Source organism: Mesoplodon mirus (assembly GCF_964341445.2).
Source record: "Mesoplodon mirus genome assembly, chromosome: 6".
NCBI classification, from domain to species: Eukaryota; Metazoa; Chordata; class Mammalia; order Artiodactyla; family Ziphiidae; genus Mesoplodon; species Mesoplodon mirus.
Genome location: NC_138982.1, coordinates 37,966,806 through 38,106,644, shown reverse-complemented (window position 1 = coordinate 38,106,644; position 139,839 = coordinate 37,966,806). Strand labels below are relative to the sequence as shown.

The 139,839-nt window shown below is 37.6% G+C and overlaps 1 protein-coding gene across 5 annotated transcripts; it reads left to right on the top strand.

Annotated features, from left to right (window-relative positions):
• The first annotated feature begins 33,875 nt into the window (after positions 1-33,875).
• On the top strand, positions 33,876-127,891 carry OPA1 (OPA1 mitochondrial dynamin like GTPase). Of its 5 annotated transcripts, XM_082625431.1 has the most exons (31): positions 33,876-34,090; positions 37,928-38,246; positions 38,906-39,002; positions 41,695-41,802; positions 42,849-42,902; positions 43,586-43,653; positions 52,225-52,335; positions 57,757-57,810; positions 60,156-60,260; positions 61,908-61,994; positions 62,649-62,762; positions 64,685-64,765; positions 64,889-64,963; positions 65,293-65,364; positions 65,448-65,547; positions 66,257-66,387; positions 69,015-69,087; positions 69,180-69,252; positions 70,532-70,647; positions 71,789-71,853; positions 72,620-72,696; positions 86,034-86,199; positions 88,192-88,344; positions 89,714-89,822; positions 90,321-90,400; positions 93,505-93,645; positions 95,674-95,790; positions 102,568-102,661; positions 103,171-103,281; positions 124,572-124,646; positions 126,680-127,891. In XM_082625431.1, the coding sequence occupies exons 1-30, from the start codon at positions 34,059-34,061 to the stop codon at positions 124,634-124,636; spliced, it is 3,048 nt and encodes a 1,015-aa protein (XP_082481557.1). In that variant the 5' UTR covers positions 33,876-34,058; the 3' UTR covers positions 124,637-124,646; positions 126,680-127,891. The 5 variants fall into 5 exon arrangements, with proteins under 5 accessions (XP_082481557.1, XP_082481558.1, XP_082481559.1 ...); XM_082625432.1 differs by lacking the exon at positions 42,849-42,902; XM_082625433.1 differs by lacking the exon at positions 52,225-52,335.
• The last annotated feature ends 11,948 nt before the right edge of the window (positions 127,892-139,839 follow it).

Sequence of the window (139,839 nt, the reverse complement as noted above, 5' to 3'; positions counted from 1 at the left end):
ACTACCAAAAAAAAAAAGACAGAAGTGGAAACATTTCCAACAAGCAGTTAAGTCCAGCCATGAGGAATGTGGGGCAGGTGATACTTGGAAATCCAAACAGGAAGCTGGCTCTGGAGTCTGTCCTCTAGTGGCCAAGCCCAGCCAGAGACTTTGGGCCTGGGGCAGTGTTCCAATTCCGGGTAGGAGCCTGGCAAGAGAAAGGCTAGGCCTTACTACTAGGAAGGATCTGGGGGTTGAGGCAGGCTGCCAGACAGGAACTTGGGAACAGTAGTACCCACAGGGGATCTTATGTTTGGGAATTAGGCAGAAGCCCAATTTGCAGAATCAGGACACTGCCTCCAGTCAGGCTGGTGGGGAGTGTGACTTGGGGCTGAGTGGTGGAGAGTGAGGCTGGGCTGGGTTTTGTACCCCTGCCATGGGATGACCCAGGAACAGGGCTGAGCCTCCTAGTGGGAATCAAGAACAGGTCCTTGCTGGAGATGGAGAGAGAGGGGCAAAACTGGGACTGGCTATCGGGGCTCCCTGTTTACCATCCTCCCTTATGTCCACTTTAGGATGACTTATGCTAGTTATCACTTTCGTCATTCATCAGCAACTAAGACCCTGCACAGACGGGAGGACACTCTCAAGTGGATCAACCAGTGATATCTGGGGAGGGAGAAGAGACTGAAATGAATGCCTCATGAAGTTCAGAGCTTTTATTTGTTCATCTTACATATGTCTTCCAATGCACTAAACAAATCGGTGAGGGAAAGTGTTATTTCCTGATGGGAACACGAGTGGAAATTGGAATTGATGCACTCCCAGTACTCAGACCCGCCCCTCCATAGCCTGGCATCAAAGGAGGCTCGCTGAGGTCTTTATCTCTCCACTAACACCTCCCAAGCATCTCAAATTAACAATCTAAGGAAAAAGTGAGTTTTCCATGCAAATGCAACTTTAAAATAAGTCGCCCAGCTTCCAGCTCAATCTCTGTTCTAATACAGGTGTTTGGGGGTTGTCACTGTCTTGTCACTGCCCTCCTGTGCAATTCCCCATGAAACACCACTTTCTTCCCACGTCTGCCACAGGAACGTCCCTGTACCTCTCCTAACACTGGGAACTGAGTGGCTTTTTCTCTCTTTAGTCTTTCTCTGGCCCCAGGACACTTGTAATTGGCTGCCTGCTTTGTTGTTGCTATGTTTGTTTATATCCCATTCATCCTACAGGGGGCACCTACAAGAGCAGAAGTTCTTTACCAGGGGTGCCTGTTGGTTACCTGGGAACTCTTCTAGACTCCATGCAGCCTCCCAGCCCAGACCTACCAAATCAGAATCCCTGGGAGTGGAAACACAACATCTACACTTTTGGCAAGTAGGGTTATGTTGTGCTTGTACTACTTTATTTAAAAACGGAAAATAAAAAATAAGGTAGATCTATTGTCATGGCAAGCTGTCTATGATACATAAACTGCCAAGTTAAGTTATAGAACACTATGTGGAACATAATCCTGTTTTTGTAAAAGCAGAAAATATATATATTTGTTTGTGTGATGTGATGTATTTGAAGGTATTTAATCAAAGAAATCCTTGCACCTGGGATTTTAGCCACTGTTTCCTGTTCTCCTCAGCCACTCACCTCCCAAATACTTAATGCACTGAAATTAGTTCCAGCCATAGAATCAGAAAACTTATATTATGAGTCTACCATGTAATAACGATGGAAAATTTGACAAGTTACTGAATTACCTTAAGCTTCAGTTTTTCATCTGTGAAATAAAATGCTACTACTACTCTGTTCTAGGGGGTGCTTGTAAGGATAAATAAGATAAAGTATACATGCCCAGTCTAGTGTCAGACAAACTATAAGAATATTTTTAAAGGAAAAATTAGTGGAAGTTGAAGATAACTGTACTTGGGAATTTTTTCTTCCCTAAAAAAATGTTTATATTGAATACATGGATATATAAATACAAAACATATTTATAAATATTATTTGTATATTTATTCCATATACATACATAAAATTGGAAAAAAGACAATTGAATAATTTTATTTTACCGGGGAAGGGCAAGATAAGGGTACAGGATTAAGAGATACAAACTGCAAGGTATAAAGTAGATAAGCAACAAGGATATGTTGCACAGCACAGGAAAATACAGCCATTATTCTGTAATAACTTTAAGTGGAATATAATCTATAAAAATACTGAATCACTATGCTAGACAGCTGAAACTAACATAATATTGTAAATCAACCATACTTCAATAAGGATAAAAAAATAATAAAATAAAATAATTTTATTAATCTTTCTAAAATAAACACAAACAAATTGATTGTTTGGCTGGAGGATATCAGTCTGTTAGGACGAGAGCATTCATAGCAGGCCAGGCTAAGCCAGAGACATCTGAACCCTGGCCACTGAACCTGCCTACCTGGGCCTTGCTGTGGGCACTGCTATCTGTCACCTAGAGGCCCAGTCCCAGACTGTGTACTCTGTGACAATAGCTGCATGGCTCTTGGCAGATTGAAGAATCATCCAAATATCCAATTACCTGGGCAAAATACATATGGGAGGGTTAACAAGCTGATAAGAGAAACTCAGCTATGTCCCATGAAATGCATTTGCAGAAACTCATAACGGTGCTTGAGGAAGCACAAGTTGGTCATCTTCAAATATCTGACTGCTTGTCATATAGGATGGGAATGACACTGGTCTAGTGAAGCCAAGGGAAGGACTAGTATTAATAGGGAGAAGCTGCTGCCTAGTGGTTACGAGTTAGGGCTTCAGTCCTCTTGATTGTGGTGATGGTTTCACAGGTATACACTTGACATATTTTATAATTTATATGTGCTCAGTTTATTGTAATCCAATTATACATCAATAAAGTAAAAAGCATATGATCCTTTATGTCCAGTGGTTTGGCTCCAATTATTGCCTTGTCACTTACGATCAGTGTGATCTAAAACAAATTCCTTAACCTCAGGACCTTCAAGATGGCAGAGGAGTAAGACGTGGGGATCACCTTCCTCTCCACAAGGAGAGGAAGTTGTTCCATGTGGAAAAACTCCTACAGAACACCTACTGAATGCTGGCAGAAGACCTCAGACTTCCCAAAAGGCAAGAGACTCCCCACGTACCTGGGTAGGGCAAAAGAAAAAAAGAAAAAACAGAGACAAAAGAATAGGGACGGGATCTGCACCAGTGGGAGGGAGCTGTGAAGGAGGAAAAGTTTCCACATACTAGGAAGCCCCTTCACTGGTGGAGCCACAGAGGAGTGTGCAGCAACAGGAGTGCAGAGGGCAAAGCAGAGAGACTCCTACACAGAGAATCAGTGCCAACCAGCACTCACCAGCCTAAGAGGCTTGTCTGCTCACCCACCAGGGCAGGTGGGAGTCAGGAGCTGAGGCTCAGGCTTTGGAGGTCGGATCCCAGGGAGAGGACTAGGGGTGGCTGCATGAATACACCCTGAAGAGGGCTAGTGTGACACGGCTAGCCGGGAAGGAGTCTGGGAAAATGTCTGGAGCTGCCGAAGAGCAAGAGACCATTGTTTTGGGGTATGTGAGGAGAGGGGATTCCTTCCCCATCTGCCCACAGAAGGCAGAGCACTGCCTAAACCAGCTCCAAAGACGGGTGCAAGCCATGGCTATCAGCTCAGACCCCAGAGATGGGCGTGAAACGTTAACACTGCTGCTGCAGCCACCAAGAATCCTGTGTGCAAGCACAGGTCACTATCTACACCACCCACTCCCTGTGAGCCTGTGCAGCCTGCCACTGCCAGGGTCCCATGATCCAGGGACAACTTCCCAGGGAGAACACACGGCACGCCTCAGGCTGTTGCAACATCACACCAGCACACCAGCCTCTGCTGCCGCAGGCTTGCCCCACATTCCATACCCCTCCCTCCCTGTGACCTGAGTGAGCAAGAGCCCCATGATCAGCTGTTGCTTTAACCCCCTCCTGTCTGGGCAAGAACAGATGCCTGAGGGCAACCTACACACACAGGCGGGACCAAATCCAAAGCTGAACCCCAGGAGCTGTGAGAACAAAGAAGAGAAAGGGAAATTTCTCTGTACAGCCTCAGGAACAGTGGATTAAATCCCCACAACCAGCTTCATGTACCCTGCATCTGTGGAATACCTGAATAGACAACGAATCATCCCAAAATTTAGGCGGTGGACTTTCAGAGCAACTGTAGACTTGGGTTTTTTTTGCCTGTGACTGATTTGTTTCTGATTTTTATGTTTATCTTAGTTTCATTTTCAGCGCTTATTATCATTGGTGGATTTGTTTATTAGTTTGGTTGCTCTCTTCTTTTTCTTTTTTTTATTATTATTATTTTTTTACTTATTATTTTAATAATGTTTTATTCATTATTTTTGTAATTTTTTTTTCCTTTCTTTTTTCCTCTGTTTTCTTCTGAGCCATGTCGCTGACAGGGTCTTGGTGCTCTGGCCTGGTTCAGGCCTGAACCTCTGAGGTGGGAGAGCTGAGTTCAGGACATTGGACCACCAGAAACCTCCCGGCCCCACATAATATCAGTCAACGAGAGCTCTCCTAGAGATCTCTGTCTCAGCGCTAAAACCCAGCTCCACCCAATATCCAGCAAGCTCTGGTGCTGGATGCCTGATGCCAAACAACTAGCAAGACAGGAACACAACCCCACCCATTAGCAGAAAAGCTGCCTAAAATCCTACTAAGTCCACAGACACCCCCAAAACACACCACAAGAGGCAGCCCTGCCCCCAGAAAAACAAGATCCAGTCCCACCCACCAGAACACAGGCACCAGTCCCCTCCACCAGGAAACCTACACAAGCCACTGAACCAACCTCACCCACTGGGGGCAGACACCAAAAACAATGGGAACTATGAACCTTCAGCCTGCGAAAAGGAGACCCCAAACACAGTAACTTAAAGAAAATGAGAAGACAGAGAAATATGCAGCCGATGAAGTAACAAAGTAAAAACCCACCAGACCAAACCAGTCTCAGACACCTCTAGGACAACATTAAATGCACCAACATTTGAATTATAAGGGTCCCAGAAAAATAAGAGAAAAAGAAAGGGTCTGAGAAAATATTTGAAGGGATTATAGTTGAAAACTTCCCTAACACGGGAAGGGAAATAGTGAGTCAAGTCCAGGAAGGACTGAGAGTCCCATACAGGGTAAATCCAAGGAGAAACACACCAAGACTCATATTAATCAAACTATCAAAAATTAAATACAAAGTAAAAATATTAAAAGCAGCAAGGGAAAAACAACAATTAATATACAAGGGAATCCGCATAAGGTTAACAGCTGATCTTTCAACAGAAACTCTGAAAGCCAGAAGGGAGTGGCAGGACATATTTAAAGTGATGAAAGGGGAAAACCTACAACCAAGATTACTCTACCAAACAAGGATCTCATTCAGATTTGACGGAGAAATTAAAACCTTTACAGACAAGCAAAAGCTAAGAGAATTCAGCACCACAAAACCAGCTTTACAACAAATGCTAAAGCAACTTCTCTAAGCAGGAAACACAAGAGAAGGAAAAGACCTACAAACACAAACCCAAAACAATTAAGAAAATGGTAATAGGAACATACATATCGATACTTACCTTAAATGTAAATGGATTAAATGCTCCAACTAAAAGACATAGACTGGCTGAATGGATAAAAAAACAAGACCCATATATATGCTGTGTACAAGAGACCCACTTCAGACCTAGGGACATGTACAGACTGAAACTGAGGGGATGGAAAAAGATATTCCATGCAAATGGAAATCAAAAGAAAGCTAGAGTGGCAATTCTCATATCAGACAAAATAGACTTTAAAATAAGGATTAAGCAGACAAAGAAGGACACTACATAATGATCATGGGCTCAATCCAAGGAGAAGATATAACAATTGTAAATATTTATTCATCCAACATAGGAGTACTTCAATACATAAGGCAAATGTTAACAGCCATAAAAGGGGAAATCAACAGTAACAAAATAATAGTAGAGGACTTAAACACCCCACTTTCACCAATGGACAGATCATCCAAAATGAAAAAAAAAATAAGGAAACACAAGCTTTAAATGACACATTAGACAAGATGGACTTAATTGATATTTATAGGACATTCCATCCAAAAACAACAGAATACGCTTTCTTCTTAAGTGCTCATGGAACATTCTCCAGGATAGATCACATCTTGGGTCACAAATCAAGCCTTGGTAAATTTAAGAAAAGTGAAATCACATCAAGTATCTTTTCTGACCACAACGCTATGAGACTAGATATCAATGACAGGGAAAAAAGTGTAAAAATTACAAACACATGGAGGCTAAACAATATGCTACTAAATAACCAAGAGATCACTGAAGAAATCAGAAAATACCTAGAAACAAATGACAATGAAAACACGACGACACAAAACCTATGGGATGCAGCAAAAGCAATTCCAAGAGGGAAGTTTACAGCAATGCAATCCTACCTCAAGAAACAAGAAAGAGCTCAAATAAACAACATAAATTTACACCTAAAGCGATTAGAGAAAGAAGACCAAAAAAACCCCAAAGTTAGCAGAAGGAAAGAAATCATAAAGATCAGATCAGAAATAAATGAAAAAGAAACGAAGGAAACAGTAGCAGAGATTAATAACATTAAAAGCTGGTTATTTGAGAAGATAAACAAAATTGATAAATCATTAGCCAGACTCATCAAGAAAAAAAGTGAGAAGACTCAAACCCACAGAATAAGAAATGTAAAAGGAGAAGTAACAACTGGCACTGCAAAATACAAAGGATCATGAGAGATTACTACAAGAAACTATATGCCAACAAAATGGACAACTTGAAAGAAACAGACAAATTCTTAGAAAAGCACAACTTTCTGAGACTGAACCAGGAAGAAATAGAAAATATAAACGACCAATCACAGCACTGAAATAGAACTGTGATTAAAAATCTTCCAACATGGGCTTCTCTGGTGGCTCAGTGGTTAAGAATATGCCTGCCAATGCAGGGGACATGGGTTCAAGCCCTCATCCAGGAGGATCCCATATGCCGTGGAGCAACTAAGCCCGTGTGCCACAACTACTGAGCCTGTGTTCTAGAGCCCACAAGCCACAGCTAATGAAACCCACGTGCCTAGAGCCCATGCTCCACAACAAGAGGGGCCACCAGAATGTGAAGTCTGTGCACCACAAGGAAGAGTAGCCCCCACTTGCTGCAACAGGAGAAACCCCACATGCAGCAACAAAGACTCAACGCAGCCAAAAAAATAAAAAGGTGAATTTACTGTATATAAATTATACCTCAATAAACCTGACTTTAAAAAAAAGAAAATTTCCTGCAAATCAAAACTACAATGAGATATCATCTCACACCAGTCAGAATGGCCATCATCAAAAAATCTAGAAACAATAAATGCTGGAGAGGGTGTGGAAAAAAGGGAACACTCTTGCACTGCTGGTGGGAATGTGAATTGGTACAGCCGCTATGGAGAACGGTATGGAGGTTCCTTAAAAAACTACAAATAGAACTACCATATGACCCAGCAATCCCACTACTGGGCATATACCCTGAGAAAACCATAATTCAAAAAGAGACATGTACCAAAATGTTCATAGCAGCCCTATTTACAATAGCCCAGAGATGGAAACAACCTAAGTGTCCATCATCGGATGAATGGATAAAGAAGATGTGGCACATATATACAATGGAATATTACTCAGCCATAAAAAGAAATGAAATTGAGCTATTTGTAATGAGGTGGATAGACCTAGAGTCTGTCATACAGAGTGTCATACAGAGTGAAGTAAGTCAGAAAGAGAAAGACAAATACTGTATGCTAACACATATATATGGAATTTAAGAAAAAAAAATGTCATGAAGAACATAGGGGTAAGACAGGAATAAAGACACAGACCTACTAGAGAATGGACTTGAGGATATGGGGAGGGGGAAGGGTAAGCTGTGACAAAGTGAAAGAGCGGCATGGACATATATACACTACCAAACGTAAGGTAGATAGCTAGTGGGAAGCAGCCGCATAGCACAGGGAGATCAGCTCGGTGCTTTGTGACCGCCTGGAGGGGTGGGATAGGGAGGGTGGGAGGGAGACGCAAAAGGGAGGGGATATGGAAACATATGTATATGTATAACTGATTAAATTTGTTATAAGGCAAAATAAATAAATAAATAAATAAAACTACCCAGGTCATCAAAGCAAAGAAAGTTTGAGAAACTGTCACAGCCAAGAGGAGCCTAAGGAGACATGACAACTATGTGTAATGTGGTATCCTGGAACAAATAAAGAACATTTGGTTAAAACTAAGAAAACTTGAATAAATTACAGACTCTAGTTACTAATAATGTGTCAATACTGGTTCATTAGTTGTGATAAATGTACTATACTAATGCCAGATGTTAACAATAGGGGAAGCTGGGTTTGGGACATATGGGAACTCTATAGGATTTTCACAATTTTCCTGCAAATCTAAAACTATTCTAAAATTAAAAGTTCATTCTTAAAAAAGCAGTGTGAATACAATGTGTTTGTTAGAGTAACTGGAAGCTGCTTATTTTAAATATATATCAGCCCAGCCTTTATCACCTCGTTAAAATAATTGAAGCCACCTTGATGACAATGTCAGGATTTAGATCTAAATTGATGGTATAAACTGGCTTGGATTTTCCCGAAAAACCTTGGTTTAGTGGGGTAGCTCTGCCCTCTAGTGGATTAATATTTAATCTATATTTTGTGTCAAAGGAAAGCCTTCACGCTCCAAGTTTGACGTTTCAAAGCCTAGATAAGAGCCCTTAACCTGTTGGACCATACCCCACTTTGTTCATATACATAGAACTTTACCCTCCTGAGCGGTCTCTGAAAAAGGGACATCCACATGAAGGAATCAGCTGATGGGAATGTAAATGGTATGGCTAGGCAGGAGGGCTGTAGGACGATGTGAATAGGAAGATTAAAAATATTTATATACCTTTACCCAGTAATTTCACTTTTGGAAATTGTTCCCCCAAAAGTAATTAAAGTCATAGGAAGAGATTTAAACTGTTAAAAAAATGTTTCATATAACAGTAAAAACTTAGAAACAAAGTAAGTATCTAACAATCAGGGAATTATGGAAGGAAGGAAGGAAGGAAAGAAGGATAGAAGAAATGAAGAAATGGAGGAAAGAAAGAAGGGGAAGGAAAACTATACCCATACAATGGATTTATTATGCAGTCAGTAAAAACATGTCCAAGAATATTTAATGACATGGTTAAACGGCTCATGATAGAATGTTTAGTAAGACTCTGTAACAGTGTGATCAGAACTTTAGGGAATAACGTAGATGACCATATATACACATACACACGTAAATGACAATACATAGTTCTTAGGTCACAGCATGCAGAAAATGTAACTTTATTTTTTTTATATCTCGACTTGATTTTTCTTTTATTCCCTCATTTGGCCTGATGGCAGGAAATGAATCTAGTCAACTGAGAGGTAGCTAAGTCACCCTGGGATATTCCCAAGTACTTTGTATTTAAACAATCAGTTAAGCGTTTCCCCCTTCCCTCTTACTTCCGTTAGATTCCATTCCCCGGATGTTGGTGTCACAGAGTGCAGAAAGACTAGCCTTTCGCTGTCCTCTCTCCCTCACTGGCATCCGCTGAGTCATCATTTGTTTACTTGTTCGTCTGCATTTACTAGGCTTGCCTGCGTTGAGATACCTGTGGCTCCACCACGGTTTGTACCTCAGCCTCCTCTCAGCCCTTCTCCACAGCAAATGAAACTCTAGGGTACTTTCCCAAGCCTCCTGGGCCACAGGCAACGTGGGGTCCCTGATTAGGCTTTTCCTGCTTCGTCCACTTCTCCACGACTTCTGTGACGTGTCAGTACACAGGACTTCTCTGTCAATGTCACTGTCCCTTCAGATTTCCCCAGGAGTCAGGATCCAGGTCTCTGCATAAGGTCCCCAGCAGCACTGCTCTAAGACATCTATCAATTCACAAGGTATGGGAGTGTCTCTGGGACCTACACCACACCGAACTCAATCATACTTCCCAAATCTCTCCTTCCTCAGCTGTGCAATGTTTAGCAAATCCATGATAAAGTGGATTTGAAAACTGGATCTTGGGGCCCGGGGGAAGATGGCGGAAGAGTAAGACGCGGAGATCACCTTCCTCCCCACAGATACATCAGAAATTCATCTACACGTGGACCAACTCCTACAGAACACCTACTAAACGCTGACAGAAGACCTCAGACCCCCCAAAAGGCAAGAAACTCCCCACATACCTGGGTAGGGCAAAAGAAAAAAGAATAAACAGAGACAAAAGGATAGGGACGGGACCTGCACCAGTGGGAGGGAGCTGTGAAGGAGGAAAGGTTTCCACACACTAGGAAGCCCCTTCGCGGGCGGAGACTGCGGGTGGCGGAGTGGGGGAAGCTCTGGAGCCACGGAGGAGAGCACAGCAACAGGGGTGCGGAGGGCAAAGCGGAGAGATTCCCGCACAGAGGATCGGTGCCCTCAGGCACTCACCACCCCGAGAGGCTTGTCTGCTCGGCCGCCGGGGCAGGCGGGGCTGGGAGCTGAGGCTCGGGTATCGGGTTTCAGTCGGAGCGCAGGGAGAGGACTGGGGCTGGCGGCGGGAAGAGAGCCTGAAGGGGTTAGTGCACCACGGCTAGCCCGGAGGGAGTCCGGGGAAAAAGTCTGGAGCTGCCGAAGAGGCAAGAGACTTTTTCTTCCCTCTTTGTTTCCTGGTGCGCGAGGAGAGGGGATTAAGAGCGCTGCTTAAAGGAGCTTCAGAGACGGGCGCGAACCGCGGCTAAAGGCGCAGACCCCGGAGACGGGCGTGGGACGCTGGGGCTGCTGCTGCTGCCGCCGCCACCAAGAGGCCTGTGTGCGAGCGCAGGTCACTGTCCACGCCCCCTTTCCGGGGAGCCTGTGCAGCCCACCACTGCCGGGGTCCCGGGATCCAGGGATGGCTTCCCCGGGAAAACGCACGGAGCGCCTCGGGCTGGTGCAACGTCACGCCGGCCTCTGCCGCCGCTGGCTCGCCCCGCACTCCGTGCCCCTCCCTCCCCTCGGCCTGAGTGAGCCAGAGTCCCCGAATCAGCGGCTCCTTTAAACCCGTCCTGTCTGAGCGAAGAACAGATGCCCTCCGGCGACCTACACGGAGAGGCGGGGCCAAATCCAAAGCTGAGACCCGGGAGCTGTGAGAATAAAGAAGAGACAGGGAAATCTCTCTGTGCAGCCTCGGAAGCAGCGGATTGAAGCTCCACAATCAACTTGATGTACCCTGCATCTGTGGAATACATGAGTGGACAGCGAATCATCCCAAATTGAGGAGGTGGACTTTGAGAGCAAGATTTAAGACTTTTTCCCCTTTTCCTCTTTTTACAACGAATTATCCCAAATTGAGGAGGTGGACTTTGAGAGCAAGATTTACGATCTTTTTCCCCTTGTTCTCTTTTTGTGAATGTGTATGTGTATGCTTCTGTATGAGATTTTCTCTGTATAGCTTTGCTTCCACCAATTGTCCCAGGGTTCTATCCGTCCTTTTTTTTTTAATAATTACTTTTTTATTTTAATAATGCTACTATATTTAATCATACTTTATTCTATTTTACTTTATCTTCTCTTTTTCCTACCTTCCCTTCCTCCCTCCCTCCCTCCCCTCCTCCTTTCTTTCTCTTTCCTTCCTCCCTCCCTCCCTCCCTCCTGTCTCTTTCTTTCTTTCCTTCCTCCCTCCCTCCCTACCTCCTGTCTTTCTTTCTTTCTTTCTTTCCTCCCTCCATCCCTTCTTTCTTCCTTTCTCTCTTTCTTTCTTTCCTCCCTCCCTCCTTTCTTTCTTTCTTTCTTTCCTTCCTCCCTCCCTCTCTCCCTCCCTCCCTCCTTTCTTTCTTTCTTTCTTTCTTTCTTTCTTTCTTTCTTTCTTTCTTCCTTCCTTCCTTCCTTTCTTTCCTTCTTTTTTTCTTTCTTTCTTTCTTTCTTTCTTTCTACTTTTTCTCCCTTTTATGCTGAGCCGGGTAGATGAAAGGCTCTTAGTGCTGGAGCCAGGAGTCAGTGCTGTGCCTCTGAAGTGGGAGAGCCAACTTCAGGACACGGGTCCACAAGAGACCTCCCAGCTCCACATAATATCAAGCGGCGAAAATCTCCCAGAGACCTCCATCTCAACACCAGCACCCAGCTTCACTCAACGACCAGCAAGCTACAGTGCTGGTCACCCTATGCCAAGCAACTAGCAAGACAGGAACACAACCCCACCCATTAGCAGAGAGGCTGTCTAAAAATATAATAAGGCCACAGGCACACCAAAACACACCACCAGACGGGGACCTATCCACCAGAAAGACAAGATCGAGCCTCATCCACCAGAACACAGGCACTAGTCCCCTCCACCAGGAAGCCTACACAACCCACTGAAACAACCTTAGCCACTGGGGACAGACACCAAAAACAACAGGAACTACGAATCTGCAGCCTGCAAAAAGGAGACCCCCAAACACAGTAAGATAAGCAAATGAGAAGACAGAAAAACACACAGCAAGTGAAGGAGCAAGATAAAAACCCACTAGACCTAACAAATGAAGAGGTAATAGGCAGTCTACCTGAAAAAGAATTCAGAATAATGATAGTAAAGATGATCCAAAATCTTGGAAATAGAATAGACAAAATGCAAGAAACAGTTAACAAGGACCTAGAAGAACCAAAGATGAATCAAGCATCGATTAAAAACACAATAAATGAAATGAAAAATACTCTAGATGGGATCAATAGCAGAATAACTGAGGCAGAAGAACGGATAAGTGACGTGGAAGATAAAATAGTGGAAATAACTGCTGCAGAAGAGATTATAGTTGAAAACTTCCCTAATATGGGAAAGGAAATAGTTAATCGAGTCCAGGAGGCACAGAGAGTCCCATACAGAATAAATCCAAGGAGAAATACGCCAAGACACATATTAATCAAATTGTCAAAAATTAAACACAAAGAAAACATATTAAAAGCAGCAAGGGAAAAACAACAAATAACACACAAGGGAATCCCCATCAGGTTAACAGCTGATCCCTCAGCAGAAACTCTACAAGCCAGAAGGGAGTGGCAGGACATAATTAAAGTGATGAAGGAAAAAAACCTGCAAACAAGATTACTCTACCCAGCAAGGATCTCATTCAGATTTGATGGAGAAATTAAAACCTTTATAGACAAGCAAAAGCTGAGAGAGTTCAGCACCACCAAACCAGCTTTACAACAAATGCTAAAGGAACTTCTCTAGGCAAGAAACACAACAGAAGGAAAAGACCTACAAAAACGAACCCAAAACAATTAAGGAAATGGGAATAGGAACATACATATCAATAATTACCTTAAATGTGAATGGACTGAATGCTCCCACCAAAAGACACAGATTGGCTGAATGGATAAAAAAACAAGACCCATATATATACTGTCTACAAGAGACCCACATCAGACCTAGAGACACATACAGACTGAAAGTAAGGGGATGGAAAAAGGTATTCCATGCAAATGGAAATCAAAAGAAAGCTGGAGTAGCAATTCTTATATCAGACAAAATAGACTTTAAAATAAAGACTATTAGAAGAGACAAAGAAGGACGCTACATAATGATCAAGGGATCGATCCAAGAAGATATAACAATTGTAAATATTTATGCACCCAACATAGGAGCACCTCAATACATAAGGCAAATACTAACAGCCATAAAAGGGGAAATCGACACTAACACACTCATAGTAGGGGACTTCAACACCCCACTTTCACCAATGGACAGATCATCCAAAATGAAAATAAATAAGGAAACACAAGCTTTAAATGATACATTAAACAAGATGGACTTAATTGATATTTATAGGACATTGCATTCAAAAACAACAGAATACACATTCTTCTCAAGTGCTCATGGAACATTCTCCAGGATAGATCATATCTTGGGTCACAAATCAAGCCTTGGTAAATTTAAGAAAATTGAAATTGTATCAAGTATCTTTTCCGACCACAATGCTATGAGACGAGACATCAATTACAGGAAAAGATCTGTAAAAAATACAAACACATGGAGGCTAAACAATACACTACTCAATAACGAAGTGATCACTGAAAAAATCAAAGAAGAAATTAAAAAATATCTAGAAACAAATGACAATGGAGACATGATGACCCAAAACCTATGGGACACAGCAAAAGCAGTTCTAAGGGGGAAGTTTATAGCAATACAATCCCACCTTAAGAAACAGGAAATATCTCGAGTAAACAACCTGACCCTGCACCTAAAGCAATTAGAGAAAGAGGAACAAAAAAAACCCCAAAGTGAGCAGAAGGAAAGAAATCATAAAGATCAGATCAGAAATAAATGAAAAAGAAATGAAGGAAACGATAGCAAAGATCAATAAAACTAAAAGCTGGTTCTTTGAGAAGATAAACAAAATTGATAAACCATTAGCCAGACTCATCAAGAAAAAAAGGGAGAAGACTCAAATCAATAGAATTAGAAATGAAAAAGGAGAAGTAACAACTGACACTGCAGAAATACAAAAGATCATGAGAGATTACTACAAGCAACTCTATGCCAATAAAATGGACAACCTGGAAGAAATGGACAATTCCTTAGAAATGCACAACCTGCCAAGACTGACTCAGGAAGAAATAGAAAATATGAATACACCAATCACAAGCACTGAAATTGAAACTGTGATTAAAAATCTTCCAACAGACAAAAGCCCAGGACCAGATGGCTTCACGGGCGAATTCTATCAAACATTTAGAGAAGAGCTAACACCTATCCTTCTCAAACTCTTCCAAAATATAGCAGAGGGAGGAACACTCCCAAACTCTTTCTATGAGGCCACCATCACCCTGATACCAAAACCAGGCAAGGATGTCACAAAGAAAGAAAACTACAGGTCAATATCACTGATGAACATAGATGCAAAAATCCTCAACAAAATACTAGCAAACAGAATCCAACAGCACATTAAAAGGATCATACATCATGATCAAGTGGGGTTTATTCCAGGAATGCAAGGATTCTTCAATATATGCAAATCAATCAACGTGATACACCATATTAACAAATTGAAGGAGAAAAACCATATGATCATCTCAATAGATGCAGAGAAAGCTTTCAACAAAATTCAACACCCATTTATGATAAAAACCTTCAGAAAGTAGGCATAAAGGGAACTTTCCTCAACATAATAAAGGCCATATATGACAAACCCACAGCCAACATCGTCCTCAATGGTGAAAAACTGAAACCATTTCCACTAAGATCAGGAACAAGACAAGGCTGCCCACTCTCACTACTCTTATTCAACCTAGTTTTGGAAGTTTTAGCCACAGCAATCAGAGAAGAAAAGGAAATAAAAGGAATCCAAATTGGAAAAGAAGAAGTAAAGCTGTCACTGTTTGCAGATGACATGATACGATACATAGAGAATCCTAAAGATGATACCAGAAAACTACTAGAGCTAATCAATGAATTTGGTAAAGTAGCAGGATACAAAATTAATGCCCAGAAATCTCTGGCATTCCTGTACACTAATGATGAAAAATCTGAAAGTGAAATCAAGAAAACACTCCCATTTACCACTGCAACAAAAAGAATAAAATATCTAGGAATAAACCTACCTAAGGAGACAAAAGACCTGTATGCAGAAAATTATAAGACACTGATGAAAGAAATTAAAGATGATACAAATAGATGGAGAGATATACCATGTTCCTGGATTGGAAGAATCAATATTGTGAAAATGACTCTACTACCCAAAGCAATCTACAGATTCAATGCAATCCCTATCAAACTACCACTGGCATTTTTCACAGAACTAGAAAAAAAAATGTCAAAATTTGTTTGGAAAAACAAAAGACCCCGAATAGCCAAAGCAATCTTGAGAACGAAAAACGAAGCTGGAGGAATCAGGCTCCCTGACTTCAGACTATACTACATAGCTACAGTAATCAAGACAGTGTGGTACTGGCACAAAAACAGAAAGATAGATCAATGGAACAGGATAGAAAGCCCAGAGATATACCCACGCACATATGGTCACCTTATCTTTGATAAAGGAGGCAGGAATGTACAGTGGAGAAAGGACAGCCTCTTCAATAAGTGGTGCTGGGAAAACTGGACAGGGACATGTAAAAGTATGAGATTAGATCATTCCCTAACACCATACACAAAAATAAGCTCAAAATGGATTAAAGACCTAAATGTAAGGCCAGACACTATCAAACTCTTAGAGGAAAACATAGGCAGAACACTCTATGACATAAATCACAGCAAGATCCTTTTGGACCCACCTCCTAGAGAAATGGAAATAAAAACAAAGATAAACAAATGGGACCTAATGAAACTTCAAAGCTTTTGCACAGCAAAGGAAACCATTAACAAGACCAAAAGACAACGCTCAGAATGGGAGAAAATATTTGCAGATGAAGCAACTGACAAAGGATTAATCTCCAAAATTTATAAGCAGCTCATGCAGCTCAATAGCAAAAAAACAAACAACCCAATCCAAAAATGGGCAGAAGACTTAAATAGGCATTTCTCCAAAGAAGATATACAGATTGCCAACAAACACATGAAAGAATGCTCAACATCATTAATCATTAGAGAAATGCAAATCAAAACTACAATAAGATATCATCTCAAACCATTCAGAATGGCCATCATCAAAAAATCTAGAAACAATAAATGCTGGAGAGGGTGTGGAAAAAAGGGAACACTCTTGCACTGCTGGTGGGAATGTGAATTGGTACAGCCACTATGGAAAACAGTATGGAGGTTCCTTAAAAAACTAAAAATAGAACTACCATATGGCCCAGCAATCCCACTACTAGGCATATACCCTGAGAAAACCATAATTCAAAAAGAGACATGTACCAAAATGTTCATTGCAGCTCTATTCACAATAGCCCGGAGATGGAAACAACCTAAGTGTCCATCATCGGATGAATGGATAAAGAAGATGTGGCACATATATACAATGGAATATTACTCAGCCATAAAAAGAAATGAAACTGAGCTATTTTGTAATGAGGTGGATAGACCTAGAGTCTGCCATACAGAGTGAAGTAAGTCAGAAAGAGAAAGACAAATACTGTATGCTAACACTTATATATAGAATTTAAGAAAAAAAATGTCATGAAGAACCTAGGGGTAAAACAGGAATAAAGACACAGACCTACTTGAGAATGGACTTGAGGATATGGTGAGGAGGAAGGGTAAGCTGTGACAAAGCGAGAGAGAGGCATGGACATGTATACAGTACCAAACGTAAGGTAGATAGATAGTGAGAAGCAGCCGCAGAGCACAGGGAGATCAGCTCGGTGCTTTGTGACCGCCTGGAGGGGTGGGATAGGGAGGGTGGGAGGGAGGGAGACGCAAGGGGAAGGGATGTGGGAACAGATGTATATGTATGACTGATTCACTTTGTTATAAAGCAGAAAGTAATAATAATAAATAAATAAATAAATAAATGAAATAAAACAGTGAAATATGAGAGAAGCTACAAAATACCAGGTAGAAAAAGGTATTATTTTATTTTGCCTTAGTATGCTTAAGAAGTGAGTGTGATGCCCAATTACAGCTGCGCAAGAAAACAGCTTCTATCCAGTGAAAATGTTTCTCAAAGCTCTTTGAGGCAGAGGAGAGACATTCTCTGTAAAATTGAGTGCAGAGGTTATTGGTTGAAATAACATTTGGAAACATATTTTCCAAACTGTTTTTAAGGTCTGGGTATTTACTATTACTGATTGATATTTGCTTGAATATTTAAGAACAGACACGTAGAAAAAGAGAAGTACACATGTACTTTCAGTGACCAGCAAACAAAATGAACATTTTGTATACGAATAATACAGTATGGATTTTCTAGTACTGACTTCTGAGGAAAGATTGCCCAAGGACAGCATATGTACTTGAGGAAAGAAAAATAAGTTTGGCTTTTATCTTTATTATGAAATCTGAGCTTAGATTGTTCTGACTGGTTCCCACTTTCAAACAACTTGTATGATTCACAGTATTTCTCTAATGATGTTGAAAAAGGAGAAGTAGTTGGTAAAAATCATTTGGATCCTATAATAATATTGATTCTTTTTTTTTCTTTTTTTGGTTTCTCATTTGTTGTTTACTTATTTTTTTATTGAAGTATAGTTGATTTACAATGCTGTGTTAATTTCTGCTGTATAAGCAAAGTGATTCAGTTTTTTATATATATATATATATATGCACACACATACACACATTCTTTTTTAAAATATTCTTTTCCATTATGATTTATTATAGGATACTGAATATAGTTCTCTGTGCTGTATAGTAGGACCTTGCTGTTTATTGATAACATCGATTCTGTATGTGCTTTATCATTGTTTCATTTCTTCCATAATGGAAAATAAAGGTAACATAATGATAACATCTTAAAAAAAAAAAACTGGATCTTACATCATTCATTCTTCCAAAGTCTATTATTTATAAAATGAAATTTACCTTTTGTACATAAAAGTCAGACTTTAAGACTCAGAAATCCTTTTGTCTAAGTAAAGTATTTTCTGGGAATTTCAAGTCTATTTTGAAAACTTAAGTACTGATAATTGTCTCATTTCTTTCTCTTTGCTTTCCTATTGTAACCTTACGCTGAGTGCCCATAGAGAAGTTTTGCTGGTGACTGAACAATTGAAGAAAGGATGGGAGTAAAAAGGAATGAATATATGTACACATAGACAAACATATGCGTGCACATAAGCATACATATTTATATAAAGAATAGAAAAATCAATTCAACAAAAGGTTTTAGTAGCTATCTATACATTTTCCCCCATATTTCCTAAATGCCTAGAAGGAACATGTTTCATATCATCAGAAAAAGAAAATGATATATAAAAATAAATCAGTGAGCAAGGTCTCTGAAGCCCATCATCACCACACACAGTGAAGGAGGTAGAGGAAGGGACCCAAGCCTTCTGCTGGCCTCCCTCAAGAATCTCCTCTCCTCAGTCTCTGTGTTACATGATCTTTGACCCTATTGACCACTCTCTTCTTGAAACCCTCTCCTTTCCTCGGCTTTCAGAGCACCAAGCTCTCTTAGCTCTTTTCCTAGTTCTCTCATCTATCTAAAACCTAGACCTCAAGTCTGAGTCTGATGCTGTAATAAGATGAGACATTTGGGCGTCCTGGGAGGGAAACAGGGTAATTTGCATGAAGGAGTAATGTCAAAATTTGTGTCCAGAGGATTTACTATGGTAATAAAGATGATGACACATTTACTTGAATCTGACAGGCTCTGTGACTACTTTGACAGATATGGCAGAAGTGACACTGAGGGGTGAGTCTTTAAAACTCTGGCAGCTTCCATGTCTGTCAGGAGGAGCCCTTTCTTTAGGAGCCCTGAGCCACAATGAGAAAGGTGAACTAGTCTGAGAATAAATACTCTGCTGCAAGGAGCCCAAACTAACCACAGAGTATGCCATTTGGAGAGAGATAGTATGAAATGGTGGTTATTTTAAGCCACTAAATTTTGGGTAGTTTTTATGCTGTAATGGATAATTAGAACAGATTCCCCCCAATAAAAGGGACCTAATACTACTGTAGCTCACTAGGAGAAGCAATAGTAGGAATTATCTTCATAACATGTTCCAGAATTTCTGTGAGGGAGGGGGGCTTTTTTGTTTAGGAAAATACCTTGATAAGCCAGTTAGGACTAGAAGGTGAGAACCTAAGGGGATTAGTTGGTACAGAGAAATAAAAAGATATAACTAAACCACTTTGAATTGAAAATGGACAGGAATTTGGAGGCAGGGAAGAGCAAGAATAGAGAAGTACATAGTGTTAAGGGAAGAGAGACAGAAGAGGGGCAAGTAATGTGGCTGGAAGTTAGAACCCAAGTTGCAGAAATGACTGAAAGACTTTAAAAACACGAACATCTAAGAAATTTGATTTGGTTCCATATTTGTGATGAAAATCTCTCCATTTCTGCAGAACTTCCATCAAATGTGCTACCAGTATTAGATACCTTTTGTTACATTTTTTTTTTAATGGTAGAAATTGAGAAAAATGTCTGAGTGCCACACTCAGGCAGACTTGGTGAGAACAGACACAACAGGGACCAGTTCCTACACTGAATTACTTTAGGATAGTGGTTCCCAACAGGGAGTGAATTTGCCCCCCAGGGAACATTTAGTATTGTCCAGAGACACTTTTAATTGTCATGACTGGGGACAAGGCAGTCATGACATTCAGACTAACATTGGGTGGGCAGATTCTGGGGATGCTGCCAAAAATTCCTACAATGTACTAGACAGCCAGCCACAATAAAGAAATGTCCCACCTAAAATGTCAATAGTTCCAGGGTTGAGAAATCCTGATTTAGGGGACACAAAAGTTCTGAGTCAGATGTGTCTGTAAGAACCCGAGTCTCCCACAGAATTTATAGAAATCTTGGAGAAGATGTTAGACTTTCTACAATTCATGGAATATAATTTGAATCAGTCTTATCTAAATTATCAGGGCAGGATTGTTCTGTTCAACATCTGGGTTATGGCATCAAATAAGAAAACTGAATTAGTTATGGCTCTTATTTGCAAGTAACAGAAACTAACTCTGGGGAAATTGAGCAGGAAAGGAATGTATCGAGCAATACTGAGCAGCTCATAGAATCTCTGGAAGAGCCTGGGAACATGGCTTGTTCTTTTCTGAAAAGCATACTGCAGAGCCCGTCCATGGAAACAGTGGGGCTCCCATCACTGGCACAGACACTGATGGAATGAAGGAAGTATGGATGTACTAGAAATTATGATAGGATGGATTTTTCAAAAGAGGAAGGGAAAAAGAAACAACAAAGAAGTTTATTTTAAAAATATATAAATGTCTTGCAGCCTTAACATTTAAAAAATGAAAACTCAGCCATTTGGATTTAAAGCTTCATTGCCATCTTTGACCCCATAATCACAATCCAAGTCAGAACATATTTGGATAATTACACTTCCTCCTAACCGGCTCTCTGTTTTCAGTCTCCCACCTTTAACGAATCTTACTCTCCACTGGAAGATTAACCTCCATAGAGCACCATTTGGATCATGGTGCTTTCCCACAAAGAAATTACATGTAAGTCCTTTTGCCAAAATAAAAATATCCAAATATAATTTGACATCTTCAAAACACTCTGTGATCTCCTCTAAACCTACTTTTCAGTTTTCTCTTCCATTACTCTTCCAAGCAAATGGTTTGCAAATTGAGCCCTTAATATACCATACATATCCAAGTTACTGTATGACCTGGAGAAAATTAACATATTTCTCTGAACTCATAAGAATAGAACATGGAAATCATATAGTCTACACTGCTCATTGGTAGAATAGAACATGGAAGTCATATGGTCTTCACTGCTCATTGGTAGCACTGGTAGCTGTAAACCCAGTGTCCTGAGGTAACTGGAAGGTAAGCACTAAAGCACAGTCTTTCTCATGTCTTTTTGGCTGATGCAGTGGGATTAATTTCCAAGTCCAACCCTTTATCAAACAGATCTCAAAGATGCAACCCAGCATGTAGAAGGCTGCACTTCAAAATAACCTTTCTTCCAGGGCTCTTAAAAGAGCCAGGCCTTATTAACAGTCCCATAGAACAATCCTAAAAGTTAAAAATACTTCAATCTATTTCAGTCTCTCTACATAGAGTGTATATTTTAATGCAGCAGGTATGAATCTCAGACTGTAAACTTAGCTGTGTGATAAATATTGCACTTCTTTAAATCAACTGAATTTTAACTCTGAGCCCTCATATAGCTGGTGTCTGGGAAATTCAATCTCTGCCAATACGGTGGTTCTCCTGTTATGGAGAATAAAATTAGGTTACTCTCCCATTATGGAGAATAAAATAAAAGTAGGGGGACTTCCCTGGTGGTCCAGTGGGTAAGTCTCCACACTCCCAATGCAGGGGGCCGGGATTCAATCCCTGGTCGGGGAACTAGATCCCACACGCACACTGCAACTAAGAGTCCACATGCCACAACTAAAAGATGCCACATGCCACAACTAAAAGATCCCATATGCTTCAGTGAAGATCCCACGTGCCACAACTAAGACCCAGTGCAGCCAAAATAAATAAATAATAAAATAAATATATATTTTTAAATAAATAAATAAAATAAAAGTAGGTTTCATGGTGTTTTAGAAACAGATGGACATAAGAAGTAATCTAAAACTGTAAATTCAATGGAAATATAGGTAGTAATACTTAAATAGAAGAAAATATCTCATTCTTAGAGAATAATAACATTGTTATTATTATAGCTAATGCTTATAATGAGAGAGACAGGCAGTCAGAATAACTGTCCACCTTCTCCTCTGTAGTTCTCAGCTTTACTGGTGGTTATATTGGCTGTAGGACTAGGTTCTGGCCAATAGAATGTGGGCAGAAGTGAACTTTGACCCTATTGACCACTAGTGGTCACACTCTCAAGTCATTTCTAGCCCTTAAAAATCATACCAGACAATCCTCCATGCTCACCAAAGTGACCTTGAAGGTCACATGTTTCAGATGGTATAGGCTCAGGTGGGAAGCACCCTGGGTGTCCAAGTCAGCTGACTTCAGGAGAGACACCCACCCCAACCAGTGCACATCAGACTGTCATGTGAGAAGGGAATAACTCTATTTTGATTAAGTCCTTGAAATGTGGGAGTTTATCTTCTAGAGCAGCCTATCCCATCCTATCTCAACTAATAGAATTATTAAGTGCTTACTATGTACCAGGCACTGCTTTAAATGCTTCATATGTATTAACTCATTTTGTGATGAGATAGACATATTAACAGGTATTGTAACATCATGGTAGTAGAATGATGCAGAAGTACAAACCTAAAATGGCCATTGACCCCATATTCATCACATACATCCTTACAGTATTTCTTCCCCCATCCTTTCTGCTCATCTAAATCTCACCCATCCTCAAGGAGGGAACAAAATGGCAAGCTGGGTAGAGTAAAGGAAACAAAGGAAGAAGAGGTTCTAATTTGTGTTTCTTTAATACAAATAGGTAAATCTAATCCTGCTTGTTAAGAACTTCTTGAGGGCTGTGCATTCCTATCATCTCTCCTCCTGGTGTAACCCTGTAAATGAATCACTGTATGCAGATTCTTTTTGCCTTCTCTAAATGCAAACACCATTGCTGCTAAAGTGGGTCTCCAGCCTGGGAGATGGTGGATCTCACTCTTCTGGTGGTATTTGTAAACCAGATCAGGATTATAGCAGTTGTAGCGGGCTGCTGTGTCAACTGCTCATCTTGGCCCTTCCCACTACAAAAGAAACTAAGACCACCCAAGGTATGAGGGAGTGAGGAGGCTGTCAACAGCAAGAAGGATGTGAGAGCTAGCTCCTCTTCAAGGCACACAGTTCAATCTTCTCCTGCTGAGGAGGATGCCAGCAAGCTGGAAAGGCATCTGGTGCAGATACTACAAGAATGGATTACCATGCAGTGTTACTTAAAGGCAAGTAAATGTTTTATTTCTTGAACAGCCCACACTTGGGAATAGGGTGGTGGTAGAGGACATGTTATTGATCTAAAAGGGAAGCAAGGAGGAAATGTTCCAAATTGTAGAGAAAAATGCCTCTAAGCAGGGGTAAGAAATCTCAGAACCTGAGGAGTGGAGAAAGGGATATTCTGCAGGCTTTGGACATGACATTGGGACAAAAGAGGACATGGCCAGGGACTTCCCTGGTGGCGCAGTGGTTAAGAATCTGCCTGCCAATGCAGGGGACGTGGGGTTCGATCCCTGGTCCAGGAAGATCCCACATGCTGCGGAGCAACTAAGCCCGTGCACCACAACTACTGAGCCTGTGCTCTAGAGCCTGCAAGCCACAACTACTGAGGCTGCATGGCACAGCTACTGAAGCCCATGCACCTAGAGCCCATGCTCCACAACAAAGAGAAGCCACAGCAATGAGAAGCCCACGCACTGCAACAAAGAATAGCCCCCACTCGCTGCAACTAGAGAAAGCCCGTGAGCAGCAACGAAGACCCAACACAGCCAAAAATAAATAAATAAATGTATTAAAAAAAAAAAAGAGGATATGGCCATATAAGTGGTCAGAGATATAGGAAACTTCAAAACAAAGAAAAAAACTAAATGACACAAGTTTTCAATTATGGAAGGGTAGAAGAAGAGAAGTAGTGTGTTACTCAAGCATAAATGTGCACACCAGTGTTGTCCTGGGAAATGTTTAGCAACTAGCTCTACCAAAAAACTATGCATCCATATGCATAGTATCATTATAAACTTTATTAGGAATAAGTGCTTGATTATTTTGATTACTATCGATACTAAAGAACTTACTATCAATTACTAAAGATACTAAAGAAGTTGCTCACATCACTGGCCTATGAGTTTACATCTGACATGAATATAAGTTGATATTCTCTATATACTAACAAGTAAGAGAAATGTGAAACAACAAAGACATATGTTAGAACTTGAATCATCCATGATGATGTTCAAGACTTCTTTCATGAATCAGATAACAGATTTTTGTGTGTGTGTGTGGTACGTGGGCCTCTCACTGTTGTGGCCTCTCCCGTTGCGGAGCACAGGCTCCGGACGTGCAGGCTCCAGACGCACAGGCTCAGCGGCCATGGCTCACAGGCCCAGCTGCTCCATGGCATGTGGGATCCTCCCGGACCGGGGCACGAACCCGTGTCCCCTGCATCAGCAGGCGGACTCTCAAACACTGAGCCATCAGGGAAGCCCCAGATAACAGATTTTTAAGTACTGGAAGAATATTTCCTCAACGTTCTGTGCTATTCACAATGGAACAGGCACAGATACAACACACTTTTAAATTGAACCTACAGTATTACCATTTCTCCATCACTTTCTTAAGACTAAACAGTCAACAAAATAATAAATCAAGCCTTGATTGGTAGAGTTTGCTGATTTCTGTGGTGGTAGTAGTAGTATTTTTTATTAGGGGTAAACTAATTACAAACTACCAACAAGATGTCACTGAATGCAGAGTTGGGAAGAGATACACAGTAGCACACTATTTCCACCAGACGGATGTAATAGACATAATAAATAACTATACGTGTAGAAAATAGTTCTGTACAATTAATGGTCATAGGTAATTTCTGGAGTTCACCCAAATCCCTAGTCTTCATGATGCTTTTGAATCTGATGGATCTGCTGTTTCTGATCATGCTTAGGTGGAATTTTACGGCAGCTGAGACCCCTCAGAGGTCTTAATCTCTCCCAAGTGCAGGACAGGTAGTTAGGGGAGAACATTCTCCTCTCTCTGGCCTCTAGGATCTCTACCCTCCAACTTTTGCTTCAACTCTAGGAATCTCTACCGTCCAACTTTTGCTTTTCCAAGGCCCTTTCTCTACCCCAGGCCTCCTCGTAAAATCCTAACACTGGACTTAAGCTTTCATAGAAAGCTTTCACCAGGAGAGCCTTTGAATTCCCCATACTTCCTTCCTCCTAATATATGTGAGGCAAGGAAATTACAAAAGCTGCCTGCCTTTTCAATGGCAGAAGGGAAATAGAAGTCTGGGGAAAACAGTATAAATTCAATTTTCAAAAATACATTTCAAAAATGTATTCCACGTCACAGTTTGTCCAACTAAAGCAAGGCTTCAGTTTGAACATCTACAAGACCAATAAGGTCTATATTTGACTATCCGTCCTTGGTGCAGCTTATTTCTAATTAATTACTAAAATACCTGTGAAAATGCAACAAAAATATGAAAATTTATAACAGTGACAAAAAAACCCCAAACCTTTAGCCAGAATTGTGGAGGAATAACCACTAAGTACAAGGTATATACAGCAGAATTAGAGATTTTAGTCATTGGTTAATACATACTTTGTGATAGAAAACTAGAAGAGCAAGGAAGAAAACACAAAATGAAGCCTGTGAAAAAAATGTTATAGAAAAGAATGTAGGGAGATATATGTAAGGAGGGAGCATGGTGCCTAGCACATTGGATGAGTGTCCACTGGTGATAGTAATCACAATAGTTGTAATAGAAAATCCAGAGGAAAATCATATCCATGATTTTACTGTCTATGAGTTTATTTACTATAGGGACAAGAAAAAAAAATAGACAATAATTTTGCATCTTTTTTTTTTTTTTCTTTTTGCGGTATGCGGGCCTCTCTCTGTTGTGGCCTCTCCCGTTGCGGAGCACAGGCTCCGGACGCGCAGGCCCAGCGGCCATGGCTCACGGGCCCAGCCGCTCCGCGGCATATGGGATCCTCCCAGACCGGGGCACGAACCCGTATCCCCTGCATCGGCAGGCGGACTCTCAACCACTGCGCCACCAGGGAGGCCCTGCATCTTTAAGATAATGAAAAAACTTGACCTCTAAGGTACAGGCAGAGAAAGCAATAAAGATAAGTGATAGAAATATAACAAGATTTACAAGGCAGAAGAATATTAAAAAGTACTTAGAAGGCAGGAAAGGCAACAGTACCACTGCAGAAAATGACATTTGTGGACATGGAATGCAAATTTGAGATTTCTTTTTATACAGCAGGAAAAATGACAAATGTATAAAAATCATTAAAAATAAGAAAATGATAAATATGAAAACAAAGATTAGAAGTACAATTTTAAAACTACAGCTATTCCCAGGTGTGGCTGGGTGGGATAAACTTGATACTTCAGACACACACACACACACACACACACACACCCCTTAGTATCAGAGAGAGATCAGTCAAAAGAATTTAAATGGAGCTGTCTAGTAGGCAGGATAATGCCTCCCACAAAGAAGTCCACATCCTAATCCCTGGAACTTGTGAATATGGCAAAGAGGAATTAAGGATGCAGTTGAAATTAAGGTTGTTAATCATTTGACTTTAAAATAGGAAGATAGGGGCTTCCCTGGTGGCGCAGTGGTTGAGAGTCTGCCTGCCGATGCAGGGGACGCAGGTTCGTGCCCCGGTCTGGGAAAATCCCACATGCCGCGGAGCAGCTGGGCCCGTGAGCCATGGCCGCTGAGCCTGCGTGTCCGGAGGCTGTGCTCTGCAACGGGAGAGACCACAACAGTGAGAGGCCCGTGTACCGCAAAAAATAAATTAAAAAAATAAAAGTTTAAAATAGGAAGATAATTCTAGATTATATGGGTGGGACCAATGTAATCACAAGGGTCCCTAAATGTGGAAGAGGGAGAAGAGTTAGTGTCAGAGTGATGCTCTGTTAGGAAGATTCAGGCAGCTACTGCTGGCTTTAAAGGCAGAAATGAGCCAGAGCCAAGGACTGAGGGCAGCCGCTAAAAGCTGGAAAAGGCAAAGCCAACAGGCAAAACGGATTCTTCCCTATATACCCCAGAAACAATCCAGCACTATAGACATTTTCTTTTTAGCCCAGTGAGACCCATTTCTTACTTCTGACCTCCAGAATTGTTTGGAGTAATTTATTACAGCAGCCATAGGAAACTAATACAGCTGGAATAACTTCTACACAGCACATAGGCTATTTGCCTTTCATAGTCATTCTCTGCTCCTCATTTTTACACTGATGAGACTGCCTGTCAAATGCATTTTATTTCCCTTCTTGTATTATTTTTACAAGAATCATATGATACAGTTTAAAACTTTTATAATGAAAAATTTTAAACACATACAAAGTGAACAGAAAATTATATAAATGAATTGTGTGTGTGTATATAATGACTCATACCCACCACCCAGCTTCCACAATTATCAACATTTTGCTATTCTTGTTGCATCTAATCTCCCTGCTTCAACCTTCCTCACGCAATTATTTTTTACAGATTTATGCAAAATGTAAATGTATGTATCTGAAATTTGAAATGCACAAATCTTAGCTGTACATTTTGATAAATGGATACATCCAGGTCACCCAGACTCCTATCATATGAACATTTCCATTTCCCTAGAAAGTACCCCAATGTTCCTTTCCCACTCTCAACACCCATTTTCCATGTTCTAGAGCATCACATGAAAGAAATATCCTCTTTTGAGTTCAGCATGTCTGTTAGACTCATTCATGTTGTTACCTGTATCGATAATTCATTCCTATTTGTTGTTGAGTAGTATTTCCTTGTATAAATTTTCTTATCCATTTTCTTGTTGATGAACATTTGGTTTGGTTCCAGTTCTTGGCTATTGTAAATAAAGCTGCTGGGACATTTTTATACGAGCCTTTTTTGCATACATGTGTTTTTATTTCTCTTAGATAAATCCCTAATAGTGGAATTGTTGGACCAAAGGGGAGGTGTATGTTTAGCTTTGTAAGAAACTGTCAAATATTTTTCCAAAGTGGTTGTACCATTTTACATACCCATCAGCAGTGCCTGAGAGTTCTTCATCAAACTTGGTATTGTCATTCTTTTTCATTTTAGCAGCTTAGTGGAGATATATTGGTATCTTGTGGTTTTAATTTGCATTTCCCTGATGACTAATAACATTGTGCACTTCATTTATGTGTTCCTTGGTTATTTATATATATCTTCCTTTGTTCAGTGTTTGTTTGAATTTTTTTTGCCCATTTTTAATTGGGTTGTGCCTTAGTCAATTAGGGCTGCTATAACAAAATGCCATAAACTGGGTAGCTTATAAAGAACAGAAATTCATTTTTCATAGTTTTGGAGGCTGGACAGTCCAAGATCAAGGTGCCAGCATGGTCTCTTTCTAGTCGGTGAGATCCTGCAACCTCTGCCTCCGTCTTCACATTGCCTTCTCCTCTGTGTGTACCTGTGACATCTTCCTCTTGTAAGGATACATGTACTGGCATTTAGGGCCCACCTGGATAATCTAAAATATTGTACTATTCACATCTCAAGATCCTTAATATACACAGCTCCACAAGACTGGTTCCCTACCCCCTCACTTCAGATCCAATCACAAGTCCAGGTTGTTACTGTTACCAAACAAAATTTGGGTCCACTTGCCCGCAGTGCAACAAAGCCAATCTACTGACACCAGGTTGCGGTGAAGGAAAGTATAGCATTTATTTGCAGGGTGCCAAGCAAGGGGAACAGGCAGCTCATGCTTAAAAGACCCAATCTCCCTGATGGCTTCCAGGAAGGTTTTTAAAAGCAACATCTGGGTTGAGGGTTGCAGCTCGTGAACTTTAGTCTGATTGGTGGTGAGGTAACAGGATGAAGTTTCGGGAAACTTACTCATCAACCTTCTGGTTGCAACCATTCTGGGGTTCACTGCTTGTGGTCAGCATGTAGTCACCATTCTGCACCTGGGTGAGGGTCTTAGTTTCTGCAGAACAACTCAAAGATATGCATCAGATGGTTATGTGTATCACTTGAGGATGAAATATGACTGTTTTATCACTGAACTATTTGCTTTTCCTTTGTTTTTGTATTCCCTCACTTCCCTAATTAGTAATTGCTTGAGTCTGCAAAGTGGAACTCAAAGAAGGCCGGGAGACTAAAGCCTTTTTCTATAAACAAGAAACAGGGGCACAGAGAGGCTTTTGTACCCAGGAGGGCCTCATTGGGTTAGGTGTTAAATCTAGGTTTGGTATCATGGGCTTTAGCATAAGTGACACTGTTTGGGGCCTGTGGTTTTTCTCTTTAACAGCAACAAGTTCAACATTATTTTTAAAACATCAAATAGGCTAACACAAGCCAAACAAAACAGGTCAGGGGGATGAATTTGGACCAATGGTGGCATTTTGATTACACAATATTCTGCCCCTTTATTCTCATGTGATACTATATATTGGAAATTGTTCCTTATCAGGACAAAGAGATCTAACTCATAGACTTTCATGGCTAGTATGAATATAATTTATTTAACTATTTCTATTTCTGGCTATTTTTCTTATTAAATTAATTAAACAAAAAGGTCATTAGACAAGATGGTTCTAATGTCTTGGCAGTGTCGAGGAGGAAGAAATTTTCCTCTACCCTTCTAGGTTCTTCTGTCTGGCCTTGAAATGGAGCAGGACGCTGTGGGGCCCTCCTGGTACAAAAGCCTTTCTATATCCCCCATTTCTTGTTTGTAGGAAAAAAGCTTCAGCCTCCTAGAACTTCCCTCAGTTCCAAAGGGCAGATTCAAACAGTTTCTAATTAGGGAAGGAAGGGAATGCAGAAACAAAGAAGGAGCAATCAAGAGACAAGAGTGCAGCCATAAAGCAAGGTCCTGGTTCCTCCTCAAGGGATATACATAACTTTGAGTTCTTCTGTAGAAACTAAGGCCCCCACTCAGGTGGAGAACGGTAACTACAGGCTGAGTACAAGATTCATGGAACAGGGTCCTGTTACCTCACCACCAACCAATCAGAAAAAAGTCATATACCCTGCAGCCTTCATCCTGAATCTTGTTTATAAAACTTCTTCCCCCCAAACCATCTGGGAGTTTGGGTTTTCTGAGCACAAGCTGCCCATTCTCCTTTCATGGCCCTTTCAAGAAACCTTTCTCTACTCCAAACTTCTAGGTTTGTTTGGCATCACTGTGTGTTGGGCATGTGAACTCGTGCTCAGCAATAGTCTAATAATTAAGTTGACATGAGACAGATAAATAGGAGACAATCAAACAAAAGTTTAATAACATGTATACATGGGAGAGACCCGGAAAAACTGTGAATCGCCAAAATGATTGAAGCCTTACCTTAAATATCAGGACCATCCTCAGCTAAAGACAAAAGTAGATGTTGGGGATAGGGGCTTGGGACTTCAAAGGGGAGAAAGGAAATTCACATGGAATTTGAAAATTAAATATTTCCTAAATAAATGCTGGGCCATTCAGAGACAAATGGATGGAGAGTGGATTCTGATCACTAAGAGTTTCCCCCACTGCACTTAGTCCGTATCTTTTACAGATATCTCTGGTGATAGCTCTATTCCTACAACAGGTCCTCTGTCTAAATTCCTTAGGCAGCTAAGGGGGAGGTAAAAAGAAAGACTTCCTGAGTCTTCTGTTTCTTAAAAATAATCAACTTAAATTAACCTCATGCCAAAGAGACACATTTTGTGGTGGCAAATTTTGTTCCCCTATAGCAGCCTACTAAGCAAAACAAAACCTAAGCCTCAACGTTAAGAAATCAAAATCTAAAACAATCAATCAAGAAACAGCCAACTAGGCTTTCCCAAATAAGGTAACCACTTAAACTACAGCCAACCAAATAATTTCCTTTCTTCACTTCTGTGTCTTCTCCATAAAAGTGTCAATGGATGGATCACTTCTAACCAATTCTAGCTTTGTTACCGAATCCAATCTCACTCTGCTCGCCACACGACAGGCCAATAAATTGGGAGATGAGGTGTTGAGGCAAGGAATAACGACTTTATTCGGAAAGCTGGCAGGCTGAGAAGATGGCGGACTAGGGTCCCCCAAAACCATCTTATCGGGGTCTGGATGCCAGTCTCTTTTATAGAATCAAGGAGGGAGAGGCGGCGAGGAAGTAAAGTAAAAAGGGCCATGAGTCTTGCAAAACATCTCCTCCCATGGCTTGCATTGAGGTGCGGTATGTTAATTTCTTCTTTCCTGCAGCCATTCACAGGTGGGCAGGGTCAGATTGTCTCCCTGTGTGCTGAACAAAGGAAGGCACTTCAGTTTAACATTCAGGCAGAGGGGCAGGGTTCCCTGAGGCAGGCCATTATATATGATTATAATAACAAAAGCAATGAAAAGTAAAGATGAAAGTCAAAGAAACAGATCCAGCATGGAGTCAAAATTGGCTCTTCTCTGTTACAGCTCGGTACTGCTTGATTTGAATAATTTTTGATCAAGTAAACCCTTCAATTTTTTATTGAGTCAGTTTATCTGTTAATGATGTTGATTCCGATCTTTTGCTCTTTCATACAATGCAGAAAGAAACAGCATGTATACATCTTTGCATGACCATATGGTCATCTTTGCAGATGAGGTAGAGGGTCTGGAGAAAGAAAACTACGTATGGCTTTCATGGCATTAGGGAAGGCATTTTGGGCCAAAGCCATTGTGTGATCTCAGCCTGGCCACAATGCTTGCCCTCAGGTCTCAGTAATTAACGATCTTAAGGGAACAAAAGAATGCAGAAACAAACAACTGTTATCAGGTAAGAGAAGTAACAATAGCAAAGAGAATGTATCAGTTGTAAAGACTCCCAGTTCTGTTTCACTGGTAAAGATTAGTCTGAAGCCTCAACCACTAGATCAACTGGCACCTAAGGGATGATGATGTTGACCTTTTCTGACCTGTGTGACTCCAATCAACTCAAGCTTGGACTCTGTTGACTGCCCAACCCCTTCATAAACATGGACGTTCCCTTAGCTTACAACTTCCCAAATTTTGCTGTTGGAGGAATTACTGCTTTGGGAGATTCCCAGTTTTCTCCTCACTTGCTACAAGGAATAAATACTTCCTTCTCCTGAACTTTGGCTTAGTTGTGTCTTTTGGCTTGACACCCACCAAGAGGAGAACCCAGTTTTTCGGAGAACAGATTCAGTATGCTAAATGCCTAGAAGTAGAATCACAAAACAAGGACTTTGTAAGATGTAAAGATAACCCATACATGAAAGGAGTTGCCATTATTTGGTTTCCACTTTTTTTTTTCCCATAAAACAACTGGAATTAACAGTAACAAAGGAATTTTTGCATAAATCTACAATCCTGGGAAAACCCATATTTTGTACAGATCAATATAGCAAGTTCCCATTTGTACTTGCCATTAAAACAGTCACCACACTAAATATAATAAAGAAAATCCCAGAGCCCTTCATTTGGGAAGTTTACTACCATAGGTTGGGTCTATATTTGGTGTTACTGTGAATGGATGCACACTGACTTATGAGTCTGATGATTACGGGAAAGGAATTTTGTGTGTAGCATGTGCCGGGGGGTGGAGTTCTTAAAATGAAGGGGGCATACCCAGCCCTCTGATATTGGGCCACTAATTGACTTCACTACCTTCCACAGGCCACATCCCTTGTATGGGCCCGTTTCCACATAAAACATAAAATGATAAGAGTTGGAATGGGAAAAGGGTATTTAAAGTCATAGAACTGACTTAGACTACTTAGAGAGATAATGAAGACAGAGAAGAGAAGGGGTCCAGAATCTCAAGAGATCCTACGTTTAGAGGCTGGGAGGAGGAAATGGCAAAGGAGACTGGGGAGTAGCAGGTCCTTGCGAAAATGTGAATGTGATGTCCTGAAAGCCAGGAGAGGGAAGCCGATTAAGGAGTGTGCTGAGATCCAATATTCTGAGCTGAACGCGGAGCAGTCCAGTGACCACTGGCAATATGGAATTGTTGGAGGCTTTGACAACAGCAATTTCAACAAATTAGTGTGATTAAAAGCCAGATGAAAGCCGATTAAGGAGTAAATGAACAAAATCATTTTTGACGCCTTTATAAACTGCACAAGCTTGTCCCAAGCACTTAGGTCTCCTAATTCATGACCCCTCTTAGGTCTGACCTTCAGAGATTCTAAAGCATTTAACTTGTCCAGTACTTCTCCAGCCTCCGGAGATTGCTCTAAGAATATGAAAGTACTTCGTAAACAAAGAGGCCAAACAAAGGAGCAGGGCAAAGGGGCAGCCGTGGGTTTTCATTATTCTATTACTCTATCCCTGTACTGTATTCCTTTTGTATTTCCTAGGTTCCTCTATGCTCCTGCAATACCAAATTTTCTAAATGGTAGCCACCGAGCAAGAATTTATCACTCCGTATTTCTCGTCCTTCAGCCCTTGCCCCACACCTAGACCCCTCCCCTCCCCAAGTCTTTAACCAGAGAGGCAAGAATTCACCATTCCACTCTGGAAACAAAAAGGGAGGGGCGGGTCGGGGCGGGGTGGGGAGAGGGGAGGGGAGGGGAAAATACTGTGGTTCCTACAGAGGCTTTGACCGCATGCGTGAGTCCTCCCCCGGACCGTTTGTGCTGCCCTCCTAGGAAGAGGGGTGGGGTGGAGGTTTGCCCGACGGACCGAGTACGGGTGCCGAGCAGGCTCTCACGGAAGTCCGTTCGCCATTGGGAGGTCCGCAGTGGCTGGTCTGTGCCCTTGTTGCCGAGGGCCTCTTCTTGGGTCATTCCTGGAGTAGGAGCCGGACTGGGGCTGACACCGAGGCTCCCCCCGGCCGCCTCGGCGCCTGTGTGACCTCCTCGCCGGCGGGATGTGGCGACTACGCCGGGCTGCCGTGGCCTGGTAAGTGCGGGCTCCGACCTGGCCCCGTTATTTCCGGGGCCTCCAGAAAACGAGGTTGTCCCATCACGACATCCAGAATGTGCAGGTAACTCTCAGGCCAAGCAGAGATCAGTTGGAGGATTCCGGGATATTTTTGAGGACCTGGAGTGACAGGAGCCCTGACTAGGTTTACCTAGGTGCTGGCCCCCGTACTGGCCCCTGTCCGTGTTCCTATGCCCCTCGGAAGATTCTGGGCGCTTTTCAGTCTTGGCCTTTTCTATTTTCCTTTTGTGCCTGCCCCTTTCACCCTTCTATCCTCGCTGTTTTCTCTGTCTCTGGTGGCTTCTTGTGTCTGTCCGGGCTCTATGACTCTAACCATGTGTCACCCTTGCCGCGTCTCTTAATTCTCACTGTCTTTTGCTTCTGCCTCCACGCCAGCTTACATTGCTTTTGCAGGTACCTGAGCTCTGCTCTCGGGGTGAAGGGGACTCTGTCTCTTTCCTTAGTACGCTGAGTGAACATGATTTGGAGTCAGATTTGGAGCGGTGACGCATACATATAGTGTCAGAGATGGTGATTAGAGATATTCTCTTAATAGCAGCTTTTTTCAGTGTTTAGGAAGGGAGACTTGCTTTTTGGATGTGAGGTGGTTAATGTAGCACCACCTTTCTAATCACTGTGTTATTGTTGCCCTGGTCTGTGTTATTCTAAACCGAAAATCATAGAAGTATTTACATTTCTATGGGTTACTGTGTGCATTTTAATGAAATTAAATTTGACTTTAATCTTTACACGTAGCTGTGTTCTAGTATCCTTAGACATCTTCAGGTTTAACTCATTGTTGCAGGCATTTGATGAGAAATAACATACATCAAGCAAGGTTGGAAAAACTTGGTTTTCCTGAATTAACTCAGTCTCTAAACACCTGTTTTGAATTTTTTTCGGAATGTTTTTAAGTGGTGTAATTTATAGTGTTTATAAGTGAGGGGATCCATTTGTTTTATGAAGGTTAATTTGATTCTAAATTTAGAACTGAATGGCATACAATAGTTGAAGTTTCAGTCAATTAGAATAATTGAATAAGTTACTTCTAATGTCATGGAATTTTAATTTCTGAGTAAATCCACAGCGCTTGGTACTGAACTAAGTTATTTACAACCTTTTTATTTCTACTCCTCAGTATTTACTGGGGCAATATATTTAATTTTCTTTAAATAAGAAAAGACTTTGCAGAAAATAGCGTACTTTGTTGGAGCAATTAAGATATGTAGGAAAAACTTTAAGAATTGAGTTTCCAACCGACTAATTATCAACTGATAATTGTTTATTCAATTGGATGCTGTTGGCTAAATTGTTTCTAAAGTTACTATTGACTCTGTAGTCATGGCTTAATATGTCTTATGTTGATAGCACAGTTTAGCTGCCTGCAGAAGTAGACATGCGGAAGGTCAGATGCCCCAAGTTTTGGAGTTTGTCTCTTTTTATTTTATTTTATTTATTTATTTATTTCGGTACGCGGGCCTCTCACTGTCGTGGCCTCTCCCGTTGCGGAGCACAGGCTCCGGACGTGCAGGCCCAGCGGCCATGGCTCACGGGCCCAGCTGCTCCGCAGCATGTGGGATCCTCCCGGACTGGGGCACGAACCCGTGTCCCCTGCATCGGCAGGTGGACTCTCAACCACTGCGCCACCAGGGAGGCCCTGGAGTTTGTCTCTTGATGTAGTTCCTATGCATGTTATGAAGGAGTACATTTAAATTCTTAATCTTTAATAAATAAACATTCTTTGACATATATATCTAAATATGTGTTCATAGACATGTCAGAAGACCAATGCCCAACATTTATTTAGGTGCAATAAATATTTGCATAAAATTGTTGAAAAAATAATAACATGCTAGGAAACAGAACATAGATTAAAAGGAGATGATGGATGAGTGTGAATAGATGATTTCTGGGGTTGGAGTTGGGGAGCCTTGTTTTGCATCACATTTGATTTTTAGTTTGGCCTAATATAGAAGTATGGATTCAAATTCCTTTTCCACCATTCACTAGTCATTCTACCTTAGGCAAGACACAGTTTAAAAAAAGCAAGTTGGTAAAATAAGGATACTTAACCTTACTGGGTTTTTCTGAGAGTTAACCGTAGCATTTGTGTAAACATCTGACATAATGCCTGGCAGTTAGGTACCCCTTTCCCCTCACTGTCCTTCGTCACAACATTATTTCAGTGTTCCTTGATTCCTTTTCCTTAAGATATTTCTACTCCCGTGTAATTAAATGAATTAAAATTTTATTCTTTAGTATGGGATCTGGCCCATAGTAAGCACTATGACTGTGTGTTGAATAAGATAATCAGGCGTATGTTTGTTCGTAGGAGACTTTCATTCTCTGCCAGGAAGGACAGGAGGGAAGAGCTCTCAGATAGTAACATGTGCATTTAGATTCTTTTCTCTTTGGGGTGTTCCCCCCCTTCTTTCTTTCTTTTTCTGGGGAGCCAGGTACATGAGGTGTTAATAATTTTTCCTTAATTTCCATTCCTGGACCATCTCAGGATTGTGAAACATAGATGAGAGGGCAAAGAATAGATGTTATAAGCTACTGGAACTTTTGTGCTTAAAAGTAAAAGTTTACATGCCTTTTTTTGTATAGGTGCATCCATAATTCACATTTATTTTCATACCACCATTTTAGCCTAACATTACATGAAATCTTTTCATATATCTACATGGTCTTCATATTTATCACTTTAATGGCTATACACAGTATTCTCAGTATTCTCTTTTGTTTATGTACCATAGTTTACAAATTTATGTTCTTAATATTAGATATTTAAGTGGTAACATTTTTTGCTATTACAGCACATCTTTTTTTCCAGTTTTATTGAGGTATAATTGACATACAGCACTGTATAGGTTTAAGGTGCACAGTATAGTGATTTGACTTATATACATCATGAAATGATGACCACAGCAAGTTTAGTGAACAGCCGTCGTCTCATATAGATACAAAATTAAAGAAATAGAAAAAAAAATTTTTTGTGATGAGAATTCTCAGGATTTACTGTCTTAACTTTCATATATAACATACAGCCTGTTCATCTTATTTATCATGTTGTACATTACACTCTTAGTATTTATTTAGCTTAGAACTCTAAATTTGTACCTTTTGACTGCCTTCATTCAATTCCCCCTTCTGCCACCCTCTTCCTCTGGTAACCACAAATCTGATCTCTTTTCTATGTGTGTTTGTTTGGTTGTCTTTGAAGTATAATTGACCTACAACACTGTGTTAGTTCCTATTACACAACATGGTGATTTGGTATTTCTATACCATTTCAAAATGATTACCATGATGAGTTTAGTTCGGATATGTCACTATACAAAGGTATTATGTTTTCAACTTTACTGACAGCAAATAGCTGTCAGTAGTTAATAAAATAAGTCTCTACCTTTTTTGTTTTCAGTTTTGATTTCTTGGACCAGGATCATAGCCCATATATAGTAAATTAGGGGACAGGCTCTGGAGTCCCACTGCCTAGGTTTGAATCCTTCCTTTACTCCTTATGTCAGTGGGGACTTCAGCAACTTACTTATGTCTGTCCGCCTTTTCCTCGTTGGTAAAATGGGGGCGATACTAGTACTTTTATCATAGGATTATCAGCAGGATGAAATGAGTTAGCTCCTGCTGCAGCAGTGCCTGGCACACAGTAAATGGTTAGTAACTGTGGACTCTCGTAAGGCACAGTGTGATTGGTCATGTGTGCCTGTGTGTTTTCCCTTTTGCATATTGCTCTTTTATATCATTTCCTTTGCATTGGTTCCCCATCTGATCTTTCTTCCACACCTATTTTTCTTTCAGTGAGGTCTGCCAGTCCTTAGTGAAACACAGCTCTGGAACAAAAGGAAGCTTACCACTACAAAAACTGCATCTGGTTTCACGAAGTATTTATCATTCTCATCATCCTATCTTAAAGCTTCAAAGACCCCACTTCAGGACCTCATTTCAGCAGTTCTCCTCTTTAACTAACCTTCCTTTACGTAAACTGAAACTTTCTCCAATTAAATATGGCTACCAGCCCCACAGAAATTTTTGGCCAGCGAGACTAGCTGCAAGACTCTTAAAACTTCGGTATCTGATACTCGGATCTGCTGTTGGGGGTGGCTATACAGCCAAAAAGGTGAGGTTAACTTTCCTACTGCTTTTTCAATTATTCCAGCATGATTGTTTTAAGGTTTCTTAGCATATGTCGTTTTTCTTTAGTGCAGTAGAATGTAATTAGATGTTTAAACATTTATTGTGTGTCTCTATTATGTGCTAAATTGTTTTAATGGTGCTAATAGGAAAATGCTCTCTGAATCTTAGTTATTATAAGAGATGAAAATGGCCTAATGGAAGGAGCACTGGTCTGGGAGTAAGAACACTTAGGTTTGATTTTCAGCTTTGCCATTTAGTAGCACAGGCAGGGAAGTAAGTGGCATGCTCATGCAACTACTTCGTGGCAGCTCTGGGACCAAAGGCGGGGTATCCTGATCCCTGGTCTGTCTTCCTTGTATTCCTCAGTGTTGTTTAAAGCCAAATCATGAAACCCATTTGAAATAGGAGTACATTTTGAATTTTCCATTTTCTGTATTTAGTAAAGGAACATTTACATGTTTTATATGCTTGTCTGCTAATTTATTTTTAGAAGAGCAGAGGCCACTTTGTTTCTAAAAATTTTGAACATAATACATTGCTCTTAGTAGCTTAGCATGTTTTAACAAAATAAATTTAAATAGTTTTTTTTATATTTTATATGGCATTCAGATCATTTGATCGGCATACTTTCTTATCTTTCAGACTTTTGATCAGTGGAAAGACATGATACCTGACCTTAGTGACTATAAATGGATTGTGCCTGACATTGTATGGGAGATTGATGAGTATATCGATTTCGGTTTGTATCAACATTAAAATACTTTTCTTGGTTGTATCTTTAGGAAAGAGAAATAGTTGTATTGAGATAGCTCCTTAACTCTAAGTTTAAGGTTGTAGCAGTTTTTTTGTTTTTGACATGTTTATTGGAGTATAATTGCTTTACAATGGTGTGTTAGTTTCTGCTGTATAACAAAGTGAATCCACTATACATATACACATATCCCCATGTCTCCTCCCTCTTGTGTCTCCCTCCCACCCTCCCTATCCCACCCCTCTAGATGGTCACAAAGCACCGAGCTGATCTCCCTGTGCTAGGCGGCTGCTTCCCACTAGCTGTCTTATATTTGGTAGTGTATATATGGCAGCACTACTCTCTCACTTCGTCCCAGCGTACCCTCCCCGCTCCCTGTGTCCTCAAGTCCATTCTCTACGTCTCCGTCTTTATTCCTGTCCTGCCCCTAGGTTCGTTAGAACCTTTTTTTTTTTTTTAGATTCCTTTCTGTATGTGTTAGCATATGGTATTTGTTTTTCTCTTTCTGACTTCCTTCTCTGTGTATGACAGACTCTAGGTCCATTCACCTCACTACAAATAACTAGTTTTGTTTCTTTTTATGGCTGAGTAATATTTCATTATATATATGTGCCACATCTTCTTTATCCATTCATCTGTCGATGGACACTTAGGTTGTTTCCATGACCTGGCTATTGTAAATAGAGCTGCAATGAACATTGGGGTGCATGTGTCTTTTGAATTATGGTTTTCTCTGGGTATATGCCCAGTAGTGGGATTGCTGGGTCATATGATAATTCTATTTTTAGTTTTTTAAGGACCCTCCATACTGTTCTCCATAGTGGCGCTATCAATTTACATTCCCACCAACAGTGCAAGAGGGTTCCCTTTTCTCCACACCCTCTCCAGCATTTACTGTTTGTAGATTTTTTTTTTATACAGCAGGTTCTTATTAGTTATCCATTTTATACGCATTAGTTTATATATGTCAACCCAATCTCCCAATTCATCACACCACCATGTTTGTAGATTTTTTGATGATGGCCTGTTGTAGCAGTTTTATTTTAATGATAAAAGTAATAGAATAGCAGAAAAAAAATTGGTAAGAAAAAAATTATCCACTAGTTCATCAGTTTAACACAGCTGCCACTATCCTTAGGGATCAGTTTCTTTTAATTGTACCTATTTTGTATATGTGGTTAATATTTTACTTTCCTTTTTAAGAATTATATAGTCATAGTGAACATACACTTTGCTATCTTATCTTTTGCTACCTAACACATTTGTCAGCATTTTCTACTCTGCCGAGCAGCCTTCTTGAATATCATTTTCAATGTTGTCTGATGTTACCCAGAACAGATGCACTGTGCTTCACCTAACTAGCTCCCTTTGATTGAGTACCTTGGTTACCTCTACTTTTTGTAACCAGGTTCCTTAAGAGCCTGCTAGTGTCCAGAGTAATTTCTCTGTTAGTCTTTCATTGTTCCCTTTTTCAAATAATAGATAGATGAGAAAAAAAGTATATTTGATAGTTATGATTGCCAGTAACTCATGGTGATCTTTAGAAAAAGATTTTTTCTGATGAAATTATTTTCCTCAGGTCTCTTTTTTAAGACTGTGTAGACATTTTTTAGACTTTAGCTTAGGTGTATATGGGGGTGGATTTAACCTCTGCATGCACTATTCACAGCACTGTCTTAAAGATAAAACTGTTGCATTGACAAAGATACTTACAGGAAAAGCACTCCTTCAAATTATTTTTCTAACGTTTATGAGAAGAGCTTTTAACGGTATGCATTCACTAGTCCCGCGCTGTAGTGACTGCAAGCCTGGGTTCTGAAGCTAGACTGTCTAGGCTTAAACCTGACTCCCCCACTTTGCTGTATGTGCAGGTCCTGTTACTTAACCTCTGTGCCCCATTCCTCGTCTGTAAAATGTGGTTGATGAGAACTGTTTTGTAGCATTGACATGAAAATTAAACAAGTTAATGCTTTTATCGAATAAGACCTAATACATATTCTTATTTTGAGAAACTTTGTGTTTTATCTTCTCCAGAGAAAATTAGAAAAGCCCTTCCTAATTCAGAAGACACTGTAAAGTTGTACCAAACTTTGACAAAATTGTTGAGTATTTGTAAACAAAAATAAATACTTGATCACTTTATAAATAAAGCTAGCAATAATAAAGTAATGGCTTGTCTTGGGTTCAGAGACAGTTTTTCTGAAGTGGTAACAAGTGTTAGTCTTCCTAGGGAACACAAAAGGAGAGAGAAAAGTAATGGAGTTCTGTTCTTAAACTTGAACTGGGATTTCATCACTTTTTTTGGAATTCAGGTCAGGTGCTACAAAAGATATTTTTTCTTTTTTCTTTGATTCATTGCCTTTCTGTTGTGACTTCCTCCCAAAAAATACTTCTGTTTCCAATCCAGTGTTAACATTTATACAGTGTTTCTGTCTCAAGGCATTTAACTTATAAATCAAAGATAACCCTCTAAACCGTATGTTTGGTGAGTCTTTAAAAAATTTTCATGGCTTGTAGAAGATCATCAGAATAACACATTGTTTCAGATATACGTAGCAGTTATAGTTGGAATAGGGAGAAAAATGGAAAAAATGTTTAAGTTTATAATGATTATTTAAATTGTATGAATGTTTCAATAGTCAAATTCTTATTTTGAGACTATTTCTTTTCTCTTCTCCAGAGAAAATTAGAAAAGCCCTTCCTGATTCAGAGGACCTTGCAAAATTGGCGCCCGACTTTGACAAGATTGTTGAAAGCCTCAGCTTATTGAAGGACTTTTTTACCACAGGTAAGGAAGGACGTGTGTTTGATCTCGTTTAAAATGTTGGGAAACACAGAGGAAAAATACTTTAAATGTATTCATTTGTTTATTTCCATCTTTATTTATTTATAATTTTAAATTAACATTTTTTAAATAAATTTATTTATTTTGTTTATTTATTTTTGGCTGCATTGGGTCTTCATTGCTATGCGCGGGCTTTCTCTAGTTGTGGCGAGCGGGGGCTACTCTTCCTTGCGGCATGCGGGCTTTTCATTACGGTGGCTTCTTTTGTTGCGGAGCATGGGCTCTAGGCACGCGGGCTTCAGTAGTTTTGGCACATGGGCTCAGTAGTTGTGGCTCACGGGCTCTAGAGTGTAGGCTCAGTAGTTGTGGCTCACGGGCTTAGTTGCTCCACGGCATGTGAGATCTTCCCGGATCAGGGCTCGAACCTGTGTCCCCTGCATTGGTAGGCGGATTCTCAGCCACTGCACCACCAGGGAAGTCCCTATTTCCATCTTTTAAATGAAAATATTTAGTACAAATAAAAGCCAGGTTTTTGATAAAAGGATAAACATGAAGTTTTTTTGCTCTGTGGTTTTACTATTTTTTTTATTTATTTTTATTTTTTGGCCGTGCCATGCGGCACACGGGATCTTAGTTCCCTGACCAGGGTTCAAACCTGTGGCCCCTGCAGTGGAAGCACAGAGTCTTAACCACTGGACCACCAGGGAAGTCCCCGTGGTTTTAATTTTTGTTTGGCCCAAGAAAATGAAAATTTGCAGGAACTTAAACATGCTTGGCTTTAGTCAGTGAGGGAAAAATAAATCACTTGTTCTTGACAAGTAGATGATACTTCCTATGTGTTTGCTGTTCACAATTGGTTAGAGCCGATTTGGTGATTTTAAAACAAATTTAATTATAACGGACCATAATGAGTAGAATTTACTAAGGTTAGTCCTGGTGTATTTGCCCAATTCTGCCCTATCATGGTATAAATCTGAGGTCTCAGACATCTTTGTTTGCTCATTGTTAAATTTTACATTTCTATTTCCCCCTTTGCTGATTTTTCACAGGTCACAAATTGGTTAGTGAAGTCATAGAAGCTTCTGACCTACTTCTCTTGTTAGGTGTGTAAACAGATATTTTTGCTGATCTTAACATGCCTTTTAAATGCATCTAATAAACTAGCTGCAAATAAAATTGCAGACCAAATTTATAATATTGCTTATGCTGAATTTTAAAATGTCAGAACTATATTGGGCAAATTCATTAAGCTTTAGGTGGAAATAATAAAATAATTTTTTGTGGTAAAACTAAAATTCCTAAATATGTGTCTATATTATAAGATTAAAGCTATTAAAAAGAAAGCTTGGTTAACCAAAATATTTTCTTGAACCTGATCTGATTGTTTCTGATAATTGAAATGAAAGTCATTTTAGTTTGTCTCATCTGTCCTGTCACAGTTGACATTTTTAATTTAATTTTTTTACTGTATATGGTCTGTAATGGCAGTAGTGTATGGCTGAACTGTAAGTACTCTCATGTAAAATAATCCTTATCAAAGATTGCCTTATTTTTTATTGTAATTTTCAGTGATATTTTAAAAAATCAGTTAAACATGTCCTATAATGGTTTTGAAAATTTTTTTCTTAGGTTACCACTCTGTTCCTTAAAATAAGAATAGCTTTCCAAAAAGTGATTTTTGCTCTAAAAATCCTTTTATCTTTCAACCAACTAAACATAATTTGGAATTTAGTTTAGGCTATTGACTTCACTGGAGAAGTTAAAGGACTGCATATTTATCTTTAAGGTTCACCTGGAGAAACGGCATTTAGAGCGACAGATCCCGGGTCTGAAAGTGACAAGCCTTATAGAAAGGTACGTATAAAGGAGCATTCTTCACATAGATAGTCTTGAAAGATTTTTTAAAGTTTTTACCTACCCTGGAAGCTCTGAAAATGGTAACATCCGAGAAGCAAACATAAAAGCATCCAGTGGAGGTATTGTTATTATTCTTGGTACAAAATGCAAGGTATTATTCAACAGTTCTGGAATATAATTGGAGAAGCCAGTTTCCCTCAAATATGTCTGTGAAATATTAGATTCCAGGGTTGTCCCCAACAAAGGGCTTTGTTGTTAAGTACGTGTGGGGGAAAGCTGGTATAAATAAAACAAACAGGCTTCTTTTCTTTTCCCTAGGATTTCTCAGACCTTAATATATGCATGTGCATTGTGAATCTCTAAGAGAAGTCAAAGTGTGCAGGGTTTTCCAGATTTATTTAGCAACAAAACCCTTCTTCCATGAAATACCTTCTAGGGACTAATGTTTCATGATATACAGTTAGGGGAAATATTAAGGGAACGGTGAGTTTGTTACTAAGGGATAAACAGACTTCTGTTACATTGATAGTCAACAAAATTATGTAGGGGGTTATTTAGGATATGTTAATTTCAATTCATGCATTAAAACCCATATGAAACTTTTAGGAGAATTGCTGATGTAGAATAACATGCATTGTTGTGTATTTATATTAATGTGTTCACCTGATATTGTCTTACTCTTCATTTTTTTCATCTTTTGAAATTGGTAAGATAACTGATTCCTTGGAAGTTTTTTTTTTTTAAATAATAACCTAGATAAATAAATATCTAGAAAAAATATTCCATGAACATTTAAAAATTCAATATGAACATTTAAAAATTAAATGATGAAGGTTATTTTGGTTTTAAATCATTGAGGTAAATAATTTTATGTTTTTTGGGGAAGCAGGGAGAAAGTAATTCCTATGGGTAGATTTACATCTTGTTTCCTGTCCTTCAACTTTGAGCTTTTTACATGATATTCCAAGTTTTAATTATATTTCAAAAGATTTTTTTTTCTTTTGTCTTTTAACTTGATCTTTTGGAGAAAACATTTTTCAAAATGTGTGTGTATACATGTGTGTGTTTGCCTTTTAACTTGATCATTTTTGATACCTTTTCCACTGGCATTATTTTAACCAAGGGATACCCTTGACTATACATGCTACTGGGAAGAAAAATTTGAATAGAAATTAGCCTATGATGCACAGCTTATTTTGAACCAAGGCCTTGGCCCTTAATGCAGATAGACTTAATGTGCAGAGAAAAGCTAATCTAACTGGGGAGAAGGAACCCCTGTTACAAGTATGGTAGTATGGTTTTTGAGCGACAGGATTTCTTGTTGCCTAGATCAGTTAGGGGAGGCTTGCATCTCTGTTCTTTTCTGATATGGCCTAGGATTGTTTTGGTAAATGAGAATCCTGTTTAGGGCCTGACAGATAATTCCCTTAAAATCCTGCTAAGGTGATAAATGAGTAGTAACTGATAAATGATCAAGAGCTCTGCAGTATAGAAGAAACAAGAGAACTGATCTCTGGGAATTTATATTTACAGATTTTATTTTACACAGTAAACATGAGAGCAAATTTATTGCTTTATTTTATAATTTGCTTTGCTTGAAGAAGATAAGTGCTGTTGTAGACTCTTTCTTTTTAACTTTTCCATAATTTATGGTGATTATCTTGCCCATTAAAAACGCACCAATTATTTCCAACTATTTGTTATAAATTAAGCCGTTTTCATTATAGGTTAAATCAGATAGTATTAGATGCTAGTATAAATGTTTACTATACAGAAAAAGTATTTTCAACCTCAACTCGTGGTTTTAAATTTTATTAATATGCAGCATTATGTTTTCAAGGCTTGACTGTTACCTGTGATATTTGAAAATAATGAACTACTCAGACAAGATGCAGATAAACTGATTGTAAGAAACTTGTCTGTAAATTGATGGTTGAATGTAAACATGGAAAGGGAGACCTTAGCAGAAGCCTTTTTTAAATTATTCTAAAGCATCAAATTTGAAAATTTGGGCAATAATCAGAGGTGGTAGGATGGCACCCAGAGTTCAGGTGATACCTTTTAGATTGGTTCGTTCTGGTGTCTGAGAGCCCCAAGGTTTAAAATGGTGTTCATGCCTTAGCTTAATGATTGTTGGGTTTATACCAAAGTTTCTGGCTAGACTTCTATTAGAAATGTAAAAGTAAATGTGAATCAGATTTTTTTAATGTAGTAATAAAAACATTTTGACTAGAAGTAAAAAGAAAAACTTGTTCTTTCTAATAAGAGAACACATCTGGAAAAGTGCTGGCAAGTAGAGGGACAATTAGGAACCTTTCTAAGCCAACTGAAGTGAAAGTGACAGGGAGTTGCAGGAACACAGATGCCAGATTGACTTGAGTGAGGCAGAATGAACCACACAATAGACAGATTACCTGTGGTTCCCAGTCTGGGGTCACTAGACTTCTAGGTGTTCTGGAAAGTTGTGATTGAGGTCTTGAAAAAGTCAAAAAGCATGTATTCCCACATAATGCTACACAGGCTAACTAAACCTCAAGTTTCTTTGATTTTGCCTGGATTTATATCCGTTCAGTTTGTGGACAGTAGTTATGTTTATCAAAAGTTCTTCTACATATTTTTGATAAATAAAAAATGGAAAAATACTGAAACCACATTTTAGTAAATGCTTTTAGTTAATCAAAAATTTTTAAACTTGTGTTCACTATAGAAAAATATTAGAAAGAGCCCTTAGTGTGACCTGAATAATATTCTTGAGACCTGGAGACCTTTAGAACTACCTGAAGACAAATTCGGAATTGGAGTGGCAAGGCTTTTTTAGTGAATCAATGGACTCACCTGGTTTGTAAGTCAGTAGATTTCTGTATATCAGTCATAATATATATAGGTGACAGGACCACTTAGTGTATCTCCTTTTTTTAGATTCAGTAACATTGTTGTGTTCTAGTGAAAATTAATTTGCTAAATGAGATATCATCTGTGCTTTTGTTCTATCATGTTTCTGATGGCTCATAAACATCTCATAGAAGTAAGGAATATGGTCATTCTGAAGGTTACAAGCCCATTTATAATTTATAGAAAATATTTGAAGTCCAAATCATAAAAAGTATTGTTACTCTTTTTAAAATAATCATTAAATAGTAATTATCTTCCTTTCCACGTTACTGTAATTCTTATTTGTGTGGCTTTACTTATTTTATACCTACCCTCTGAAATATCTCTCTTCCCTTTTCTCTGCCTAATTTCCACTCATCCTGAAAGCCCAGTTCAGTTGTCACCTTTGTGAAGCCTTCCATAACCATTTTAGTCCCAATAATTATTCTCTTAACAATTTAAAACATTTCACAGATGAAACACTATTTACTTTGGCTTTCATTCTTACTGTTTAATAGGCTATTTCTATCACAAGATCTCTGTTCTCAGAGCACCTAGGATAATGCTGAACTCTTAACACAATTCGTCAGTTGATTTAACTCAGTAAAAGTCTGATTTAAAGTAAGCGAATTTGATTAATGCTAACAAGAGCGGGCCCAAAGATTTTATGTGTCTTTTTGCTCTGATTACCTTTGAATTTCTCCTGGCCTTCAATATTTGACAACTATTGAGGAGAGCAAGAATGTGAAGGTAGCACTTATACTCGGAATTCTGAGTTGTAACAAAGCAGTGTTGCTTAAGTAGGACTTACATTTCTGGGATTCCTCATGCAACAAATAATGTAAACTGTGGCAAAATGAAATTCTCACAACCAGCACCATTAAGTAGCCGCAGATTCAGGAAACTTAGGTTTCCTGAGCAGCTAACAATTGGCAACTATACTTGGTTAGATATTTGTTTTATTCCTTAATAATAAGCATATTGCATTTTTATGTCATTTAAAAAACATTAAATATATACTGTATACATAACACTATTTTTAGGTAATAATTGAGAACAAAGGGGATTTGGTAGAAATTGTATTATTGATAAAAACTATTGGTAATAGACTGATTTGTTCATCTCTTAAAATTATTATTTGTAGAAATTGTCCAAATAGTAAAATAGGATACGATATTTCTCAATTGGAGCAAATTAAATAATTCAAGTAGAAAGACATACTTCTTTCTGATATCCAATAATAAACATATTTTAGTTGGCTGTAAATATCTTGAGCTGAATTATATATTACTGGGAGGGAGGAAAATAGGAAAATAGATCTTTTTAGCTAATGAAATAGCAGAATTATTCAAACTTTGAAAAGTAGTTTAGTGCCTACGAATATTTTTTAAATGGAAGGGGAAAGAAGTCTTCACTTTCACGAAGTTCTTTTCTGGACCCAAGTTACTTTTAAAACTAATAAAACAGGGGTTGGCAAGCTTTTCCCTAGAGGCCAGATGGTAAATATTTTAAGTTTGCAAGCCCTGTGGTCTCTAGGACTACTCAGGTAGCCCACTGTACTTCGTCAACTCCTTCTCTAATGAGTAATTTACATTTGCCCTCCGAAATATTGTAGTTTTACCATTTTCCTCATTTAAATGTAAATTGAACGTGAAGGGTCAAAGGCACTTTGAAAATAGTGAGACTGTAGAGCTAACAGGTATCAGGTGTAGACTTTGGAGTCACACTGCCTGTATTCAGACTCTGTCCTTCCTGTTTTCTGAGCTGTGTGACCTTGGATAAGTTCCTTAGCTTCTCTGAGTTTCTGGTTTCCTCTTCAGTAATGGGGGAACCCTACCTGATAAGGGTTATTGTGAGCATTTCGTAAAGCCCTTTAGCACAAGATCTTGGCACATGATAAAACTAAATGAATATTAATATCATGATAATAACAATGATGATTATTATCATCTAACACTTAGAATTATTCCATGAGTTAGCATATTAACATTATTTGATTAATTTCCTCCCCTTTTCTTAATTCCTGTTGAACCTGTTCTGGGGATTGTGATAAGTGGGAAAATGGACTGTAGGGTTGATGTGTAGCTTATTTACAGAATAGGCAATTTTTAGGAAACCCAATTTGGATTTTATGCTGTAAACTATGTGCATTTTTAGGTAAAAGTAGGTTATCATTTAATTCATTCAAGCAACAGACATGGGCTAAGCCCTATCCTAGGTGCTGGCCATAACACATCTAAAGTGTCAGGCCTTATTCTGTGTGCTAGGTATAAAAACAAACAAGGTATGGGCCCTTTAGAATACTGTTAAAAATATAGTATTGGGTTGGCCAAAAAGTTCGTTCGGGCTTTTCCATATCTTACAGAAAAACCCAAACAAACGTTTTGGCCAACCCAATATTTTATTTTATTTTATTTTATTTTTTGGCCATGCCTCCTGGGTTGCGGGATCTTAGTTCCCCAACCAAGGATCGAACCCAGGGCCCCAGCAGTGAGAGCACCAAGTGCCAACCACTGCGCTGCCAGGGAATTCCCCAAAATATAGCATTTTAAATGTATTCACATAAGAATGAGTCATAATTTCAAGATTTTAAAAAATATTTTCTAACAAGTTTCTAACAAGTTTATCAACTTCAGAGGTATTTGCAGCATTTTCAGTTGATATTTTGGTTTCTGGAGTTATCACTGATTTTCTTGGTCTGCATTATAATTTTTTAAAAACCTGAGAACACTGTACATGAAATATGGGACTATGAGAACTGCAGTGTCAAATTGACAGTAACCAGGAGATGTTTAGAGAGTATTGTTTACAATAACTTGTTAAAGACCACAATTAGTACATATTTAATGTAATATATATCATTTAAAAACAATTATGTGCTGTTTCTTGAGAAGAATATCTGAACTTGGGAAAATATTTATTGAGTAAAAGTGTTCTGTTCATGTAAGGAGGCATGAACAAATGCCTCATCTTGCACAGGAGGCACACACATTTTTACCCTTCCTTATTCCACAAGCCTTAGCTTTAAAAGCTAATCTAGCTGTGCTTAGGGTGAGATTTGATGCCTAAAGTTGGATAAAGGTAACCTTTTTTAGTATAGTGTATATAGCTTTTTCTGTGCCTAATTCTTGTTTTCTTCCTACTTTTTTCAGGAGGTAACAGTTAATTTCAACTACCTTCACAGAAAAGTGCTTCAGTAACAGACTTGGAAGGAAAGTGAGGTGTCACTAGAAAGAGAGGGTGTTTTTCTTGTAATAGAGATTAGATATTTACCATACAATTTGTATGTACATATAAACAGGGGATTAGGAAGGGGTGTTTAAGCTATGAATAAACAAGAATCCTGTGCCTGATAGACCAGCACAGTTAAGAAATGTGGAATATTTTCTCACTGCTTTGGCATTTTATAACTTATACTACTGGGTATTATGTTAATTAAAGCACAGGTACACTAATGAGTAAGCCAACATGGGAAGCCTTCTTTAAAAGGGAACTGTTTTGAGAAATCTAAACACTTGGATGAGTAGAAGTGATTATGATAAATGACTAAATGAATAAAAATGAGTTGGATTACTTTTCTTTCTGCTTGATGAAAGGCAGTGATACAAAAAATGAAAAAAAAGGACATAAAAAATTATGGGAATGATGAGGGTAGTGAGTTGGCATTGCATTTCTTTGATAGATTTATCAATGACCATAAAAGTGTTTATTTAAAAAAATACATGTTAAAAGATAACTGCAGGTTTTTATAAATATATTTTGTACTATTTGGAAACAAATGTTGAAATTTCAGTTATGTTACTTGCCACTTTGATGTTCTCTTACTTTTCATGAAGAAATATCAACTAGTTTCATCCTTTGATTTATATAGTAAGTCAACCAGTTTCATTATGTTGATATAACTTAATGTATTAAAACTAAGAATCAAACAAAATAAAAATCCCCCTAATTGTTTGGTAATATTTCCCTTAATTTAAACTGCTTTACTGTAATACCGCTTTTCTATTTGTATTTATTTCTGTTCTGGTAAACTTTTTTATTTATATAAATCTTTGGATTATATAAACTAAGTTATTAAACCTCCAGGTGAGTCTACTAATTAAAATTTGAATGTAACTTTAACCAATATTTCATTTTAAGAAACTTTATAATTGTACTATACAAAATAAAATATTTTTGGCAGTTATTTTATAAAGCTGTGAAGCTATTTGAAACTCCTAATTTGGATTATTTTAATGAGTGTTAGTTTTCCTAATTTTTTTTATTATTATAACTTGGTAAAAATTGTTCTCCCAGGTAACTATTCTTGTGCAAATTAAAGAGTGACCTCATTCATTGGAACTTTGCCTTTATAGGGTTTCTAATTGGGAAAATATAAGGTTCCTGACCTTGTCAATTGCTAGTTGTTTTTTCTCCTACATTTCTTGAGGTTGATTATCTAATAGACAGCAATTAAAAACACTGTACAGAAAATGACCTGTATTTTAGTTTCATGTCACAAGTGAATACATTGCATCAGATGAACATTTCATGATTATTAAATGGAATGAATTTTAAACATAGAAATGATGATTATTTTGTTCATAGGTTCAAACTGGGTTTTGTTTCATTTTTATTTTCATAGTAACTATATTATCTCCATATCTTAATTATGTTATTTTATTGAACTTGTGCTTTAGTAATTGATATATCCTTGGTTATATTCTCAGAGGCCATTTTTATTTAATGTCAAAACAGCTCATAAAAAGTGAAAATTCAGTCAAACTACTTATTTGATGTTGTATAAAGCTAAAAGTACCTCAAACATTTTTTAATTTGCAAAAAAAAACAAACAACCCTTAGATTTTAATCAAATAAGATTCTGTGCATAGACATGTAAAATTATGAATTAATGTAAAACCTTGATTAACTTGATGCTCGAAACTGCATTTTGAGGGATCTTTATTTATTTACTTTTTGGCCATGCCACGTGGCATATGGGATCTCAGTTCCTGGACCAAGGGTCAAACCCACGCCCCCTGCAGTGGGAGCTTGGAGTCTTAACCACTGGACCTCCAGGCAAGTCCCTTGAGGGGTCTTTAATTGAAGACATCAGATGTCAAGGAAAACTTAAGAATAATAATTTAATAAGTGATTAAGCTATTATGTATTCTCCATTTAGTCTTATGAAACTTATGGTTGAGAATTAGAAGATTCAGACCTTTGAAATCAACACTGTTCAAAAATCAGTTTTGTTTCTTCCCCCATAGGTATCAAGTCAGGAGCGTACACTAGTTCATATTGGCAATTCAAAAATAAGGGTTGAAGTATTTGTTTTCTCAGTTTTTCTGTTACTAGGACATTTAGTTAACTATAGTGCCACCTTCCTTGAGCATTCCAGTTAGTCTCGGTTTTACTGTATGTTGATATTATATATCTGGCTCGTTTTATTCAGCAGTCACTTATTGCATTTTCCTTTTCACTTATTAAACTATGCTGTTTTATATTTCTGAGACATAATTTTACTGAGGAGAAAAATGGAAATGTAGTACAGAACCCAGTTATACAGTGGCTCTAAAGGTACATAATTGAGTTTCCATTTTTGTTATAAGCTATCCATTCCTCTCTGACTTACATCTGTTCCTTTCTTGTGCCCTTTGGTTTAACATTGTTCTCCTCCCCAATTTTCCTCTTCTCCTCGTTGTAAACTCATGGCAGGGTCTGCTTGGTGAGCTCATTCTCTTACAACAGCAAATTCAAGAGCATGAAGAGGAAGCGCGCAGAGCCGCAGGCCAATATAGCACGAGCCATGCCCAACAGAAGCGCAAGGTGATGGATGGTTTAAGGGGGCTACTGATATGTTCACACTAATCAGCCGTTTCTACCAGGATCATGTCACCTTAATCCATTCATGGACTCCAATTATGAGAAATTATTTTTGACAAAGTAAAAATATGAAAGATAATGGAGATATGCAACTTTCCTAGAGTAGGTAAATCCAAAATATTAAACATAGGAATTTATTTTCTGAAAATTAGATTATCTGTGAGGGCTCATGGATTTGTACTTAGATAAGAATTATGAATTGCAGTTTACTTGGTCCAGTTATTGAGTCACCTTAAATTTGTAGCCAACTTGTCTATTCTCCAAGTTTTCATTTGTAAAATGAAAAGGGTTACTGTGAATGACCATGTTAAATTAAAGAATGAAATGTATTTGTTTTAGTTAAAATGAATCAGCAGAGAATTCTTATTTCTTACAGAAGGAAACTATTTTGACTTAACTTTGGGGCAAAGTTATTCTTAGATACTTTGATAAATTTGTATAAAGATTTTCCACATTTATTAATAAAGTCAGCACAGATTTTCACCTTGTCCACTGAAGGATTGAACGTTGGAAATTTGATATAATTCTGGTCAATAAAGAACAGATTCTGATAAAACTCAGCATAACAGTATACAGATGTTTGGTTATAGGAGCAACCAAGGAATCCTTAAAGATATACTTTTGGCTGTTAGATGATCCTATAGTATAGATCCCAAGGTTAATGTTCTAAAGAGACTAGAGTCAAATGAACTGTATGTAATGATTTTAAAATTATACTCTAAGATCTTGAAATCAGCTATTTGTGTTACATATATTAGATAAGAAAAATTTTGGAGTTAGGTGCAAATCTTACTCAGGAAAAAAGATTCAGTCATATAATTAGCTTCCTGTAGGTTCTGATATTGAAATCAACCAATATTATAGATAATTAGTGCAATAATTCTGCTGGCTAACCCTGTTGCATTTGGTGGTGGTTAATACTTAAGAATACTCATCATAGTTTCATTTATTTTTTCAATATCACTACCTGGCTTTTCTCAATTCCATGGCTGTGGAATCAACTCCTATATGTTGTTTAGCTTTCGGTGAATGAATAACATAGGTAGAAATAGAAAACAAGTTATTTTCCTACTTGTGTTAAACCAAGGGAGGACTTAGTTTTTTTTTTTTGGCTGCGTTGGGTCTTCGTTGCTCTGCACGGGTTTTCTCTAGTTGTGGTGAGCGGAGGCTACTCTTCATTGCGGTGTGTAGGCTTCTCATTGCGGTGGCTTCTCTTGTTGCGGAGCATGGGCTCTATGTGCACGGGCTCAGTAGTTGCAGCACCCGGGCCCTAAAGTGCATGGGCTTCAGTAGTTGCAGTGCGTGGGCTCAGTAGTTGCAGTGTGCGGGCCCTAGGGTGCACAGGCTTCAGTAGTTGTGGCGTGTGGGCTCAGTAGTTGTGGCTCGCAGGCTCTAGAGAGCAGGCTCAGTAGTTGTGGCACACGGGCTTAGTTGCTCCGCAGCATGTGGGATCCTTCCAGACCAGGGATTGAACCTGTGTCCCCTGCATTGGCAGGCGGATTCTTAACCACTGTACCACCAGGGAAGTCCCAAGGGAGGGCTTACTTTAAATGGTGCTTTAGCATTCTCTGTTCCTCATGCTGTTGAGAGTACCATTTAAATATTGTAACAAGTTGGATGCTTAGGCTAAGCCCTCTCTGTTCCTTAGCTTTGTTACAGAAAGAAGGGGAGGGAGCTACTGTGTTCTGATACGTTAGTTAAGGATATGAATATAGCTCTAGTTACTAGTAGCGCTTGTTGTTTTCATGGTGGTAAAATAATTTGCAAAGAGTCCTATAGATCTGCTGTTTTAAGATTCTAAGATACAGTTTAAGATTATTGATGTGCTATTGAATCTGATGATTTAAGCAATATCAGTAGTGAATATTGTTTATTTTCTACACTGCCAAGGGTTAATGTTCATTTGGGGCCTACTTTCCTAGCCTTTTTTCAGGCTTACGGTTATCCTTCCTATTCCTAATATTTATTGGATTATCCACGTAACCCTTTTATTCCTCACTTTACACATTTGTAAGAGAGCTACTGGCAGGACTGTACCTCCATCTGTTTTGTTTATTAAGGCATACTTAGTTAGAGCACGAAACGGGGCTTGTTCCTGCCCACTTCGCAGTTACCTTGTGTGAAAGTAAATGAGACTAAAAACAATTTATGCTCCTCTATAATAATATCATTCCTTTTACTGTCCTTAAAGATGGTTTCCTTACTGTATCTTCCCCTTTGTTCCCCCTATAGTTAGTACACAGATGACTTTTCAGCCCTACATTGTCATAATGACCAAAATCCTAATTTGATGAGATTTTTAGCATTCCAAGCATTTGAGGTTTGCTTGAGGTACTAAGCTACAGCTACTTTTTGTTGCTTTTTGATCATTATTTCTTATTACACCTTGAAAATATAAGTAGGCCTTCATTATTTATATCTTATTAGTAGCAGCTAATAGATTTACCCTGTATCATCTGAGCAAAGGAGCTCATGCAGAGACAGCAGATTAAGACTGCCATTGGGGCTTCCCTGGTGGCGCAGTGGTTGAGAGTCCGCCTGCCAATGCATGGGACACGGGTTCGTGCCCCAGTCCGGGAAGATCCCACATGCCGCGGAGCAGCTAGGCGCATGAGCCATGGCTGCTGAGCCTGCGCATCCGGAGCCTGTGCTCCGCAATGGGAGAGGCCACGGCAGTGAGACGCCCACATACCGCCAAAAAAAAAAAAAAAAAAAAAAAAACCTGCCATTGATAGGTTTGCTTCCTGTGAATACGTACACATACATAAAAATTTTTACGAGTCTTATGCATTTCTGTATTTCAGAATGTCCACAATTGCTTAGTAGGAAGAAATACTTAAAATTTAAAAATCAGGTTTGGTTTTGTGAGGAGCTAGTAAGGGTTTTTCTCTTTCAGCTTTAGCTTGTTTCTGCAGAAGGTTCCGCTCTTTCTCCATCAATTTTACAGCCCTGGAATTGTAGAAAAGCTCTGGTTTCAAGACTATTGATACCCATTTCTGTCAGGGTGAGTCTTAAATTAATTTCATAATGAAAACTAAATATATTAAACAGCAGGACAAGAACTTACTGTAAGTAGCTGAATTTTACCAGTAAAGTGCATCAAAATAAAATATACCCAGGTTGCTAGTTAAGACCTCAAATAAATGATAGACTAACAATATCATGTACTATTCTCTTAAGGAAATATGTAAAAGTATCTTATCATTAATCTTTAATATTTATTTTGTGAACCTAAATGTTTTGATTTTGTTTCCTAGAAAATATTAGGCCTAATTCTTGATTCCACCATCACATGTCTTTTACATAATAACATTAATCTTTTAATTTAACATTAAACTAAGCAGATAGGAAGTGTATTGGTAAAACTGTGCATGAGTTGTTCCTAACAGTCGTGCCAGAAGGGCACATGATAAATTTAAATATTTCTAAAAATCCAAATTTATGAAAATCTTAACAGTCATTGTACTAAATACTAATATCAGCATAAAGATTGTATTTGTAATGTTCTAATAACCTTATATCATTTTAACTCTGTATATATCCTTTTTATTTTACCAAACTATCAAGGTAACTTTTTATAGTCCTTGGCTTATAGTAAACATTCTAACTTTGCGTAATTGTATTAGTTTCTTAATTATTGCCCCAGATATAGAGAAATATCGGATTTTCTACTGTAGTTTAGGATATATTGCATGAAATCATTAAATATTCACATCTAAAACTAAAACAGTTTATACTAATATTGTTTATACATTTCATACTAATTTAACTGCAGTTGGATGAATAGTTAATGGAACAGAGTAAATCAGAGAAACTTTCAAAATGAATTGGGAATATAATCTGCATAACAAAATTTTTATGACCATACTATTACAGTATGATGGCATGCCATATGGTCAAAATATGGAATTATTTATTTCTTCACTGGCCTTTAAGATTTTGTTCTTTGGGTTGTGGGCTCCTCCTCAACGTGCTTGTCTCCTCACATTTTAGGAGACGATTAATAATTCTTGTCCATTTTACACAAACACATAGTCAAATGAAAAACACTTCTATCCACAAGGCTCTGGCAAAGTTTGTTTTATATTATCGTTTTTCTAATTACCAAATCAAATTTAGATTTTTAGACATAGGCTTTTTAGGAAAAAATGATACATGCCTATCATTTCTAGCAAGTATTGTCATTTTTATTTAAAAGAATTTTGATAAATTATTTGGAAATAGGAATTAAAATCTCAAAATAACTTTATTGCATGGATGAGAGTTATTAACGTCTACCTCAATAAGCAAATCATTTAGAATGTTTTCATATATATTTGCTACCATGATGTCTTGATTGCTTAAATAGCCAATGAATAAAGATGAATAAAGATTTACATTAATTTTCACTTGATTTTTGTCTCCTGTGGAATAAAATCATCTCTAAAAATTTTGAGTATCAGAAATTAGATAATTATTTTGAAAGACTGAGAATGGCAACTTTGGCATCTCACCAGGGAGTCAAAGTACAGTTACATGTATTTGTCATAAATGGCATCATTTTAATTACAGTTGATTATTGTGTTTTATATTTGGAATTGTGACTACTTTAAAGCCTGTTATAGAATAAAGTTTTTTGTTGTTTTGAATATTTTATCTTAGAACTATTAGCATTAATAACAATTCGGAGTAGTTTCCCCAATACCTGTGGATTTTATCCTACTTTTGTTTTATGTTCAAATCAATTTTAGTTGCTTTACTCAACTTCATTGCTCCTGATGCATTCGCTTTATTACGGGTTAGCAGATCTTGCATTGGAACTGAATTTAAAAACAAGCATCTGGTTCCACTTAAAGCTCTGAAAATGCAGGTTGTTCTTTGCATTTATTAAACACTTTCCTACTTACAGAATAGAAATGGATAGTGTTTGCTTAAAGATACACTATGACCAATGAACTTTTCAGTAGCTGTAAATGATAACATGTGTCTGACTTCCCGAAACGTTTCTGTAAGGATATTATTGCCTTATTTCTCCAAGCATCCAAGTCCCTGTGCTTGAGTACAAAATAACCTATCAAGAGTGTAGTAACCATATGTGTTGCTTTCTTATTTTTCTAACAAGCCAGCCATATATGACTAGAATGGCAATAGGAAGATGGTTGCTTTTTAAGGTTTTCACTTAATATACAATTTTGATGAGCTATTTTTATTAATAAGATTTTTTTACTTAAATAAACATATGATTTAAAATTTGCTTTGACTAAATATCCATATAAAGCCAGTAGTTTTCACTCTTAAAAATGCTTTTTTAAAAACATTAACTTACTGTATATTCTATATAAACCTAATTCTACTCAAATAAAATTATTTATTTTAAACATTTAGGTGTCAGACAAAGAGAAAATAGACCAACTTCAAGAAGAGCTTCTGCATACCCAGGTAATTCTGATGAGTAAAAAGAACCAGAAAGTTTTTCTTATACTCTAAGTTTGGTGGTGTGGAAATTTATCTTTTTAACCAAAGCAAAATTTAGAGTGGCTTAATGATAGAACCTTATTATTATAAGTAGATGACCCCCAAAATGCAAAAACTAATTGAGAAATAAGGAATAATGAAGGAACTTGATAAGTTTAATTAACTAATTTATGTGTAAAAACCTATTTTTTAGTGAATCTTATGCTTCTAATTTTTTTTTTTTTTTTTTTTTGCGGTACACGGGCCTCTCACTGTTGTGGCCTCTCACGTTGCGGAGCACAGGCTCCAGACGCTCAGGCTCAGTGGCCATGGCTCACGGGCCTAGCCCCTCCGCGGCATGTGGGATCTTCCCGGACCAGGGCACGAACCTGTGTCCCCTGCATCGGCAGGTGGACTCTCAACCACCGCGCCACCAGGGAAGCCCTCATGCTTCTAATTTTAAAGAAAAACTATGGCAAAAACTGGGGAAAGTGATCTGTCCTTATATAAATCTATGTTTGCAATTTTACATTGATAGGCTAATTAAGTAACAGTTAAATTGGAGTTGAGTCTACCACAGTTCTTCTCTGAAGCCCAAAGCCAATCAGATAATAACCTTTCCAAAGGTATTTCTAACACTACTATGAAAAGCTATTCTCTTATAATTGATGATAACAATTATCATTAAAGACTTGTTCTGTGCAATGTAATTGAGTAGGTAACATTCTAGTGAAAAATTGCCCTATCACCCACTCTATCTTTAGTTATTCTATGTAGATACAATGATATGCAATAATTAAGAATAAGTTAAAAAGACTTATTGGGTCTCTCTTTTTAGGGGAAAAAAATACAAGGACAATCTAGATGAAATTAGGAACTAGTATATTTTGAGTCCCAGGTTTTCTTAATATCTATGCATTATTCTTACACTTGACTATATGTTAGAATTGCTTGTGCTCTGAGCAGCACTGTATATATTTGTTATGGCTTCCCAGCCAGGTGATTACAATCTGCAGCCAGGGATTAAGAATCATTGGCCTCAGAATGTGGTCTCTGCAGCATTAGCATCAGTAATGTCCTTTGGGAACTTGTTGGAAATGCAGATTATTGATCCCATCCCATCTGCACTGAGTGGGAAGCTCTGGGTGTAGAACTGAGCAATCTTTGTTCTTAAAAACCCTCAAGTGATTCTGATGAATTCTTAAGTTTGAGAATTACTGGTCTAGACGTCTTTGCAGGATGACCCAGAGCACATCTCTGTAGGAAGACTGCAGATTGGCACCTGTACTAAAGAGTGTTTCCAGCCCCAGAAAATGTAGACCCCATAATTGATTCCATATTTACCAAGAAGTGAGCCAGTGGAAATCCTGCCACCCCTATATATACCTATTGATATCAACCCTTCAATTTGTACAGTTGTTGTCAGTTGCTAGGCATTGACACAAACACTTGATGGAGAGTTCATGATGTAATAATAGCATTATCTATATCAGTAGTGTTCAGTAGAAATATAATGCAAGCCATGCACTTTAAAATTTTTACATTAAAATAAGGGTGAAAAGAAATAGGTAGAATTTTGATGTTAATAATAAATTTAACCCAGCAGATCTAAAATAATATCATTTAAACATCTAATTAGTATAAAAAATATTAACGTGGTGTTTATGTATTTTTACTGAATTATAGAAATCTGGTGTGTATTTTATACTTAACTCATCTCCATTCAGACTAGCCACATTTCAAGTGCTCAGTACCTGCATGTGGCTAGTGGCTACCATCCATATTAGACAGCACAGATCTAATTCTAATTTGCCTCACTTGAAGTCTTACGGGAGTTAATGCAGGTCAAACAGTCAGTAAAGGGCCTGTCACATACTGCATAGTCAGGTACTGTTAGCTATTTTTATTTTAAATCATTTTTATAAAATAATATGGGGGATGGGGAGAGTTTGAATTTTTGTCAAATGTCCCTTTAATGAAGACTTAAAATTTTGTTGTAATAGGAAATATTGCTTCATAGAGTATACTTAAGAACTTCCTTCTTCAACTCCGTTCATTTTTAGTATTTTTAATAATTTCTTCAACATAAACAGCAAAGACTTTTCCAAACAAAATGCCAATTGAAATAGAAAACTATAATGAAGTTCATTGTTTGAGATAATATTCATAATTTATTTGTTCAACATTTTCATAGATGACTTAAATGAAATAATTCATTTTAAGTAGGCAGGAGATATTGCTTCAGGATCTTGGAAGATTTTAATTTACACTTAATGTTATTTTTTAACCCATCTCTTGCTTGTAAAGTTATGTGTATTATTTTGTTGCAGTTAAAGTACCAGAGAATCTTGGAACGGCTAGAAAAGGAGAACAAAGAATTGAGAAAATTAGTATTACAGAAAGATGACAAAGGCATCCATCATAGAAAGCTTAAGGTACTTTAAGTTTGTCTTAATTTGTTCGCTCAGAACTTTACCACTTCTCATTGTGTGTTGATCAATACCGGTTTTTAAGGAACTGCAAAGGGTTCTATCATCCTTTTCTTTCTAACCTGATATGCTTAGGGGATAGGGAGGTCTCTTCCTATGTTAAGACTTTTCACAAATTATAATCTTCAAACATCTATTTTATACTATATCCTTAAATTTCATACTTTCAAGAGTCATTTCTTGTGAATCAGTTTATTTTTTCTGAAATATTTAGTTTATCTCTAGGTTTACTTAATTTATACAGCTATAAAACCAGCAATGTAAGTTGATAGAAAGTTACGTATGTCTTATTTTCATTGCCTTACTTGTATTGCCACTCAGTGAAGAGGCCACTTTCTCCAGTTTTACAATAGTTAATGTTTTCTTCTGGAAGGTTCCTTAGACATTTTAAAGTATTTTTGAAAAAGCATGCTGGTATTGTTATCATCAGCACATTGGTAATTACCATTATCAGTTAATTAAATCTTATTATTCCCCACTAAACCAACCTTTATGTGCTAAATGAAATTGAAGTAATTCTTTTAACTTAAATGTCATATAAGTAAACAATTTGTACGTAGCAAAACTGCAGTAAATCATGGCACATTCATTTTGTAGCCAAGGTCCAAAGATATATAGCCCTAGTTTAACCAACATGTATTAATAGTTCTGACTCCAAATTACGACTGCATAAAACAAATAAATAGCATGACTTTATTTATAAGTCAGCACATGGCAGTTGGGAAAAACCACAACCAAGCATTAATATATATTGAGAATTATATATATTAACATTGAGAAATTGTATTTTCTCTCATAAAATGAAATGGTAATGAAAATTCGAAAAGTTTTTTGTTTATTTTTAGGTGGAGGGGATAACAGTTGCTTTCCTTTTAATTATTTCTAGGTGTTGAGAGATGAAAGGCAGTGTAGACCCTCATTTTGTTCCTACTTTGGCACTGAAACTTACCTTTAATTATTAAATGCTTGATAGTAACCTTTTTCCCAGGCCTGTGTATATGTTCAATCATTCCTCAAATACTTGAAGCTTATAATTTTCCAGGCACCGTGTTTGATACTGGTTTTACTGAGATGTCTGCCCCTGGTGCTCTCACATTTTAGTCTGCCCAGTTATCGGTGTACACTAATCATTCATACTGATTTAACAATAATCTTGGTGATTCTTTCTCTACTTTACCAGTTCTTCAGTCTTCCTTTCTCTCCTGCTCTGACTCATACACCAAACATTCCTTTCAGTTGGTCACCTGACCCCTTATTGGGCGTTTTTGGTGTTAATGGTCTTCCTTTGTTGGGCACTTAATGTTAGCTCTTCAATATTAAACAATAACCTCCTTCTTTTACCATTTAATTAGAAGGTTCGGAAATCATGAATTAATATACTGTGTTAAATCATTGTCTCTTTAAAAGATAAGAACATATGGAATCTTCTGTATTGTTTTACATTTACTAGGAATATTTATTTGCATAACTAGGAAAAGCAATACAATTATTATGGAAACATTTTGAATGTATCAGCTCTTTTATCTCGACACATCTGTGGTTTTTTAAAAATGTTTTCACTATTTTATATTATTAATTTCTTGAATTTTATAGAAATCTTTGATTGACATGTACTCTGAAGTTCTTGATGTTCTGTCCGATTATGATGCCAGTTATAATACACAAGATCATCTGCCAAGGGTAAGTAAAAAATTAGTACACAGTGAACTTGCCCATTAGCAAAAAAACACTGTAGTTTTTTAAAAAGTTACATACATAATACATACACATATGTATAGACATAGACAAAGACATAAAATTTTCTGTATAATATTCATGTGTTCTAGGTGATGCCCTAAGCATTGAATATTGTTTGACTCTTTATTTTGGTCCATTGGTTTACGTATATTTATGCATAATAAAGTAAGGCTTTCAGATATTTGGCATTACGTATTCATAATATCCATGATATTAAAATACCTGAATGGTGGATAAGATTAGGTACATGAGTGAAATTTAACCTTATAGAATTGAAAATGTCTTTGTAAAGAGTAAACTAGCTATTGGAAAAGATTTGTGGAATATGAATGTTAATGTGGTTTTAAAATAGTGGTTTATATTAGCATAAGTTTTTAATAAAAATTTGGCTGTAAATAATGGATCCAGTTAATGTTTTGCTGTTTATGTTTTCAATACACATCAATGTATGAACCATCATTTTTTTCTGGATGATATTTTAAAATCATTTAAGTGTGTATAATTTTTAAGACTAAAAATTCTCAGCAGCATTCCAAATCTATTAAATTTAAGTTGGTATCAAAAAATATGAAAATGTGGTATTTATTTTGTCATAAGGTTGTTGTGGTTGGAGATCAAAGTGCTGGAAAAACTAGTGTGTTGGAAATGATTGCTCAAGCACGAATATTCCCTAGAGGATCTGGGGAGATGATGACACGTTCTCCGGTTAAGGTAAGAAAATAGGCCCTCTGGATTAATAGACCTATTGTGGTGGTCATTTTGTAATGTATTTAAATGTTGAAGCACTATGTTATACACAGAAACTAACATAATATTGTTTGTCAACTCTACTTCAGTTAAAAAGGAAAATAGGCCAAATGAAGTTCCTCAGGAAAGTAGTCACTTTAATGAAGTTTGTCCATGTGTTAAAATGAAGAATTCTGACAAAAGAAATAATTGATATGTAGCATTTGGAATTATTGCTAGTGTAGAAATCAGGAGGCGGCATCCCTCAGGCGTGAACAAAGATCAGGAGTTTTTCTTGCTGTAATGTAGACACAAGGATGTGTGTGTATGTTTTAACTCAGCCGATGGATGGAGTAGGTATAGAGTGATTGGAGAAATGGAAAATTGAGGTCACCAAGAATGAAGGCTAGAATAGTGGTAGAAAGTGAGACAATGAGGCTGATGCTGAAGTCTTGCAGAATTGAGGTCTGTTTATAATTACAACAGGCAGTCTAGTGTGATTCAGACAGTGCATTATTTGGGGTCTGGCTGTGATTTCAACCATGTTGTATAAAACTAGTTTCTTTTTCATTGCTTTGTGTTATTGTGTGAATATACCACACTTTATAGATCCGTTTTATTGTTGATGGGCATTTGGAATATTACAGATTTAGGAGGAAAAGAATGAACTGACTATACTTTATATCATGCTCTGTAATTAACTGTAAAAATATTGTGAACCTATCTTTTACATTGTAACCAGCACCCTAATTGTAGTGGCTGTGGCTGATACTATATTTTAGGAAGGAGTTCACTTTCTTCCAGCAGGCAGATATCATGGACAGATTTCCTTGAAACAGACAAGGCTGTTCTCTTTTCAGTTTGTCATTACTTCACTAGTATTTACCAGGACTTTTCCTTGATGGACTCTAAACTCCAGATTTTTTGTCTCCCCTTGAAGAGTGAAATTGCCAAAATCTTGACTTAACATTTTAACCTCTTTAACAGCTTCTTTGTTCCTTAATGTGCAAATGCCTTAAAGGGAAATTGTGCATAGAATGTAGGGCTCAGTTTTTGGAGATTTATTTCTGCTGTCCATTTTTCTCTGAGAGTTTGGCATCTTAGATCGTGGCTGCTTGATAACCCCGGAGTCTGATTTTGTCTCTTCAACACAGTGAGACTGCTACAAGTTTTAAACTTCTCTTTCAGGCCACCCTGTGCCACAAATCAGCAAATGCCCTGAGGGAAAATAGCTGCAGGAATATACCCATCCAAATCCTTTGGGGTCTTGGACTCAGTCCAGGCTGCCATGGTTGCTCCTCTGATGTCTTCAAACAGCTAGGTTTTGTTTGTTATCCTCTGTATGCTTAGCTAATCTTAGTAGATAGAATTGTATTTTAAAAGTGAAATCGGATCATTATAGAGAAGCTTGAAAAGTTACAACTGAAAAGTTAAGGAATGTGAAGTTTAGAAGTTCTCATGAAACCACTGACTGTTGACATATAAGTTGTTAGAGAATTTCTTGCTCAAATGTCACTCCTTGGGTGAAGGCTGCCTTAGTTCCCCTTAGTACTGCTCTCCTCTGTGGCATCCTTGGTTTTGCTACACAGACCTATTCTCTCTGTATATTTCTCCCAGTATATAATGAGGCCTAAACCAGGGACAGTCAATTCTTCGAGTTCCCCCATCTACAATGCCCGACACAGTTGGCTCTCAATAAATAGATGTTGAATAAATGAATTGTCCTTTACCTAAATTTGCCTTTGAAGTGAAATGCAAGATTTCCTTTTAGTTTTTCAAGTTTTGAGATTGATAGCTTTGTGCTTGGTACTCTGTATAATGTTGACTGGAAAATGAGAACCATGTAAGTGCTGTGGGAATTAATAGGAATTGTAAATACAGTCTTCTCAATTTTCTATTAATTTCAGGTGACTCTCAGTGAAGGCCCTCACCACGTGGCCTTGTTTAAAGATAGTTCTCGGGAGTTTGATCTTACCAAAGAGGAAGATGTAAGTAGAATTTGTATGAGGTTTATGTATGTAACTTTTTATAACGTGTAAACTTATAAAAGACAACTAAATGGAATATTTAACTGAAGATTTCCTTAGGATTTTGTTGCTTTCCATTGATAGCTTGCAGCATTAAGACATGAAATAGAACTCCGAATGAGAAAAAATGTGAAAGAAGGCTGTACTGTTAGCTCTGAGGTAAGTGTTGCAATTCATTTCAACAATGTTTTATAGAAATCCAATGTTTATGGTTTGAAGTCATGGTGTTAGCATTGATGTTTAGATTGCAGCTGTTCCAAGATACTTAGTCTTTTTTTTTTCTTTTAATATTCCAAAGAATGTATTGCTTTGTGGATAATTTTCTATGATAATTACTGTTATGGTCAGAAAAAGCATAATCTTTTTCTGAGCTGCATATCTGAATGGATGAGATACAGAATTTTCAAAATATGTGTCACCAAAAAATTCCTAACAAGCTGCCTCCCAAAATTAGTTTTTTGGTTTTTGGATTTTTTTCCCCTGCACAGACCATATCCTTAAATGTAAAGGGCCCTGGACTACAGAGGATGGTGCTTGTTGACCTACCAGGTGTGATTAATGTAAGTATCTACAAAATGTGTGTTTTATCTTATTCCTATTGTGAAACACATTTATAATGACATTTAAAACCTTTTTCTTCAAGACTGTGACATCAGGCATGGCTCCTGACACAAAAGAAACTATTTTCAGTATCAGCAAAGCTTATATGCAGAATCCTAATGCTATCATATTATGTATTCAAGGTAAGTCTTACTGAAAGATTTTAATTGCACTAATATTCTTCCTTACTTAGCAATCAAAGCTTTGTTCTATATATGCATGTTACATAAACATACAAAATAAATATGTTTTGTCCTCTTCTCTTACTTGTTCGTTTTATTAGTAAATAGAATTGAAGTTGGTGATGTTTTGATAAATTTCATTGTGTAGGCATCATAGACATTTTTATTGGCTAGAATGTCTTTTCATAACTAAGATAAAATATTAAGAAAATTTTTCTTACTATAATGTAGACACAAGGATGTAGCTTGTTGAAGTTTTTAAAACCTACTTTGTAACCATTACAGTGTCTTATTTATTTATTTGTTTATTTATTTATTTATTTATGGCTCCGTTGGGTCTTTGTTGCTGAGCGTGGGCTTTCTCTAGTGGCGAGTGGGGGCTACTCTTCGTTGCGGTGCACGGGCTTCTCATTGCGGTGGCTTCTCGTTGCAGAGAATGGGCTCTAGGCCTGTGGGCTTCAGTAGCTGTGACACATGGGCCCAGTAGTTGTGGCTTGCGGGCTCTAGAGCACAGGCTCAGTATTTGTGGCGCACGGGCTTAGTTGCTCCTTGGCATGTGGGATCTTCCCGGGCCAGGGCTTGAACCCATGTCCCCTGCACTGGCAGGTGGATTCTTAACCACTGCACCGCCAGGGAAGCCCTACAGTGTCATTTTTCAACTTTTTTTCAGATGGATCTGTGGATGCTGAACGCAGCATTGTTACCGACTTGGTCAGTCAAATGGATCCTCATGGAAGAAGGACAATATTTGTTTTGACCAAAGTAGACCTGGCAGAGAAAAATGTGGCTAGTCCAAGCAGGGTGAGGGCAAGTTCTTTATACAAGCTCCAGTTATGACAGGGACTGGTTGGGGGAATAAAAAATTTCCTTGTGAAATACAAGTAGTGCGATTTTTCTTGGTTCTCATTAAAAACAAAGTATTGTGTGTAGTTATAGTAAATTAAGTGCAATATCGAGGTATAGGTGAAATTCCACAATTGTAATCAGTTTGCTTCAAATACTTAAAACTGCCAATGTTGCTTACTCTAATTTAATTTAAATTTTGTATGTTGACATAGAGTCATTAACATCATTTGTAGTATTTTTTGTTATAGTTTAAACTTTTTTTTTAGTTGATGTTCATAAATTAATGTAAAACTAGTGACAGTTTAAATTCCTTTTGGGCCTTACTTATTTTGTCCTGTTTTTTAAAAAAGATTTTATTATTTGTGTATTTTTTTCAGATAAACATTACGTTTCTTAACTGATGAAAGACTGTGTGGCAGATTTTCATAATAGAGAAGGCACTGGATGGGGTGTCGGGGCTCAGCATTCTTATCCATGCTCTACCACCAACCAGCTGCATGTCCTTGGGCAAATCTTGTTACTTTTCTGCATCCAGTCAGTGCACCATCCAACCTATTAGTCTAGTTGATCTCTAGGTCTTTTTCGTTTCTGAGATTCTGTGACTTCTATTCATGGTATTCAGTGTCCCTTCTCTCCTCCTCCCTTAACAAGGCAAGAATTTTATTTTAAGGTACGATTGTGTGCAAGGTTTATTAGGACATGCTCTCTACTTAATTATGAAGGCATAAGGTAGAAGTGGGTAAAAATGCACAATCTGTAGCCAGATTGCTTGGTTTCACATCTGCTCTACTGTTTGCTAGTTGTGTAACCTTAGGTAAGTTGTTTTACTTTTTCAGTGCTTTAGGCTTTCTCATCTGTTGGAAATGAAGATATTAATGGTACTGTCTCATAGGTTATGAAAATTTATTGAGTTAAATATCCATCGTAAAGTGGTTGAAATAGTGCTTGGCACAAAAGTGTTACGTAAATGGTGGCTATCATCTGTTTTTATTATATCTTCATCCCCCATGGAACAACTTTAGATATAAGTACCCATCCCTCTGGCTACTGCTTAGAATTTCTCTTTTTCCCATCCAAAACTCTGTAGGACTATGCCTCTGTGATGGGGTTCCCAAGACAGACCACCCCTAGGCTCCCTGATTCCGTAGAAGGACTCACAGGACTCAGTACATAGTAATACTTCCACCTAAGATTTTATTACAATGATAGGATGCAAAGCAAAATTACAAAATGAGAAGGTGCAAAAGGTGATATCTGAAGGAAACCAAGCTCAAGTTTCCAAGAGTTCTTTCCTAGTGGAGTCATACAGGAAATGCTTAATCCTGCCAGCAACAAGTTGCTCATTAGAGACACAGCACCTAAGGATTTTATTGGGGGCTGTTCATGTAGCCACCCTCAAGTACCAAGATTCCAGACGCCCAAAGGAAAGCAGATGTTCAGCATAAACCACATGGATTGCACAATGAGCCACTGTTATTTAGGGAAAGTTTTATATCAGTGTAGGGAATTGTTTACCAGTTAAGTTCCCAGATGCCAGCCAAGGACAAGCAGGCATTTCTGAGGACAGCATTCTCAGGCCTGCTGTGTTAACTCTTTTCTGTACAGCCTCGGTGACCTTAACTTTGCCTTATTTTTAAGGGTAAGGCCTGCCCTTGGCAGTATTGGTCCTGATAGGGAGGAGGGGAGAAGTGAGGTAGAAGCAAATTTCTGTGCTTCCTTCCCATTTCCCATCATTCCTTTCATTTCTTTCTCCTCTTCTTTAGGATAATGAGTTTGCATTTCCTTTGAATACAGTTGAAGCTTATATCAGTCTTTTTTTATACCAAAGATTCAGCATTAGCTTAGAAATGTGACTTGTCTTAGAGGAGGGATTCTTATCTCAGTATTAATCTTAATGAGCTTCTGGGAGTAGGAACTCTTTTATGTTATGTGTGAATGATAGATCTCTGTGCAAATGTGCATTTTTCTAGAGAGAGAGTCTGTAGTTTTTATTTCATTTAGAAAAGGAGTTTTGACCCTAAAAGAGTTGAGAACCAATGGATCCAAATTTTTTTTAATAAAGTTAAAAAAGGAAAAAAAAAGACCGTCCAACTTTGTTAGAATTTAGATATTGGGGAAATAATAATAGCAGCTACTATTATTGTGTGCTTCTGCATGCCTGGCACTGTGTTAAGTATCATATAATCTTTTCAACTACCATTTTGAAAAAGTTAAGTAGCTTACTTAAGGCCACACACCTAGTAAGTGCCAGAGCAGAAATTCAAACTAAGTAAGGCCTGACTCCAAAGCTCTATATGTCATTCCAAGTTCTAATTTTGGTACTTACGTTTTAACAATACATTTTTAATATAACAAAATTAAATGTATTTAATTTTTTCCTCAAAGAGCAATTGAAATGCATTTCAGTACTTTTGTACAGAAATATATAACAATTGAAATACATTTCAGTACTTTTGTACAGACATATATTTACCTAAACATATACATATATAGCATTATTAAATTTGCTTTCTAAATAGCATGTTATGCTTTAAAAATTATGTAAACTTACATCTGTTTATTTTTCCCACTTTTGAAAATAGATTCAGCAGATAATTGAAGGAAAACTCTTCCCAATGAAAGCTCTAGGTTATTTTGCTGTTGTAACAGGAAAAGGTATGCAAAGACAGATTATTATAGTTTTTTGTTGTTTTCAAATAATAAAAATGAATTTTCTTAGTGAGAACTTTACCATCATCTCTCCCTAGGAAACAGCTCTGAAAGCATTGAAGCTATAAGAGACTATGAAGAAGAATTTTTTCAGAATTCAAAACTCCTAAAGTAGGTATCTTATTTAAATATTTAAAGAATTTATAGTGAGGGAGTAGCTTCAGCTGTTTTCATTTAAAAGTTTGTTTTATAGCTATCAGTTTAACATAGAATTTCCAGAATTGAATTCCCAAATAGCGATCTGTATTTAATAAGCAAGTCCTCAAGCTACTCTGACAGAATTGGGAGCAGTTTATCACACAGTACAGTACATGCTGTTGTAATAAACTGCCCCTTGGCATATGGGCATTGGAGACCACACTGACACCACTTAAGTTGTTTTACTTATAAGGTGATTTTTTAAAATCAACACTTACATGTTTAAATGCATGTACACATTTCTCTTACAGTATTGGGAAAAGTTGGAGTGAGGGGTGGGAGTGTGAAAGGGGTGTCCTTAAATAGATATTGACAGAAATTAACAGAAAATAAGATACTGACACTAAAGCAAAGAGGAAAAGCTAAAGGGCAACTGAATTTTAAAACATTATAACATGTAGAGAGTCTCTTGAACTGGAAGAGTGCGTTTGCCTCTATATTAGTGTAGTAAGTCAAGGTAGTCTTTTCACACGTAGTCTTGAGAATTGTCTGTTGGGTTGGGAGCTGGCAAGTGGGTAGAACTATGCTATCCAATACAGTGGTCACTAGCCTTGTGTGCTTGTTTAAATTTATTTATTTATTTATTTTAAAATAAATTTATTTATTTATTTTTGGCCGTGTTGGGTCTTTGTTGCTACGCGCGTGTTTTCTCTAGTTTCAGCAAGCAGGGGCTACTCTTTGTTGCGGTGCGCAGGCTTCTCATTGCATCATGTTGAGGAGCATGGGCTCTAGGTGGTGTGGACTTCAGTAGTTGTGGCTCTCAGGTTCTAGAGCACAGGCTCAGTAGTTGTGGCGCATGGGCTTAGTTGCTCTGTGGCATGTGGGATCCTCCCAGACCAGGGCTCGAACCCATGTCCCCTACACTGGCAGGCAGACTCTTAACCACTGTGCCACCAGGGAAGTCTCTAAATTTAAGTTAGTTAACATTAAATAGAGGGAAAATTTGAGTTCCTCAGTCACACTAGCCACACATTTCAAGGGGTCAATAACCTCATGTGACTAGTAGCTACCATATTGGACAGCACGGGTATAGATTACTTACCTCATCACAGAAAGTTCATTGGACCACCCTAGTATAAAATGATTAAGTGTCTATTCTCATTATGTTATAACAAGCACATTCTCAAACTTGGTGATAGTATTGTCCTTTCTGCCACTTTAATATACTTTAGCTCTGGTTATTGTTTTGTAGGACAAGCATGCTAAAGGCACACCAAGTGACTACAAGAAATCTAAGCCTTGCTGTATCGGACTGCTTTTGGAAAATGGTACGAGAGTCAGTTGAACAACAGGCTGACAGTTTCAAAGGTAAGTTGGGTTTTTAAAATAAACTCTCAAATTTAGATATTTTATTAGCTGGCAGTCTTGGGCATCCATCAGATTCTTTACTTCCTTTGCTTTAACAGTTGCTTTTCATTCATTTACTATAAGATAGTATGTAGGAAAAGGAAAAATACAAATCTTCAGTTGTATGAGAGCAGGATTTTTCCTTTCAGGGGAAACATTGCTAGGAGCACATTACAAAATTTAAAGAGAAAGTTTGCAGTAGTGTTTGGGAGAAAGAACCTAGTATAACTATAGAGAACTCAGATTCTGCCTTTTTAATTCTTTTTTTTTTTTTTTTTTTTTGTGGTACGCGGGCTTCTCACTGCTGTGGCCTCTCCCGTTGCGGAGCACAGGCTCTGGACGTGCAGGCCCAGCGGCCATGGCACACAGACCCAGCCGCTCCGCGGCACGTGGGATCCTCCCAAACCGGGGCACGAACCCGCGTCCCCTGCATCGGCAGGCGGACTCAACCACTGCGCCACCAGGGAAGCCCAGATTCTGCCTTTTTAGAGGAAAGAGAGGAAATGTGTTGGGAAGCAGAGCAGCCAGTGTACTTTCAGCTACATTGTACTGGTTGCTGAATCCCACGCTTTCCTGTTCCATGGCTTTGCTTGCTTCCGTAGTTTCATTTGGTGAGAGTATATCCTCGTTCCATTTTCTCATTAGGAGAGCCTACCTATTTATCCCATTAGTCCCTCAGCAACCTTGTAAGTATTATTCTCATCTTACAGAAGAGCAAACTGAGGCAGAGAATAATCTACCTAAGTAACACACCCAGCATCAAACAGTAATAGATAATAGACCCAGGATTTGAATGGGGTTCAAAATCAGGATTGAGTTGGTGGTATGACTTCAGAGTTCCATGCTCTTAGCAGCTGTACTGAATTGTGTCAGCTGTGTGCTTTGTGGACTGAAAATGGAGAAACTAAAGTCAAAGGGATTAGTTTGGAAAACTGTTGCAGTAATGCTATTCTGAGATATTGAGAGCCCAGAGTACTCAGGAACTATCTTTGCACACTCAGAAATTCAGTTAATATAGCAGATATGTGAGAGATAGCCTTTAACCACTGCATCTGGAACTGAAGAGAATCCTCAAACTTGAGCATTTTTCCTTCTTCCTCAGCAACACGTTTTAACCTTGAAACTGAGTGGAAGAATAACTATCCTCGCCTGCGAGAACTTGACCGGGTAATATTTATGTACCTCATGTATTTTATATATATCTAATTTAGTATTGTGCTCTAACAAAATTTATGTTGACGAGCAAAATCTGGTAAGCTAAATTGTTTTGGTTTTAACCATGATTACTAATTTAGAGTTGCAAGAATACATTTCCAGGAACAGTTGTCACTTTTACAAATAATTTAAATTATTTATTACATAATAAAAAAAGTAATTAGGGATCATAGGATATCCAAACAAGTGTTCAAAATTTTTTTTCTGAAAAGGTGAAGAATAGTCTTTCAAGGTCTTATAAATTAACATATTTATGTAATGTAAACTTAAAAATTATACATCAGCTTTTTAACCTTTTCACTGTTTATACTCTAAGTTAATAGGTCTTAAGTATTGGTTTTCCTTGATTTTAAAATGCCATCAGTTGTAAAACACAGCATCAGATTACTGTTAGTAATACACTAAATTAATGTGCGTTGATAACTTTCACATAACGTTTGTTACGTAAAAAACTTATCAGAACAAATGTTCTGTGAAAAACTGCATTCAGAGTTGAATAAGTAGACGTGTGTCCCTTTCTTTGTCCTTATCTGGATATTGGCATTCCTAAAGAAAGAGACTAGAAGAGAAGAGCATTACTTGTTGGTCAGGCATGCTTCAAACCTAAGCCCAGCCAGTAGCTTGTCAGAGGGCTTCCTTTTAGTTATCTCTGAAAATCATGGCAGGGCAAATTGACTATCTTATGAAAATCTTACTTACGTATATCTATATTGCCTAGAACGAACTGTTTGAAAAAGCTAAAAATGAAATCCTCGATGAAGTTATCAGTCTGAGCCAGGTTACACCAAAACATTGGTGAGTATTTGACCTTTTCTCAAAGACTTTACTATATGAATTATAATGGAATACTAAAATTTAGATTGATAAAGCAGTGATTTATTGTAGCCTTGGCCTATCCCCCCAAACACTTAGTAAATAGGCAAGAACATAAAAGTATGTTTTTTTTGCAAAATCTAACCACTATTCTAGTCTAACCAATTAAATATTTTAAGTATAATGAATTATGTATTTATTATGTATCTCTGAGAAGAGATATTCTGAAAGATAGCTTTCTCCATGCTCTTTTGAAATCTTCATTCATCTTAGGTTTTTCCTTATCTTATACTTAATAAATACATAATTTTGATTTCTATAAAATCATTTAGGTAAAAGTTTTATCAAATTGTGCTTTAGCTAAGTATCAAACAGTCTAACAAAACTGGTTGCTCTTGTTGGATTACACATAGAGAACAAAACTACAGAGAAAGTTGATTTGTAAACGGAGAAGAGTATATTACTTTCAAATTCTCACATCTGCATAAGAACACTGGTGCTTTTGTAATATGTGTCTGATATGTTTTGTACAAATCACATTTGAAATTGAATCCTATTTGAGATTTTTTTTTAAATAGCAAGTAAATGCATTCTTTTGAAAAACACTCATGCAAATCGCTTTTAGGGCCAAGTGTCACCTTCAATTTATGTTTTAGTAAATATTGGCACTCTTAAATATGTTGGAATGGCAGTAACCAAAATAGGTTCCATGTACCTCAAGCAAGCTACGTATAAATAGCTTAAATTTTTATAATCGTATTTTAATTAACAAATCCCTTATATAAAAATTATCTTTATAATGAAGTCTGTAGTATTTTAAGAATTTATTGTTCTTGGAGCAGAACTGCCATTTATTATGAATATTTTCTGTAATTCTTCTATTTGCTCAGTTGAAGATTATCAAAATTGAACTTAGAGAGTAGTGTCCAGTCCTTAAGTTTGTATTCAGTACTACTAGTTTCCTCATGTTGGTGCCCTTTCTTCCTCAGTAGTGAACCCTTTTCTCTCTTCAAGTAGTCAAAATTTGCCTATTTTTAATCTCTCTCCTTATCCAGAAAAGAATTCTGATCTTATCTGTATTTGTTGATTGATTAATCATATATATATATATATATATATATATACATACACACAAAAAAACTTGTTATCATTATTATTTGTATTTTAAGCCAGTTCTATGGCTTTCTATAAGTCATCCAGCTTTTGAAGTTTGCAAGAGATAGATATGTGTGTGTGTATATAGGTATGTATGTGTATAGTATATACATATACATATACACACAGAATGAATAGTACTACTTACTAGGTTGTATGAAGATAATGTACAGAAAAAGTGATTTGTAAACTATGGTAACTCATAATGCTGTTTATGGGAGAAAAATGTGGTGCCTCTGTGAATTTCTGGCATCATCAAATGGAATGGTTCGTTTTGTTTGGACAGAGCAAGTCTGAAATCAAAGTGTACCTACACTTAAGCGAGCCTTGAAGATAAATCTAATTTACTTAATACACGGGTGGTGAAGGGAATTTGTGAAGGGACAAGAAACCTATATTGCCAGATTGCCTATTGAGAAGGCAAGGGAGAGAACTAGGACATCTGGCTGCTAGAGATTTATTCTTTGAGCTGCTGGATCTTTTCATCACCACCACCCCCACCTCCGCCGCACCCTTTTTCCCCAGACGTTGTAGCTTAACACAAACATAGATCAAAATAGCAGGTCCTAATCTTAGCTGTTTGTGCCACATTGATTTCAACTGCATTGCACCCAAAATGTTTTATTTTTGTGACATAGTTGATGTTGTATCAGGTAGTATCTTTTTGCTGCTTAATGCCTTATGTGACATTTTAGGATACACCCTTAAGATGTTTATAATTATTTAAGTCACAGGACTGTTTGATCTGTATTTGGTCATCTGGAAGCACTGTTACAAGCATTTTGTCATTCTATACTTCAATCATATTTTAAGAAAGTTATTGGAGGTTTAGATTTGACATATGATTCATTAGAGTAAGAAATAGGCTCTCAGCACTTTCACACAATATACTTGATCTTTAGGAGTCGATTACGGACACTAAGCAGGAGATAGTTATTTTATCCTTATTTAGAAGGATAGCTGGCAGGATTTATAGAAATACACTTAAAAATGGTATTGCAGTATACATACAATTTTTGGTGAAAAGTATTAAGTTTATTTTGTTGAAGTTAAAAGAATGAAAGGAATATGGGAATGCACAGTTAAGTACCCTAACTCAGATGTAAGGAATCAAAAAAGATTTCTTATAATTTGAGATTTAAAGAGTGAATAGATGCTAGGTAAAGGCAGTGACCAGAATATTGCAGAGGCCAAGAGGTGAGAGCAAGAAAAGTGACACAAGTAACTGAAGACAGGTACCTATGGCTTTAGCATAGAAGGAGGCAAGAGGCAGAAGATGAAATGGTGGGTATAAGCAAGATATAGATGATTAAGGGCCTTAGAAACCATGTTTAGAAGCTTGAAATTTATCCCACAACCAGTGAGGGCCAATGAAGAGACTTAGGCAGATTTGCATTTTAGAAAGATTTTTGTAGTAGGGAAAGTGGAATACAGGTGGAGAAAACTGAGCAAGGAGATAGTTGACTGTTGAAATAATCTAGACCAGAAGAGATAGTGGCTTGAACTTGAATAGTGGTTGTGCAGGTGGAGAAGAGGAGACATTTTTGAGATATTTGAGAGGTTACCTAGAGGATAAGATTGACAGGATTTAGTGATTGGATGTGTAGGTAATGCAGACGAGGAGCCAGTTAAACACTGAGTACATTTATATCCAGTAGTTATATTGCTAGGGCTCTATGGAAATGAAGATATTTTTGACGAAGATGAACACATAAGAATCTTCACCATGGTTTTGTTTATAAGTGTAAAAAATTGAAAACTTGTGTTTTTATTTGTAATTACATAATATTTGATTTATCCATAGAATGGATTACTATGCAGCCATTGAAAAATGTAGGATGTCAACATGGAAAACTGTGTACAATATACTTGAATATTATATTTATTAAACAGTATGTGTAATATCACCTGTGTAAACACACAAATAGTAATGTAGGCATTGAATATTTTTAATGATAAATTAAGCTTGTGAATAGTGGTCATTTAGTGAAAGAGACATTATGGAGGACTTCTTACTTTTTCTTTATTGGTTTTAAATTATATGGAGTAAGTCTTCTGCCATAAAAGAAGAAATTTTCATTTTGAAAAAAATTTTAATTAAAAGGGCATATAGGTAAAGTTCAGGAGATAAAGGGGGTGATAAATACAACTATAATGGTAATTGTATTTTGTGTATTAGTGGTATTTATCCCTGGACGATGGCAAAACTTAGAGAAGAAGTCTACAATCACCTAGAATATATACTGGGGGAACTGGTCAATGTGAGTAGAAGACTAATGGTCTGGAAGAGAGATTGTGGGATAAGGAGAACATCCACTTCCTGACTCTGAAGCACATTCAGCTAACGAGCAGCTTCCAGGCAGGAGAATTTGAGGACAGTTAACTGTCTGTAAGGGAGGGTCAGGAAAGGTTTGAAGATGCAAGGAAAATGGAAAGAATGAGAATATAAAATGGTTTGTTTGTTATGGAACAAGGTATTGGAGGCACAATAAAAGTTATTGTGATGGAGGGGAGCAGAGGGAGTCTGGACAGAGGACAGCAGCTTAGTGATGGAAGGGCAAGTGAGCTGGGTAAGGATAAGTGACAGCAGCCACCTTTGGATTGGGAAGCTGCAGCCTCCTTTGAGAAAGTTACCTCAGGCTTGTCAGAATTTAGTGGTCTGGAATTTTGTTATGATCTCCTTGAAAGGGTGTCTCGGTTGTAGAGTCCTGTCCCATAGACTCCTAGGAAGAGATTAACAGACCATGTCTGTTCTGAGGCAGGAGCAGCAAAAGGCCTTCGTGGTCAGAGGCTGTACCCTGATTTTTTGTTCATCTTTCAGATATCTTGAGTTTGTGTTTAAAATTGTCTGAATAGATGGCCCTGACAAACTTTTCTTCTTCCACCTTGCTCTTAAAATTCTCCCATTATCTGTCATTAATGCTGTGACTAAATGGACTTTGTCCTTTTGATCCTCAATGGTGTATTCTCTCTGCATATTCTTTCTCTCTTTCCTTCTTTCCTTCCGTTTGTTTTTATTGAAATATAGTTGACATACAATATTATGTTAGTTTCAGTGCACTACATAGTGATTTTTTAAACATTTTTATTAGAGTATAATTGCTTTACAATGGTATGTCAGTTTCTGCTTTATAACAAAGTAAATCAGTTATACATATGTCCCCATATGTCTTCCCTCTTGCATCTCCCTCCCTCCGACCCTCCCTATCCCACCCCTCTAGGTGGTCATAAAGCACCGAGCTGATGTCCCTGTGCTATCTGGCTGCTTCCCACTAGCGGTCTATTTTACGTTTGGTACTGTATATATGTCCATGCCACTCTCTCACTTTGTCCCAACTTACCCTTCCCTCTCCCCATATCCTCAAGTCCATTCTCTAGTAGGTCTGCATCTTTATTCCCATCTTGCTCCTAGGTTCTTCTGACCATTTTCATTTTTTTTTATATTCCATATATATGTGTTAGCATACGGTATTTGTTTTTCTCTTTCTGACTTACTTCACTCTGTATGACAGTCTCTAGGTCCATCCACCTCACTACAGATAACTCAATTTCGTTTCTTTTTATGGCTGAGTAATATTCCATTGTGTATATGTGCCACATCTTCTTTACCCATTCATCCGATGATGGACACTTAGGTTGTTTCCATCTCCTGGCTATTGTAAATAGAGCTGCAATGAACATTTTGGTACATGACGCTTTTTAAATTATGGTTTTCTCAGGATATATGCCCAGTAGTGGGATTGCTAGGTCGTATGGTAGTCCTATTTTGAGTTTTTTGAGGAAATACCATACTGTTCTCCATAGTGGCTGTATCAATTTACATTCCCACCAACAGTGCAAGAGGGTTCCCTTTTCTCCACACCCTCTCCAGCATTTACTGTTTGTAGATTTTTTTATGGTGGCCATTCTGACCAGTGTGAGATGATATCTCATTGTAGTTTTGATTTGCATTTCTCTAATGATTAATGATGTTGAGTATTCTTCCATGTGTTTGTTGGCAATCTGTATATCTTCTTTGGAGAAATGTCTGTTTAGGTCTTCTGGCCATTTTTGGATTGGGTTGTTTGTTTTTTTGATATTGAGCTGCATGAGTTGCTTGTCTGTTTTGGAGGTTAATCCTATGTCAGTTGCTTCATTTGCAAATATTTTCTGCCATTCTGACGGTTGTTTTTTCGTCTTGTTTATGGTTTCCTTTGCTGTGCAAAAGCTTTTAAGTTTCATTAGGTCCCATTTATTTATTTTTGTTATTATTTCCATTTCTCTAGAAGGTGGGTCAAAAAGGATCTGGCTGTGATTTATGTCATAGAGTGTTCTGCCTATGTTTTCCTCTGAGAGTTTGATTGTGTCTGGCTTTACATTTAGGTCTTTAATCCATTTTGAGCTTATTTTTGTGTATGGTGTTAGGGAGTGATCTAATCTCATACTTTTACATGTCCCTATCCAGTTTTCCCAGCACCGCTTATTGAAGAGGCTGTCTTTTCTCCACTGTATATTCTTGCCTCCTTTATCAAAAATAAGGTGACCATATGTGCGCGGTTTTACATCTGGGCTTTCTATCCTGTTCAGTTTATCTATATTTCTGGTTTTGTGCCAGTACCGTACTGTCTTGATTACTGTAGCTTTGTAGTATAGTCTGAAGTCAGGGAGCCTGATTCCTCCAGCTTCCTTTTTCTTTCTCAAGATTCCTTTGGCTATTCGGGGTCTTTTGTGTTTCCATACAAATTGTGAAATTTTTTGTTCTAGTTCTGTGAAAAATACTAGTAGTAGTTTGATAGGGATTGCATTGAATCTGTAGATTGCTTTGGGTAGTGTAGTCATTTTCACAATATTGATTGTTCCAATCCAAGAACACGGTATATCTCTCCATCTATTTGTATCATCTTTAATTTCTTTCATCAGTGTCTTATAATTTTCTGCATACAGGTCTTTTGTCTCCTTAGGTAGGTTTATTCCTAGATATCTTATTCTTTTTGTTGCAGTGGTAAATGGGAGTGTTTTCTTAATTTCACTTTCAGATTTTTCATCATTAATGTGTAGGAATGCAAGAGGTTTCTGTGCATTAACTTTGTATCCTTCTACTTTACCAAATTCATTGATTAGCTCTAGTAGTTTTCTGGTAGCATCTTTAGGATTCTCTATGTATAGTATCATGTCATCTGCAAACAGTGACAGCTTTACTTCTTCTTTTCCGATTTGGATTCCTTTTATTTCTTTTTCTTCTCTGATTGCTGTGGCTAAAACTTCCAAAATTATGTTGAATAATAGTGGTGAGAGTGGGCAGCCTGTCTTGTTCCTGATCTTAGTGGAAATGGTTTCAGTTTTTCACCATTGAGGACGATGTTGGCTGTGGGTTTGTCATGTATGGCCTTTATTGTGTTGAGGAAAGTTCCCTTTATGCCTACTTTCTGGACGGTTTTTATCATAAATGGGTATTGAATTTTGTCAAAAGCTTTCTCTGCTTCTATTGAGATGATCATATGGTTTTTCTCTTTCAGTTTGTTAATATGGTGTATCACGTTGATTGATTTGCGTATATTGAAGAATCCTTGCATTCCTGGGATACACCCCACTTGATCATGGTGTATGATCCTTTTAATGTGCTGTTAGATTGTGTTTGCTAGTATCTTTTGGGTTTTTTGGGGTTTTTTTTTGCGTTACACGGGCCTCTCACTGTTGTGGCCTCTCCCATTGCGGAGCACGGGCTCCGGACGCACAGGCTAAGCAGCCATGGCTCACGGGCCCAGCCACTCCGCGGCATGTGGGATCTTCCTGGACCAGGGCATGAACCTGTGTCCTCTGCATCGGCAGGTGGACTCTCAACCACTGTGCCACCAGGGAAGCCCTGTTTGCTAGTATTTTCTTGAGGATTTTTGCATCTGTGTTCATCAGTGATATTGTCCTGTATTTTTCTTTCCTTGTGACATCTTTGTCTGGTTTTGGTATCAGAGTGATGGTGGCCTCATAGAATGAGTTTGGGAGTGTTCCTACCTCTGCTATATTTGGAAGAGTTTGAGAGGATAGGTGTTAGCTTTTCTGTAAATGTTTGATAGAATTCGCCTGTGAAGCCATCTGGTCCTGGGCTTTTGTTTGTTGGAAGATTTTTAATCACAGTTTCAATTTCAGTGCTTGTGATTGGTCTGCTCATACTTTCTATTTATTCCTGCTTCAGTCTCAGAAGGTTGTGCATTTCTAAGAATTTGTCCATCTCTTCCAGGTTGTCCATTTTATTGGCATAGAGTTGCTTGTAGTAATCGCTCACGATCCTTTGTATTTCTGCAGTGTCAGTTTTTACTTCTCCTTTTTCATTTGTAATTCTATTGATTTGAGTCTTCTCCCTTTTTTTCTTGATGAGTCTGGCTAATGGTTTATCAATTTTGTTTATCTTCTCAAAGAACCAAGTTTTAGTCTTATTGATCTTTGCTGTCTTTTCCTTCATTTCTTTTTCATTTATTTCTGATCTGATCTTTATGATTTCTTTCCTTCTGCTCACTTTGGGGGTTTTTGTTCCTCTTTCTCTAATTGCTTTAGGTGTAAGGTTAGCTTGTTTATTTGAGATGTTTCTTGTTTCTTAAGGTAGGCTTGTATAGCTATAAACTTCCCTCTTAGAACTGCTTTTGCTGCATCCCATAGATTTTGGGTCATTGTGTTTTCATTGTCATTTGTTTCTAGGTATGTTTTGATTTCTTCTTTGATTTTTCCAGTGATCTCTTGGTTATTAAGTAGTGTGTTGTTTAGCCTACATGTGTTTGTATTTCTTACAGATTTTTTCCTGTAATTGATATGTAGTCTCATAGCGTTGTGGTTGGAAAAGATACTTGATACGATTTCAATTTTCTTAAATTTACCAAAGCTTGATTTGTGACCCAAGATGTGATCTATCCTGGAAAATGTTCCATGGGCACTTGAGAAGAATGCGTATTGTTGTTTTTGGATGGAATGTCCTATAAATATCAATTAAGTCCATCTTGTTTAGTGTATCATTTAAAGCTTGTGCTTCCTTATTTATTTTCATTTTGGATGATCTGTGCATTGGTGAATGTGGGGTGTTAAAGTCCCCTACTATAATTGTATTACTGTCGATTTTCCCTTTTATGGCTGTTATATTTGCCTTATGTATTGAGGTGCTCCTCTGTTGGGTGCATAAATATTTACAATTGTTACATTTTCTTCTTGGATTGATCCCTTGACCATTATGTATTGTCCTTCTTTGTCTCTTGTAATACTCTTTATTTTAACGTCTGTTTTGTCTGATATGAGTATTGCTACTCCAGCTTTCTTTTGATTTCCATTTGCATGGAATATCATTTTCCATCCCCTCACTTTCAGTCTGTATGTGTCCCTAGGTCTGAAGTTGGTCTCTTGTAGACAGCATATATATGGTCTTGTTGTTGTATCCATTCAGCCAATCTATGTCTTTTGGTTGGAGCATTTAATCTATTTACATTTAAGATAATTATCGATATGTATGTTCCTATTACCATTTTCTTAATTGTTTTGGGTTTTTTATTGTAGGTCCTTTCCTTTTGTGTTTCCTGCCTAGAGCATTTCCTTTAGCACTTGTTGTAAAGCTGGTTTGATGGTGCTGAATTCTGTTACCTTTTGCTTGTGTGTAAACAGCATATATACGGGTCTTATTTTTTTTTTTTTTTTTTTTGCGGTACGTAGCCCTCTCACTGTTGTGGCCTCTCCCGTTGCGGAGCACAGGCTCCGGACGCACAGGCTCAGCGGCCATGGCTCACGGGCCCAGCCGCTCCGCGGCATGTGGGATCTTCCCAGACCGGGTCATGAACCAGTGTCCCCTGCATCGGCAGGCGGACTCTCAACCACTGTGCCACCAGGGAAGCCCACGGGTCTTATTTTTGTATCCATTCAGCCAGTGTATGTCTTTTGGTTGGAGCATTTAATCCATTTACATTTAAGGTAATTATCGATATGCATGTTCCTATTACCATTTTCTTAATTGTTTTGGGTTTATTATTGTAGGTCTTTTCCTTCTCTTGTGTTCCCTGCCTGGAGAAGTTCCTTTAGCATTTGTTGTAAAGCTGGTTTGGTGGTGCTGAATTCTCTTAGCTTTTGCTTGTGTGTAGAGCTTTTAATTTCTTGTCAAATCTGAATGAGATCCTTGCTGTGTAGAGTAATCTTGGTTGTAGGTTTTTCTCTTTCATCACTTTAAGTATGTCCTGCCACTTCCTTCTGGATTGCAGAGTTTCTGCTGAAAGATCAGCTGTTAACCTTATGTGGATTCTCCTGTGTGTTATTTGTTGTTTTTCCCTTGCTGCTTTTAATATTTGTTCCTTGTATTTAATTTCTGATAGTTTGATTAATATGTATCTTGACATGTTTCTCCTTGGATTTATCCTGTATCGGACTCTCTGCTTCCTGGGCTTGATTAACTATTTCCTTTCACATATTAGGGAAGTTTTCAACTATAATCTCTTCAAATATTTTCTCAGTCCCTTTCTTTATCTCTTCTTCTTCTAGGACCCCTATAATTCGAATGTTGGTGCGTTTAATGGTGTCCCAGAGGTCTCTGAGACTGTCCTCAATTCTTTTCATTCTTTTTTCTTTATTCTGCTCTGCAGTAGTTATTTCCACTGTTTTATCTTCCAGGTCACTTATCCGTTCTTCTGCCTCAGTTATTCTGCTATTGATCCCTTCGAGAGAATTTTTGTGTTGTTCATCATTGTTTGTTTGCTCTTTAGTTCTTCTAGGTCCTTGTTAAACATTTCTTGTATCTTCTCCATTCTATTTCCAAGAGTTTAGATCATGTTTACTATCATTATTCTCAATTGTTTTTCAGGTATACTGCCTATTTCCTCTTCATTTGTTAGGTCTGATGGGTTTTTACCTTGCTCCTTCATCTGCTGTGTGTTTCTCTGTCTTTTCATTTTGCTTAACCTACTGTGTTTAGGGTATCCTTTTCACAGGCTGCAGGTTCGTAGTTTCCGTTATTTTTGGTGTCTGTCCCCAGTGGCTAAGGTTGGTTCAGTGGGTTGTGTAGGCTTCCTTGTGGAGGGGACTAGTGCCTGTGTTCTGGTGGGTGAGGCTGGATCTTGTCTTTCTGGTGAGCAGGTCCACATCTGGTGGTGTGTTTTGGGGTGTCTGTAGCCTTATTATGATTTTAGGCAGCCTCTGTGCTAATGGATGGGGTTGTGTTCCTGTCTTGCTAGTTGTTTGGCATAGGGTGTCCAGCACTGTAGCTTGCTGGTCGTTGAGTGGAGCTGGGTCTTGGCTTTGAGATGGAGATCTCTGGGAGATTTTCACTGTTTGATATTACGTGGAGCTGAGAGGTCTCTTGTAGACCCGTGTCCTGAACTTGGCTCTCCCACCTCAGTGGCACAGCCCTGATGCCGGGCTGGAGCACCAAGAGCCTGTCCTCCACATGGCTCAGAATAAAAAAGAGAAACTAGGAAAGAAAGAAAGAAGAAGATAAAATAAAGTTATTAAAATAAAAAATTATTATTAAGAAAAGAAGTTTTTTTAAGTAATTAAAAAAGCAAAAACGGACAGACAGAACCCTAGGACAAATGGTAAAAGCAAAGCTATACAGACAAAATCACACACAGAATCATACACATACACGCTAACAAAAAGGGAAAACGGGAAAAAATATATATATATTGTTGCCCCCAAAGTCCACCTCCTCAATTTGGGATGATTCGTTGTCTATTCAGGTATTCCACAGATGCAGGGTACATCAAGTTGATTGTGGAGATTTAATCCGCTGCTCCTGAGGCTGCTGGGAGAAACTTCCGTTTCTCTTCTTTGTTGTCACAGCTCCCGGGGTTCAGCTTTGGATTTGGACCCGCCTGTGCGTGTAGGTCGTCTCTGGGCGTCCGTTCTTTACTCACACAGGACGGGGTTAAAGGAGTAGCTGCTTCAGGGGCTCTGGCTCACTCAAGCCGGGGGGTGGGGGGGAAGGGGCATGGAGGCAGGGCGAGCCTGTGGCGGCAGAGGCCGTGGTGACGTTGCACCAGCCCGAGGTGGCAGCTTCAGACTATTTCCCAGACTGCCTTCCGGCCAGCCATGGCGCACTAGCCCCTTTCAGGCTGTGTTCACGCCGCCAACCCCAGTCCTCTCCCTGTGGTCTGACGTCCGAAGCCCGAGCCTCAGCTCCCAGCCCCGCCCACCCCGACGGGTGAGCAAACAAGCCTCTTAGGCTGGTGAGTGCTGGTTGGCACCGATCCTCTGTGCGGGAATCTCTCCGCTTTGCCCTCCGCACCCCTGTTGCTGTGCTCTCCTCCGTGGCTCCGAAGCTTCCCCCTCCGCCACCCGCAGTCTCCGCCCGTGAAGGGGCTCCTAGTGTGTGGAAACCTTTCCTCCTTCACAGCTCCCTCCCACTTGTGCAGGTCCTGTCCCTATTCTTTTGTCTCTGTTTTTTCTTTTGCCCTACCCAGGTATGTGGGGAGTTTCTTGCCTTTTGGGAGGTATGAGGTCTTCTGCCAGCGTTCAGTAGGTGTTCTGTAGGAGTTGTTCCACATGTAGATGTATTTCTGATGTATTTGTGTGGAGGAAGGTGATCTCCACATCTTACTCTTCCGCCATCTTGAAGCTCCTCCTCTACATAGTGATTTGACATTTGCATACATTATGGAACTAAGTTACTAAGTCTAGTAACCATCTGTCCCCATACAAAATTATTACAATATTATTGGTCATGTTATTCATGCTGTATATTACGTCCCCACGACTTATTTATTTTACAGCTGTATGTTTATACCTCTTTATCTTCTTCCCGTGTTTTGTCCTCCCTCCCATACTCTTTTTTTTTTTTTGTGGGTTTAAGGGAAAAAAGACCTGAAAATTATCAAGGGAAGACCTGCAGCTAAGCTCATTGACCCAATAGACTTAGTTTTACACAAAATATTGAGTGAGTATGAGTCAACTTGCATGGCAGGAAGTGTTGGCTCTCCTCACCCAAGAAAAGTGCAGTTTGGCTTTTGGACAGAAGGGGGTGTTTCTGTTGCCCTGAGCTTTGTAACTGCATCCTAAAAGGTGAGGTTACTCCTAAGACTGATCATTTGATAAACATGGTGTTTTTGTATGTTTTAGCACTGTATAACAGTAAAGATTAGTTTGGGAGAAGCCAAATAAATATTTTCTAGAGATTTCAAATTTTTTCTTGATTGAAGTACTTTTCTTTTTTCTATTTAAAGAACCGTATTCTTGTAAGATGTCTTTTAAAAGGTAGAATTTTCAGCTTGATTATTCATCCTTTATATTATCATGAAATGTTGAACAATTTTACTTAGCAATATCCCATAATGTCTCTGTGCTTTGTGCTGTGGTCTGGTGAATTGTTAAAATCATACCAAGAAGTTTACAGTCTTGGACTCTACTTCACAGTCAACACATATAAAGTATGTATTAATATTAGGTAAATGAACACATAAAAAGATACTTGGACTTATTAGTCATTAGGGAAATGCAAATTAAAACCATAATGAGATAACACTGTAAACCTATTACAGTGACAAAAATGAAAATGACTAATCATATCAAATGTTGGCAAGATGTAGAGGATCTAGAACTCTCATACGCCTCTGGTGGGAATGTCAAATGGTTCAACCAATTTGGAAAACATTTTGGCAGTATCTTATAAAGTTAAATATATAATTACCATATGATCCAACCATTCCACTCCTAGATATTTGCCCAAGAGGAACAAGAGCATATGTCATACAAAGACTTGTACATGAATGCTCATAGCAGCTTTATTTGTGATAGCCAGCAACTGGAAACAGCCCAAATGTCCGTCAGCAGGTGAATAAGTAAACAGATTTATGCAATGGAATATTACTCAGCAAAAAAGGAAGTGAAATATTAATATACACAACAATATGGATGAATCTCAAAGTAATTATGCTGATGAAAGAAGACAGAGAAAATAAGAGTACATGCTACCTGACTGCATTTATACTAAATTGTAGAAAATATAAACTAAGCTGTAGTGACAGAAAGTAGATCCAGTGGTTACAACTTTTGAGGATGATGAATAAGTTCATTATCTTGATTGCGGTGATACATAGGCATGTACATATGTCAAAACTTTAAATATGTACAATTTATTGTAAGTTGATACTTCAATAAAGCTGCTTATAAAAGCTTAATATTATATTTGAATTTGGTGTTCTTGGAACTTTTTTTTTTTTTTTTAATTTCAGGGAGGAAATTCTTCAGCAATCTTTGTGGGAAAGAGTATCAACTCATGTGATTGAAAACATCTATCTTCCAGCTGCACAGACCATGAATTCTGGAACTTTTAATACGACAGTGGATATCAAGCTTAAACAGTGGACTGATAAGCAGCTTCCTAATAAAGCAGTCGAGGTTAGGATATAATTTAATTAAATGGGTAAGAAGCATTATGTGAAGGGATTAAGAGCTGTGAATTTTAGGTTTTATTCCTATCACAGCCACTATCTTTCTCTTTGGTCCTTATGCTCCTTTTATTCTTTATTCTTAATCTCTGTATTGGGATTAACCTTAATGCTCCTACCAGTTACTACCGTCAAAAAAATTTACTAATTGCTATGGTGTTGATCTGAGGGTACTGGTTCTCCTTCCAAAGGGAGCATTTAACAAAACTGGCAAAATTTGTTTGAATGTGAAATATTTTTAACTTCTTGTGTACTTAGAGATTCCATAAGGAAAATGTTTAATGGATGAAACTTTTATTTGTTGATTTTCTGCAGGGCTCAATTTTACTTAAATAATTATTTCCTTAGTTAGGACCCTGCCAGAAGTTAGACTACGAATTGTAAGAAAGTACCTTAGAGAATGCATTTCTGATACCCATGTATCTTGGCTCTACCACTTTGTAGCTATGCGATCCTTGGGCTGTTTGCTTAATAGCCTTCCTGTTTTCTCATCTATAAAATAAGGATGAAAGTGTTGCCTACATCACAAATTGTTGTGAGGAGTCAAGGAGTTAACATATGTAGAATACTTAGACAGTATCTGCTCCATAGTAACCATTTGGTAAATGCCAGCTGCTATTATGATCATCATCCAAGTTGATCTTGCCAGGCACATTACTCTGAAGAATGATTGTTGTAGGTAAAGAGCCAGTGTGTCCTTTGCTTCGGTGTGAAGTTGCTCACAAAATTAGAATCCGTGTTAAAAATAATTTTGTTTTTCATACCTACCTTAGAAACAAAATGTCAGTGTCTAGTTATTCAGGTGTATTTTACTCCTTTCCTATCCTTCCAGTCCTTGCTTCTTTATCTCTGTTCTCAATTGCCTCAAGTCTCTTTTTCTAAGAACTCTTACAGCCACTCTATCTAAGCTCCACGTTGCTGACCCCTGGTCTCGACACATTTCCCCCTAAAGTAAGTGAGAGCTGCTGCCATTTCTTCTCCTCACTACTGGCTCTAACATTTTTCTGGACCCTAAGGTTCAAGCAGCAGAAGTGATCATAAAAATGGCAAGTGATTCTGTCTTTTGCTGCTTTCTCCCTTCACACATAGGTGTGGTAGAAAGACGTGAACCTGCTGGAGGTCAGGAAACAAATTTTAATACCTTACTCTATATTCTTGGACAGTCACCTTTTTTTATGCCATAATGTCTTAATGTTTAAAACGAAGAGGGCTAGATATAAAATACAATATTAACTAGCCCACTTAGTCCTAAGTAGGTTTAGTTCTTAATTTCTTTTGGCACTGTGCTCTCCTTTCACTGTTCAGATAATTGGGAATTAGCAATAGTACAAGGCTGAATAATACTCACCTGTGTTCGAAAGTATTGACACACTACCTCATATATTTGCATAAGGGCAAAGATGTGAAAAAACTAAATCATTAAGAAATTTTAAACTTTTTACGGTATGGAAGAAGCAGGCAAGCTTAGATGTTGTAGAGAGTGAAGTAAATAAGTAAGTGAACCGAGTCTGGTGGCTGATGTGGCCTGCGTGCCTTCTCTGAAGGGACAGGCAGCTCCTGTTTAGCTCCAGCGGGCGAAGGTGTGTAGGAACGTGGGCCCAGTGTCGCCAGGTGGTTCAAGTGAGGCTGGAAACATGGATTTTATAGGAAGTCTCTCAGGTTTTAAATGTTGGTTACTAATTTTTTAAAATTTGAGTCGCTGTGTATGTATAGCGAAACATGTCAAGAGGCCAAGTCTATTCCACCAGCTACCAGTATGAGCTCTTGAGGGCAGAGTTTATATTTGCTATACCTTTTTTAAAAAATGTGATTTCATACGTATTTTCTGATAAACTGATTTATCACATCTACTTGGCTTAAATTCATGTGTTTATTTTTCTTGTTACACATTAAATGAAAGTATGCAATATAGATGCAGCTTTTTTCTTTTAAATCATTCTAGGTTGCTTGGGAGACCCTACAAGAAGAGTTTTCCCGCTTCATGACAGAACCGAAAGGAAAAGAGCATGATGACATATTTGATAAACTTAAAGAGGCTGTTAAGGAAGAAACTATTAAACGCCACAAATGGAATGATTTTGCAGAGGACAGCTTGGTATGTCGTTTGTATATTAGGGTGCCAGCCTAATTTTTTTATATAATTTCTCAAATTGATATTCTTTTATAGAATATTTTTATATGACTATTTAAATTAGGTTCTGAATTGAAAATAATGAAGGAAAGAAATAGATTTACGAAATATAATTGGCCTTTTGACGTTTTTCTGCCCTTCTAAAATCGCCCTCTGCTATTTCTTCCTTGGCTGTCATTTCAGAAGAAACTCAAACCTTGCAGTAAACAGGTTTCTATAAACTTCCACAGAATTTACATGGGCCTGAACTACGGATAGCTGCTTCTCATTTTATACCCTCAGTGGTAAAAAGAATTAGATGCATTGGTTTTCAGTGGAGTTGAGTCAAAATGTTAGATTCCTAAAATCATAATGCTAACTACCATGTGTTGGATGCTTACAAGGTACCAGAAACTCTATGTATTTTGTAAGCATTATTTTATTTTGTTCTTAAGCAGTTCTATTGTTGTCATTGGCAAAGCTGGGATGCCAGCCCCATTGTGTCTTAATTGTAAAGCCTGTCTCCTGACCTTCATCACCTGATAAATCTTTTGTTACGTAGAATGTTCTCATCACCTAATCAAACCTTTTTTAACCACCCACTCTGTTCAGACAGTTATGGGAGGAACTGTTGAAAGATAAGATTGAGCAGTTTTCTAAAAATGCATATTTCACTGTGGGCTGATCGTAATTATAGGGTTTTTTTTTTAAGAAATTTGTCTTCATATTTGAAAACCATATCCATTCTTGTCAAATGCCTTAATAAGATAGGCTTACTGAGAGAGAGTGGTGCCGTTTTCATTCATTCATTAATTCAAAAGCTATAAGATTTGGAAACCAATTTTCTTACAATAAATAACTAATATTTATTTATGTTTGTCTAGACCTCTTAAGCTTCCTTCCATTACATTTTCCATTGGTGTTAACAGTGAGATAATGGTTATTGCTTTTTTTTCTCCTCTCCTTTTTGAAAATGCTAACACATAGGTCATATGGCAAAAAGAAGCAGTAGAGATGATCTGAATCATTAGCTCCTGAATACCAGGGTTCTAGGGTGTAATTTTATGTAGTTAAATATGTAATTCTCTACCCACCCCCCAACCCCCAACTATCTTCTCGATGGTGAGCTCATTTAATTCAGGCTAGGAGGAAATCTCCACTGTTTTATTTTTTAGACAGAAAACTGACAAATAAGCAGGCAGATAATAGGATTTGTGTGGGAGGGACATACTTTTATGTTGTTGTAGATACATCTGCTAGTTTGGATATTTGCTGAGCTGTCAATTAGAATTAAAATTGCTAAAATGACAAGATATACATCAAAATAGCTGTTTTTCTTTCCTTGTTGTTTCAGAGGGTTATTCAGCACAATGCTTTAGAAGATCGGTCCATATCTGATAAACAGCAATGGGATGCAGCTATTTACTTTATGGAAGAGGCTCTTCAGGCTCGTCTCAAGGATAGTAAGTAGGGACATGGGTTATTGAGTTTTGAGTATTCTCAGTGGATAAAGAGTCATCTAACTTTAGTGAACATTGGTTTAAAAAAAAAATCTAACATCTCAAGTTCTTTGTCAGTACTATTCTAGTTGAATATTATTTGTGCAATTTTTTGGTCAACTGCTTGTAACTATTAAAAATGTTAAATTGGACACATGATATTTATATGTACTTATATTCTAAAAAGCTGTAATTCAGACGATTTTAGTGTTTGCTACTATACTTATGGGAACTTTATAAGCAATTATACTTTTCATAGATTCTAAACATATATAATTAAATTCTTTCTTATATATGTACCATATCAATTATATAGTTTTATTCTTTATTTCAACTGACTTCATATTGACACAGTGTTTCAAAGTGGTTAAGAAAGCAAGACAGTGTTAGTTATAATTTATGTACCTGGTAAGTGATAAAATTCCTGATAAATTAAAAAAAAATTTTTTTAAATTTTTCTAGCTGAAAATGCAATTGAAAATATGGTAGGTCCAGATTGGAAAAAGAGGTGGTTATACTGGAAGAATCGAACCCAAGAACAGGTAAAAACAAACAAATCTTTGGCATTTTAATTCAGGCATTAAAATATAACCTCTGAATGCCTCTAAGCCAAACTTGATAATTTCAAATATTTTATATCAGCCTTTCTAAAAGACAATAAATCTTTAGAAAAAACAGTAAACTACAAAAGAAAGTTTAAAAAAAATGAGGTAGCATTTTTTGTTCAAAAGAGTGGTTGATTACTTTGTCCAAGTGCCTATTTGAGGTAAGATGAAGATTAAATTTATAAACAGAAGAAAAAATGACAAGGACTTCAGAGGATGTAGAATGAATGTGATTAGAATAAAAGATATAATGACTTTTTTTAAAACCTTATTCTATTATTATCACTGGATTTTTCTGTTAGTCGTCTATTTAAATTATTTTATTCTTTTGCATTTTTTGCTCCTGTGTTCACAAAATAAGCATAAAAATTCAGACAGGAAGTAGAATGATAGAATTCATATTATAAACATTTAATGATCACTTTAAAAGAACAAAATGGTACAGGCAAGTATAAATAACTTTACAAATGAATAAATAGAGAGAAAATGTGTAATCATTAAAATCCTCCCCCCCCTTCCCCCCACCTGTTTTTATTCTTTCCTTGCTGTTATGGCTTCTTTTCCTATTAGCATTGAGTCTTACACCACCATCTCTTTCTTATGTTAATTCCTTAAATAAAAGATTGTAAATAGAATATAGAATCAAAATACATAGATGAAGAAAGTAATGAATAAGAAAAAGAGGTGGCATCTAATTTACTTTCCTTTCTTCCTTCCTTGAATCCATGTAATTAGAGAAATGAGACCATCAGATGTGTGTATATTGAGAGAGCAGATAAAGAGAATGAAAAATTACCAAATGACATATCATTCCTATTCTTTTTTTATTTTTTTGTTTTTATTTTAAATACAGAGTTAATTATATAATCAACACCCTATGTTTTTCTGGTTTTATGCATTTCTTGTTTCGTAAGATATCTATCAGATGTAAGTCACAGTTTGTCTTAAAATAGTGAGGGGACAGTCTTCCTCTTCTCTTTTTTTTTCTGATATGATTTTTGTGGGAAAATGAGTCACTCAGAGACTGAAAAGAAGCTGAAGAAATGGACAGAGTTAGTGGTTGGGTCATGCGTGTATTCAGAGTGCATCAGTTATCTCTGCTATACAGATGGGCTGTGAGGAGGCCGTCTTTCAGAACAGAATTCCTAGGGGATGCATCAGAGGTTTCTGACTTTGAGACAGATAGAGGCATTGATTAGAAAGAACTGGTGTAAGGCAGATAAACTCCAAAGAAAAATGGTGTCTGACCTTTAAGGCTTAGTGAAATTAGGCCTAATTAGGTCTAGAGCAATCAGTGATGGCAGAACTTGCCTCAGCAACTAGTAGTAAATATGCTTTGGCCAAACATTCTCAGAGAGGAATGATTCCTGGTTGTAAGTTACTTTCTCAGGAACTTGAACCCATAGGGAATCCCTTTAAGAGAAGCAGAGGAATTAGTTTTACTGTCAGTGCAAGGATCTGTAGCCTAGAAGAGGAATTTGGAAACCCTTCAGAGAAGAGCTTCTCCTAGGGTTTCAGGGCAGCATGTGTAAGACTCAGTCTGACTGTAGAACAAACAGAGGCCATAGTTTGGAGTGTAGAGGGGAGGGACAGGAGAACTGCTGGGGAGGTGTTTGTATACGCAGGTTTTGTCTTCTCTGTCAAAGCAAAGCGTCATGTCAGACTCACCGACTCAAGCTCTCCTCTAACCTCTCTAACCCTCCCACTCCCAGTTGAAAACACTGGTCCAGACTTCATACCTGGAGTTTTCAGTGAGAAACAGATTCTAGAAGTTGAGAATATCCCTAGGTCCCACACTGCAAGTTTAGATAGCTGTGTAACAGTTCCTTTTCTTTTTGAGTTGGCAGGATTTAGCAGGAAAAGAAACTTAAGATTGTCCTTTGCTAAAGATGAGAAATCCATGTTCTGAAAACTATATTTTGCTTTTATATTGTTACTTTTTCCTAATCTTCTGGGGAAAAACCATTCCTTTGAAACATTTTCACTTTGAGCTAAACTAATGGAAATCTTGGTCAGAATAGATGGGAGAGTGGTGTTCTCCTGAACAACCAGCATGGTGGACACAGGTGGACAGGTGGAAGTGAAACAGGGCAGGAAAAGTGGGGGAATATAGTTGGAATTTTCCTTCCTGTCTCAGACCAAATAGCAGAAGTTTAAGGAAACAGTGAAATTTCTCTTTATTAAATTTCTTCTAATGTTTTCAGAGAATATTATTTAGTAGTTCCATTTATAAGCCATTTATTTGTGTTTCAGTGTTATTTTTATATAAATACTCAGATTCCATAGCTTGGTACAGTTTGGGGCAAAGTGCTATGGTCGTAACTTGTTTAGAGTGATTAGTGAATTTGAAGCTAGTTTCCTGTACCATGCAGTTTTGAAAGAAGGATGGACAAAATGAAAAGATAAAGTTAATTTGACACTGTACTGAGTCTTGCTTTCAGACTTACCACTAGTGTGTATGCTTTCCTCATTTGGTGAAGAGATTGTAAACAATTATATAGAAGAGACTGGAAGTGAATTTAAGAATGTTCGGCACCTCACAGAAGCAATCTAAGAACGATTTTAATGAAAAGACTTTTTAAAAAAATCAGACTATGAATTTTGTATTTATCAGAAAAGGAGCATGTCAACAGGCACAGGGCCTTACAGTCATCCAGTTCTTAGATATGAGGCATTTATAGAACATTATCTCTTCCCATGTATACAGGGCACTTTTTCCTAGATTGAAATCATACCCTAAGGTCAAGAAAGGAAGTACATAGTAAGGTGCCTGATCCTGTGACTTGGACAGTAAAACCTCTCAGCCAAAGTATCGATAAAATACAGCAAATAGGGCTAATCCCCTTCCCCCCTTGCCCCCAAACGTCCAGGTTGTTTTGCATTCATAAGCCGGGGTACTCTGGTTTTCCTTGTTTGTTGTGGTTGAGCTTGTGTCACCAATCGTGCAAAAGTAATATATTTATTAAAATTGGGACTCTGTTTTTATAATTACGCCAAATCATGAACCATCTAAACACAGTCCTCTTTTAAACATTTCATAGTGTGTTCACAATGAAACCAAGAATGAACTGGAGAAAATGTTGAAATGTAATGAGGAGCACCCAGCTTATCTTGCAAGTGATGAGATAACTACAGTCCGAAAGAACCTTGAATCCCGAGGAGTAGAAGTAGACCCGAGCTTGGTAATAAACTGCTGAAAAGCATGAACTTGCTTCCTTAGTCTTTGTTTCTTGTAGTAAAATGTTACTACTTCTAATGTATTACTTAGATATTTAAGTGCTTAATTGCACTTTGATCGTGTGTACTTTTGCTGACAAAAAGAACTTGGTCATTTTGAGTGTGGAAACAGTTGAAATTTTATTCTCAGTATTGCTTTAAGTATAATGCTTTAATTTGTAAATGGGGAACTTGAGACTTAGAAAAGGGAAGTTATCTGGACAAATTCAGCAGTAAGTTCTGGGAAAAGGGGAGGGACCCCACCCAGATCTCTGCAGTACGTTACACTGTTTCAGATTACAGAATGAAATTTTTGCTTAAATATGGCTCACTTAATATGTATGTTTTTTCAGTCAAATGTATCTTAATCAGGTATGAGTAAATTGGATAACGCCTTTGGGTTCTATCTCATTTTCTTTCTTCATAATAAATATGAGGATATATAATTATAGTTTAGGCTACTTTTGCTTACCTTCATGATGCTTATTTGGAGAAAATTTTTAAAAAACAGTTGTGTTTCTGGGCCTGTGTTCCCTAGTTAGTTAGGGTGTAAGGGATCAAAGCTTCATTTTAACATTATCTTAAATTAGCTTAAGTGAACCCCATTTAGAAAAGTAATTCTAGTGAGGAAAACAATCATTTAAGAAGTTTCAGGGCCATGCATAGATTCTTTTAAAGATTTATTTGCTATTTATGTTTCTGCACTTGAGAAATGAGTATACTTAATTTAAAATCCACCAGAGGTCAGAACAAGAAAAGAAAACTGATGAAAAGAAACAGTTAAAGCTGCTATACATCTCATTGTTTATAAATTGAAAATGAAATTAAAACTAATGATTACATGAAATTATTAGTTGAATATAGATTTTACTTATCCACATTGGTCCTAGCTCTTACTAACAGTAAGTTCTGTTTGGTTGGATACTTTTGAACTTTATAAGTGGTTAATACAATAGGAGGGACTTTGTCCATATCTTAGGATATGAATTGGCTGTATATCTTAATTAGTTTCTGTGAGCGAGAAAGTATCAGATTTTTTCCAAGAGAAACTATGTTCACTGCATTTTATGAAGCTATAAAATAGGTAGCAAAGTACTGTGATAAGAATAGTGGATAGGGCTTCCCTGGTGGCACAGTGGTTGACAGTCCGCCTGCCGATGCAGGGGACACGGGTTCGTGCCCCGGTCCGGGAAGATCCCACATGCCGTGGAGCGGCTGGGCCCGTGAGCCATGGCCGCTGAGCCTGCGCGTCCGGAGCCTGTGCTCCGCAATGGGAGAGGCCACAACAGTGAGAGGCCCACGTACCGCAAAAAAAAAAAAAACAAAAAAAAAAGAATAGTGGATAGACTAGATGTCAGGAGATGTGAATTCCAGTACACTTCCATTCCATTAGCTAGTAATATTGCCTTTAGTTATTGGTATAGTCTCAGCCCCCTTTTCTCATCTGTCAGATGGTGTTGATGATGCTTGTTCTACTTTCTCAACATTATTTTTGTCGTGCTCGAAAAAAGACAGTGGTGTGGAAGACCTCTGAACACCCTAACAGACTATATAGTAATAAAGTGGTGGGGGTCATATTGCTGAGGGAACAATGAAATTTCATAATGAGAAAGGAAATGTTGTTGGGTTGATGGACATGGTCTGAGACCAGCTTCCTAGTCTGACTCTGACCTTAGACAAGGCTCACAACCTCTTTTTGCCTTGGACACCTTACCTCTAACTAGAGGAAGATAATCTCCACCCTCTCTACTCTACAAGATGATTAATAATAATGCTTAAAGTATATAGACTGGTAAGGAGTCAGAGTACTAGTGATATAATCTTTATCTTGAGAAAAACATTTTTAATGGATATAAAAGGTTGACAGAATAACAACATTGCCATTGGTTTTAGTTTTTTATAAGTAAACTTTGTATATGACTTTTCAGAATGTGTTTGATCAACCTGGAGAGCATACAGTAACTCTTTGGTCCATTTTCTTTTTATTATTTTAGATCAAGGATACTTGGCACCAAGTTTATAGAAGACATTTCTTAAAAACAGCTCTAAACCATTGTAACCTTTGTCGAAGAGGCTTCTATTACTACCAGAGGCATTTTGTAGATTCTGAGGTAAGGTTTCCAAAAACAAAGAGAAATGTTTTTTAGTGATAGTTGTTTAATTGCTTAAAAGTAAGCTTGAGGTTTAGCATTAACTTTTAAGTCTTTTGATCTTCTGAAAAACGTATGCGTAATTTATAGAGTGACCTACCTCTTATTTTTTCAAAGATATTTACCACTTTTGTAGTGATTACATTTTACATACATATCATCCCAGTGCATATTAGATCGTGTGAATGTAATAGGCACTACACTACTTTTTAAAGATTTTTTTTAAGAATTAACTTTATGTTAGAAAATAATACTTTCCCATTATAGAAAGTAAATGGAATAAATAAATGTTAAAAAAAAAACATGCAAAAGGAAACAATATTTTATAATCCCCTGACCTAGAAGTACTTTTAGTTAACATATTTATGTATATCTATTCAACTCTTTCTATACATGTTGTATGTATGTGTGTATAGATATATAACATAACCATTTATTTGCATAATGGGAATAATAATGCACTACATTTTTTATCATGCTTTTCCCCCATATTGTAATTCTTTATATCATGAAAATCTTTTTTTGTTTTTGAATTTTTTTGTTTATTTTTTTTATACAGCACATTCTTATTAGTTATCTATTTTATACATATTAGTGTATATATGTCAATCCCAATCTCCCAATTCATCCCACCACCACCACCCCCTCCCTGCTTTCCCCCCTTGGTGTCCATATGTTTGTTCACTACATCTGTGTCTCTATTTCTACCTTGCAAACCAGTTCATCTGTACCATTTTTCTAGATTCCACATATATGCATTAATATACAACATTTGTTTTTCTCTTTCTGACTTACTTCACTCCGTATGATAGTCTCTGGGTCTATCCACATCTCTACAAATGACCCAGTTTCGTTTCTTTTTATGGCTGAGTAATATTCCATTGTATATATGTACCACATCTTCTTTATCCATTCATCTTTCGATGGGCATTTAGGTTGCTTCCATAGCTGGCTATTGTAAAGAGTGCTGCAGTGAACATTGGGGTGCATGTGTCTTTTTGAATTATGGTTTTCTCTGAGTATATGCCCAGTAGTGGGATTGCTGGGTCATATGGTAATTCTGTTTTTAGTTTTTTAAGGAACCTCCATACTATTCTCCATAGTGGCTGTATCAATTTACATTCCCACCAACAGTGCAACAGGGTTCCCTTTTCTCCACACCCTCTCCAGCATTTGTTGTTTGTAGATTTTCTGATGATGGCCGTTCTAACCGGTGTGAGGTGATACCTCATTGTAGTTCTGATTTCCATTTCTCTAATAATTAGTGATGTTGAGCAGCTTTTCATGTGCCTCTTGGGCATCTGTATGTCTTCTTTGGAGAAATGTCTATTTAGGTCTTCTGGCCATTCCTGGATTGGGTTGTTTGTTTTTTTAATATTGAGCTGCATGAGCTCTTTATATATTTGGGAGATTAATGCTTTGTCCATTGATTCATTTGCAAATGTTTTCTCCCATTCTGAGGGTTATCTTTTCATCTTGTTTATAGTTTCCTTGCTGGGCAAAAGCTTTTAAGTTTCATTAGGTCCCATTTGTTTATTTTTGTTTTTATTTCCACTACTCTAGGAGGTGGGTCAAAAAAGATCTTACTGTGATTTATGTCAGAGTGTTCTTCCTAGGTTTTCCTGTAAGGGTTTTGTAGTGTCTGGTCTTATATTTAGGTCGTTAATCCATTTTGAGTTTATTTTTGTGTATGGTGTTAGGGAGTGTTCTAATTTAATTCTTTTACATGTAGCTGTCCAGTTTTCCCAGCACCACTTATTGAAGAGATTGTCTTTTCTCCATTTTATATCCTTGCCTCCTTTGTCATAGATTAGTTGATCATAGGTGCGTGGGTTTATCTCTGGGCTTTCTATCCTGTTCCATTGATCTATGTTTCTGTTTTTGTGCCAGTACCATATTGTCTTGATTACTGTAGCTTTGTAGTATAGTCTGAAGTCAGAGAGCCTGATTCCTCCAGCTCCATTTTTCTTTCTCAAGATTGCTTTGGCTCTTCAGGGTCTTTTGTGTTTCCATACAAATTTTGAAATTTTTTGTTCTAGTTCTGTGAAAAATGCCATTGGTAGTTGGATAGCGATTGCACTGAATCTGTAGATTGCTTTGGGTAGTATAGTCATTTTCACAAAGTTGATTCTTCCAATCTAAGAACATGGTATATCTCTCCATCTGTTTGTATCTTCTTTAATTTCTTTCCTCAGTGTCTTATAGATTTCTGCATACAGGTCTTTTTCCTCCTTAGGTAGGTTTATTCCTAGATATTTAATTCTTTTTGCTGCAGTAGTTAATGGGAGTGTTTCCTTAATTTCTGTTTTGGATTTTTCATCTTTATTGTATAGGAATGCAAGAGATTTCTGTGCATTAATTTTGTAGCCTGCAACTTTACCAAATTCATTGATTAGCTCTAGTAGTTTTCTGGTGGCATCTTTAGGATTCTCTACGTATAGTATCATTTCATCTGCAAACAGTGGCAGTTTTACTTCTTTTTCAATTTGGATTCCTTTTATTTCTTTTTCTTCTCTGATTGCTGTGGCTAGGACTTCCAAAACTATGTGGAATAACAGTGGCAATAGTGGACATCCTTGTCTTGTTCCTGATCTTAGAGGAAATGCTTTCAGTTTTTCACCATTGAGAATGATGTTTGCTGTGGGTTTGTCATATATGGCGTTTATTATGTTGAGATAGGTTCCCTCTGTGCCCACTTTCTGGAGAGTTTTCATCATGAATGGGTGTTGAATTTTGTCAAAAGCTTTTTCTGCATCTAGTGAGATGATCATACGGTTTTTATTCTTCAGTTTGTTAATATGGTGTATCACATTGATTGATTTGTGTATTTTGAAGAATCCTTGCATCCCTAGGATAAATCGCACTTCATCATGGTGTATGATCCTTTCAGTGTGTTGCTGGATTCTGTTTGCTAGGGTTTTGTTGAGGATTTTTGAATCTAAACTCATCAGTGATATTGGTCTGTAATTTTCTTTTTTTTGTAGTATCTTTGTCTGGTTTTGGTATCAGGGTAATGGTGGCCTTGTAGAATGAGTTTGGGAGTGTTCCGTCCTCTGCAATTTTTGCAAGAGTTTGAGAAGGATGGGTGTTAGCTCTTCTCTAAATATTTGATAGAAATCACCTGTGAAGCCATGTGGTCCTGGGCTTTTATTTGTTGGGAGATTTTAACTCACAGTTTCATTACTTGTAATTGGTCTGTTCATATTTTCTGTTTTTTCCTCATTCAGTCTTGGAAGGTTATAACTTTCTAAGAATTTGTCCATTTCTTCCAGGTTGTCTGTTTGATTGGCATACAGTTGCTTGTAGTAGTCTCTTAGGATGTTATGTATTTCTGCGTTGTCTGTTGTAACTTCTCCTTTTTCATTTTTAATTTTACTGATTTGAGTCCTCTCCCTCTTTTTCTTGATGCATCTGGCTAAAGGTTTATTAATTTCGTTTATCTTCTCAAAGAACCAGCTTTAGTTTTATTGATCTTTGCTATTGTTTTCTTGTTTTTATTTCATTTATTTCTACTTTCATGTTTATTATTTCTTTCCTTCCTTTGGGTTTTGTTTGTTCTTCTTTCTCTAATCCCTTTAGGTGTAACTTTAGGTTGTTTGTTTGAGATTTTTCTTGTTTCTTGAGGTAGGATTGTATTGCTATAAACTTCCCTCTTAGAACTGCTTTGCTGCATCGCATAGGTTTTGGTTTGTCGTGTTTTCATTGTCATTTGTCTCTAGGTATTTTTTGATTTCCTCTTTGATTTCTTCAGTGATCTCTTGGTTATTTAGTAACATTTTTTAGCCTCCATGTGCTTGTGTCTTTTACGTTTTTTCCCCTGTAATTTATTTCTAATCTCGTAGCATTATGGTTGGAAAAGATGCTTGATATGATTTCAGTTTTCTTGAATTTACCAAGGCTTAATTTGTGACCCAAGATGTGATCTATCCTGGAGAATGTTCCATGTGCACTTGAGAAGAAAGTGTAATCTGCTGTTTTTGGATGGAATGTCCTATAAATAGCCATTAAATCTATCTGGTCTGTTGTGTCATTTAAAGCTTCTGTTTCTTTATTAATTTTCTGTTTGGATGATGTGTCCATTGGTGTAAGTGAGGTGTTAAAGTCCCCCACTATTGTGTTACTGTTGATTTCCTCTTTTATAGCTGTTAGCATTTGCCTTATGTATTGAGGTGCTCCTATGTTGGGTGCATATATATTTATAATTGTTATATCTTCTTCTTGGATTGATCCCTTGATCATATGTATTGTCCTTCCTTGTCTCTTATAACATTCTTTATTTTAAAGTCTATTTTATCTGATGAGAGTATTGTTATTCCAGCTTTCTTTTGATTTCCATTTACATGGAATATCTTTTTCCACCCCCTCACTTTCAGTCTGTATGTGTCCCTAGTCTGAATTGGGTCTCTTGTTGACAGCATATATATGGGTCTTATTTTTGTATCCATTCGATGAGCCTGTGTCTTTTGGTTGGAGCATTTATTCCATTCACATTTAAGGTAATTATCAATATGTATGTTCCTGTTACCATTATGGTAATTCTTTTGGGTTTGTTTTTGCAGGTCCTTCTCTTGTGTTTCCCACTTGGAGAAGTTCCTTTAGCACGTGTTGTAGAGCTGGTTTGGTGGTGCTGAATTCTCTTATCTTTTGCTTGTCTAAAGCTTTTGATTTCTCTGTTATAGTTGAATGAGATCCCTGCCAGGTAGAGTGATCTTGGTTGTAGGTTCTTCCCTTGCATCACTTTAAATACATCGTGCCACTGCCTTCTGGCCTACGGAGTTTCTGCTGAGAAATCAGCTGACAACCTTATGGGAATTCCCTTGTATGTTATTTGTTGCTTTTCCCTTGTTGCATTTAATATTTTTTCATTATCTTTAACTTTTGTCAACTTGATTACTACATGTCTTTCATGTTCCTCCTTTGGCTTATCCTGCCTGGGACTCTCTCAGCTTCCTGAACTTAGGTGACTATTTCCTTTCCCATGTTAGGGAAGTTTTTAGCAATTATCTCTTCAGATATTTTCTCAGGTCCTTTCTTTCTCTCTTCTTCTGGCACCGTATGATGCGAATGTTGCTGTGTTTAATGTTGTCCCACAGGTCTCTTAGGCTGTCTTCCTTTCTTTTCATTCTTTTTTCTTTATTGTGTTCCACAGCAGTGAATTCCACTATTTTGTCTTCCAGGTCACTTATCTGTTTTTCAGCCTCAGTTATTCTGCTATTGATTCCTTCTAGGGTATTATTCATTTCAGTTATTGTATTGTTCATCTCTGTTTGTTTGTTCTTTAATTCTTCTAGGTGTTTGTTCTTTAATTCTTCTAGATGTTTGTTCTTTAATTCTTCTAGGTTCTTGTTAAGCATTTCTTGCATCTTCTTGGTCTTTGCCTCCATTCTTTTTCCGAGGTCCTGGATCATCTTCACTATCATTATTCTGAATTCTTTTTCTGAAAGGTTGCCTATCTCCACTTCTTTTAATTGTTTTTCTGGGGTTTTATTTTGTTCCTTCATCTGGTACATAGTCCTCTGCCTTTTCATTTTGTCTGTCTTTCTGTGAATGTGGTTTACGTTCCACAGGCTGCAGGATTATAGTTCTTGTTTCTGGTGTCTGCCCTTTGGTGGATGAGGCTATCTAAGAGGCTTGTGCAAGCTTCCTCCATGACAATCTTGCTTTAAATAATTCTTTAAAAGAACTGTAGAAAGTTCTTAGAATGCACAACTGCACTTTAATGTCACATTTTACAAAGTAACCCCTAGGTGGCGGTAAACTAATGTATTTTGAGCTTTTTCATACAAGCATAAATGCTTTTTAAAGTGTCCTTCTGAAAGAGCTCTGTTAATCAGCAATCTTATTTGAGACCCCTAAAATGTTTTTCTTTTGCGTTTTCAGCAGCTTAAAAGAAATTTGTGTTTAAATGTGCCTGTGTAAAAATTGGCAAGTTGTTTGCATAATTTTCATTGTTAGTAAGACCTCTCTATTGAATAAGCTTTCTTTCTTTTCCTTTCTCTTTCTTGCTTTTTCCCTTTCTTGCTTTCTTCCTTTCGAAAAGGAATATGCTATTTTTTTAATTGAAGTATAGTTGATTTACTATTTTATATTTGTTTCAGGTATACAGAATAGTGATTCAATATTTTTATAGATTATACTCCATTTAAAGTTATTATAAAATATTGGCTATATTTCCCTGTGCTGTACAATATATCCTTGTAGCTTATTTATTTTATACATCGTTGTTTGTACTATTTAATCTCCTACCCCTGTTTTACTCCTCACCCAGAGGATAAGCTTTTTTAAAATATCATTAATGTATTTTCATATGCAGCTGAATTTCAAAAATGGCTTGAGTGTACACTCAAAGAATAGAGGTTAGCCTAAGGACATATTTAAGATAACATGATTGTTAGTTGAACTAAATGCTAAGTAAGTATATATTCTGTGAACTTCTGCTTGTATATAACATAATGAAATTCTCTACTTCCCAAGTTTACTTGCTTTGTCATTGGAATCAAAACAAAGCTATGTAGCTGTGGTGCAAATAAAACCCAAATCATGTAGAACTTTGTGGTTCCTGTGCAGAAAAAATGCAGTAGGTCCTATCTACAAGAGGAATATATATATTAGGTAAATCTGATTATTTTTTATTAAAGCAGAGGCTGTAGGTACTGACTTCAGGAATTTTATGTGTTCATGATTGTGGTTTTCATTTTTAAGTTTGCATCTGGTAATCTTTATTACCTAATATTTCAGTTGGAATGCAATGATGTTGTCCTGTTTTGGCGAATACAGCGAATGCTTGCTATCACTGCAAATACTTTAAGACAGCAACTTACAAACACTGAAGGTAAGCCACAGAAGGACCACTTTCTAATTTGACATGAAAAATAGCAGTAATAACATTTCACTTTAAATAGATGGATACCAAAATATTTCCTGAATATTAGATTTATTAGAAGACCAAAAATTATAATTTGCCTTTAAAATAGTAATGAAAATAAACCATAATTGAAAAAGATGGGAGATAAACATATCAGGAGTCTTTCTTCATTACACAAAAACTGTTAGGAAAGGACTCCTAAGCATCACTTAGGTTTTTTGGGGAATCTATACTTCCATTAAAATGTTAGGGCTTAAGAATAGGACTTTCTCTGAAGATACGTATTAATTTCATGTTGATAAAAGTACTGCATAACAGGTAGATATTCTCCCTATAACTGTGAGAAGTCTGAACTTAACAATAGATTTATCGTGATGAGAAAAATAAGAACTTGCTCTCCATATATTGTTAATTTTATCATCCTTGTGCATTCATAAAAATCATGCTTCTCATGTTTCTTTATTTGCTTTAAACAGTCAGGCGATTAGAGAAAAATGTTAAAGAGGTACTGGAAGATTTTGCTGAAGATAGTGAGAAGAAGGTAAAATTGCTTACTGGTAAACGAGTTCAACTGGCTGAAGACCTCAGTAAGTAATCCTTCCTGCCCTCCATCTCACTGCCTTTTCACCTTCTGCATGTCCATTTATTTCTCCATCTCATTTTAAACTTATAGAAAAGTATGTACAAAGAACTTTTTCCCCCTGAACTGTTTGAAAGTTGCTGACCTGAAGCTCCATCAGTTCCAAGTACTTTAACGTGTGTCTTTTAGAAACAAGAATTTTCTCCTAGCCCATCAAAATCGGGATGTTAATAACACTGATAAATTACTACATCTAATTTTCAGACTCCATGCAAGTCTCACCTGTTGTCCTAATATTGTCCTTCCACACAAGATGTTCCATATTCATCTTGTGCTTTCCCTGACCAAGCTTCCCTTTTTGGAGAATGATATTTAGAAATCAAGAACTAGGAACCAGATATGTTCATCATTATTGAAATATCACTGTTCCCAGACCCACTCGGTGGAGCGAGGGAACAAATACCATGTGTGTGTGTGCACATATATACACATATTTACATCTGTATTTCTAATCATATGTATATATCTGTATTGAAAACCATAAGTTGACACCAGTGCTTTCCATTTTAATCTAATAATACCGAGTTCATTCTAATTTTTTCCTTTTCCTTATTTGTAATTCCTTTTTCTGACAGAAATCTGGCTCTAAGTATCTTTAATATATTTCCTTATTTTGATCAGTCCTCTTATATGTAACCAAACTTGCTACTGTCCCCTTCATTGCACAAATGTCCTTCTCACCCAGCTCAGTTCTTATCACCCAACTCCAGGCCACCACCACAATACCTTACCCTGTGTTGATACCCTTTCCACCTCATCTAGGCTCTGACATTCTGTGCCAGGTTGCCCTTCGTCACAGAGTCCTTTTTACTGAGTTCATGCTCTGACACTGCCAGGCATCTCTCTCTCTCATTCTTCCTACCCCCTGCCCGGCTACACAAGGACTCTTCCTCACCTGAAGCCCAACCGTGCTTTGGTAGAGATACTGTTTTCATCCTGCTTGTGCTTTGGCCGCCTGCACTGACTCTCCTCCTACACGGATCCTCTCCTCACTACTGGGCAGGTCATGAACACCCTCTGACACCTGGTCTGGCTTTAACACCTATACCAGGGTGATATGGCTCCCCACCTTCAGCCCCCAACCTAGCTGGGCCCTGTTAGTCACTTTGTCACTTTGTTTTTGGGGGCTTTTTGGGGGGGGGGCGCGGAGGGACATTTGGTTCTTCTTTGAATGCTAGTGAATTCCTAGCTTTAAGATGTTTGGATTGCCTATTAAGATTTACTTAGGTACTTCAGAACCCAAGGAAATCAGTGAGAAATTAATATTATTAAATAAAAATAAAAATACTGGTGGTTAGTGCTTCTGTTTGAGTTTACCTTGTTATAAGTTTCCCTTATTTCAGCTTCATGAAACAGTATTTTTTTCTTTCAATGTAAACTTAAATTTACTATCTCTGAATTTTCTGATATCCAGAAGGTAGCACATGCTCAAACAAAAGCAGTTCTTCAAATCTGAAAACGGTTTCTAAGCTGAATATTTAGCACTACAATACAATCCCTAGAACATCCAAGCGAAACCAAGCAGCGTTTTCCTGTCTTCTGCTGTGTGCCAGAGCAGCTTGTTCTCCTCCACTGCTTGTCCTCTCTTTCTCTCTCCTCCCTACTCTCTCAGCTTCCTATTTCTTTCTCTTTTCCTTTTCCTTCTTTCTTTAGGTAATCTTTTTTTGAAACATATCTCACTTTAACTTTTATTTCCACCTTCTGTTGCTGTTCTTCCAGTTTTTTCATGCTGCCTTGGTAGTGTAGTTAAGTCTGTGCTAACTGTTCTTCCAGTTTTTTCATGCTGCCTTGGTAGTGTAGTTAAGTCTGTGCTAACTCACAGAAGGCCTGTGCTTAAATCTGAACTACCCTGTACTAGCTGTGTTATCTTAGGCAGGGTATCTCCCACAGCCGTAGCTTCTTTGTAAGAATGATACTGTAATAGTTTTTTTTACAGGGTTGGTAGGGGAATTGGTTCAAAAAACATTTGGAAGTTTCTGGTTCATAATTTCATGCTAAATTAGTACTGTTACAGGAAGAGATGTGTCAGTATCACAGTGTATACAGATCTGTTTCTTTTGTATCCCTCAAGACATAGTTATCAGACAGTGAAATACTTCCACGTGTTTTACCAGCATATACATTTTTAAGTGATTAGAAAATATGTCTTTTCTCATGTTTTATAATAGAGTCTTGTGTAACCCTATCATTTTCTACTCCCAATTTGATTGTTTAAGGAAAGTGTATTGCTAACACAAATTTGTGCACTGTCAAGCCAAGTCTTATGTTTTCCTGAGAAAGTACTCATATGACTCCCTTGAAATGATTTACTACTTTTGTATATATATAATTATTGTCGTGTTAATGTACCAGATAATGTCCTTGGAAGCAGGTGTTTGACCAGTGACTCAGCCTCATCAGTCACACTAAAGGAGATGAGCCATGACTTTGTCCATTAGTTGAAAAAAAATCTTGAGAGTATCTTTTCCTTACTGTTTATGTTCAGTCTAACACTTGCGAATATGGTCATGGATACTTGCAGCCAGTAAACTTTCACAGTTTAATGGTTACTACTGTCTTAACACAGATCAAAGTTCCTAGTATAGCATATTCAATTAGAATATGTTAAGTCGGTTAATGAAATTTAGAGAAAGGGAGTCAGAGTTTTTGTTTGTTTTGTTTTTACTACCGTTTCAAAATGGTACAGGGTAGATTATTGTAGAGATTGGTAGAAGTTTGATGCATCATATATTTTGCCAGTTTTAAACTTGCCCAATTTCAAATCATTTCACCACTTTACTTTGGGGATTCATCAACTGGTTGTCCTTTTAGATGAGTACATAAGTAGTACGGTATTCTCTCATATTCTGGAGAAAATATACCGTGTTCAATATTGAAGTGAAGCCACAAAGCTAGAGTTAGGAAGATGAAAGAAGACCTTGCCTCTTCTAGTCCTAGGAGGCTTATGAGATGAGGAGGCATACAAGGAACCAGGACTCTGGAGATGCAGTGGATTCCATAGGTGGAGCAGGGGAAGGTCAGGAGGAACCTGGGACATCTTAGGATATAGAAAGTAAGGAAGTAGTTGAAGGATGATAGGGACAGGTCAACAAGATACAGAAGCCAACGTGCAGAGGTTCCTGTTGGCCAAAACTAGGACAGTTTGGGCATCAATATAAATAAGGACAGTTAGAAATTATAATCCATTGAATAAAACAGGAGTCCATAAATTGATAATTATATAAGTAAATGAATAAAATCAGTGATGAGGAATGGGATGTTTGTATAATCACACAAACTATCTCCATGCAAAATAATTAAAAAGGAAAAAAGAGTAACTTTAAAGTGGGGAAGCCTGGTACTAACCACCTTAATCAAGTGGTCACAGTAATATTATCAGTAGTAGTCAAATCAGAACTGTGTGCCACCTCACAGAATGCAGTGAGAAGAACCCAGCATCACTTCTATGATTTTCTTACCTTCAATGTATAACTTAAATTCAATCATAAGGATACATCAGAAAAACCCAAATTAAAGCACAGTCTATAAAATAACTGGCTTGTAATCTTTAAAACGTATCAAGATCATGAGAGACAAAGAAAGACTGAGGAACTGTTCCAGGTTGAGGGAGACTAAAGAACAGGAAAACAAAATACAATGCATGATCCTGAACTAGATCTTTTTGCTCTAAAGGACATTCATGGGACAGTTGGTGGGAATCTAAGGGTTACATGGTAGTAATACTTCACTGTTAATTTTTAAACTTTGTTAGATTGGGATTATTTAGGAAAATATCCTTATTTGTAGCTAATACACAGTAGAATATTTGGGGCCTATGGGGCATAATGACAGTAAACGATTCAGGAAAAATGTTCTTTGTAGTATTCTTACAACTGTTCCCTAAGTCTGAGAAAAGGGTAAAAAAATATTTAATTTTGTTTTCATAGCTGATAATGGATCCGGGATCGTATGAAAATAATTTAGAGATAATGAGACTTTTGAAAACATGACCTGTGAAGATGTTGAAAGACTGGGTTGCCTCATGGACAGTTTAGTAAAATACATAGCTAATCTTTCCACCTTATTCCTTTTTTGCATTGTCTAGTCATACTCAGAACTGTCTGGTGCTTAAATATGTTCACTATGACCTTGATGAAATTCTTTTGATTTTATAGTGAATTTTATCTCAAAGGATTTTGTATAGATACTTAAATACAGCATTAATTTAGATAAAATCTATTTGGATTCCCAGCATAGTTTTTAATAATGTGTCCAATGTATTTATTGAAACAGACCGCAATTTTAAAACGCTTTCTTTGAAGAGGAAAAGATTGGCATGTTACAGCTCAATTTAAAATATTTCTTTCTATAATGATCTGCTTATTATTTATAAGATATATTTTATGATTGTCATTATATAAAATAAGTAATAGTGCTAACATCTCACAGACTTTTTTTTAGAATTAATTCTCCATCCCAGCCTGGAAACTGAGTGTCTGGACACTGGTAACAACTGCTAGTAATGTTGCTAAACTGAGTTTCATCAGAACAGCATGGGATTCTTTTATTGTTTGCTCTGTAAATATCATATCAACCTAGCTTGCTGTGAGTTTTTGGACCTTGATATCAATTGCATGGGGTTTAGAGCTTAGGTTTCTTTTTTAACTCTTGTTCGCTATTCCCTGTGTACATAATCAAAGAATCGCTGATACCCAGGAATTAAAGGGGTATCACCAGTCATTTAGATCGTTCTCTTCTTATTTTACAATAAATTCCTTTTCATTTTTGTATCGAAACTTGAATCTTTTTATGAATATAAATTAATATTTGAATAAATTTCCTGTGCCAGATATTAGGTTATGTGTTTAACATGCAGTCTCATAGGTATAGCCATTTTTCTCATGTTGTAGAAAAAGAAACGGCAGCCTAAGAAACACACAGATAGTAACTGGTAAAGCCAAGTTTTGAGCCCAGGTCTTTTAATTACTCTGCTGAACTAATTTGAGAAAAAAAACCCAAGGTGTTAGACAATATAATTATATAAAATGGTCTTTTATATTTGGAAGCTCCCATAGTTAACAGTGTCCTTTACGGAGAGGGTCAAAAAAGAACATACATGTTAGTTATGACCATGATAATCATCATGGTCATTATCATCCTGTGTACTTCCTACACTACAAAAACTTTGCAGCTTAAACTTTCAAACAATATGAAACCTTTGATAGCATCAGAACATCTGGGTAAGAGAACACAAAAGTGTAAATGAAGCCAGTAAACAGATTGAAGGAAGTTAATTTTCTTTATGTGACTTGTTAAATTGTCTTGAAGTACACTCAGTTGAATCGCGCCATAGGTAAGTAGTATCAAAGTTGCCCAAAATTCAGACACAGCTTTTCAGCGTGGTGTGTTTGTACTTAGAGACTTAAAATCCAGCTGTAACAGATACAGAATCTTTACTTGAGCATAATGGCTGTTATTCTAAGTTGAGGCTTTTTGTCGAGCTTGTCTGGGAGTGTTGAAATGTTTTATAATAAGCTTCAGTGTACTTCTTCGTATTTCTTGTACTTTACATGAAGAGGAGATATGCTTCAGTCAAAACCGAATATTTCATATTTACATCTATCTCATTTACTAATGAAATGTGAAAACAGTCTTAAACCTTTTTACTTGGGCTACCATTACACAGGCTTATTTTAATGATAATAGTTTGATGTCCTCAGTGTTAAAAACAGTGTAGCTTAAAGAGGCTGGTAAATTAGAATTTTCCAATATCCGCAGCTTTTTTTCTCCCGTGGTTAATTTGCTCTGCTGACTCTCTACACGAGGTGGCAACAGCTGGCCTTTTTACTAGAGGTCCGGGGATTAGAGAAGCAGTCGCAGCAGCATGCTCGGCCTCTTGCCTCTGTTGACTGTTCTTTATTGTTTGATGCCTGAGCATCTCCCAGACAGCCGGCAATTGTTTCTTGAAACTAGAGTTTGTTTCTCTTGGCAATATACAATGCTGGTGGGGCTTGTCTTTGTGTCTCCTTACTTTCCCAGTCTCCTCTTATCCTCCATCCTATGCTTTCTCTTGATAATTAGAATGGAGTAAAGATACAAGCTTTTTATCTTAGTGTGCAGGAGATTCAGTTTTGATGCTAAAAACTTAGAAATATAGATGACAGATGGAAATTTCTTTTTTCTCTGAGCTACCAGGTAGTAACAAATTATTTTTGTAATGAAAATTTTGTTTGTTCTTCATAATTAATGTACTAGTGCATTTTTTAAATCATGATGATAAAAAGGGAGTAGCAGCAGAATGATCCAGTACTACCATTTTATAAGCTAACATCAGAAGGAAATGCACCTTAGCTGCTTAAGTTTAAGAAGTACCTTTGGGCTTCCCTGGTGGCGCAGTGGTTGAGAGTCCGCCTGCCGATGCAGGGGACGCGGGTTCGTGCCCCGGTCCAGGAAGATCCCACGTGCCGTGGAGCAGCTGGGCCCGTGAGCCATGGCCACCGGGCCTGCGGGTCCGGAGCCTGTGCTCCGCAATGGGAGAGGCCACAACAGTGAGAGGCCCGCGTACCGCAAAAAAAAAAAAAAAAAAAAAAAAAGAAATACCTTCATTATCTCTGAAATATAATTCTGATTTATAAGAGAGTTAAGAAGTGTCTTCATGCCATGTTAAAACTTGGATAAAAAGTAGTCAGGAAATATCTAGATGGAAGAAGCTCCAGCAAGAATAATTTTGTTGTTCTTTATTTAGGAAAGAAAAATAGCAAGCTACTCTTGAATTTAATTTTCATTGGCTCCTCCACATTCCAAAACTTCTGCCGTACTTGCGGAATCCTTGAGGGCCTTTATGGATGAAAACCGTGGCCACGAAGTAGTGTGAGACTGAAAATCATCCTAGAAAGATTATTGTACTCAGAATCTGGAACTTAAAACTGTAGAAAAGGGAAGTCATGTGTTTAAACTATTTCTCCGGAGGTAGGGCTACGGCATGCATATTTTGCCAAGTCTCCACAGGTGATTGTTGCCACACACCGACACCACCCACTCCGCCCCCGCACCAGTTCTCTGGAGAGTTCTTCGTGCTTACAGTGGCATAGTCTGTTATTTTTATTAATGGGCATGAAATCGACATATACTTTTAGTAGAGTCTGATAAATCATGTGACTATTGAAAATTTGTTATTTGAACTATTATCTATAGTAGCATGTTCACTTTGTTTCTGTAGACATAACCAAAGAAAATGAATTTTAAAGGGATTTAAAGGAGGAGAGGGTAGCATTGAGTTGTAGAATTCTAGGTACCTAGGCAACTGTAAAAACCATAATCTCTGTGGCATCATTTATACCTACATACTGTGATTGTGGTCTTTTGGCCAGTAATAATAGGCACTCAGTACTGCTTCCTCATCTCTCCTGGCTTCTAGCACATTTCTAAGCAGTCTTTCCCTCTTTGTCTCTTTTTTTCGTATGTCTCTCACTGTGCCTTCTTATATATCATTATTATCTCTTGGTCCTGAGCTAGTGTTTTTCCTCCTCCCTGCTTATTTACCTTCCTTCAGTGGTTAAAAACCTTACTGAGGTACTGCCAGTGTTGTTTAATTGAGCAGAAGGCAGGCTTCCCACTATAGACAACTGTAGATCAACCAAGATAACCAATTTAAGAAAAAATTTTTTTCATGTCTATTATGACTGATCTATTCTGCCAAAGCCATTTGCTTCTTTCATAAATTCACCATTTTTTGTATGTCATATTGAATGTGTTTGCTGAATGTTGGATCATGACGTTTTAATACAGGCTCTTCATTACCCCCTTCTCTTAACTTAAAAAAGAGGAAGAAGAAAGCTTACTTCCACTCTGTCTCACCAGAAAACTGCAACCTCATTTCTCTTGTAGAGCAGCTCGCATTTGCTACATTCACCCCTATACCCACACATTCCTTTGCTAGCATCTTGCGACTAGCTTTCATCCCTAGCAGAACCACTTCTTACTTCTTTCTAGGTCACCAGTGATGTCCTAATCCCCGGTCCACCCAGTTCACCGAAACACTCATTTTTTTGTGTGTGTTTATTAGGAATTTTTAAGTCGACTGGAATATTTTTATTCTATTTGACATTTATGTACTTTGTGGAATGGTTAGTAGAAGTGAGTATATTTGAAAAATGGAAAGATTGGAATGTTTCTTTTCTTCACTACAGAATAAATAGCTTCTTTCTGTTTTATGTTATCAGTGTTTGAGGTCTTTAAGGTATCTTCTCAGGGTTAAAGTGATTGAATTTTTAACTTCTGCCTTTGTGAAATATTTTTCCTAGTAAGGTGAAATTGACAAAGCAGCTAAGGAAGAGACTGAAGGATTATTTTTACCTTGAGTCTGCAGAGATGAAGTAGACTCTGCCTTTGTGTTGTAGTCCAAAAAAGGGAGAGTGAGTTGACACAAAGAATAAAGTAATCCTCAGGGAGAGTCCTGTGTGTTAGAAAAGTAGTTATTTACATGCACAATTCCACACGATGAGTCCGAGTTGTGTGCTTTCCAGGTTATTGATGAGAAAATTCAGACTCAAAATGGGGCTTTTACAATCAAGCACATTTTTCATGCCCTAAGTCTGTCTTTTAAAGACAGCACTGATGGATATTGATAAATTGGTACAAGATTAAAAGGATATTTACTTCTCTGTAATCTTTTACAGGCTACTGTTATTCAATGCTTTACTAGCAAGTATATTCTTTTTGCTTTAAACTCACATTTTAACTGATGAAAAGTGAGAATAAAGATAGGAAAGGGCTGTTCAGTAATTTATGGATTGCATTTTTTGTTGATCATTTTAAAGTGGTTTCTATTTATGTGTTATGTATTATGGGCTTGTGTGTATATGATTATGTATAAAAAAGACAGTGCACATTTTTAAAGCTAGAAATGAGGCTGTTTTTCCCCTTGTTATTAATGCTTACCACTCCCTCAGTGAGACTTTAGGATGAAATAATATCTTTACGTTTTGGATTAAACTGTGATTTGTTTTATTTTTTAATTATGTATTCTCTCCATTCTTAGATGGAAAAAGGTGTAATCTAGTTATTGAAAACTAAATCGAATTGCAAAACAATCCATTGATCTGTGGAACAGTATACTAAAAAATAAAATTAAACAAGATATGAATACATTTTTTTAAAAAGAGAACTGTCTTGAAGGACAGATTGATGCACACTGAACTGGTAACCTCTGTGTAAGAGGGTTCTCAGGATAGTTGTAGGAGGGGTTGAGGACAAAAGAAATTTTAATTTCTTTACCATTTTATACATTTCTAAACTGTTTCTTTTTCCAAATGAGCATAATTCAAAATGACCTTAGAAATTTCATATTCTTAATTATCACATTCATAGAAATGATTAAGCTGATTCATGATATGATCAATTTTAAAAGTGACTGATATCTTCCCAAATAACCTCTTGGTAATTGTGACACCAAGAGACATTTCATGGGGCTACATAGTAATTGGTTGTCATCGTATCATCCTTTGTGGTTGGGGATTCACTTTGAATTCTTCCTATTTCTAGTAACTGCCCTTCCTGGATCTGTCACCTGTGAATGAATTGAAATCTTTCTTGAACTGGTGAAGTTTTCACACTTGTGCAGTCCATTAAAGATAATAGATTTTCTCTGCTTCGTCGTTACCTACTGTGTATGGAATTAGTCCATTTTAATTTCTCTTAGAAGAACTTTTTCAGTCTGTTCCTTAGTTTTAGTCTTTTGAGTTAGATCTTTTTTCTGGGCCAAGGAATTCAGGTCTTTTTTTGTCTCTCCTTTTATTGGTACCACTTCATATTCTGTGTCATGTGTACCTGTCTTCACCCAGTACAACTACCAGAATTTTAGGTGTTTTTGTTTTAATCTTTTTTATCACAAAACTAGTGCATATGCATTGTATGAAGTTAGAAGATATAGATGGCAGAATTTTTTAAACTGTTGCCACTGCCGAGATATAACCACTGTAACATTGTATTCTAACAACATTTTTAATATGATCTTAGGGACATAATTTCTGTTACACTTCTAGAACACATTTTTCATGAAGAAATCTTGGGTTGGCTTCCTCTTATACCCCAAGTCTTCAATTTGTTGTCATTGCTCCTATTTCTGGTTTCTCATCTATCAGAGTAGGCTCAATTTCTCTTCCTTTTCTTCATACTTATTTCAAAAAGATTCCCTGATATGGGAACAGATGTATATGTATAACTGATTCACTTTGTTATAAAGCAGAAACTAATACACCATTGTGAAGCAATTATACTCCAGTAAAGTTGTAAAAAAAAAAGATTCCCTGAGAGGAATAAGCAGCATTAGTAAAAATAAAACCTATGGTACCCATTGCTTTAAATAGGTCAGGGATTCCAGAGGCTATATAGTAACAAAACATGTACTAAAAATCACTCTGCTTTTAAAGTTAATCTCCACCTGTATTCAGGACCCTGGCACTTCCTGTATGTACTTGTACCTTCATTATGTCTCTCTTTCTTCAAAGATGCTGAACTCATTCCTATCTTAAAACTACTAGATTGATTCTTCTGTGCACTCTAGCTACTTTTGATCATGATTCTCTTTTACACAGGAAAACTTTTTTTCCTTAATAAATTTATTTATTTATTTATTTTTGGCTGCGTTGGGTCTTTGTTGCTGCACACAGGCTTTTCTCTAGTTGCAGCGAGTGGATGCTACTCTTCGTTGCAGTGCATGGGCTTCTCATTGTGGTGGCTTCTCTTGTTACGCAACAGGGGCTCTAGGCGTGCGGGCTTCAGTAGTTGTGGCACACGGGCTCAGTAGTTATGGCTCGCAGGCTCTAGAGCACAGGCTCAGTAGTTGTGGCGCATGGGCATAGTTGCTCCGCGGCATGTGGGATCTTCCTGGACCAGGGATCGAACCCATGTCACCTGCGTTGCAGGTGGATTCTTAACCACTGAGCCACCTGGGAAGTCTACAGGAAAACTTTTGAATGTTTGGCTGCTGCCTCTACTTTAAACCATCCACTCTCTTCTTAACTTTGTAATCTTTTATGCTCACTTCTACTGAGATTGCTGACAATCAGGAAAGCAGTGAGCCAGGCAAGCATTAGGAATAGAAAGTATTCTCATGTAACTGCATCATTTGGTACTTTGGAATCCAAATTAAATCCTGTTTGGAACTCTATATATGTGCTTTAAATTTGTATAGAGCTTTGCACTTTACACCGTGTGTTATGTTTGTCTTCTAAAGGCGTATAAGGCTTGTAAGTTATTATCCCCATTGTTCAGATGGGGAAGTTGATGTTCACTAAGGGAAATGATTTAGCCAGTTACATAAATATTTATGGCAAAGCTGGGGCTAACAACATGTGTCAGAGATAGTATCTTTTTAGATTTGTTTTGGGATTCTGTTCATTTTTAGTCTGGGTTTGTGCTAGTGGTGACTGTAGATAACCAAGTTCATATAGTTTGGCTTCCTTTTTTATATTATTTTCAGTGTGTTATTTTAAGAGCCTACTCTCCTAGTTCAACTAATCATTAACTCGAGAACAATGAGTTTGTCTCCTAAAGAAATGTGTAATGGTTTCATTCTTCGAAAAAGATAACCCAGGCTTATCCATCTATGCATTCTTATTGCTATTTCAATTTTATTTCTTTTCTGTAGAAAAAAAGAAATTGTGATTTATAATTTAAAGGTGATTTTCTAAATTACTGAATGCATGAAATTAATTCTGAAGTTGCATTTATGTCTTTGAGCCTTATTCTGCCTTATGGAACCAATATCAGTAATGATATCAATTTATAGGGTTATAGTGAGAAATAACTAAAAACTTATGAAATCAGCCTAAAAAAACACAAATGCCTATTAGTTCTCCTTGTGATAATATTAATAATACTTTGTCCTTATGTAGCATCTTATTTAAGAGATATAATTGTATTCCATTCTTGTTTTTCATCTCACTCAATTTATAACTTTATTAAAGTCTGCAATTTTTAATTCTATACTTTTTTCTATAAACTTTCAGTTTGGCTCATAAATCAGAATTACCTTCTCCCTTCTTGTATTATTTCCTTTTACTTTTAAAATTACATTAATGAGCTGACTGTTTAAGAATCATTCTCATGATTCATTCATCTGTTACACCTCCCTTTTAAAATTTCAGCACTGAAGGTCTTTTGACAAACCAATATTTATAACAGTTTGACAGCAGGATGAGGAACAGCGTTTGTCTTTGTAACAGCTTGAAGAAAGACCCTTTCCAGGACCCAGTCATGCAGTTACAATCTTGACCTCTTTCTTCTGCTGGGAACATACATACAGCGGCACCTCCCACGTGTTTTCTTGTCCCATTGACTGTCCATTCACTTCCCATCTGTTTTGCAGTCTTAAAGGAACAGAAAGGGCCCTCTTCTTATAAATCTGTCTTTTCAGGTGATAAATGATGTCCTGTCTCTTTAAGGGCTGCCTGGGTGGTTTTCCTTCTCTTAAAATGTTTCAACTTCCCTCCTAAAAAAATTCAGAGTAAAATATGCTTTTAAGAAGAGGAAAATAGAAAAGAAAAAAAATGATGAATTATTTTAAAACCTTGATTGTTTGGAACTGAATATTTTACTGGTCATTACGCTAATGCTTTTTAGCTTTCCCAATTAATTACCTATATCATAGTTTTTAAATTGTAGAGATATTTAGGTTTTTTTATGGGGAGAAAAAGAAATGTATTCATTTTGAAATAGCGTATTTATTTAAACTTTTTTGGGAAGAAAATGTATCATTAATGAGTTACCACATAGAATAACTTAAATATTTTTTCATCATAATATGAGTTGATAGATGTAATGAACATGGAATATTTTATGTACTGGATACAGAATAAAATAATTCACAGGAGACAATTATAATCTTATGGTAGAATCCATCTAACATTCACATTTAAAAAGACGATCATGAATCCCATAAAAATGTATGATTTTTTTCTGTTGCTGAAAATAATGACTTTAAGTATAGATTTTTATATCATTGAGCTTTCCAAGAATTGAGCAGAAATAAAAATAATTTATTTTTTTCTCTCATGTAGGGATTATTTGAATATAGAAGGTTAAATGTGACAAATATTGTCCTCCCAAAATGTTCTTAAATTACTGATTTAAAAAGTATTACCAGTATAAAAAGATTTTTTTAGAATATTATAGTATATTATATAATCAGCTACCTAGTGGTATGTCTTCTACAAACTAGCTTGTTAGTTTATTAATTCCCTGCCTTATTCCCCAAACAATTTGAGGCAGCTTATAAAGATCTACCCTGTGCAAAAAGTAAAAATACTTGAGTGGAAAAATTGGGTGGAAGGGAAGAGAAAATCCAGGCAAGTGAAATAATGTGAAATTTGGGATAAGATTGGTGCTCGAGGGTTCTGTGTACTTTGCTGTAAGCAAGCTGCATATCTGGCCCTGAGCTTCCTAGTAGTGTTACCAAACTGAACTCTGGTCCACTTGCCCTATGCACAGCAAAGCCAATCAACTGACACTGGGCTGTCATGAAGGAAAGTACAGCATTTATTGTAGGACCCCAAGCAAGAGCAGGCAGCTCATGCTCAAAAGACCTGAACTCCGTGCTGGCTTTCAGGAACGGTTTTTAAAGGCAACCATTAAGTGTGAGGTTCACAGGGTGCCTGATCAGCTCGTGGACATTCTTCTGATTGGCTGGTGGTGAGGTAACAGGGTGATGTTTAGGGAATCTCAGTCATCAACTTTCCAGTTCCAAGCAGTCTGGGGTCTACTTGCTTGCCGACAGCATGTAGTCACCTTCCTCCACTGGGTGGGGGGGTCTTAGTTTCCACAGAACAACTCCACAGAACAACTCGAAGATATGCGTCAGATTGTCATCTACATCCCTTCAAGAGGAACTAGGAGTCCTGTGACTCTGTTCTAATCATTAACTGCTTGAGTCTGCTCTTTGGAACTCAGGGAAGGTCAAACAAGAAACGGGACATGGAGGGCCTTGTACCTGGGGAATGCTCCGCGAGGTCCTGCTCGGTTTCAGTCCCCTCTTTTCTTTGCTACTTCTCAATCTTCAGGGGGACAGGGACGGGACAAGAAAAGGGATAGAGTTTCGGGCAGAGAGGTTAATCATAAGCCCTGCAGGGGAACTTAGTTTTAGGGGGAGTTGGTTTCAGTAGCTGATGCAAAATTGAAAGCAGAGTTGATTACATGATTTATGGTAGCTCTCAGACAACAGCACAGCAGTTGCTTAGTTGAAGTATAGCTATACCTGGTACACACACCTGAGAGAAAAGTCACCAGTCCTCATAAGAGGAACACTGAGTTATATGATATACTGAATCAAATGACTGCACATAATCATGAATTTCATGGGGCTCTTTCTTGTAATGTTCCTCAGTGTAGGCCAGTAACAAGCAATTCTGGACAAAATCTAAATAAATAGCTATTTGGCTTGGCTTATCTAAAGATGAAATATATAGCATCTAGAGAAATAGATGAATTATATATCCCCCATACAATTTTCCATAAATGTGATTTCTTCTTGCAACTGAGCCTTTTAATAAGTATCAGATAGCAGAGAAAGTTCAAGATTTTACACTGATTGACACTGACAAGCACCTGGAATGGTGTGACTCTGTTGGTTAAGGGCAGGTCCATAAGAATTAATAGCTGAGATGAAATTAGGGTTGCCATCTAGTTATGAAAGTTTAAGGGCCTAACCAATATAAAGGCCTGGGTATAAAGCTACTCTTTGTTCATCCATACTAAAGTCTTTTGGAGAATAGGCTTCAAAATTCAAGAAAGTATTTTTTAAGAGGTTTTGATTATATTAGCCAGAAAGGAGCCTGATAGAAATGCTCAGCAAAAGTTGTTTTTAAAATTTAGGCTGAATTTATTCACAAGTCACTTTGAGCTGTTTATACATTCAGCAGACATAAATTATAATTTACTTCACAGACTTTCTATGGCAGCTTTCTTTCTAAATCATATTGTTTTGGGGTCTGAAATAGCAAATTTTTAAAATAATCATCTTTAATGTTTGGATTAAGTATTGGTTAAGTCAGATCACTTACCAATAAATAAATGAATGAGCAATGAATGGATATTCATGGGCTTCTGTTACATAGCAAGTACTATAGCACTTGCTGAGTGATTTTAAATGACAGACTTTTTGTAAGTAGGTAATTCATACAAACAGTCACACGTTGATTCCTGGGGGGGAGAAAAGTATAAAACTGATCTTTCTAAAATGAATTCTGCAACTCTATGAGAATAATATTATCATTTGTGGTTGCATTTTTTACTAGGAGCTTAACATCAAAAAAAAAGATACTAAAGAACAAAGAAAAGACTATTTACAAGTTTTAAAAGGTACAATTAAAACATGATCAGTTAGAATAGTACATTTCAGTCCTAAATTTTAAAGTAATATGGGCTTTTTTTAGACTGATTCCCTCATTTTAGAGATAAAGAAACTAGGACTGTGATTTGTCTACAGTCGTAAGATTAAAGGCAAAACCAGGGCTAGAAACTTAGTTCCCCTGATCACGTTATCGTATACCTGTTAATACATTATGTTCTCATCTTGATAAAAATCATATGAAATAACTACTCCATTGATTGTTAGGGGCATTAGACCAGGGATTCCTAACATTTTTTTTTCATCAAACATTCCTTTCATTATTGTATACTCTTGTGAAGTCCATGTTTTATAAGATTTGTCTACAATGCACATAGTTTTAATTTGAAACATAGAATTGCAATTATATCTTTAATCAGCCTAAATAACTAATTGTTACAAGAGTAGATGTAATTCTAGCCCAAACAAAGATTTCCATTTGAACTTTTGAAACAATGGAAATAACCCAGAGAACTCTATTTCCAACTCACAGACTCCTGGAAGTCTGGGACCCCACCCAGCTTTACAATTACTGTCCAAGTCTCAAACAGCTTTCCAGGACATAGGAAACGATGCCTCCTTCTTCTGTAGCAAGCAGAAGTATACTGTTTGTCTTCATTAATGAGTCTGTTTAAAAATAATCGTACCTATTTGTAGGGAAAAAAAACTACAGGGCCAAGATTCAGAAGATAAGTGTTAGATTTAGCTATACATCTTTGACTCTGTATCTCTGGCTCTTCCTTTCAACTGTAAGAGGTGTACATCTTTTCTTGTGCTAAGTCTAAGATTTCGACTGTAGTTTTGAGACTTGAATCTGGTCTGTTATTCACTTTTTTTTGTTGTTGGTTTTCTTTGCTTGTTTCCCTAGATGATTCCTTTAAATACTGAATTTCTAAAGAGCACTTACAGTGTAATTGTCTAATGAAAAGCAAGCCTGTTTAGGAACAACATATATAACATAATAAGAAGTGTTCCTTTAATTTTCAGTCTTTTACTGAACAGCTTTTTATAGCAAAATCTCACCTACAAGGTGTCCTCAAGCTTGGTACAAAGTGTGTATGTAGTATGTTATAAAGCAGTTCTGTTAAGGTACATTTGGATCTTTGGATGTGTGGTTTGTTTAAAATACACTGCATTAGTAAGTTTGCAGCTCGTTTCTTTATGCTTTCTCTAAAAACATCAAAAGCTGTAAAAGGTTTATTTCAGTTCATGTGGTAGTGTTTTGTGTGTGATTCTTTGTTCCTGTTCTAAACTGTTATTAACCACTGAAGTGAACCTTCTCCCGGGTTTGGCCTTTTGGTATTCACAGTGTATTCAAATCCTAATTACAGATTAGTCTATATTTGAGACTTTTAGAACAAGTATCAGAAGTCTCAAAAAAAAAAAAAATGAGAGTAGCAGTATCATTTCATGTGGAGATAAAGAGACCCAAAACATGAATGAGTGTCAAGTCATCCGAAGAAAAGAAAAAAGAGAAGGAACTTCATTCACTGAGACTGACGGTTTATGAGTTGGGGATTATGGGAATATTCATGACTCAATCAAGAAGCACAATGAATTGATGTTTGAAATTGTTCATCTTTTAAGTAAACATTGGACAAATGGAAAGTAGACTCAGTATTCACTACATGGGGAATTGGCTATTTCAGTGTAACAAAAATAGCAGTTTGTTAATCCCTTCCTGAGTTGGTTTAGTTTATCAGGTAAATCACAAATTTATAAGAATTCTCTAGCTATATAAATATTTATTGCAAATATTTAATAGAAAAAAAGGAGTTTGCTCTATAATTAGCCATGCTAATATATACACATTTTTCTGTGGGAAAGTAAGTTCTAATGGTGAAAAAATTAAATACCATAATATTGGGGGATTTGAAAACACTGTAATAGTGAGACATTAATTTGGAAGGATCAGAAAGTATTAAGTGTTAGTTGCTAACATTCCAACTTGATTTTTACACATAACTCAGTTTTCTGTGCAGCCAGGAGGCATAGTTGGTATACAAGACAGTGCTGGAACCTTACATCAGAATTTAAAATGAATGAATTCAAATATGGAAAATAATGCTGCTATATTATTTGTAATATAGCTTCCTTGCAAAGCATGAAATCATGCTTGTGTGTGCTTGTGTAGTCAGCATATTTTAGCCTTCTTAAGGTGCAATAATTAAGTTGTCCCCCACCCCACCCCCATCCCCCCCGCCCCCACAAAATGCTACTGTGTTCTAAGACCTGAGTATTCTCTGTTTCGTGGTGCTTTATGTGGTTCAGGTGACCCACCAGCTTTCCTTGATCTTCATTGTCAGTGTATACCCTGCCTCTTGTTCTCAGACTTGCTGTAGCTCTTGTGATCCTGGCATAACATCCAGGAAGCATGTTAAGTGCTTTTTTTCCCTTCTTGATAACCTACAGCCCTCATTTTCCATGCCATACTTTTGGGAACTTCATTTATCAAATATTTATTGAGCATATATAGCGAGTCAGACATTGTTGTAGACACTGAAGATGCTAAACTTTTTTGGGCCAGTTTCCTACTCTTACATTGTTCTCCAAGGGTCTCTCCAAGTGTGTATAGATCTAGTCTCCTCAAGAGGTAATAATATTCATCTGAGTATGGTAGCATAGTATACATTTTTTAGACATTTCTAGGCACAGAACTACTTAGGAGGTGCTCAGTAACTATCTCACTCCCTAATTTTTATCAAAATGTCTTATCTTGCATAAAAGGTAAAACTTTCAACAAATACATTTGAAATAATGGCATTTGTTTTGTTACCATTTAGAGTCTGCATATGGTAGCAGATCTAATATGTGTTTCTTAATTGGAGGAGTGTGGACAAGGCTAACTCTCCAGGCTTAATGTCCTCATCTTTGGCAGTGAAACCTGCTGGGTTGTATGAGGACCAAATGAAATGTGGGATCTGACATCACACAAAACATCATAGTAGACACTTACAGACTTAGAGAGAGGTAGAAAGTAAGCAAGGAATTCTTCTCAAAGGCAGGGTATAATGTGTGTCCCATGTCACTCCATTAAGTACATTGTATAAGTGAAGGAATGAATGAAGAAATGAGTTTTTCAATTTAGTATTAAAAGGATACATTTATCACAACTATTCTTTTTTCTTTTAACATTTACCTCCATCCTCTTCTCTCCTCTCCTCTCCTCTCCCCGCATTACTTCCTAGTAACTTACTAATGTTTTTTGTGTCATTCTTGAGGTTTCAGTACAGTGTCCTGATATTCCGATTGTAAAATATTTTGTAAAAAAGCTTTTTAAAGGGAAATTTGGTGATTTTTTATTCTGTGGTTTTCATATTTAAATTAATTAGTTTTTTTTTAACTTTCATTTACAAAAAACATCACTTATCTCTAATTTTAGAAGAATTTGAATTTGATTCAGATTCCACAATTAGGCACATGCATCAGAGTGGCTCTTGGCTTCTTTCAATACAAGTAGATCTTGCTCTGAACAGTGTCTTGTGAGTGATGCTACTGTATCACCCACTCACAGATAGTCTGTCCAGCTGAACATAGAGGTCATTGACAGGGCAAAAGGATGGGTAGAGCTGGCCGTTCAGCTGCCTGATTGTACTCTGATCATGGAGCAGATAGAATCATTTCCTTTCTTCATACAGTACAGTTTTCCCAAGTAGAAATAGTTCTCAGTCTAATGTTAGAGAGCTACTAAGGCTCTGAACACTTGTTTTAGATTTCCATGTTTTGTGCTATTTAAGCTAGATGATTTTTTAAAGACCCCCACTTCCAAAATTTTGAGACAGTTTAGAAAACTTTTTTCCACCTGTTTCCCAACCCCCTTTAAAAATTCTTCAACTGATGACCTATAGTATCTGGAACTCTCTAAATGTTCAATGAAGAAAATAGGTGAACTGTTTCTAAGCAACTACATGAAATAATTTTTAAAATAAGAAATGTGGCCTTATTTTGAGAAAGGAAGTATGTTTACTGGTTTGACTGCTAGTTAAAAAAAAAACAAAAAAACAGACTACCAAAAAGTATAAACTAAACTTCCAAGAGTTTAATTTTTTATATATAAGGAGTTACTCCTGCCTTTGTGATAACTAAAATCATATTTTCTCAGTAAATAATTTGATTAAAACAATAGGGGATACCCCTCCCCTGGCTTTTTTTGGTGTGTGTTAGTCTCGGTCTAATACCAAGAATTAGAAGTGCTGAATTACTGGAAAAAGAAGATGAAGACATTACGTTCTTTTTTTTTTTTTTTGCGGTATGCGGGCCTCTCACTGCTGTGGCCTCCCCCGTTGCGGAGCACAGGCTCCGGATGCGCAGGCCCAGCGGCCATGGCTCACGGGCCCAGCCGCTCCGCGGCATATGGGATCCTCCCAGATCGGGGCACGAACCCGTATCCCCTGCATCGGCAGGCGGACTCTCAACCACTGCGCCACCAGGGAGGCCCGACATTACGTTCTTTATATGCATCCCTGGTAGGCTGTGTTGAGTTCCTGCAATGCTAATAAGAATTTACAAACAAGATAGTTCTTTTTATTGGCTACTCATCACAAAAGCTGTCTCTCTGTTAAAAAGGGATACTTATATCTTCAATTGCAGATTATTTATTTTTAAATGATACAATTTGTATCTTTTAAAAGATAGAAATGTTGTAAATCAACTATACTTCAATTTTTTTTTTAAACCTGGAAAAAGAAAGAATATAAACATCTTGAGAGTGAGAATATTGTCTTATTCAGGCTTTGCACTATGCAGCCATTCAGTGACTGCCAACAAATAAAGTATGCATGAAGTTCTGGGTGGGAAAAATATAAATGTTGACTATTAATACCTCTTACATGTTTTTTCTCTAAGATATGAAGTAGAATGCTTTGCAGTTTTGCCTCTAGATCACCAGCTTTGAACCAGTCATTTCACTTTAATTGATAATTCTCACCAACATGTTAAGTTGTGTTAACAGGACAAAAATATTTGTTACCGTGCTTACTATAACCTGTATTTTAAAATGGGAGCTGCATGATTAGGTTAGTGAAGTAGAATAAATCACGACTTCTGTTTTTAATATTAAGAGATTGGCGTGTGTCCTGTGAATAGTTTACATTTTGAAGGAAATTTTTATATTTCAGAGAGAAATTGTAGATTTTATTTAAACATCTTTAAACATGGAAACCTAAAATCAAATAAAATAATGTAAATCTGTCATCAGTGGCTCTGGTGTTTTTAAACTTTCCTTTCCTCATTCACAGCAAGAAAAGTATGTTTTTATTTTTTTAAGTGTTATTTCCTTTTTCATGTTTGTTGAAAATATTTCCTACAATTTCTTTTGCTGTTCAGTTTTAGGACATTTTGACATATAAAGGGTACATTTTAATGTCATATTGGTTGATCTTTGTAACTCTTCCCATTACTTCATACTTAGAAAGTCATTTCCCAGTTGAAGGCCAGTTATATACTCACCTGTATTCTCTTCTAATTTTAAAAAATGGTTTCATTATTATATATTTTCCTCTGTTCCAGATAATGCTAACTGTGAGTCCTTGGTTAGACTCCAGAGAATCTGGCAACTCCTTAAAATTCTATATGTAATGGTATATTTATCTATACTTGCATTTTTCTGTGTAAGGATCCACAGCTTGTATTAAATCCTCAAAGGTATCTGTCACAAACCCCCATGCTCCTCCCCTTCCAAAAATTTAGAAGCTCTTGCTATTACATAATCTGTTCAAACTTTATTTGGCTATAAGATGGCGTGTGGTGCTAAGGTAATTTTACCCCCTTTTCCCAAGTCGTTAAAGTATCCCAAACCATTTATCTTCTATGATTTGTGATGCCTTTGAAAAATAAATTTGTTTTTAATTTATTATCTCTTTTTATCTCCACAGAGAAAGTTAGAGAAATTCAAGAAAAACTTGATGCTTTTATTGAAGCTCTTCATCAGGAGAAATAAATTGTAATAAGTGAGTAAAAAACCTCTTACTGCATTGGTAATGACTAAACACAAAATTTATATTTTAGACTTATTTTAATAGTTATCATTCTATTTAACTATATCCAACTTGTTCCTTAATAATCTTAATGTAATTAAATAATTTTAAAAGGAGGAGTTTCTGAAACTAGATTCTAAATTTTGTATGTATGATGTTCCTTTGAATGACTTGATTGCCTTGTGGCTAAACTAAAAATATCCTCTAGAACTCTTTGAACAGAAGAAAGCTGAATAAAGCTAAGATATTTCATAGTGTGCAGGTGGCTCATAGAGTTTCTGTATGTGAAGAATTGAGCTGTAGCTCATTGTTTTATTTCTCATTGTTCATATTCAATGGATAATTGTGTATATGTTCACTTGCAAAGCTTTTTATTTGTCTTGACTAAAAATTTTAACAATTGTTCTTAATCTTATTCTCAATGTTTAAAAACATTTAAATAAACCATTTTTCAATTTAAAGTAACTTAGATAGCTGTAGAATTTAGGACTCTTCTGAATATATGGGCTCTTGTTTAATTCTGTAGTCTGGCATTATAAGCAGTTCCCAATAAAATATTGTATATTGGAAGACTTCCCTTAGTAGCAGAGTTAATTGTTAATTATTGCTGAAGAATTATAATTAGTAAGTCTTTTATAAAAGAAGTTGAGAAAGGGAAAATGCTATAACTAAGACCTTATCATTAATTTGAAATATTTAATTACTCACTTTATCTGTGAGCCTTACACTATAGGCAGCCTGCAACACAGTCAGAAGTGAAAGGAGTAGAAATGTGAAAGATTCATTCTCTCCCTAGATGCATTCTGTTCAGAAAAGGCCCTTAAATCAGACTGCCTACTTTCTTGTAGTGTAGGGGCGATATATTTGAGAAAGCAAGCTAGAAAGGGAAGCACAGCTCAGACCAACATCATTCAGAACAGTATACCAGCAATGAATGAGAGAGGAAGGAGTTAAAAGCTTTAGAATAATGCTTTGTTACTTTGTTTGTCTTTCATAAGTTAAGACTGGTGTATGGGTGTATACAAAAATATATCTAGAAACTAAATATCATTAATCTTTAACTCAGACCAAACATAATTCAGTGTTATTAAGTGTCTGTGTTTGTAAATGTTTTATATAACTTCAATGTATGAAAATTTTCTTTTAAAACCATAAAGTGTTACGATATCTTCCTCAACATCATAATTACTATCAGTAGTTAATGTTAGCAACATTTTGAGCGTCTTCTGGATTTGGAGATTCTCTTCATAAACACCAGTTTACTTGATGTCTTTGTTTACACATATGGTTTTTTGGGGGAAAAATTCACAGAAACGCCATTAAAAATATAAGGTATGTTTCTGTCTTTTCAATGAAATAAGGTAGCCCAAAGCCAACCAGTGTTTTACGGAACAGTCATTGTCACTTCCCTAAGCTGATCAGTGTGACATCTGGAGGTACTGTTGCTGCTGGGAACATGCCTTTTCCTGCCAGAGTGTCTGCCTCAGTTGCAGGCCAGGGCAGTCCTATGAGGCCGGCTGTGTACAGGAAAATAGTCCCAACTTTCTTTGTTCCCTACTTGTGTCTACTCTCTATGCCACGAACTGTTACATATATCTGTGAATTGGACAGATGATCTATTTTGTATCCTGCAAATCCATTTAAAAGAATAAATCTGGCAAAATTGTAGCCTTGCTTCATTCTGACCATTTAATAAAAGTTACCAAGCATCTTAAGGAATACTTTCGCAATGACAGTTTTAAGATGCATGGAGTTACTCAGCCTGATCGTTTTCAGTAACCAATTCTGATACTTGCTGAAGATGAAGTCCAATATTTGATTCATACATCATGTTTGATAAAATTATTTGATATTATTCTGGTGGTAGATATTTTAAATTTAATAAAACTAGCAAACTTAGGCAGTTAAGCTTCAACATTTTTATGATCATGCAGTAGTGAAATTTACTTAGAAACTTTACAGTTTAGACCTAAATTTATCAATGAAAATTCTGTTTATTTTTACAGACCTCCTACTCATAATATAATCACCTCTGCACCCATCTGAAGAAAGAAAACTCCAGAGCCTTTTGTCCTGCCTTTTTTTTTCTTCTGCTGTTCCACCTTTCTAAACATAAAATAAAGTCATGGAATAAAAATAATTTATGTGTGTTAGAGGCACTTTAACCATCAGCTGCCTTTTCAATGGAAAAACAGTGGAAATGGCATTAACATTCTATTTTTTTGTATTAAAGTGACAAATTGGGATAATTTAACTTGGTATGGCCAGTAGACTCAGTCCTTGAAGATAAGAAACTCGCTCTCCTGCTTGTTGTCTCGTTTGTAGTGGCACTAATTCAACTAACTCATTAGCTGATGTTACTCAATGTCAGTTTCTTTTCCAGAAAAAGAATGCCAGGTGTTTTGAAATAAAACTGATGGCAATTATCTAAAGGCTATCAATTGTATATAAATTGATGGTAACCTGCTGAGTTGTTGTCTGTATCTGTAATGTTCTATATCCAGAAACTATTTGACCATGATAATTCAGTTTATATTCATCTCATGAAAGAAAGCGAGTTAACAGAAAAACCCCTCAAATAGGTTAATTTGTATTACAATTCCGTGTACATTCAGTGAAAGATTTCAACCCTTCATTGACAGCTTAAAAGTTGCCTTAGAAGCTAAGTGAGTAGCAGCTTACCTATTGGATTCAGTTGATGTTTTTGTACTCTCTCTACCCATTTGAAATTCATTCATTTTGGATGTTGTATACTTGAGCTAGGCTTTCTTGTTAACAGTGGTTTTTTTACCATTTGACAGAGCTGTTGGTTTGTGACATAGGATAGGAAAGATTAAGAATAATCAATTGACTAATTTCACTTAGGCTAATTTCAGCTATTGTCAAACATTTCATCTAGGCCTCAGGAAAAAAGCCTGCTTTCATAAGACTGTATTTTAAATAGAAATTATTTCAACAGTTAGAATAGTGTTGACCATCCACCTCTTCACTGAATGTTTAAAGAAAAATATAAAGTTTAATTCATTGCAATTCAATTACAATAATATTCTCACATCATTTTCATTTTTTTATATAAATATTTTTTTTATTGGCTAAAGGACTTTAAAGCAAAGAAATAGGCCATTTTTTACTTTAAATGTCTTTCTCATTTAACTCTGCTCTTTGCTGCCATTTCATTAAGCCTTTATTATTCTAATAAAAATGCCCATTGTGTGACAGTTTTTATTTTACAGTTTACTTAATTTTACAGTTTTCTTGAAAATTATGTTTTGGTAACAGTTCCCTTCCACCCCACATTTTTTTTTAATTTAACATCGGTACATTCTTTATTGTGATCTCTATCAAGATCTGACACTTAATATGGAAGGTTAAAGTATACCACAAAATATTTCCAAAATTGAGAATTCAGGAAATATTTGTTTTAAACTGGTTGGTAAGAAAAGTAGATCCAGTTTTAAGCAGCTAGTAGCAGTATACTTTATTTGGGAGCTGAGTAGTCAAGGACGTTTCTGTATCCTTCAGACCTAGGGATAGTGGGTGAATGGAAAGGGAGTAGAACTCCCTGCTGGTCTGTGCAAAGGTTAGGAGATGACTTTACCGGTTAACTCCCTCTAACCAGTGTTGGCCAGTGGGTAAACACCCTCATGGAAGCAAACATCATGCAATGATTAATTAATATTTTTGCAGTTGTAAAACACAACCACTTTATAACTACAAATCTACTTCTAAAGAAAAAAAGAAATAAGACCATGTTTATTTCCGTGAGCTATGGATAGGGAAGAATGCCCTCAGCTGTATTTCTACAGCTTGCCCCCAAGCAAAAAGGCTGATGTTAAGTCAGTACTACTATTGCATCTCTTTGTATAAATTTAAGAAAGGTGTGGGGGAGGGAGGATGGATGTCTCCATTTCTTTGAGATCAGTATTTGTAATTTAAATATGTAAATAGATAATAAAAATATTATTTTAAATCCCACATTAGAGTCCAGATATTCCCCGTCCTCCTCAGTAATACAACTTCTTTCATGGATTATACATTTTTTTCCTTTATGGCTAGTCTCACACTAAGCATGCTTCCCTGCCCACCCAAAAGCCAGGCAGGTATTTATTAAATGCAGATGTTATTAAAAGAAAAAAATAAAATTCAGATTCTCAATAGTAAACCCTGCGTATTGTGTCTATAGTTCAGAACTTACAAATGATTCAGATATCAACAAATCACTATACAGAAGTATACAAATGTAACAAATAAAAACAAATTCAATATACAGAAGTTAAATTCTAACTAGACCGGAATCATTTGTTTTTCATGTCAGAATTTGCAAAGAATAGAATGAACAAAGCTCTGTATGGAAGACTGAACAACTGTAAATAGATTATATCTAAAATTTACTCGGTCCGGGTATCAATTTTAAAAATCAAACTGTGTGAGCAAATCATGACAGGAAACAAGCGGTTCTTGCAGCTTCACGGTTGAATTATAGTTCAGCTGAGCTCTAGTTATAGGCGGAGCAATCAGCCTTTCTTAGCGGCTTAATTATATTCTCTTTTCTTTGCATTATTCCCCCTTTCCAGGCTTTACTCCAGCAGACTCCTTCCCACAAATTATTTAGCCTCCAGAAGCAAATGAATAGTGTAAAAATAAGTAGGGAACATTGCAGAGAGTGGTGTTTCCTGACCTTATAATTTGGGAATTTTACACATGATGATAAGATTCAGAGTGTAGGTTTAAAAGGTAAAATCCCTTAACTAGTTAATAATTTTATTTTTTATTTATTTTAGAGGTATTTATCTGTGAAAAAATTATAATGGTGTTTTAGTTTACCAATAAAGGGGATCAAAGTAATTTTTTTTAATCTCAGTTCTTTAAGCTGGTATATGCTATAGTTTCAGGAACTTTAGCAGTATAGAAATGTGCTCATAAATATGCTTACCTTTTGAATAATCATGGCTTTGTGTTTAAATATTTAAAACTTAACCTTGTTTTTACTCGTGAACTATGAATGAACTCGTATTATTTTTAAAAACCTTCACGCTATATGTAGATATTACTGCAATTTATATTTTGCCTGTGCTCGATCTAAGGTCATTTGTGTAGATGAGTAATTAAAGATACTGAAATCATGTTATAATTCTCTTATTGGAGAGCAGTTTTTAAGTTGTCTCTGTTTTAACGAGGGAGAGAGAGAGAAACCTGTGTACCTAGGGAAATAATTTGACGTCACAGTATAACCAAATGCATGGTCTAACAAGCCTCTTAAATGTAGCTCTTCTTTGAATGCTTGAATTTCACATGCCTCACATTGCACAGTTGTAATCTATGGTCTAACGATGCTCTTTTTCATGTCTTGATATTTGTCAATACATTTTGGTATTTTCTTTGGTAAAATATAATTTTTAAATGTTTTTAATTGCATTTTGCTGCCATGGCCACCATTTTCTTTCTTTTTTTAAATTTATTTATTTTTGGCTGCATTGTGTCTTCGTTGCTGCACGCGGGCTTTCTCTAGTTGTGGCGAGCAGGGGCTGCTTTTCATTGCGGTGTGCGGGCTTCTCATTGTGGTGGCTTCTGTTGTTGTGGAGCACAGGCTCTAGGCGCGAGGGCTTCAGTAGTTGTGGCTTGTGGGCTCTAGAGCGCAGGCTTAGTAGTTGTGGCGCACGGGCTTCGTTGCTCCGCAGCATGTGGGATCTTCCCGGACCAGGGATCAAACCCGTGTCTCCTGCATTGGCAGGCAGATTCTTAACTACTGCACCACCAGGGAAGTCCATGGCCACCATTTTCATTAATGATGCTAACATGTTCAGTCATATATGAGGCTTACTAACAAGCCATCATTAAGTCTTAGAACTGGAAGGAACCTTAAAGATCACTTAATTCCATCTACCACCTGATTATGAGCTCCCATTTTTTATTTTATAATTCTTCCCAGAACTTTGCTCCTAAATGATGCTTATTAAAGATTTGGTGATCATTAGATGTGTAAAATAAGGCCGAGCATGGGTGTGTCTTCTCCAGGATTCATGTGGTTGGCTAAAATCAAAACCAGGAAAAGATTCTGTAAAGTCATGATTGCTTCCATACGTTGTAGACAATAGCTGGAGTGTGGTATATTTCTGGTGAATAGGTGTCAAGACAATCTTTGACTTCCTTTAGAGGGTTTATAAGGAAGAACATATTTCAGTCATATGAGCAGTTATTTCACTCGTCAGCGTTAACAGACCAGTCCTAGTTTGAGGCCCCGAAACTAGTTGCATTTGAAATTGTTTTCCTCCTTTGTTCACTTCAAGTTCAAAATCTTCATGGGTCAAGAAAGTTTGAAGAATTTACTTCCTGAAGATTTAATAGGGTAATTTATGTGTTTTCTTCTAATACTTTCAGCTGAAGAATTAATGTCTTTGTCCAAGTGAAGTAGCTACCACGTGCTTGTAAATAATACAGATGCATTATTTAATTATATTACAAAATGTGTTTTAAAATAATAATTATTGCTTCAATAAAATTTAAACAATAAAATACCCAATTTGTGATAACTAAGTCATAATTTCTGCACATATTAGACTAAGTTGATAGATGTAGAAAACTTAAAAGAGTTAAGACAGGTACTCCAAAAGTTGTCAAAGATTGCAAAGCAGAACAGTGCCAGGACAGTTTAAATGTGAGTGATCTTTAGCCCGAAGAAGACAGGTTTATAAAATAAGGGTAAGAAAAACATACATCATAAGGCATTGGGTTAAATATGTATCTTGAAATGAGAGTTGTTACCAGCTTGACAGTGAGACAGTGTATATGATCGCCCTCTGAAAGCCTCCTTGTGTGTTTTGTTCACATTCTGTAGGATCAGTGTTAAGGTTCTTTTGGGGTCAAGTCACTGATAGGGGGTAACTATAGCTTTTAAATGTTTTTAATCAGTTCCTTATTCTTTGTGGTAAAGGATTCTTATTATTTGTTTTGTTTTGTTTTTAACTAATTAACCCAGGTGTAGCCTGGTTCCTATCCAAGTATTTGAGAAAATGCAAAATGTCTTTAAAAAAAAAAAATGTAGGCCATAGTCCTCACTGAAGATCCAGTGAAACTGTCAGCAGCCTCCACAGAGGCATATCTTATGGTTGTGTTAAGAATACAAGTTTCACTCCTTAGAGTTCAAAGCAGAATGTCCGTTCTGCTACTTGCTCTTGAAGTAACTAAATCATAGCAACAACATGGAAATTCGAATTTTATCCACTTGTCAAAAAATATGTTCATGGCATACGTGATCTAACACTTGCCAAAAGCTTGTGAGACCTCTAACATTTGTGAGAAAATATGTAGGGAATAGGTTAACTCCATCTTCTTGCTTTGATAAAGTTCATCTGAGAATTAGGCCAAATCATCAGAAATCAGTACTACGTGGACTACTTACCTTTACCGACTTCTTAATTTATCTAGTATTATGCCCTTGGCTTTCGCAGACAAATACTGTATGATGCACCTATTTGACAAAATACACAGTACCTTTTGCAGTAGTAAAATCTAATGACATGTCTCTGTTATCACTTAAGGTCTTTAAAGTAAGGAGTACTAGATAATTCAGTGCCAGCAAAGTTTCCCACTACAGACAAACGCATATGGTGCTTCCCTTCTGTCAAAGAGAACTCAAGACTTCACCTGTTTCTTTGCTTCAGCTACCAGGAATATTGAAATTAATATACCTCTTAAGGGATGAACCTATCCATTTCTCTGCTCCCTTAGTTTGTGTTCCATTTTTGTTTTTAATCTCTCTTTTCCATGCATGTTAACACAGAAGTCGTCATGAGTCATTAACGAAATGCCATACTTACTATTTCTCCATTAAAAACTGTATATGTCTAGAGGGCTTAAGTCCAAAGTCCTCACACTTGCAGCCAATGATGCTCCAAGTGGTACACAACCAATTCCTCTGATCACAGGAGTTTTGACCTGCTCCGTTTCCGACCTGAGCCGCTTCACCCCTCCTTAGGCAACCTAGTGGTCCCCCACTCCCGGGAGGTCACCATACAGATGCCAAACTTAGTGCAGACACCCGATTGGCACAGCGCACTACAGCCCGGAACTCATGGGATCAAGCGATCCTCCTGCCCTCGGCCTCCCAAGTAGCTGGGACTACCTGCACGTGCCACCGCACCTGGCTCACAGCCAACCCCTCTGAGTGCTGAATTTATATCATTTTTGTCTACCATCAACGTATATGTAGTGAAAACCAGGAGTCACCTATACCTTAACACAGCACAGCACAGCACACGCCCAGTAATGATGGTGAACCCGCCTCCCCACCGCCATGAGCAGCACTAATGCGAGGGGGCGGTGTTTGATGTGTTTTGGGAGAAAAGGTACAGAGCCATTGCAGGGGTGGCAGCACACCCTGAGTAAGAGCCTGTATAAAGGTCTTAGCGGGACTCGGGACACAGTGTACTGTCGCTGGCCATGAGCCTTTGGGGATCTATCTAGAGACCCCCCTGAAACCTTTTTAATGGTCAGTATCCTATCTTGCCAAGGATTAATCCTGTGAAACGTTTTTGACTTTCTTTTTAAACTTTGAAGAAAAGAACTTAAATCCAGAGCAAAGGAACCAGTATGTCTTATGTTATGCATCCATTATCACGGGCAGTATTTTTTCCATTTTTATAGATGAGAAAATAAGCTCAGAAAAGTTAAATAACCAAGGTCATTCCAGTGACTAGCAGAGTCTAAATTGGAAAACAAATCGGGTTACAAGCCTACGCACTTTCTAAAACGTGCTGTCTCTCAAATATACTTTTAGGAAAATGAATTTATTTATAAAATTATGAGTATATTAGGGCACTGATAGACCTAGAAAGTACAAGTTGAGCTAACTTTACAGAAATGCCCAGGATGGTCTTCCCTAATTATATGAGGCTTCTGTTGCACCACAAGAATAGAAACCCCTGCAGAGATGGGGAACAAGGTGATACTAAGATTCAGGGGTTTCTAATCTCAGGTCTACCCCAGACCTTAGGAGTGAAAATGGATACTCTGCAATTTTCCCTTAACATGTTAATCATGTTAATTTTCCCATTTTACCTGTACAGTTTCTCTAATTCTTTCTGAGTTAGCCCAACTGTTAAGATGCAGAATTATTTTTACCCCAGTTTTCAAAACCTTGATTGAATATTTTATTTTCCCAAATTTTGACTGCCTTTTGATTTCTCATAAACTTAGCACTTGAAAGCTATTAACAGAAGCCTTTACAACCTCTAAGTTTATTTTCAGGAATATCATTTATATTCTTTATTTAATTTTCTTGCCCTGAGAGTTTCTAGTTTCCCAGGACCATTAGGATAGGAGTAGGTAATAAATACTTCCCTGCCAACATTCTCGTGAGTTCCTCTAGTCCAGTATCAGATACCACCCCCAGTATGAGTGCCTCATTGAATATCATACCGAAGGCTCTCAGCAAGAGCACGAAGCCACGCCCATTTTCATACATTCAGATTTCTCTTTTTAAATATCTGAGACACTTACGTTCTTACTAATTATACTAATTGCTGAATCAGGATCCTGAGACTGTGAGCCCATTCACGTCAAAAGCACTATGTTTTGTCACCATAGCGGTGGACGGGGCATTAGGATCTCGTTCTCTGGGACAGGCACCCGGGTTGGTGTGGTTCGCCAGCTGTGTACCCTATGATTGGCTGGGCTTTTGATGTGCAGATACTACAAGTTGGTCACCAACTTGTGTACAATGGGCCTGTTCTGGTTCATGTGAAAATCAACATCCTTTTTTCGTGTTCCCGGGTGACAGGATGCTACAATACTATTAGCATTTGCAAAGAGTGCGCTCTGTCCAAGGGTGTAACCACAGATCGTGTGCTGCTCAGTTTGTGTTTCTCTATTATGTGAGAGACACAAAGAAGCTGAAGGCTGGCAAAGGCCTGTCAGATCTTGTAATGTAGCGCTCGACCCCCAAACTCCACTTGGCCTCCGAGGGGCTCTTGTTCCCGGTCCCACCTCTTCCCCTGAATGGGCTCTGAGGTAGGTAAATGAATTCAGGGGCCTGGTAGGCGGGGGATTCCTTTCTGACCTCATTCCTGTACCATTTGTTTGTGGGCTTGTAGGGGGAGAGGAGGACATTTTGGAATCCTTTGTGTCAAATAATTTTTTTGCAGGTTGGGGAGTTAATGGTAACTTTGTCTGAAGCCACTGGAGCAGAAAGCCTCCACGGCCGAGGCGTGGCATGCTCACCCTCAAAACTACAAGATGAGAATGTGGAAATAGGGAAATTTCCATGGCAGATGGATACGCGGCACATCTGCATGTTCAGCATCTGGTGGTGGGCAGCTTCCATCTTCCCAAGTGTATGAGACAGAGAACTTCTTCCTTTAAAAGTAGCTTCCTCTTTCTGAGTTACCATGGCTTTTATACCGATGCCTATAGTTTGGATAATCTTTTGTGTTACCAGTTATATACATACTGAAACATTTTTAAAACCTTCTACCACCTGGCTAACTGTACAGAGTATGGTGTGATTTCTAGAGGAGTTATATCATGGACTTGCTTTGGACTTGCTTTGCGTATCTAGAAAGTGAATTATAGTTTTAGAACAATGATAGCTCTTTTTTCGTTATAAAAAAAAAAAAAAAGAAAGAAAGAAGAAAAGAGACCCAGAGAGCAGAAGCAATTTGTTCAATTAGTGGTCAAGCTAGAACCCTTGCCTCCTGACTCCCAGGGAAGTATTGTTTCTATTCCATGAAGATTTAAATCAGGGGCCACAAATGTAATGCCTCAGTCATTTGTAAAAGAAGTTGGGGATCCGGATAATCATACGAAACCTCCTGCCTTTTAAATATTAGCAGCTGATTTTAAGAATCTTTTTAACAGTGTGTGAGTCAGAAACATCTGTAACACACTGCCCACCCATGGGTCACCGTTTGAAGCCTCTGATTTAAACGGTAACTTCCTGCTCACCTCTGGCCTCCATGGATTTGAGTGACAGTATTACTAGGGCTTCTGAAAATAATATGATTTCTGCTCATCCTTAGAGATGTGTAGATTTTTAGCTTCATTTATATACCTAGAGCTCTAGCTTCACTGATGATGAGGCTGGACTGAAGGGAAAATTTTACCGTACATAAACTCTGGCTCAGAGAGGCTGCCTGAAGTTCCGAGGCTGGCTTGTTAGCCAAGTCTTTCTGGGATTCCAGGAAGGTTTGAGTGCAGAGCCTGGAACAAAGGGCAGGTATTGGATGGGCCGGCCGTGTGCTAACAGCCTCTTCCCTCACCTCCTCAACTCTCCTGCCATGGCGGTTCCTTTACATGTGAGCTGCTTGGCAAAACTGGGTATGTTCATAAAGGGAGAACTGGATACCCTACTTCCGGCACATCGGGCAAGTCCTCGCTAAGGGAAAGCCCCAATTGAATGAGATGCACATACTTACATAAAAGTCTTTTGCTCTAAACATCAAAGTTTTTCAAGTTCTGAAGGTCACCCTGGTGAACCTCAGCCGGGGAAAATGGCACTTGTCATGCTAGTTTTTCATAGTTTAAGTGAATTCTGAGTTTTCAGAGCACATTTATTTTTAAGGTTTATTGAGGAGGAGGTAGCCCAGAATTTTGGTAATTATTTTGTATTTATGGTGCAGCTTGAATAAAATCAGCTCCCTAACTAAAGGGTGCTTTTTCAAAAAGGAGAGTCTATTGTGTAGTCTGTGTGTGTTTATCCTGGATTTGTAACCAAGAATTCATCGCTGTTTCCAGAAAAAGAAATCTAGTTGGAGAAACTCTACCAGGAGGAAGGCCACTGCTGAGAAGGGCAAGGCCCTGACAAGCACACCCATACAGGGTTTGAAACCTATGTTTATCTACAGGAGAGCAAAGGCAGAGCACAGGCCACAAAGCCAAAGAACCATGCTTCTAATCATGCTCTGCGTCCATGTGATGAGTGACCTTATCAGAGCCCCTTCCTCTACCAGGATGGTCCCAAAGTTCCTACCACTGATTAAACTTGGCATCTAAAGATGTTCTCCTGGGCTTCCCTGGTGGCGCAGTGGTTGAGAGTCCGCCTGCCGATGCAGGGGACACAGGTTCGTGCCCCGGTCCAGGAATATCCCACATGCCACGGAGCGGCTGGGCCCATGAGCCATGGCCGCTGAGCCTGCGCGTCCGGCGTCCGGAGCCTGTGCTCCACAACGGGAGAGGCCACAACAGTGAGAGGCCCGTGTACCGCCAAAAAAATAATAAATAAATAAATAAATAAAGATGTTCTCCCAACACCGAGGAAAAGTGTCTCCTGGTCCAACTGAGTCAAGCAGGACATTTTCCAGATTATATTCTCTTTTAAGTGAAAGGCATCATATTTGCCTCCAAACCGGGTACAAGGTGTTTCTCTCCTAAATCCTTCTAAATAATGATACCAACATTTATTGAGTGCTTATTATGTGTCAGGCACTGTTGTAAGCACTTAACCTGTGTGTTGGTTTCCACAACCCTGAGAGGTAGGTACTGGTCTTTTCCCCTTTCACAGATGGGAAAAAAAAATGACATCTCTGAGTTGTTCAAGTTGTCCGTCTACTTAGCTTGGAGGTGGCAAAGCTGGGATTTCCACCCTGGCAATCTGTCCCCTCGACTGTGCACTTAACCACTGCACGGTGCTGTAAACTGTTTCTCTACTAGAAATAGCCTGTGTTGCTTAGTAGGAAGCCTGAGGAAGAAGTTGCTGTTGGCAAAGGACGTCAGAGAAGTTTGAGAGGTTGTGACTTCAGAATGCTGGCATCTGGGAGCTGTAGATAAGAGAGTTCTAGCCCCCTCAGGAATGTTTGCAGATAGAATATTTTTCTATTTCTAGGGCTCAGTGCCACACCTCACACGCAAATCCCTGGGAGCCAGGCAGCCCAGTCTTGGGCTGCTCCTCACTTCCAAGGAGACACCTCACACCCAGCAGCCCCTCCCTGCCGAAGGGAAGGGCAGGGGCTTAATTTGCACTGGAACGGGAGAACAAAGACCTGAAACCAAGTAGGTTTTTAAAAAGACTATGGAGGAACGTCCCTGGTGGCGCAGGGTTAAGAATCCGCCTGCCAATGCAGGGGACACAGGTTTGAGCCCTGGTCCGGGAAGATCCCACATGCCATGGAGCAACTGAGCCCGCGTACCACAACTGCTGAGCCCGCGTGCCACAATGACTGAGCCCGTGCGCCTAGAGCCTGTGTTCCCAACAAGAGAAGCCCATGCACTGCAATGAAGAGTAGCCCCCGCTTGCGACAACTAGAGAAAGCCTGCGCACAGCAACGAAGACCCAATGCAGCGAAAAAATAAATAAATGAAAAAAAATTGAAAAAAATTAAAAAAAAAAAAAAAGGCTATGGATGGGTTGCCTGAGAGGGCACAGTGAGAGTTGTGTGAATCCTTATGTTCATGGCGGGCAGCAAAGGGACTGGCTCGCTATCTCCTACTAGCCCTGCCACCAGGCTATGCTTTACCACGTGGGTATAAGGAAAGTTGGATTGTTGACATCTTATTCAGTATGGTTGCTTACGTTAGCTATTTTTACATTTTTCAGTTTGAATGGGTTTTCCTTCGTCTTCATTTTATACTGCCACTTTACTGTCTTCTGGGTACTTCTGGGGAGAGTTATCTGGAAATAAAGCAAATGAACTTTTAAAATGTCCTTGAATCCCAGGCTCTAGAAGTAAATTGGTATCTTCAGTAAACCCTGTATATCTGTAAACTATGCCCTCTCTTTCATTCTCAGCCAAGCGCCTTGGAAGAGAGATCAACCCGTACTCAATCTACAGCTCACTCCAAGCTGCAAGCTGGCATTTCCTTTGTCAGCTGGGCCTCCCTCCCCACGTCCTTGCTGCTCCCACCACTGCCCCTCGGCCAGCCACCCCTCTCGGAGGCCTCCAGTGACTTCCGTGCTACTAATGCCCCCAAATACTGCTATACTTACTTTGCTTGATCCATTAAGGCCATTTAATACTTTGTGACATCTGTTCTCTCTCTCTCTCAACTCTTACTTCTTTGACTTCTGTAATTTTGTGACCCCACTTTCTCCTGGTCTTCGTTCTTATCACAGAATGGTTGCTGATTGTCAGGACTGTCCACAGAGCTTCCCGAGGGCGGGCCTTTCCTGGAGCGCTCCCTCAGCACTCTCCTTTTCTGTCTCCTCTTCCTCCTGGCTGGTTGACGCCCAGCCACATTTGCTTGTGACTCTCAACTCTCCAGCTCCATCCTGTTCCTATCTCCACACTCCAAACCCCAGCTCCAGCTCCCTACTTGCATGTGCCCTAGGTGTCTTACACTCAACCTGTCCAAAGTGCAGCCACCCCTTTCTCCATTTTAAACCTCTCCCTTCTCCAGATCTCACTATTTTGGTGACAGGCACTGTAATAGTTGCCAAAAAAGACACCTAGGAGTCTCCCTGTCCCTGATACAAGCAACAAACCCAATCACCAATGTCTACAGTTTTGATCTTAGTATCTTTTGTGCTCATCCTCCTGTCTCTGCACACCTCAGATGGCCCCATAGCTCACCTCTCTTCCTGCCACATGCCTTCATTTTCATTTCTATCTTAAGCATCCTTTACACTCTTGCCAGAAAGAAGACTCTAAAATGCAAATGTGACCATTTTTGATTAAAACTGTCTCCAGGTAACTTGCAAATAAAGTTCAAAATCTTTAGCACAGGGCTTCCTTGGTGGCACAGTGGTTGAGAGTCCACCTGACGATGCAGGGGACATGGGTTCGTGCCCTGGTCTGGGAAGATCCCACATGCCACGGAGCAGCTAGGCTAGTGAGCCATGGCCGCTGAGCCTGCGCGTCCGGGACCTGTGCTCCGCAACGGGAGAGGCCACAACAGTGAGAGGCCCGCGTACCGCCAAAATAATAATAATAATAATAATTCTTTAGCACATAGCCCATTTCTCTGATAGCAATTCCAACCATCCCCTCAGCCCACATCTATATCAAGAGCCACAGACCTTCCTGCACACACACTGCTCAGGATGGACTGTCCTTGCTCTGATAACCTTCGTCCATCCATGGGGACCCTGATCCAGCACCACCTCCTCTGGGTAACTTTTGTGAACCCTCCCTTCCTTCCCAACTCCCACCTGAACTGGCTGCTTTTCCATTAGCGCCCCACACATCTGCCTGTCCTAACAGCATCATGTCCTGGGACTGCCGCTTTACATACATTT

Bases quoted from the DNA above. Each gene is read 5' to 3' on its own strand.
- OPA1 (XM_082625431.1), top strand. From the start codon at position 34,059: ATGTGGCGACTACGCCGGGCTGCCGTGGCCTG. The intron at 42,903-43,585 runs GTGTGTAAACAG...TTTATCTTTAAG, and splicing joins TGACCTACTTCTCTTGTTAG to GTTCACCTGGAGAAACGGCA. The intron at 64,964-65,292 runs GTAAGTGTTGCA...TCCCCTGCACAG, and splicing joins GCTGTACTGTTAGCTCTGAG to ACCATATCCTTAAATGTAAA.